The 144,179-nt window shown below is 40.4% G+C and overlaps 1 protein-coding gene across 1 annotated transcript; it reads right to left on the bottom strand.

The window, feature by feature from the left end:
- Window positions 1-67,129: 67,129 nt before the first annotated feature.
- Window positions 67,130-130,613, bottom strand: shisa9b (shisa family member 9b). Its single transcript, XM_051713626.1, is given in 5 exon segments — window positions 67,130-73,292; window positions 79,639-79,785; window positions 113,014-113,135; window positions 129,802-130,329; window positions 130,331-130,613. Coding segments are annotated over 5 exon segments (1,275 nt in total). The 5' UTR covers window positions 130,411-130,613; the 3' UTR covers window positions 67,130-72,894.
- Between the last annotated feature and the right edge of the window lie 13,566 nt (window positions 130,614-144,179).

Below are 144,179 nucleotides of genomic sequence, written 5' to 3'. Positions count from 1 at the left end.
ATTTTCTAATATGGGCATATTTACAGCACATTTTACACATTTACACCCAAACAGATATTTGCAAGCACAAGCTTCGTTGATGATAATGAAGCAGCATAAACACTAGTTAAAATATAATCTAAACATTCATATTATTTTTATATCATATTACATATCATATTTATATCATACAGCATAAAATTTAAATACCTGCTTTAGCCGAAACAACATTTAAATGTAACTAAAACTTTCCTATTAGGACATGTTTCAAATTTCAATACTCTGAATCCTGGCTGGCAAGGCTGGAAATAGTCCAACTAGTAAAATATGTCCATGTTTATATAAAACAGCTTGTCAACTAATATTCAAGTAAAACTAAATGACTTACTCACCGAAGTTGTATCCTCGGCTGGATCAAGTCGCTCTTCAGAATAGTCCAACTAGTAAAATATGTCCATGTTTATATGCAATAGCATGTCAACTAATTTGTAAGTAAAACTAAATGACTCATCTGAAATTGTATCCCCGGCTGGATCAAGTCGTTCTTCAAAATGCAAATGTTCATCGGAGTCCCGCTCTTCTTCTGAGGAAAATGTGAACTCTTCGTCACTATCCAGGAGCTTCCTTACCTGTGTAGTGTACCATCTTCCAAACACGCAGAAAAGTGAATGAACTTGATGCTTTTTAAGGCACTGTTGGGAGCGTTTACCATTTGCATTGATCGCCTCAGCACATTACCGTATGAATAGCACCCTCTGCCCGTGGGTGTGATCACATTAGCGATAATTAGCTGAGTCAGGAGAAACTGTACATCGCATTGTTTCATACAGATTACATTGCAGGAGAATATTTGTTTTAAATTTGAATTTTTTATTTAAAAGTAGACATTTTAAGCTTTCTTTAGACATTTGTTTCATGTTTGTATGATAAGTATTCGCGGAGTTTCAGTTCATTTTTGTGACGTGTTTCAGAAAGATGCTCGCGGAGACAAGATGGCTGAAAGTGCACCCTGTTTATTTTCTTTATTTTACAAAAGCATAAGGTTTTGTTGTTATTGTGAGTGTACACAAATAAGTAGACCCTTTATAGTCTCTAATGATGTCTTACACTTATCTGTATGCCCAAAAATGACGGAGTATTTTAAGTTGTTTCCGCTGTTATGAGGAAAAAATCCAGCAGAACGTGCCGGCGCGTCCGTCGACCCCAGAGGGTTAAAGGATGATCAAATGGTGGAGAAAATATTAATAACCAGGTAGATAGCCATATACACAGCATATTCAAGTGCATTTGTGGCATTTTAGGTGGTTTTCATACTGGGCACATTTGCTGCTGTCCAAATTCGAGAGCGATTGTTCCCAGCGCCCCGCCTGGTTTCAGACTCACTGATGGAGAACACAACGTGTGTCATTATATTTGTGTGTTTTTCATAAATTTTGTGCCATTATTCACACCAAAGCGAATGACACTTCTGACTCTGGGCCTCACATGCCGTAATTCAGCAGATGTGCATTGCAAGCAATGCATTTGCAGCCCTCCTCATTCAGGCACATATCACCTCACCTCTTCTGTGTCCCACAATGTTCCCCTGCTTCCTTATATTGCATGTATGTCTGTGTTTTTGTGCGATTGTGGCAATATAGATATTAGTGCCTGGCCCTTGTTGAATGTTTTGCTAGTGTCACTGACTAGTGTTTTTTTTTTACAGTTTGAACAGAGTATATGCCAGTGTTGCTGGAAATTGCTCTTCACTTCTTGTCAGTTTATGTTTTGATTCAGGCTCTTTCCACATACAGTATGTGTTGTATTGTGGTTGTAAAGTTTTATTTTGTTTTATAGTGTTGGGCCTCATGTATTCAGATAGAAGATAAAGGCAGGCCTAACACAGTCATAAAAACCTAACTCAGGCCCCCACATAAGTCATAAATCTTACTGATAAAAACCGCGCCAAAATCAAACAAAGGGAGTCAAAACAGACTACAAATCCCATGAAGCCTTGCTCACTAAAGGATTGAACTCTCAACTCCTATTGGATGAGGCACACGACAGAACGCACCACAACCATGACATCATCAGGAGTAGAAATACCTCTGAAATGCTTCCGGGATTTGCTTCCAGCAACTTTGCTCGCCGTGTGTAGACGCAGCTCATCGCTGCTCTCAGGTGCAGCCTCGTGGCACAAGGAAGTAACATCAGCAACGTCAGCAGCCGTACCGCCCGCCGACAGAGCGAGGAAACGGCCTCCCATCATCACCCGAGCCTCAAGGAACCGAGTCGGAGTTAAAGGACGGATGAACACACATTCTGCGTCCTCATGCGATTCAAGTAAGAGGTTTACGTCTGGGCAGAGACAGAATATTATAGTGTGTTATTCTTGTGTATCAAGGTTATTGCTTGTACAGTTTACGGACAGCCATGTATCATTATTAATACTCAGGGTTTTAATTATCACGAATTTGATTTGCTGTATTTGTAGTCCAACCACATTGGGCTGTTGTGCATTTCCGCCATTGCGGGTGAGACCGGCAAACTGAGTTTATCCATTAAAGAATCAAAGACCGCGGGACGGTTTACGAGCCGTCCACTGTGTCTCTGAGTGATAAACTAACAGCTGCTTTCTCTCCCACAATCGCGAAATCGGCTTTGGGGCCGTCACTTAATTCTCTCTCTCTCTCTCATACTAACCACACACACACGCGCGACCCCTCACAAACATTCTGGCACACATTTTTGGCTAGTAGATAGCTTCGTGATAAAGCTCAGCTTTGTCCCTAAGCTACCATTGACTGGTTTCTCTCCGCCCACATTCGCGGCCATATTCCCTGGCTGGAAGTCTCGCGTGAAATACTCTCCACGGAGTCACGTCCGCCATTTTGTGCACGTCCCTCCTTACACACACACACTCACACACACACACCTTATGTGTTATTTGATTAGTTTCCATATCTAATCATATCACTGTTTAGTTTGTAGTTGTAAGTTGTAAGTTTATTGACTGCATTGTATTAATTATTAATTGATATTACTGCATAAATAAACTTTGTTATATTACAAAGAGAAGTGTTTTGGTTTGTTTTGCAAACACCTTTGTCATGCTGATGGGATGTCAGTGCTCGGATTCAAGCCTTCATTCATTGTTTTTTTTTTTTTTTTCCCGAAAATCGATATTCTTTGGATGTCGATTTTCCTAAGAAAACAATCTAATATTGAGACTGTTATACTATCTGGTTATTAGTCCCTGATTCCAGGGTGGTGCCCCGTCAATGTTAATCCTTATTAATATTCTATTGATTTTTGATCATTGATAATTATCTTTGATGATTGTTGAATTTGAATGATCAATAAACTAGTGTTAATTTTAATTAATGTTTCATCAATGTTAACAATTAACGATTATCTTTGATAATTGTTGATTTAAAGGATTAGAAAAGCTAACATTGATTCTCATCAATGTTCTATTGATTTTAATAATTAATAATTATCTTTGATAATTATTAATTATTGCTAATAACCAAACCCGCTCCTAAACATAGCGCACTACATTTACTGGAGCCCCATATGAGGTTTTAATGAGTTATATTCAATTAATTAATTTAAATATTAATTAATAACTAAAGAAATAATTATTGATTATTTCTGATAGTAACACTGATCTAAACAACCAGTAAAGCCCTACAATAGCATGGAGTAGTCAGCTTTTACCGCTGGTCTCACTCGGCTCTAAAACCTGTTCCACCGTGCAAGTATGTAGTACCTATAGACCTTTAATAAGGTCATATAAGGTCATATTGTGTCAATGCCATTGCTATTTTGCCTCTATTGTGCCTTTGCACAAGTTAATTGTTCCATTTATTACCATTAGGCTGCTACATAAGCTACTTGTATACTTATTCTCCTTTGTTTTAAAAACTTTATTTTGTGCTTCTGATAGTTATTACTTGGCTCTATTTGTTTTCTTTTCTTCTCTATTCCTTTGAATTATTTGGATTTGGAGATTATTTGTTATCCTCTTAATTTTCTTTGATTTATTATTGATTTATTATTCAGAGTGACTATTTGCAACCCAGTGTAAATAGTATCTGCCACACAGTGCAGCTATTTGCACCACAATAGTCTGGTGAAATCACAGGAATATACAGTTGTGCTCAAAAGTTTGCATACCCTGGCAGAAATTGTGAAATTTTGGCATTGATTTTGAAAATATGACTGATCATGAAAAAAAAAAAAACTGTCTTTTATTTAAGGATAGTGATCATATGAAGCCATTTATTATCACATAGTTGTTTGGCTCCTTTTTAAATCACAATGATAACAGAAATCACCCAAATGGCCACATTTGAAACAACCACACCGTCTTTTTCCAGAGCAGCCTGTATTTATCCTGAGGTTACCTGTGGGTTTTTCTTTGTATCCCGAACAATTCTTCTGGCAGTTGTGGCTGAAATCTTTCTTGGTCTACCTGACCTTGGCTTGGTATCAAGAGATCCCTGAATTTTCCACTTCTTAATAAGTGATTGAACAGTACTGACTGGCATTTTCAAGGCTTTGGATATCTTTTTATATCCTTTTCCATCTTTATTAAGTTCCATTACCTTGTTACGCAGGTCTTTTGATTGTTCTTTTCTGCTCCCCATGGCTCAGTATCTAGCCTGCTCAGTGCATCCACGTGAGAGCTAACAAACTCATTGACTATTTATACACAGACACTAATTGCAATTGAAAAAGCCACAGGTGTGGGAAATTAAACTTTAATTGCCATTTAAACCTGTGTGTGTCAGCTTGTGTGTCTGTTACAAAGCCAAACATTCAAGGGTATGTAAACATTTGATCAGGGCCATTTGGGTGATTTCTGTTACCATTATGATTTAAAAAGGAGCCAGCCAAACAACTATGTGATAATAAATGTCTTCATATGATCACTATCCTTAAATAAAATCATTTTTTTGCATGACCAGTCATATTTTCAAAATCAATGCCAAAATTTCACAATTTCTGCCAGGGTATGCAAACTTTTGAGCACAACTGTACGACAAACTAGACAATAGGAGTTGCTGTAGTGGCACGGGTTGTAAAGACAGTGTTAAGGTGAAGTGTTGTCCTAACGACCCCAGTTCGATTCCGCCTTTTGTCCCACTCTTTTTCCCATGCGATTTCCTGTTTCCACTCTTAATATTTCCTTTAAGACTACTTAAAATAATAGATAAAAATGAAATTAAATGTTGATTTTATCGCAATGATTCTGGGGTCTGTCGATCGCACTCGTTCCCGTGTCTTGGCATCGCTTGTGTGTAGATTGCATCACTGTATTACTAAAGTAATATTGTAATAACAACGCTTTTTGTCAGAAACCATAGTTTTAATGTAATTAGCTATTGTATTACTACAGTAATATGGTAGTTATATGTCAAGGGTGAGTGAAGGAGTGTGGACCCAAATGCAGGAATGAGGTAAATAAAATACTTATTTAAACAAACAATCAAGAACAAAACAAAAACTCTCACAAGGGAGACAAAGACTGAACCGGGTAAAAAAACAAAACTACACAATATAAAACAAAAAACTCACGGGGGAGAAAATAACAGGAGAAAGCAAAAACTATCAGGAATGAAAAATAAATACAAGACTGACCAAAAGACAGGAACAAACAGGATAAAGGACTTGACCAACCAATTATAGTTCGCAAGACTATCAAAATGATCTGATGACACAAGAGGGAAGAGGGCACAACATATAGAGGAACACACATTAGGTACAGGTGGAGGCAATCAACATAACAAGGACTAGATTAACAAGCAGGTGTGGTTAGGAGAACGAGGCGGAGAAGGGAGAGCACATGGCTGGCAAACATACACAGCCAAGTGTTCACAATACAAAACAGAGACAAAGAAAGAACAGTCCAGCAGGGGTTGTGACAGTTATATATTAATCATGGTTAATTTTGTGGTTACTGTAAATCTATAACAAAATACCATGGTGAAACTGGTTATTGTAGTAAAACCAAGGTTATTTTTTTCTAAGGTAAGGTTAGGGGTTAATGTAGTGTGTCTGTGGGCCTCTAAATAAACAGTAAACACACTGCAGTGATGCCTATATACTGTATGTGTCAGGTGTATTCTGTTGATTCATGTCTTTTATTTTGAAATTCTAGTTCCTGTTTCATGTCATGTGTTCCTGTTTCCCTAGTCATGTGATTTCTGTTTTCCCTCCATGTCCATGTGTCATGTTTTCATTGGTTTATTGTTTAATTATCTTGTTATCAGTTCTGTTTGTTCATTGGTTTATGTTCTCCCATGTCTTGTATTTAAGCCCTCATGTTTGCATTGTCTATGGGTGGAGTATTGAATGTTATCGGATGTGTTTGTCAAGCCATGGTCAAGCCATGGTCAAGCCATGGTCAAGCCATGGTCAAGCCATGGTCAAGCCATGGTCAAGCCATGTCAAGTTTAATCCATGTTCATGTTTTGTTTTTTAGTCAGGGTTATTGGTGTTCACGTTTGAAAATAAACTGCACTTGGGTTCTTCATCTTCACGTCTTCGTCATTGCCATCATTGTCAGCAGCCAGCACACGTTACAGAATACTCCACCCCCAATGGACCCAGCAGTTTTACTTCTGCGCTTACGTCAGGGGAATCGTCCTCTGGAGGACTATGTTGAGGACTTCTGCGGTCTAGCCAGCCAGGTAGACTTCAATGAGGTTGCCCTCAAGGGTTGTTTTAGATTTTGACTAAATGAGTCCATTTCTTTTTTGATGCCTGGCGATCGCAGTTCCCTCAGCCTGGCTCAATATATCGACCTCGCCCTACGATTCATCAGTTCCCTGTTCACTGTGGGGGAGGCAGATCCCGAGCCAGAGTTCCACGACATGGCCGCCGCCGAGCCAGAGTTCCACGACATGGCCGCCGCCGAGCCAGAGTTCCACGACATGGCCGCCGCCGAGCCAGAGTTCCACGACATGGCCGCCGCCGAGCCAGAGTCCCACGTCACAGCGACGCCTCAGCCTGCTCCATGCCACGTCACAGCGACGCCTCAGCCTGCTCCACGCCACGTCACAGCGACGCCTCAGCCTGCTCCACGCCACGTCACAGCGACGCCTCAGCCTGCTCCACACCACGTCACAGCGACGCCTCAGCCTGCTCCACGCCACGTCACAGCGACGCCTCAGCCTGCTCCACGCCACGTCACAGCGACGCCTCAGCCTGCTCCACGCCACGTCACAGCGACGCCTCAGCCTGCTCCACGCCACGTCACAGCGACGCTTCAGCCTGCTCCACGCCCCGTCACAGCGACGCCTCAGCCTGCTCCACGCCCCGTCACAGCGACGCCTCAGCCTGCTCCACGCCCCGTCACAGCGACGCCTCAGCCTGCTCCACGCCCCGTCACAGCGACGCCTCAGCCTGCTCCACGCCCCGTCACAGCGACGCCTCAGCCTGCTCCACGCCACGTCACAGTGACGCCTCAGCCTGCTCCATGCCATGTCACAGCCACACCTGAGCAGTGGGACCTGGAGATGGTTCCCACCCGTATACCCACCTTTAGTTCTCCTGAGCAGGCAAGGGGAACTTTCGGCCCTCCGATCTCGCCTGGACCCTCTGAGCCCTGGACTTCGCTTTGGCCTGTCGGTCCCTCGACATTGCCTCTGCACGGCGTTCCCTCGGCTCCACTACGGTCCTTCAGCCTGTCGGCTGTGCCGGGGTCTCTCATCCCTCTGGCTCCTCCTTGGTCTGTCGGTCACCTGGCTCCGCTTTGGCTCTATGATCCCTCAGCTCCGCCTTGCTCCTTCGAGCCTCTAGCACCGCCTTGGTCCTCCCTGACATCGGCTTCACCCTGGCCCTTCGTGTCTTCGGCTACTCTCCGGGCACCACGTTCCAAGGCTCCGCCCGTCGAGCCTCTCATGGCTCCAACTTCCATGGCTCCGGCCCTCGAGCCTCTCATGGCTTCACCTCCCACGGACTTTGCCCTGGTCCCATGCCCCTCGTCCTTTCTCGCCACGCCACGCCCCACGCCTCAAGACACCCCCCCCCCCCCCGCTCCCTACAGAACTTTGAATTATGTCATGTATTACGTGTTTTGTTTATGTGTTGGGGTGTCAGGAGCCACCCCTTAGTGGGGGGGATATGTCAGGTGTATTCTGTTGATTCATGTCTTTTATTTTGAAATCTAGTTCCTGTTTCATGTCATGTGTTCCTGTTTCCCTAGTCATGTGATTTCTGTTTTCCCTCCATGTTCATGTGTCATGTTTTCATTGGTTTATTGTTTAATTATCTTGTTATCAGTTCTGTTTGTTCATTGGTTTATGTTCTCCCATGTCTTGTATTTAAGCCCTCATGTTTGCATTGTCTATGGGTGGAGTATTGAATGTTATCGGATGTGTTTGTCAAGCCATGGTCAAGTCAAGTCAAGTCTAGTCTAGTTTAATCCATGTTCATGTTTTGTTTTGTAGTCAGGGTTATTGGTGTTCACGTTTGAAAATAAACTGCACTTGGGTTCTACATCTTCACGTCTTCATCATTGCCATCATTGTCAGCAGCCAGCACACGTTACAGTATGCTAGTGATTAAATATGGGTGAAAATAGTATCTGACACTATTTGCACCAGGGTTCAATTAGTATCAACCATTATTTGCCCCAGGGTTGGGGTGCAAATAATATCTGACACTATTTGCACTGGGGTGTAAATACAGTAGCATATACCATTATGTGCACCAGGGTGTAAATAGCATCTGCCTTTATTATTTCCCCCTGAATTACCTGTTTTCTTTTGTACCTATGTGGCTGGGTTGATAGTGGTTCCAGGTCGAGTAGTTATTTTAATTCCTGATCAAGTTCAGACCGAGTACAGGTTGCTTTCTCACTCATGCGAACTATGCCACAGTTCCTTTACAATTGAACACAGACCACCACCTAGAGGAAGTCTCCGGTTTGGTACTCCCCAGTTCACAAAACAGCTTTCGTATTACCAATTTTTCATGTGAACCATACCCTGTTTTAGACTAAACTGCCATTGTGAAAGTCCCCTAACAGAGCCGACCCAGGTGCTTGGATTGCAGTGGTGAAGCAACGCTGTACATTCCCAGTATATTATGCTAGATACCTGATTTGCATAAATATGCAGACAGCGTGTTCAAATAAATAATGCTATCTGTTGCACAATTTTTTCTAAGTGACCGTTTTTGCTGCTTTGGTTATTGAAATCCCTCCCTGTGCCTAAGGCTATCATCACCATGTCAAGATACAGAGTAGCACCTTTATTCTCATGTGAAGCCTTTTTGATTACAGAGGCTTTTGTGGGCACTGTTGATTGGACGGTCTCTTTGCTGCCGTAATCCCTCTTGTTCTGCATGTTTCCATAGAGAGCGGAGCAGCAGAAGCTGTTGCCATCCCTATTGTTTGCCCAGATCCATTGGGCTGCATCTCAGTCTCTCTGCTGTGGATTTGTCACTTACACTGCTTTGGTGGCCACTCTTCCCCCGACTTCTGTCTGTTTACATAATGTCAAATATCACTCCTCCATGGCCTACTTTTAAGTGCTTTTCACTTGAGTGGCTGTTGTCAATGTGGTGCTTGCCAGCATCATGGTACATTTTAAACTCTTTAACGAGAGAGTCACTCACTTAGAATATGCCATAATTGTGTAATAATTTGGGTTACAAATGAGCATTCGCAAATAGTAATTTCATCTGTTGAAAGCGGATTCTTAATTGCTTTTATGGTCTCTCTGTACCTTAGTAACAGTTTAGCAAAGGGTAGATAATGGACTGTTAGAGACTCCACTGAATGGGAACAATGAGGAGAGGCCAAAGGAACTCGTGTTAATACCAGTCAACACATTTAAAAAGACTTGTCAAGAGTATTATGGTGCTGTCTAAATGGATGAGTCCACAGGGAACCTTGTCTTTATGTCAAGAAGAACATGGTAAATGATGTGCACTTTTTCCTATAGCCTAATAGACTGTCAACATTTTCTTCTACAGCTATTTCAAAGAATGGTTGCTGCTGTTGCCGTGGCAACCTCAAAATCCATAAACTCCCTGGCACATTCTCCGTGTTGTGCAGAGCAATTCCCCACCTCAGAGTTCCTATCATCACTGGATGTTTCATGCTGTGCCTTTTATGATACGAGAGGGTCTTTTCTTTGTATGTTTTACGCGTAAGTGTGTGACGTAAAGAGGCATGGTCCACTTATAGCTCTCAATGTGGCCATTCACGGAAATGAGAGCTGTGAGTAATCATGTTCACATTCTAGTGCCAGCTGCTCTCTCAGAAACGAGTCTTAATAAAAGGTTTCAAATTGGTGAGCACCTTGTTTGTCTTTCAGATCTCATTGTAAAAGCACCAGGAAAACAGTATCAGGAAAACAGCAACAAGAGTTTAAGTTCAGCACAAATTGAGAAGCACCTCAGATTCTAATGCAATCTGCAGTCTCCTTTGCGCAATCATGATATTAAGCTTGATTTCACTTCCTCGCATTTAACACATGCGCTCAGCTTGATGACAAAATATTTAATCGCTACATTAATTCACTTCTATATGCTCTTGCAAAATGTTTAAGAACATAGAGAGTGCTCCTGGTAACAATGGCTATATTGATATGGCATATCAAACAGAAATACTGTATGTGTAGAGGCACCTCCAACCACTAACGTTAACTGTTGAAGCTGCTGCTATTTTTCCTCTTTTTACATGATATCACAATGGTCAAGTTGGAACATTCATGAAATTGAGTTTCCATCTTGTAATTACAAATTTAGGCAAAGAAGTGAATAATTCTTACTAGTCGGAAACCCCTGGAAAATTACAATAATTCTGACGTCTCTTGATTCTAAGCCCTAACTTTATGACCTTGTTGGATTGAAAGAAGTTATGTTACTATTTCAATAGAAGCTACAATATTGTTTTAATAATTTTATCCTTCTCTGCTCTCAGTAAATGGACATATGTTCCTAGTTTTCACCTCTCATATCAATTAAAAAATCTTATCACCTGGCACAGCGACTGGCAGTAGCTATTTGGTCCTCCCTCTGGGCTCTGCTTGTAAAACATGATTGTATCACCAAGGGGAGCAACAATTAATCCCTTTCTCCCTTGAGCATTGACATGTATCTCACCACTATGTATGAGGCAGGGAGTTTTTTTATCAGTCTAATCTTCCCTTTGTTTTTCCATTGAAGGCAAACTTTTAGATGCATAAAGGCTGAATCTTTCAGAATGTACTGTGGAGAGGTGATGGGACTTCCATCTAACTTTGTCTGTCATGTCTTCATGGTCTGAACTCTGAACTCGACCTGTATGATTTAGTTTGCTCACCTCTTCACACTGGTGATCCATACTGTAAATGTGCTTCAGTGGATGGATTAAATGTTCCAGAGTAGCAGACTGTGGATAACTGTCAGTGGTCCTTACTCTTAAAAGGTCCTTCACTTTATGAGATAATTTCAGTTGACTCCTATTCTCTATCCTTTCACACTGCCATGACAACAATTTTTCTGCTAAAGGAAGTGTGTAGAATTTATGTATTCAGTGGACCCAAAAGGTATTTGGACACTTCCTTGCTTTAAGTGTATGAATGTCATTGCAATAGCAGGGCTCAACAATAAGGACTGCCCGATGGCCCGGGCCAGTTGCTAGAACTGTCACTTGCCTGATCGGGCCAGTGCTGCATTTATAACTTTAGTGCAAGCGAACAACAAGCAAGAAAGCACAAAAATTACATGGAGCAAATGAAGTCTGCTAACCGAGGAGCGAACACAAGTATATTTATCTTGCAAAGACGCGCAAATACATAATATACTGGATGCACAAGATCGTGCAGACACCGAGCGCACTCTCCTAGCTCTGTCCTCGCTCTTTTCCAAGTGTCTTAGCAGCAGCTATTACCAGTGTGTAGAAAATAGCAGGAAAAAAACCCACTTAATGAATTTCGTAGTGGGATTTAACATCTTGTGCAACACTTTAAGTATCCCCGCACATTCCGTGTTCACAGTGTGCGAAATCTCCACATTTTTCATTTTTACATGTTGGTGAAAATTAGTAATCCACACATTGGAACACAAGAAATCAACAGTTTCTTTCTATAGGAATGAAAATGCATGTCTCTCTGTGTATATGTCTCATCATCATCTCTCCCCGTGCAGCGTAGACTGTTTAACATGCATGCGCTCTCGTAAAGGGACAGAGCGCTAGTTTTATTCCCACTGTAAAAAAACAAACACATTTTCTCTCATTAATTAGCCTTTAGAGATGAAGCGCCGAATGAGACGTAATAAACTTAGTTAAACCCCAGTTATACACGTGTCTGGAAATCACGAGCTGCTCAGTATCCAAAATGTAAGTATGCATTTAATTATGTAATGTTTCAAAACGTAAACATTAATTCGACATGATAATGGCGTTTGATATGAAAAGTAAGATCACTATGGCTATTAGGCTATTATTATCGAGCTGTTCAGCTGCAGGGTGAAGATGAATATTTGAAACAGTCTACTTCATATCATCCTCATAAAACACCTGTTACATGTCTCATTTCTGGACCATACAGGTATTTTTGTTTTTGTTCTTTGTATATCAGTCAGTGTTGGTCTTGTTTGGGTTGTCTGATTTCATGTTATATACACATTGTTAATTCACAGATTAGGCCTAATATCTACCTACTGTATATTACACATCACAACTGATTTAGTAGCAAGTCTGTTCTCTCAGCCAATAATCAAATCTTTAACTCAGTGAATAATCTTTGATCCTTCTTGTGAAAACACTACACATGGGCAAAAGTTGCATGACAGCATGACTAAACGGGTGACGAAAACCCATCATCTCCTCCTCAGAACTCTTGGCTTAAAAACACATGTGTAAATGGTAGGACGGCAGCACGAAGGTTAATATGATGTATTTATGAATTTATATCTGTAAAGCACATATATGGGATTAGATAAGGCATAAATCATATCTTGCAAATTATAAATGTGATTCAATTTTGGGGGACATTGTATTTTTTATTTTTTTCTTCCCTTTTTCTCCCCAATTTGGAATGCCCAATTCCCAATGCGCTCTAAGTCTTCATGATGGTGTAGTGACTTGCCTCAATCTGGGTGGCGGAGGACGAATCTCAGTTGCCTCCGCGTCTGAGACCATCAATCCACACATCTTATCACGTGGCTTGTTGAGCACGTTACTGCGGAGACGTAGCGCGTGTGGAGGCCCACGCTGTTCTCCACGGCATCCACGCACAACTCACCACGCTCCCCACCGAGAGCAAGAACCACACATTATAGCAACCACAAGGAGGCTACCCCATGTGACACTCCCCTCCCTAGCAACCGGGCCAATTTGGTTGCTTAGGAGACCTGGCTGGAGTCACTTAGCAGGCCCTGGATTCGAACTCGCGACTCCAGGGGTGATAGTCAGCGTCAATACTCGCTGAGATACACAGGCCCCTAGGGGACATTGTATTAAAAACATAAGATATGTAAAAAACATTTATTTTCAGACATATTTTTTAAGCCATGATGGTAAAAACAGCTATTTGTCATTTTTGTGTTGGGGCCAGTGAACATTTTGGCAGGGCCAGTAAAATCTGAAGCACTGGCCCAACTGGGCCAGTAGAAAAAATTCTTAGCGTTGAGCCCTGATTAGATAACAAAATATCAAAAGAAGTGGTAGGCCTATAAGCAAACAAATAATGTTAAACCTTTTCTTTGAGAACTAACTTCACTTTTCAAATAACTTCACCGATTTTTGCCATTACTTTCAGCCAGTTGATGTCAAAGTCATTTTTAGTAGATGTGACAAGTCAAAAACTTTTTTATTCATTTATTTATTTCTTGAAAAGTGTGAATTTATATACAGTATGTAATATATTTCAGTCATGCAAACTCTCTGAAAAATGTAGCATGTTAATGTATGACAAATTGATAGGATATTTGTCTTGGCAGACTAGATCTACTAACGCTGCTGCGGTTGCTGCAGAGCAAGTACGGAGACTTGATACTGCTAGAAAATACACATAGATACTGAGTTAGCATGTGGATGTGGATATGCTTCTGCTGCACATACAGACAAACAAGAAACTAGCATATCAGAAAACTGAGCCATTTAAATGTTAGTCAAAGAGAGACCCTCAAGTTGCTTGGATATAATTGGCTTAACAGTTCACATGTGAATGTAAGCGGATTTGCTCGACCCGCTCGGAGCGGGATTATAACCGGCACCAGCTGGCATGAGAGGCGGGCGTGCTAACTAGGAGGCTAAAGGCTACAGACTCCAGCGTCAGTCGCTAGCGCCCCTCTTGAGGCCAGGGGAGTGAGGTTTATACACACTACACAGATATTACGTACCAGCTGGCTCCCATTACACTCACCTACCTAAACCAAACTCCCATCCGGGTCACGGCACCACTGTAACCGTTCCTACTCGACCTGCTCCGAGCGGGATTCGAACCGACGTCAGCTGACATGGGAGGCGGGCACGCTAACAAGGAGGCTAAAGGCTACAGCCCCTAGCGTCAGTCACTAGTGAACCTCTTGAGGCCAGGGGAGTGAGATTTACACATACATCACAGCTATCATGTACCATTTGGCTCCCATTACATGATCGAGCCAACTGGCTAACAGAAAACAAGTCAAAGAACCTGTCAGCATGCGCCACATAGAGTTGCATGACTGAACTTTGGTCATTTTGTAAGTGTGACTGTGACCTAAGTATTCAGATTCTTTTTGGAGCCTTTGTACATGCTATCTAGGCCAGGGCCTTGCGGTTTGTGCACTTACACTACATGTTGAACCATAGTGCTCATGCAGGCAACACAAATTTGAATCTGTCTTCTGCCATTTGCCATTCCTTTTCCACCCCATTATTTCCTGTCCTTCCTCTACTCTCCATATGGTCAATAAAAATAGATTTTAAAAAAAGATAAACAGAGGTATATTACATACAGAGCACACAGAAAATATGGGATGTCAGACATACCCCTGCTCCATGCATTGCTGCACACTTTTCCTGGGGACCTTCAATGCGTGTGAATATCCTTGTGGAATGTCAGAATAATTAACACCTATTAAATGTTTCTGAGCTGTTAACAACTGCAATCAGTGTTACAGGTACACCAGAAGCTCCTACAAGGTGATCTAGTATATTCCTGATCTTCAAAGCAGTGCTCACATCAGCACATATCTCAAGGCCCGCCTGCACTTTAGTTATAGAGTTTAGTTATATTCATTAACTAATGAAGCAGATGTTTTAATTGTGGTGTGTACACGCTGCTATTGTAATTTTAGATATTTTCTGCTCATCACTTATAACTCATTTGATCATGACACCAAAATTATTTTTACCTTTCATTTTTATCCATAGGGTTTTAAAATAATTCATCATTAAAGAGTTCTAAGCCAGGAAACAAACTAAACAGTTCCGAGGTGAATTCACAACATTAGAAAACTTGGATTTGAAAAAAAAATTGGACAAAAAGACAGACGTACAAAACTTTGTACTTTGTAATGTCTTTTATGATGAGGGAACAAACTACAATCCCATTTAGCATTGTGAATGACATTGAGTTAAAAACTGTAGAAAAATATAAAACTATTTATTTAAAGTGGTTGGCTAAGTATAGAAAGAGGATATTTAAATATATTGTAAAATTTTCAGATATATGCAAATATATAAACAGTTTGAGAGTGTAGGGAGGCCGACTCGACTGCGTCATTTGCAGTGCCTGTGAATGGGAGTGGAAGGTCACTGCTGAGGACTTTTGCTGTTATTTGTTTACCATGATTCTCTGATTGGTGGATTTCCCACCTCAGGATTCTGGGTGGTGTAGTTCTTTGGAATTCCGCTATTAAACACAATTGAAAAAAATTAAGTTGTGGACTGATTGCTTCAACAGAAGCATATGTAATTGATTAACAACCTCAGAACTGACGGTAGGTCTGTCTTTAAAGATTTATAAGAACGTTATAATCAATTTGCCTATATGAAGAAAATGAATAGGATTTTTACTTCTGGAACCCAACTGTTGCGCTTTATTTTAATATCAGCACTCTTGGAATGCCACTAATTCAACCTAATTAGAGGACCAGAACTAACTTAATGTGTTATTAATGTAATGTGTTTGCAAAAACACTTTTTATAACGTGAATAAAGTTGCAAACTTTTTTACAATTACTTTGAAGGTGAAGGTTCTTGTGCCACTTTTAACAGTTCGCTCCTGTAGATCACTGCAGGAAGTGGGTGAGCTCAGATGGAATGATAGATGTCACTCAGGAATGCCAAGTACATGGGCTGGGAACTTCAGCATATGCGTTAAATGGAGCAGAACGTTCATCTCTGTCTGAATCACACTGGGCCTGCATGACTGCTCAGCGGGTGGCAGAGGTAATCAGCCATGTGGAGGCTGGGGAGGGAGTCACTTGGGACTCATTCAGTAGATCCCACTACCCAGATGATACCGTTTGCAAGTGTGTGTGTGCTGACAGTTTGTGTCTGACATTAAAGGTGTACAGCATATCCACCAGACAGCATCAATCAGAAAGTATTCTGTCTGTTTTGGAGGTGAAAATTTATCTCAAATCGCACATTAAAACAAGATGCTTTAGCTAATGTATTTTCTCATAGACATCTGCTCGTCTCAACATTTGGTCTAGAGCTCCCAGCTGTGTGCTAGTCAAGTTTATGCCACTTGTCACTGTGAAATTAGAAAACTAATCTATTAGGTGTGAATGTGTGTGTGTGTGTCCATGAAATGAAGAGGAAGTGCTGCATTTGTCAATGTCTCAGGCAAGCATCTTGCTGTTTTCTGGCTTTTTGATTGGCTAGCTAGATTTACAGGGTCTTTTATCAGCAGTGGCAGCCTGCCTTCAGGGTCTGAAGTCTAGGCCTTCAGTGTGATACATGCAATTAGGAAAACACTGTTTCACAATTAGTAAGACACCCTATGCCTATGGACATCATACATTACGTCCTAGTCAACCAGGGCTGTAGCAAGGTAATCTGGGCCCCCTTTCCTGTTAAAAAATAAAATTTAGAATTTGTTGTGGGGCCCCCTGGAACTTTGGGCCCCTACAATCGTTACCACCTTTCACCCCACTAACTTTGGCCCTGCAGTCAACTAATAATACCAATTGACATTTTAAAAACACATCCACACACGAACGTCAAAAACAAGGAGGTCTAATACCAGGAAAAATCTTTCTAATAATATTTGCAATTTAAATGTTGCTTGCAATACATTTTGTATCGTAAAGGTGCACAGTTACTTTTAAAACCTGAACCGACACTGAATGCTCCAACCAGCCTAATTTACACTTAGAAATCTCCTGATGTTGCTATAACAATGCAAAAAGTATTTACCAATTTCATTGAAGAGAAAATCAGCCCTCCTTTCCTGTTTAAATCTCGGGTTTCTCGATGGCAATAGAGGCAGTGACAGCTTTCAAATTACGTACATCACTTAAAGAGTGATTGCGTCACTCAGGGCCAGCTAGAAGGCCTCGACTGGGACATATCCTAAAGACCACACCTACCAAGAACAAATAAATCCATCTGATTAGCTGATGAATCTTACAATCTGACTTTAGACACCTATTCATTTGCAATGTTGAGGGATTCAGTGGAAATTCTGAAGGCTTAATTGGGTGGAGCTCAGTCTCACCTGCTGCTTCATCTAACGCGCACGGCTTCGGGCATGCGATTTGTGAAACAGCCGTTGCACTTTGCTTTGTAGCATCATGGCATAAATTCTGATTGGATAAACATTTAGTTTTTTGCTATTAGTTTGTAGATGAATTAGGAGTGGAAAGCGATTGGAAATACATAGGCAAAAAGGAGAATGAGAATGAAAAGATGAAAAAATATTTATTTATTAGGCATGTTATGCCAGCAGAGAAGTCTTTGCTGGCCCTGAGAATTCGCCACTGTTTCAAAGTAAACTGGTCTTTGCAGGTGTTTTTTGTACAATGTCACCACAAGCAATAGTCATTGGCAATAAGTTTGCTATTTGGATAGTTTATATTAAATAATTTTGGGAAGTCCTGTGTGCTGTGACATGCTATACTCCATCTAAAACTATAGCATTTTGCTAATAATTTTATAATTATCATGCATGCAGTTTTATGGTGTCATATCAAGAAACTACATGGGATATTTGTACTTTTTTACATTAATTTTTCACATCGCAAACTGCAATTAAAATGGTAGGAAAATGTTGAATAATTACAGTACCTAGAATATATGCTTGCCTACAACAATATATGCTTATGTTGGTTAAATATTAAAAATGAAGTAACATTTCAAGATATCACAATACATATCCAGTCGACCTATTATTCATTCCTCTCACAGTCTACTGATACAATGTGGTAAAAAAAAAAAAAAAAAAGCCATCATGATAAAAACTTGCACATACACAAGATATTACTTTAAATGCACCAGTGCAGTGCTCACAAATATATGCATCGATGTTTTAATAGGTATGGAGTGAAGAATACATTTAGCACACATGTGATTTAATCATGATGTTTCAAGAGGAAATGTAATCAAGAATAGCACAACAAAACAAACACTCAAAAACCTGTCGACACAGTTTTATTTTATTTTATTTTTGATGGATGCAGGAGGGGTGAAGTGATTCCCCACTGAGATTCCAGTGTCAGATACTGCCAAATTCAAGATCTTGATGGGCACTGAAGTGTTTTCAATTTAATGGCACTTTGCTGAGGTAGCTACTCGGCTTTAGTGACGTAAATGCCCAAAACAGAATGTTTTAGATCTCTCATACTGTAGATAGCAAACAATATTGATTAAATCAATTTTACGCATTGAACTGAAATCTTTCATTGCATGTATTTCTGCAGTTTTGTTTTAGGATCATTAATTCATTATCAATAATAACACTTTGTTTTCTCTTTTACTTTATCTTTATTTTCTTTATTTCTTTATTTAATTATTATTATTATTTTAATACCATGCAAAGATTTACTTCTACTACCTGACAGTTATCACTGAAATAGGTGTCCTGAGAAATCACACCCAGCTTTAAGTAAGGGATAATGTACAGTCAGATGGTTGTAATCGCACAATAAACCCCGACAGGGTGATCAGGACCTCGACGCAAAGTGGCTACTAACCAAATAAATAAACACATGAACATAAAATATTGATTCACATTGAAATTCTGTAATTTGAGAAGAAAGAAATTGTTGAACAGCTGAAATCCACCTCCGAGTTCTGTTGGTGTTTATTTTGTGAAAATGACTGTGTGACTGCTCATTATTTAGCCTATTACAAGACTACTTGCCAAATAAACAAATAAACGGACATGAATAATTGATTTGCACTGAAACTGTGTAATTATGTGAGAAGAAAGAAATCGCTGAACAGCTGAAATCAACCTCCGGTTTGCATTGGAGTTCTGTTGTTTTTTTTTTTTTGTGAAAATGTTTGTCCCACTCCTCACTATCCTGCTTATTACAAGACTACCTGCCAAATAAACAAATAAATGGACATTAAATTATTTTATTAGCTTACTTGTAGAGATTGCACAGTGATCTGAGAAGCAGGAGAGATGGCTCGCAGTACCCGGATGAGCGGTCAAATATGTCTAAATCTCCTTCGTGGGAGCACCTACATGTGTAGTCAACAGAGGATATATATACATCAGTCAGTGGACGAATCCGGATTAAACAAGGAGCAATGCCATTTAGATTCCACTGGAATGACTGGGGTAAAGGTAGGAGGACAGTGTTAAACCCGGTAATACATTACGTTTAACAATAAAGGTCACAATAATTTGTTATATTAAGTTATAAGTATTACAGTGCCTTACAATTAATTATATTTGTTTGAAATACATAAAGAAAAAATAAATGTATGATGGTTGAGTACTGAGCTTGTTTTGCATTTGCTTTTTTTTTTGTTTTTGTTTTTTTTGTTTTTGTTGGGATTTTTCCCCTTTTTCTCCCAATTTGGAATGCCCAATTCCCAATGCGCTCTAAGTCCTCGTGGTCACATAGTGATTCGCCTCAGTCCGGGTGGCGGAGGACGAATCCCAGTTGCCTCCACATCTGAGACCGTCAACCCGTGCATCTTATCACGTGGCTTGTTGAGCACGTTGCCACGGAGACATAGCGCGTGTGGAGGCTTCACGCCATCCACCGCGGCAACCACACTCAATTCACCATGCGCCCCACCGAGAACAAACCACATTATAGCGACCACGAGGAGGTTACCCCATGTGACTCTACCCTCCCTAGCAACCGGGCGAATTTGGTTGCTTAGGAGACCTGGCTGGAGTCACTCAGCACACTCAGGATTCGAACTAGCAAACTAGTGAACTCCAGGGGTGGTAGCCAGCGTATTTTACCACTGAGCTACCCAAGGCCCCCTTTGCATTTGCTTTTTAATACAGCTTGTATTAATCCATACAAAAAATGTAAGCATAATAAATCATCCTGTTGCCATATAAAGCATTTGTGATGTTATGTTCATTTTTTTGATATTTTTGGGGACTGAAAAATGATTACCAAAAATTTATCATGACAATCAAGTGTATCAACATATTTCACACCCTCTAGGAAGAGGCTCACAAGCTCGGGAGTCAGTTTACCAGCTAGCAAGAAAGCATCTTAGTGCTGCTGTCCTGGATGACTGTTGGGCCTCATGTATTCAGATAGAAGACAAAGGCAGGCCTAATACAGTCATAAAAAACCTAACTCAAGCCCCCACACCAAGTCGTAAATCTTCCTGATAAAAATCGTGCCAAAATCAAACAAAGGGAGACCAAAACAGACTACAAATCCATGAAGCCTTGCTCACTAAAGGATCGAACTCTCAACTCCTATTGGATGAGGCACACAACAGAACGTCCCTCAAACATGACATCATCAGGAGTTGAAATACCTCTGAAATGCTTCCAGAATTTACTTCCAGTGACTTTGTTCACCGAATATAGATGTAGCTTTTTTTTGCTGCTCTCCGGTGCAACCTCGTGGCACAAGGAAGTAATGTCCGACTTGAAATTGTAGCCATACAATCTCCATCTCCCTGGACGAGTTGAGATTACTCTATGTTCAACCAAACACTCTAACGGATCCGAAGGAGACCGCCGAGCAATTCGCATCTTCATCCGTTTGCCTACAGAAGTGAAGAGATTAAAGATTTCTCTTCCATCTTCACTCAAGTCGACATTTCTGAGTTCTCCACCAGCCCGCCGAGAATCAACAGCCGTACCGCCCGCCGACAGTGTGAGGAAACGGCCTCCCGTCATCACCCGAGCCTCAAGGAACCGGGTCAAAGTTAAAGGATGGAGGAAAACACATTCTACCTGTGTCCTCATGCGATTCAAGTAAGAGGTTTACGTCTGGGCAGAGACAGAATATTATAGCGTGTTATTCTTGTGTTTCAAGGTTTTTGCTTGTACAGTTTACGGACCGCCATGTCCGCTCATTATTAATACTCAGGGTATTAATTATCACAAATTTGTTTTGCTGTATTGTGGTCCAACCAAATTGGATTGTGCAATTTTGCCATCGCGGGTGAGACAGAAACTGAGTTCATCCATTAAAGAGTCAAATAACGCAGGACTTTTACGAGCCCCGCTCGTAAAACCGCATCTCTGAGTGATGAACACGGCTGCTTTATCTCCTGCTATCGCGAAATCGGCTTTAGGGCTGTCACTTAATCATCTCTCTCTCTCTCCCCTTTCTCTCTCTCTTATTAATCACACACACACACACACTGTCACACACACCTTATGTGTTATAGGATTATTTTGATTTCCATATCTAATCATATCACTGTTTAGTTTGTAGTTGGAAGTTGGAAGTTTATTGACTGCATTGTATTAATTATTAATTGATATTACTGCATAAATAAACTTTGTTTATATTACAAAGAGAAGTGTTTTGGTTTGTTTTGCATATGCCTGTGTCATGCTGACGGGATGTCAGTGCTCGGATTCAAACCTTCATTCATTGTTTTTTTTTCCCGAAAATCGATATTCTTCGGATGTCGAAATTTCCTAAGAAAACAATCTAATATTGAGACTGTTTTACTATTCGGTTATTAGTCCCTGATTTCAGGGTGGTGCCCCGTCAATGTTAATCCTTATTAATATTCTATTGATTTTTGATAATTGATAATTATCTTTGATGACTGAATTTGAATGATCAATAAGCTAGTTGCTAATGTTTCATCGATGTTAACAATTAACGATTATCTTTGATAACTGTTGATTTAAAGGATTTAAAAAGCTAACATTGATTCTCATCAATGTTCTATTGATTTTAATAATTAATAATTATCTTTGATAATTACTAATTATTGCTAATAACCAAACTTGCTCCTAAACGTAGCGCAATACATTTACTGGAGCCCCATATGAGGTTTTAATGAGTTAGATTCAATTGATTAATATAAATATTAATTAATAACTACAGAAATAATTAATAATTATTAATTATTTCTGATAGTAACACTGATCTAAACAACCAGTAGCACCTACAATGACTCTCAGGAGATGCCTGTCCCAGGGGACAGCACAGAGGAGGCATTGCCTGCAGGTGCAGTGGCAATAGATCATGACTATGCCTGAATTCCTTCTCCTGGTTAGTATTACAAAAAAGAGTAACAGATTTTTCTGCCTTGCAGAAAAAAATATTTGGCAGTGAACAACATTGTAACTATAGTGTAGTAGGATTCAGAGCAGCTGGACTTGCTGTGACAAAACTTGAATTTCTGTTGCTCATCCAAGAACCTTCTGCAATTCTATTGACTGTTGGGGATGTCTCTCTGGGGTGACACTTTTTAAGAGGTTAAAAAAGGTCAAGTCTTTTCACTGCAAGCCCAGTTACTCTGAATACTACTACAAGATATGAACATGACTTGGATGACTGAGAACTTCCACAGATATTACATTGTACACTTAATTTTATTTTATTAGTCTCTTCATCTCATAAGAGTCAAGAATTACTGTCAAGCTCACCAACAAACAACATCCAGTAATGGAAAAATGGATGAGTGATACCCATCAAGTTGTATGTCTTTCTTCCCCTTAAGGTAAACTGGACAGTGCCGCACAGAAAATTCAAGAGTTGGAGCTGCAAGTTTTGTCACTAGAAACTGAAATCCAGCAGTTGACAGTTAACCCTCTGGTGTCTGAGGATGTTTTGGGCCCTGGATAAGTTTTGATATGCCTTGACATTTGTGCTTTTTTCAGTTGCTTAAAAACATATTAATGGCTAAAGTCTGATAACACTGTATTCAGCACAAACTGGGCTACAATAATACGTGAGCAACATGTATGTACATGTTTGTATTTTTGAGAAAATAACGTTTATGTGTGGTTTTTGAAAAAACAAAAATTTTAAGTCACTGAAATAAGGCCATATAACACATACTAAACATTTGTTCACAAGACTTTTGAGAACTGGACCTTGTAGCCTAGATTTTTTGCTACAAAATGATGTGAAAACCATCCTGATCACTCATTCATACAAAACAATATAGTCATTTAACTTTTGTAAGACACTTTTAGTGTTAGAAAGGCCATATGATCATGAATATTGATGTGATTCACACCTGAGGAGACAAAAACCCCTCCCCTGAGAGAGAATGAATGTGAGGAGACTTAATGATTGAATGTACTGTTTGTAGCTTATTCACAAGTTTAAGTTAAAAGAAGTAATCTGACTATACATTTTCTTTACATAAAGACTTTACTTAAAAACTTTAGACCTACACTACCATTTAAAAATTTTAGATCGGTAAGATTTTTTAATGTTTTTAAAAGAAGTATCTTCTGCTCACCAAGGCTGCATTTATTTGATCCAAAATAGAGCAAAAACAGTGATATTGTGAAATATTTTTACAATTTAAAATAACTTTTCTATTTGAAAATATTGTAAAATGCAATTTATTCCTGTGATCAAAGCTGAATTTTCAGCATCATTACTGCAGTCTTCAGTGTCACGTGATCCTTCAGAAATCATTCTAATATGATGATTTTCTAATATGGGCATATTTACAGCACATTTTACACATTTACACCCAAACAGATATTTGCAAGCACAAGCTTCATTGATGATAATGAAGCAGCATAAACATTAGTTAAAATATAATCTAATTCATATTATTTTTATATCATATTACATATCATATTTATATCATACAGCATACAATTTATATACCTGCTTTAGCCGAAACAACATTTAAATGTAACTAAAACTTTCCTATTAGGATATATTTCAAATTTCAATACTTTGAATACTGGCTGGCAAGTCTGGAAATAGTCCAACTAGTAAAATATGTACATGTTTATATAAAATAACATGTCAACTAATGTAAGTAAAGACTTACTCATCTGAAATTGTATCCTCGGCTTGATCAAGTCACTCTTCAAAATGCAAATGTTCCTCGTCGGAGTCCCGCTCTTCTTCTGAGGAAAATGTGAACTCTTCCTCACCTGTGTAGCATGCCATCTTCCAAACGCGCAGGAAAGTGAATGAATCTGATGATGAACTTTATGTTTTTTAAGGCATTGTTGGGGGCGTTTACCATTTGCATTGATCGCCTCAGTACATTACCGTTTGAATAGTGCACTCTGCTGGTGGGTGGGATCACATTAGAGATAATTAGCTGAGCCAGGAGAAACTGTACATCACTTAGTTTCATACAGATTACATTGCAGGAGAATATTTGTTTAAAATTTGAATTGTTTTATTTAAAAGTAGACATTTTAAGTTCCCTATCTGTCACTCACTCGACCTTGTGTCAATGTAGTGACACTAGGGGTCACTCTTGGGAGCCCGAAACACCTCTGCTTTTTTGAAAAAAGGCCAATGAGAATTGGCGAGTGGAATTTGCATGCCACTCCCCCGGACATACGGGTATAAAAGGAGCTGGTATGCAACCACTCATTCAGATTTTCTCTGAACAATCACGCCCACACGGGATTGGTTCCAGTGGACTACGGGGACGAGATTCCTCCTCCCCTCTCCTCGACCAATCTTATGGTGGGTGGCAGGAGCCAGATAAGTGCTTCAATGTCCCTGGACTCAGCACGGCCATGGGGCTCGAGTCCCCTCGACGTGGCACCTCAAGCTCAGCCCCGCCGTGAGGCCCCACCCGCTGGTACGTCCGATATGATCATTCCTTTGGTCCTCCTCGCCTGGAGATTGGACGTGTGGCTCGCGCTTTCCAACCCGTCACAATGGCTGACCCGGACCGTCCGACTCGGCTACGCGATTCAGTTCGCCAGGCTCCCGCCCAGATTCAGCGGCGTACGCTTCACCTCGGTGAAGGGCGAGAATGCCGCTACCTTGCGTGCGGAGATCGCTACCCTTCTGTGCAAGGGCGCGATAGAGCCTGTCCCTCCAGCCGAGGTGAAGAAAGGGTTCTACAGCCTTTACTTCATTGTTCTGAAGAAAGGCGGAGGGTTGTGACCAATCCTGGACCTGCGAGTACTGAACCGGGCTTTGCACAGACTCCCGTTCAAGATGCTGACGCAAAAACACATTCTAGCGAGCGTCCGACATCTAGATTGGTTCACGGCGGTAGACCTGAAGGACACGTACTTCCACGTCTTGGTCCTATCTCGACACAGGCCCTTCCTGCGGTTTGCCTTCGAGGGCCAGGCATACCAGTACAAGGTCCTCCCCTTCGGCCTGTCCTTGTCCCCTCGCGTCTTCACGAAGGTCACGGAGGCAGCCCTTGCCCCGCTAAGGGAAGGGGGCATCTGCATCCTCAACTATCTCGAAGACTGGCTAATTCTAGTTCACTCTCAAGAGTTGCTGTGCGCACACAGGGACCTCATGCTCCGGCAACTCAGCCGACTGGGGCTTCAGGTAAACTGGGAAAAGAGCAAGCTCTCCCCGGTTCAGAGCATCTCTTTTCTCGGTCTGGAGTTGGACTCAGTCTCAATGACAGCACACCTCACGAGCACGCACAGTCGGTGCTGAACTGACTGAAGGCATTCAGATGGAGAACAGCGGTTCCACTGAAACTTTTTCAGAGGCTCCTGGGGCATATGGCATCCTCAGCGGCGGCCACACCACTCGGGTTGATGCCACTTCAGCACTGGCTTCAGACTTGAGTCCCGAGATGGGCACGGCGCCACGGGACACATCGCGTGGCCATTACGGCAATCTGTCGCCACCTCTTCAGCCCATGGACCGACCTTGCATTTCTATGGGCAGGGGTTCCCCTTGAGCAAGTCTCAAGGCGTGTTGTGGTTACAACAGACGCCTCCAAGATGGGCTGGGGCACCGTATGCAATGGGCACACAGCCGCCGGCTCTTGGACTGGCCCGCAGCTGCGTTGGCACATCAGCTGCCTAGAGTTGTTGGCAGTACTGCTCACCTTGCAGAGGTTTTGGCCGTTGATCCAAGGCAAGCACGTGTTGGTCTGGATGGCCAACACAGCGACAGCAGCTTACATCAACCGCTAAGGCGGTCTATGCTCCCATCGCATGTCACAACTCGCCCGCTGTCTCCTCCTTTGGAGTCAGCAGCGCCTCAAGTCACTACGAGCCACTCACATCCCGGGCGACCTCAACACCACAGCCGACACGCTGTCACATCAGGTTACCCTCAGGGGAGAGTGGATACTCCACCCTCAGATGGTCCAGCTGATTTGGAGTCGATTCGGTCAAGCACAGGTAGACCTGTTTGCTTCCCGGGAATCCTCCCACTGCCCGCACTGATATGCCCTGACCGAGGCACCCCTCAGTATAGATGTGCTGGCACACAGCTGGCCCCCTGGACTACGCAAATATGCGTTTCCCCCAGTGAGCCTACTCGCACAGACCCTGTGCAAGGTCAGGGAGGACGGGGAGCAGGTCATCCTAGTAGCACCCTACTGGCCCACCCAGACATGGTTCTCGGATCTCATGCTCCTCGCGACAGCCCCCCCGGCAAATTCTACTGAGGAAGGACCTTCTTTCTCAGGGATTGAGCACCATCTGGCACCTGTGACCAGACCTCTGGAATCTCCACATCTGGCCCTTGGACGGGACGTGGAGGACTTAAGTGGCCTACCGCCTGCGGTGATAGACACAATTACTCAGGCTAGGGCTCCCTCCACGAGGTGCCTGTATGCCTTGAAGTGGCGTCTGTTCACTAAGTGGTGTTCTTCCCGACGGGAAGACCCCCAGAGATGTGCAGTCGGATCGGTGCTTTCCTTCCTGCAGGAGAGGTTGGAGGGGCGGCTTTCCCCCTCCACCTTGAAGGTGTATGTAGCTGCTATTTCGGCTCATCACGATGCAGTAGATGGTAAGTACTTGGGGAAGCATGACTTGATCATCAGGTTCCTGAGAGGCGCTAAGAGGTTGAACCCCTCTAGACCGCGCCTCATTCCCCCGTGGGACCTCTCTGTAGTCATTCAGGGTCTACGGGGAGCTCCCTTTAAGCCCTTGGAGTCAGCTGAGCTTTAGGCACTCTCTTTCAAGACTGCCCTCCTGACTGCGCTCACTTCCATCAAGAGGGTAGGGGAACTGCAAGCGTTCTCTGTCAGCGAGTCGTGCCAGGAGTTCAGTCCAGGTTACTCTCACGTGATCCTGAGACCCCGACCGGGCTATGTGCCCAAGGTTCCCACGACCCCTTTCAGGAATCAGGTGATGAACCTGCAAGCGCTGCCCCAGGAGGAGGCAGACCTAGCCTTGGTGTTGCTGTGTCCGGTGCGAGCTTTACACATCTATTTGGATTGCATGCAGAGCTTTAGAAGCTCCGAGCAGCTCTTTGTCTGCTTTGGTGGACAGCAGAAAGGAAGCGCTGTCAAACAGAGGATCGCCCACTGGGTCATTGACGCCATCGCTATGGCATATCAAGCTCAGGATGTGCCACCCCCTGTGGTGTTACAAGCCCACTCTACAAGGAGCATGTATTTGACCAAAATTCCATTATCGTCAGCAAGCTAACTGAGTGAAATGTATTATGGTGTCAAAATAAAAGTTCCTCAAGAAATATGTATGAATGAACCTGGTGTCATTCATGTTTCCCGTTCTTTCCGACAACAAAGCATGTGAACACGACATACTGTACTTGTAATTACCACTTCAGAAGTAGGATAATTCTGATAGCACAAGAAGGCAGCATAACTCCTCCTAGAGCTTACAAGCTATATGCAACAAACTTTGCACAGACCTTCGGACTGATCCCGAATAGTGTGCTATATCTTTTCTAAATGATCAGAATTACGGTATTCCCGTTTCGGACTTCCAAACAGGCCAGATTTCCCATTGACTCCCACTCAAATATTTCTGACTATACTTACTACTAAGGGTTTCGAGCTACATTCAAGCTACATGCACCAAATCTGTGATAGACATACTGGTAACACCTAGCTACATGTAAAACATGCTAGCAATGCCTAGCTAAGTGCTAAAACATGCTAGCAATGCCTAGTGAAGTGCTAAAACATGCTAGCAATGCCTAGCGAAGTGCTAAAACATGCTAAAAAACATGCTAGCATCATGCTAACACATGCTAACAACACCTAGTAAAGTGCTAAAACATGCCAAAAACATGCTAGCATCATGCTAACACATGCTAACAACACCTAGTAAAGTGCTAAAACATGCCAAAAACATGTTAGCAATGCCTAGCTAAGCATTCTATATAGACTAGTCTTTTTCAAGCCAACTTAAAGTTTGCCCTGACGAACTTTACTTCTATAGTATTGAAAATAAAGTTTATATGAAATTATCCTGTAAGTTTTTTTAATGTTCTATTTAGCATGAAGGTAGGGGTAATTACATTTTCATGGCTATTAATAACTTAATGTTGTGAAGCATTCTGTAAAACTTGTAACTTAATTAGTTTGTCCTGAGTAAAATGCCAATGTACACCTTTTACATTAAAAGAACATTTTTTAAACATTTTTAAATGTACACATTTGGTAATAAAATGTTAGTGGGAGGGAAGGAAAAACTAATAAAAAGTTTCCATAGTGGCTAAAAGCATAATCTAAAAACAAGAATGGAAGCAGTTGCTTGCAAACAAACATTTAATAAAGCTTAGTGCCATGGTACATAAGCACATAGGGAGCAATGACAGACAAAAAAAGCAGTACATACATGCAGATATGAAACACGTTTCAAGTCGTGCGAGCTTCCTCATGTAGCACTGCATATATATATCGTTTTTTTGTCTGTCATTACACCCTGTGTGCTTATGTACTATGGCACTAATGAAGCTTTATTAAATGTATGTTTGCAATCAGCTGCTTCCAATCTTGTTTTTTGATTTTGGTAATAAAATGTAAAACACACACATCACAAGCCTTTTCTAAATTTGTATGACAGTACATAGGCTATATATACAGTGCATCCGGAAAGTATTCACAGCACTTCACTTTTTCCACATTTTGATATGTTACAGCCTTATTCCAAAATGGATTAAATTCATTATTTTCCTCAAAATTCTACAAACAATACCCCATAATGCAACATGAAAGAAGTTTGTTTGAAATCTTTGCAAATTTATTAAATAAAAAACGGGAAAAATAAAATCACATGTACATAAGTATTCACAGCCTTTGCTCAATACTTTGTTGAAGCACCTTTGGCACCAATTACAGCCTCAAGTCTTTTTGAGTATGATGCTACAAGCTTGGCACACCTATTTTTGGGCAGTTTCTCCCATTCTTCTTTGCAGGACCTCTCAAGCTCCATCAGGTTGGATGGGGAGCGTCGGTGCACAGCCATTTTCAGATCTCTCCAGAGATGTTCAGTCGAGTTCAAGTCTGGGCTCTGGCTGGGCCACTCAAGGACATTCACAGAGTTGTACCAGAGCCACTCCTTTGTTATCTTGGCTGTGTGCTTAGGGTCGTTGTCCTGTTGGAAGATGAACCTTTGCCCCAGTCTGAGGTCCAGAATGCTCTGGAGCAGGTTTTCATCAAGGATGTCTCTGTACATTGCTGCATTCATCTTTCTCTCGATCCTGACTATTCTCCCAGTTCCTGCCACTGAAAAACATCTCCACAGCATGATGCTGCCACCACCATACTTCACTGTAGGGATGGTATTGGCCAGGCGATAAGCGGTGCCTGGTTTCCTCCAGACATGACGCTTGCCATTCAGGCCAAAGAGTTCAATCTTTGTTTCTCATGGTCTGAGAGTCCTTCAGGTGCCTTTTGGCAAACTCCAGGTGGGCTGTCATGTGCCTTTTACTGAGGAGTGGCTTCCGTCTGGCCACTCTACCATACAGGCCTGATTGGTGGAGTGCTGCGGAGAAGGTTGTTCTTCTGGAAGGTTCTCCTCTCTCCACAGAGAAATGCTGGAGCTCTGTCAGAGTGACCATCGGGTTCTTGGTCACCTCCCTGACTAAGGCCCTTCTCCCCCGATCGCTCAGTTTGGCCAGGCAGCCAGCTCTAGAAAGAGTCCTGGTGGTTCCAAACTTCTTCCATTTACGGATGATGGAGTCCACTGTGCTCATTGGGACCTTCAATGCTGCAGAAATTTTTCTGTACCCTTCCCCAGATCTGTGGCTCGATACAACCCTGTCTCGGAGGTCTACAGACAATTCCTTGGACTTGATGGCTTGGTTTGTGCTCTGACATGCACTGTTAACTGTGGGACCTTATATAGACAGGTGTGTGCCTTTCCAAATCATATCCAATCAACTGAATTTACCACAGGTGGACTCCAATCAAGTTGTAGAAACATCTCAAGGATGATCAATGGAAACAGGATGCACCTGAGCTCAGTTTTGAGTGTCATGGCAAAGGCTGTGAATACTTATGTACATGTGATTTTTTTTCCGTTTTTTATTTTTAATAAATTTGCAAAGATTTCAAACAAACTTCTTTCACATTGTCATTATGGGATAGTGTTTGTAGAATTTTGAGGAAAATAATGATTTTAATCCATTTTGGAATAAGGCTGTAAGATAACAAAATGTGGAAAAAGTGAAGCGCTGTGAATACTTTCCGGATGCACTGTATTTACATACAATTCTCATCGCAGTTTAAAATTTCAGTCAATTTTGCATTGTAAGAATTTTTTTTTTATTTACAACAGGAATTGCTTATATCAGTTTCATAGGTTGTCACTTGTTCACCTACCACATGTACCTAAAACTATTTACATGTTATAAAATTCTGCCTCAAGTTTTACAACTTAATAAGACATCCATGTAGATGTTATGTTAGAAATTATCCAGCTTCTGCTTGAGTTGATAATCTCTTCATCCCTAAAGATTCTCTCAACTGTGATGTCAGTGTGGGTATCTGTAATGAAATCACACCACTGGAGTCCGCTTAACGCCAGCTGGCCTTGAACCTGATTATAGGCAGGCCTGATCTTTAACTGTGATCAGGTGTTTAACTTGAGCAACATTTTCAACATCGCGACTTTTAACCTCAGCCAGCCCAAATGGCTGTGTTTCTCTTGGGTTGAAGACTTTAGCATCAGGGCTGGCTGCAAGGTGAGGTGCATCAGGGTGGATGATGATCCCATATTGTGTCACAAAGACATCACAAAAATTTGAATATTGCATCAGTATCACAGGTTCCAGATCCAACCCTCTTTTCATAGCGCCTGTCTGAGGAATTCCTCTCAGAATGCGGGCTGCCAAGGCTTTGGTGGAAGACTCACCGCGAACATGTTATGTTTCACGGAATCTGCTGGCTGTAAGTCGGGGTCTCCAAGTGGCATTGTTGCATGTAGTTGGGCTCGAAATCTATTGCAAATTTAAAGTTGCAACCGTCAACAGGCAACTGAGGAAACTCAAGGGCACCAGGTGTTTAATAATGTCTCTACTTATTTCAGGAGGGCACTGGTAAGAGAGTACAGACCCAAATGGCACAGGGCCAGATTTAGAGTCCACCAAATTAAGGCCCTCAAGCCCGTGCAGCAATTTGCATATCCCCGGTTGTGGATGGATGTCTTTCAGTTTCTCCCCTCTGGCCATGATGTGAGGATCTGGAAGAGGACCTGACATAAAAGTGAGATATGTCAAGTTTAGATTTCATTATAATGTCACCCGACCTTTCACATTATAGCAGACCACACTTATCACCTCCCTGTACATGCTTGTAATGCAAACAGTACAGTAACTCTCTTCTTTAAAAGTGTTTGTTAAGCTTCCCCAAACCATGATATTAAGAATTCATCATAAATTGGCAAAGATAATAATATCAACTGATGGCCTCTATAAAAAGTAATAAATACTAATCAGTGTTATGTTTGTTATGCTTGAAATGAATTAAAATCATTGTACAGGTGGGGGCTCATTCAGACTCACCACCATATGCTCTGTACAGTGTGCACTTCACACCAGTCCTGACACTAATCTTTGTCTTTGCCACTGGTTTACAAACCACCATGTCATTTGCAGCCTCTGGTGCAATTCCCTGTAATTTAATAATTATGAACAATTAATTGACAAAAGTCATTACAAACTGCTTGTCCAACATCATCAAGTGTAACAAATATTAATATCTGACCTGTGTCCTTGGCCGGTGCCAGGTCTGCAGTGAGCTGGTGCATGACAGAGGCAATGGCACCGTCTTGAAGCCCATGGTACTGTAGTGAGCAGTTTGAAACTGAAATGCCACAATGTGATTGCATAGTGCTTTCCCAGCAGGAGCAGGAACATGACATGCACTTCAGTACCACAGAAACCTCTTCAGAATCAAGTGTAACCTGATAATAGAGGCATGAAAATGAGTGTTGATGCTGCACAACATTTTTTACATTTCATTATATCTACAATGAGTAATGGAATAAAAACTTAAAGGAATAGTTCACCCAGAAATGAAAATTTGCTGATAATTTACTCACCCTCAGGCCATCCAAGATGTATCTGAGTTTCTTTCTTCATCAAAACAGTATTTAAGACTTTTAGGATTTCATTTCAGGCCTCCTCCTTTAAACAATGCAAGTGAATGTCCTCCATTTTTTGACAGTCCAAAATGCATATTTAGGGTGGATCAAAGTAATCCACATGACTCCAGTCGATAAATAAAGTTCTTCTGAACCCAAACGATTGATTATTTTGAGAAACAAAACAATACTTATATACTTTTAACTACAAATGTTTGCTTCCGTACATCTCTGTGATGCACGCTTATGAGAGGGATGACGTAAGCTCATTGGTAAGGTCACGCGTCACGTGGAGGAGGAGGCAGGAAGCGCGTCATTGTTTACATTGTTTTTTTTATTATTATTATTTGGAAATGTTTTTTTAAATTTTTTTATTTTATATTGTTTTGAAATTGTTTTGGACTGTTTTGGTTTGTGAATGGCACAAGCTTCTCTTGTAAACAATGATGCACTTCTTGACTCCACATGACGCGTGACCTTACCAACGTCATCCCTCTCATAAATTATAATTTTTGGGTGAATTATTCCTTTAAGGATTACAGTAAGTGTATCAGCTTTGAACATTATTTTTATTTTGAGTTATCACACAGAATCTTTCTCAGTCTTTATTGTCCTCAAACAACCCACATTTATCCTCCCCTTTTGTCCCCAATTTGGAATGCCCAATTCCCAATGTGCTCTAAATCCTCGTGGTGGTGTAGTGACTCGCCTCAATCCGGGTGGCGGAGGACGAATCTCAGTTGCCTCTGCGTCTGAAAACGTAAATGTGCGCATCTTATCACGTGGCTTGTTGAGCGCGTTACCGCGGAGAATAGCGTGAAGCCTTCACATGTGCTACGTCTCTGCAGTAACGAGCTCAACAAGCCACGGGATAAGATGTGCGGATTGATGTTCTCAGACGCGGAGGCAACTGAGATTCGTCCACAGTTGCATCCTCAGTGGCATCCATGCACAACTCACCACGTGCCCCACCGAGAGCGAGAACCACACATTATAGCGACCACGAGGAGGTTACCCCATGTGACTCTACCCTCCCTAGCAACTGGGCCAATTTGGTTGCTTAAGAGACCTGGCTGGAGTCACTCAGCATGCCCTGGATTCGAGCTCACGACTCCAGGGGTGGTAGTCAGCGTCTTTACTCGCTGAGCTACTCAGGCCCCTCCCACTTCTGTTTTTAAAGATATGTACAAAGTTGTCTTTTGGAGTTTAGCGACACAAAATCATTGACATCAGACTGAGAAACCACAGTGGAATTTTGTAGGATACTGCAAAGTCTCTGCAACAGCAGCAAAACACAACAAAAATAAAACTTAACTCTCTAATCATAATGTTAGAGAACTATTCATCTGAGAAACCTGAAGGTGATGAGCCTTCTCATATTTCCTCATGGACCTGTGACATTGCCCTCTCACTGTCACCTCATCGACAACTACATTCAAAACTGTTGTCTAATACAATGTTTTGGAGAAAGGGCGCAACATTAACCATAAATACGTTACTCACTTTTATCTTACAATCCAGAATCTGTAGCTAACAACAGTAATATGGAAACCTGGTTGCAACAAGAGTTTGCAGTCTGTACTACAGTAACCTAATCAAGAATAAGGCCTAAACACTTTCTATTTGCAAAACAGAAAGTTAACATATTGATAATTTCAACTACCATTATCCTAGCACCTTCGCTAATGTGAGGGCTAGAAAAGACAAAAACATTTACCTACATAATCAAACAAGTACTGCTCAATGAAGAATTTGTAGCCTTTATCAAGTTTGGAATGTGTTGTAAGTGAAAAATTGTCTGTAAGTCATTGTACATCATCTAGCCGTATTTGTGTCAGATGTACAAGGGACGGGGTAAACTCCATGCTGATGGTACTAGCATTCCACTATGCTGGCGGAAGTAAACATACACCGCTTCAAGTCAGAACGGAAGTTGCCTGACGTCATGTGAAAAGGGCCTATTAGCCATATTACCAAGTGACAGATGAATCCGAGCCAAAATAATGGAGTTAATTAACAGAGGTTCGGGAGGAGCATGTTAATTTTAATCTGACAAACCACAGCCCACGAGCAGGAGTAAATAAGCCGCTGCTTACCTGCTTCCTGTGACAACTCTCCTGACATCCCACCTCCACCCCATCTCCACATATTCTCTAGATTCATTATCTATATAAGTAAAGTCCGGGGGGGGGGCGTAGGGGATCAAACCTCGAGTCGAGTCTCGAGTTCCGAGCCCTCCAGTATACGGACAGCAAGCCAAATACGTTTACTGCTTCAACACAAGATTACATTAACATACGAACTATTGAACCGTAATTTGATTGGACGCATGCAGTCTTTGGCATCAACTACAAAAATGTGGGAAGCGTTTTCTCCTGTCTTTCAATTGTTTATAAGCCTAGGGTTTATTTTGCTATACTAATTATGCATTTTGCTATTTGCATTTGCACCTGTAGCATTTTTTTTAACCACTGATGTATTCAGTTTTCTTTTGAATGTTGTTTATTTTGGGCTGCGCTCAATCTTGAGCCCACTGAATACTGATTATCAAGTAAAAACAACTAAAATTCAGTGCATAGTAATTTTATTCCCCTGGTATAGCTGAGCATATAGGCTCTTACACTGTAGTCAGATTTCTGTCCCAGGAGCTTAAACATATAAGTTTACCAGTAGCAGATCAAACAAGCACGTCCATGACTCCAGAAGTTCACAGACCATGAAATGACCTTAAATGTCAGAAACAACCTTGTAGCAGTCATGTATTAATTATGAATAATTGCCACACGCACTCACCCATACATATCCAGACATATAAACCAGACATATTGCCAGATTTACAAATGGATATTAAAAGACCTACAGTCACCCAATGTCACACCCTTTTTTGAAGAATACATTTGACCATATGCTGTATGTGATCTATATTTCTGCATGGCTGTGGGCTCGATATATGAGCGTTCTTCACCACTGATGACGCTGCCATTATCATGTTCCTGAGAGACATACAGTAAAAAAACGCAAGTCTGTGTGATGATTTCACAGTTGACTATGAAAAACTTCCACAAAATAACACTAGAAAGAGATGACATTGGAGAGATAGAAAAATAGAAGAAGAAAAAAAAGCCTAGCTTTCAAGTAACAAGTCTTTGTTCATAATACATAACTGTCTCACAGAGATTGTTAAAGCTGTAGTGTAGTCTCTGTTTACCTCCCGACATTCTCATGGGAAAACTGAAAATGATTATCTGAAATGTAATTATGCATTCCTCAGTCACTCCTTTGCAGCCATTACAAGTCTTAGTGCTAATTTTGTACTCTTAAAGTCACTGTAAACCTATTTTACTTTTATAATAATATGTTTTCTACAGTAAAGTTAAAAAGGATATTTAACAAGAAAAAATGTAGGGTGGGTTTACGGTTATGAAGACCTGTAATAGTAATTAAGAAACTAAGTAGAGTCAATTTTGATATCATGTTTACTTTAAAATGTATTGAAGGGACCGTATTCTAAACTTTTGTAGCATCTTTTTCATTTTTTGTTAAATCCACCTATAATATTAGTCAAAGTTTCTTGGTTTATATGACCATTTTCTGCCCTCTCTCTGACTCTTGAACTTCAACAATCTTTTTTGGTATTATACTTTTAAGACTCCCAGCACAGTTCAAGGTCTTCCAAGGTCTTCAACATGGAATGCCAAGTTGCTAATTACCGAATATTCTGAATACTAAATGCATGCAAACGTGAGTGGTTCATATGTTAATCGTAGTCTGAACATATTTTTGCAATTTTATTTTTTTATAAATGGTCTGGGTGATGGGAGTTTTGCATTATGAACATTCAAATATGTCTACAGTACATCAAACTTATTTTAAAAGACCAAGGAAAATCTTCTTTTTATTTATTTATTTTTTTTTCAACATAATGTGTTCCAGTGTAGGGGGGTAACTAACTAAAAGTAACAACGCTACTAACATAACTAAATTTTTCAGTAGCGTAAAAGTAGTTCAACCTTTTTTTTTTCTGCAACAGATTAGCTTTTCCAGTAAATAGCTACTTTTTACCAACAAGTAGCAGTGTAGCGAGACAAAACACTACATTTTGTCAATAGAGTAAAAAGCCCAAAACTGTGAATAATTTTGCTCGGACAGTGCATGTAAATGAACCAGTTCAAATAAACAATTCACAGATTAAAAGAGTCCCTGTGCAGAAGTAAATGCGTCCTCTTTTTTGAAGCGAATATTTAATGAAATAATTAACAAATTTATGTTCAGTGTTCAATTCAAGTTGTATTTAGAATAAATTCATTTTGTATTAATGTTCAATTGAACACAGCCACTCTAATCTTCATTGTTTTTGTGCTAGATAAATACTGTTTTGATTGTAGAATTAAATATAATCTGATTACTTATTATTATACAAATACTGTATATCTTAAATGTAGTTGGCTACTTGTTGTTAGTAGTTTGTAGTGTAGCTAATTACTTTTTTAAAAGAGTGACTTGACTGAAGTTTAGCTACCTTAAGTTATAAGTATCTTCCCTAACACTGAAATGATCCCCTTAATGAATGTTATGCCAATTAATTGAAATTTTCAAAACATTTTCATCATCAGTCTGTTGGTGGTAACGAGGCAAACTCTTTCAGAGTAAACTCAGTCTTGCCAACTTTTCAAATAAAAAAATGAACTGTTGCCACAATGAATTAGTTCCATGTTATATACTTTATAAATAGCATGTATCTGTGAACCATTTAAGGAAATCCTGCAAGGGTTGTTGAAGAAGTGTGAAAAAGCCCTGTCAAAAAGTCTCCAGAGTAAATGTAAACCTAGCAAAACATAAGCATTGGTCTGCAAATGCATTTATAATTCATTTAATACAGGAGTAGCAGATTGTCCTCCCACCCACCCATCTGCTAGCTGGCCCTGTGCCTCATCCTTAGGGCTTTAAGAGGGACCAGGTCAGTCCAGCACCATTAATCTCGCTGTACACAGCCGGACACTTCATCTGACCACAGACCTACACGTTTGTTGATGTTCTGGATATTTAATGTGTTTACAGGGACATGGGAATGTAAGGTTAAATGGTGAAAGAAGATACATTTCAGATGTCTTGTGTAAGGTATGACTGAAGGCTGTTTAAATAATGAGAGACATGATAAAATGATGACAGATGTGCTAAAAAGATGCAGAGATCAGTCTAGAGAGGAGACAGAAAAAAAAACTATGGTTTTATTTATGGATTATTCATGTCATTTAGAACCCTTCTGAATGAACTTGAAGTGTGTAGATTTTTGATGTTAAAACACTTTCTTCTATCCAAGCTTAATTTGAAGAGATAAGCCATGTGTTGATTTCCCCCCAAATTGTAAACACTATGGCTAGCAAAACATCCCTTGTTTTTTTTTTTTTTTTTTTGAGAATCCCGACCAGCACACCACAGCAACAATGACCGTGTGAGTTTGGGGCAGGACTATCATTTTGTCCAACCAGTGGAAGAAAGTTGAAGGGTTCAGGAAACCTGTTTGTAAACATAATTTTTGTAAATTCTGTTTGGTGCAGTTAGCGGGCAGAAATAACACACTTGTAAATGAATAGAATTTAAAGTCGCAAGAAAGATTTGATTTCAAACCAAACTATTCCTATTCAACATGAGCAATAGAGTGCAACAGTGCCCACACACTTATTCAGCCGTATGGACTTCGGAAGTATTTTTCCCATTCATTTCTTCCATAGACTTTCTTAAAATCGTTCTTAAAAGAGTTGTAAGCCATGAACCACATCAAACAGCTCCGAGGTAAATCACAACATCACTAACACAACATCTCTAAAAAGACAAGGCGCAAGTCTGTGTACTTACCGTCTTGAGGGCATGAACTACAATCCCATGAAGCACTGTGAATAATGTCATTGAATAAAAAAACGATGGGAATATATAAAACCATTGATTTTAGGTTGCTGATTTAAAGTATATAAACAATATAATTTATGTTTGTTGCCAAATATTCTGATATGCACAAATATATTAGTAGTTTAAGGGTGAAAGGAGAAAGACTCAATTACTTTATTCACAGTGCATCATGGGAGTGGGTAGTCGCTCTGAGGCACATTTTGCGGGCTTCGTTGGCTGCGGTCCTCTGAGAGGTGAAGCTTTCTCTGCTGGACTATGGGTAATGTAATAGTTTGTATGAATTATGCTAAACAATGAAGTTGAAATAACGCAGACAGATGGCTTCAACGGAAGCATATACCATCGATGAACAACCTCGTAGCTCACAGTAGGTCTGCCTCTAAAGATTTATAAGTTATCATTGAAAATCTATTTGTCTATGGGATAAATGAATGGGATTTTTACTTCCTGACTGTTGCGCTCTATAAGACCAGACTTTACAACACATAAACAGCCAATAGGAAAGCAAAAACACAATATGTTAATTATCTTAGTCATTTTACCAATTGTTAACACCACTGAGATTAAATGGAGACTTTTGCTTTAGTCTCCTGCTTCTTTCTCCTGAAAAGAAATAGCTCTTGTAATCTCAGAGGAGATCTCAATAATTTCACATTATGGCACTCAGAATATAAAAGATCCCAAAATCTGAAATCAAAAGTAAAAAAATAATAATAATAATAATAAAATTAAACTCAAACGTTTCTCATCTAAAACCAAATTATCTGAGCAGTGCAGTCTCATAATTGAAACTTTTTGCCTACACCATGAAAATATAACCATTATTATTCTGCCATAGGCTCAGCGATCTTCGGATAGTGCGTGTTTAAATGCAATATGTTTTATTATACTTTTAAAAAAAAAGGCATTATGCAGACGAAGGGTGATGTTTTGGTGGTGCAGGCAAAAGGTTGCTTCAGTGACATTTTGGAATGAGAGTGTTTTGATCTGAACTATGCTATTTACCTCTAAATGTTTTTTTTTTTTTTTTTTTTTTTTATTATTTATTATTATTATTTTTTTTATTTTTCTTAGGGAATCTTAGAAAAAATAAAACATATGAGATATTAATTTTCATACTTAAAGGGAAACATAACTGAAAACTCCATTAAGTCTCTTCTCCCATGAAAGAGTGACCGCTGAGCAAAACAATGTTCCTTTGGGTGATGGCATGGTGTTGAAACTCAAATTTAATTGTACTTACACTACCAGTCAAAGGTTTTGAAACACTTACTCATTCTTTATTATATATTTTTTTCACATTTTAGAATAATAGTAAAGTCATCAAAACTATGTAATAACATAAATGGAACTATGGGAATTATGTTGTGTACATTGTGTACAAAATCCAAAATAAATCAAAACTGTGTTATATTTTAGCATCTTCAAAGTAGTTACCCTTTGCCTACAATTTGCAGACATGTACTCTTGACATTTTCTCAACCAACTTCTTGAGGTATCACCCTGGGATGATTTTTAAACAGTATTGAAGGTGTTCCCATCTATATGTTGGGCACTTAATGGCTGCTTTATTATTTGGTCCAATTCATTCGTTTTTTTTTTTTTTTTTTTGTTTTTGTTTTTTTACATTTTAGTTTTATAATTAAATAAATTAATATGGTGGCACAATTATATTTTTGTCTACAAAACTAATTTCAAACATTTAAGCATACGCCTTCAAATCAAAACATTTTTAAGATCGTGAGAAACATTTCAGTCAAGTGTTTCAAAACTTTTGACTGTATAAATGAATTGGTAACATTGACTTTGGCATCCTTTATAGCAGAATTTGCCCCTGCCTAAAGCTTCTTAAACATTTAAAGGAATTCCAGGGCCTTTTCTGTGAAAACAGAGTATATCAGGAGAGATGAAATTCTTAATGCTTTATTGCACCCTCATGTTGAGAGTCTGACTCCAGATCATCCTCTTTAATCTGTCGAGTCCCAGGGAGCAAGAGATGTACTCATATCTTAGGGAGTGACCTGCCGGAAAAGAATCACAAGAACTGTGCAGAAATAACAAGAACAAATCTTGCTTTTCCTAAATCACAACATGTATTTCTTAGTTTAGAAGTTTGGTGTCTGTTTTACTTTATTACATTGGATTTTGGGGAAATTGCATAACCAATAGAGGTAGTAGTTCAAAGTCAATGGAAAGCAGAAAGATACTGTAACTAAAAGATGCCTCAAAGAAAAAGAAAAAAATCCTATTTAAGTCCAACTGATGGTAACACTTTATTTGGATGGTCCCATGTATATATTTAACTGACTATAAGTGACTTATCAACTGGTTTGCTATAGCTAGTAAACAGTGTTTCAACAAGAATTCAGCAGACTATCAATAGCCTGTATAACAGCAGCAAAATAACAGCTTATCGACTGACTTGCTATAGCTAGTAAACAATGTTTCAACAAACATTCAGTAGACTTTCAGTAGCCTGTATATAGATCTTTATTAATGACCTTTTAATGAACTGATGTTCTCAACAATAATGTAAGTAGGTCATTAATAGAGATCTATATACAGGCTACTCAAAGTCTACTGAATGTTGGTTGCTGTTTACTAGCTATAGCAAGTCAGTCGATAAGCTGTTATTTTGCTGCTGTTATACAGGCTATTGATAGTCTACTGAATGTTTGTTGAAACACTGTTTACTAGCTATAGCAAGCCAGTTGATAAGTCACTTATAGTCAGTTAAATATCTACTTGGGACCATCAAAATAAAGTGTTACCAGTCTGACTCCTTTTGTAACACCTTTGATCAGAAACATAGATTGTACCATTAATCAAATGCTAGGGGTTGTTTCTAATGTTTTAATAAATCCTGCTTGCCTATAAGTCACTCTAGCACAAAGTTCAGTTCAGCAACTAACTGAATGTGCATTTACCACCTCACTGTGAGAGTGCACTGCATGACTCTGCATTGGAGAAAGATCTCTTGCACAAGTTAATGGCAAACTAGCAAAAGTAGGTTAACTGCTTGAGACAATGCGATAAATACCCTTTTCCCACTTGTTTGAAAAGGAAAGTTTCTGCATCTGTGCAAATCAGTGGCACTGGCCCATTTAAATGCACCTCACACTTGGACGTATTGGCCCTACTCTATCTAAAATAGTGCGACCCATTTCTACTGACACAAAAGACTAATACATTTCTGTCTATATGTTGGCATTGGCATTTAGGGCACCTTTTCTCCTTGCTTCACAGGGATTGAAAATATCAGGATCTATTAAAGCCTTTATTTAGACTTCTTGGTGCTAACAAATATGCTCCCAGAAACTATTAATTCTAGTTCATATTTCTTTTTTTTTTTCTTTTTTTTTTTTTTGGCCTTTTTGCCATTTTATACACAGGGACCATCAGAGAGGAGACAGGAAACAATTGCAAGAAGAAGTGTATGGCGGCGCACATGCACCACTCACCAATCCGCATCTTTGTCCAAAAATGAAGGCAGCTGCCTTGCTGCCCAGTCGTTCAATGACCTAACAGTTTGTGTTTTTGCATAAATGTACCTTTTGAGGAAACTGTATTTAGACAAAATTCTAAGGCACCATAACAACATGTCTGAAGATCCTGAACAAATTCAAATGAAATTTGGAAATACCCTTGCGAATAATTAATGAATCCGATGCTTATTTCTCAGTAGAAATCAAACCACATTATTATTTGTGACCATCTCCATCATTTTAGGTCACTTTGACTTTTTTTTAAAGTGAAAAGGAAAGCATTAAATGATTACAGTATATCAGCCAACATTTAAATGGTTATATCTCTGCAACAGTGGCGGCTGGTGCTTTTCAAAAGTGGGGCACAACAGACTATAGTTTTTGATGTCTGCAATGTTGCTTCCAAAAGCTGCTGAATCTACTACTCAAACAGATTTTTTTTTTTTTTAAATGAAAATAATGAACTATGTACAGTTTTTGCAACAAAGTATTCAAATATCCAATTATGAAAGCTGAAATAAATGCATTACATCAGATAGAAAATAGCTATGTGTTTATCTTCGAGCCAGGGGAACACTGCACATGACATTGGTGTTTTTACATTTCTATCAGTCATATACTATCATCATGATGGCGCCGCGGATGGCTGCCTTGGTGTGGAGCTCCTCAGTTCTTTTGTTGTTTTTGTTTGTTTGTCCTGTGTTTAGTAATCTTTTTCCAGTCAGTTTTAACAGAGACGAACTGCTGAACATTCGACAGCATGTACCAGACAATCTTTTCCCGGTTTTCGAATATTCAGACGTTTTGCTAGACATTTTAGTTGGAGGCGCAGCTCTGCTGTTCAAGAGACGCAGGCGAGGGAGATGAGCCGGTGTGCTAGTCAAACTCTGTCGGCACGGATTTCAAACAGCGCTGCCGAGTATTCACTTAGTGAATCTCCACTCTCTTCCTAACAAAATGGACAAACTACATCTCCTCACCTGCACAAACAAGGACTTTTCAAACTCTGCTGCCTTGTGCTTCACAGAAACCTGGCTGAGTGAAGCCATTCCGGACAGCGCGTTACATCTGCCGGGCTTTCAGCTGTTCAGAGCGGATCTCATCACGGAGTTAACGGGGAAAACGAGAGGCAGTGGAACATGCTTTTACATCAATGAAAGTTGGTGTACAGATGTAACAACGTTAAAGAGGATGTGCTGTCCTAATTTGGATGCGCTCTTTATTAACTGTAAGCCTTTCAACTCGCTGCGGGAGTTTTTCTAGTTTATTCTGGTGAGTGTGTATATCACACCAAACGCATGAACACAGCGCTGCAACAGCTGGCTGATCAAATCACAGACATGGAACAACAATACCCGGACTCAGTTATTATTATTCTTGGGGATTTTAACAAAGCAAATCTCACATGTGAACTGCCCAAATACAAACAGCACATCACATGCCCCACCAGAGACAGGAACATACTGGATATGTTAATAAAATAGTTCTCTACTACCATTTCCTAAATTTTAACCCAAGAAAATGGTTAAGCATGTTTTGTATTCCCGAAAAAAAAAAAAAATGTAAGTTCTTTTTTCTTAAAAAATAAAAAAGAAGAACTTTATAAAAATGCAAATTCTCAAAAGAAATTCTTAACAATTGTCGTAAATAACACCTTAAAGTTAGAATAACCTCAGTTGTCTTAAATCCCAAAAGGTAAGATATTTAATGAATTTACTCAGTTGTTTAAAATGTGACTTGTTCTGTTGTGTTGAGTCGGAAGTTGCAATTGGCTGTTTATGTAGAAATGTGGTTTTAGACCAAAAAACGTTTTTTGATTCGTTTTGTTATTTTTATTTTCAGCTTTCAAACCATGTAAATATTATCACGAAATTCAAATAAAACATTGTAATGTGGTGACCAGTCATTCTAGTCAATATAAATGGATGTGCTGCATAGCGCACTCTCTCCACGATCTTTAGAGTCCATAGAACCATAATAATTATATAATTAGAAAGCTGAGTCTATCCTCCTCCACCCTTGTTTTTTTTTTTTCCTCCATGTCAAATTAAAAGTTGTCAAATGGTTAACAGCAAATAAATTCTCCTATGATGGTTAATGTCGTTAAACTTACACATCTCACGCATTTTTCATAAAAAAAAAAAAAAAAGGATAAAAAAAAAAAAAACAAAGGTTAGTAGATGAGCTGGTATGATCAGACAATGTTGAAGCCTGTCATTTTTATTCATAAACACAATTAAGATGTTCTTAAGAAAATATCTGAGAGCTTAAGAATTTTTCAAGAATTGCATGTAGAAACTTTTTTTTTACAAACTCCTTATTCATCCTTAACTTTTTTTTTTTCTTTTTTTTTTTTCCAAGACCATTTTTGTGAATCTGGCCCCTGGTCCCCAGCCGCTGGGAAAAAGTGTTATAGGCAGGATGTACCTAAAGAGCTTCTACTGCACCTTTCACCAGCCAAATAAATAACATGTGCCCACATTGTGTTACAATCAGAATCGGAATCAGAATGAGCTTTATTGCCAAGTATACTTACACAAGGAATTTGTCATGTAACGGAAGCTTCCAGTGCAAAGAGAATGCAACCATATATACATAACATACAAACATATACATTTATACATAGTGACATAAAAATATATATATAATATAACAGATAAATAAGATAAATATATAATAGAGCAATAATCTTTGAATATTTTATATACAGATATACAGGTGATGTAATGTTTTAAAGAAGAGGTAGGATATGTTAAAAAATATATAAATGATATATAAGCAGGAATGGATGTAAGACTTTGTAGCCAGAAGCCATTCTTAGTAACTTTTACCTTGACACTAACATACAGATGATTCATATGCTATGTATTGCTGTTTTGGTTTAAATCGAAAGTAAATACAATACTAAAATAATAAACAAAAATTAGATCACCACTTTGACATTGCTCGGACATTGCTGCTTGATTTTGTCTCCCTTATGTATAAGTTCAGGTGCTGTGTCTTAGGGACTGTTGAGAGGCATTTGGACTGTGAATTTGACCAGAGACGAACTGCTGAACATTCTACAGCTTATACCAGACAGTCTTTTCCCAGTTTTTGAATATTCAGACGTTTTGCTAGACATTTTAGTTGGAGGCGCGGTTACACAACAATAAAGGATGCATATCGCTCTGTCCCTAGAGCAGCTTTGGGACTCTCTGATCACTGTCTGGTTCATCTTCTTCCAATGTACAGGCAGAAATTAAAATCAACCAAGCCAATAGTAAGGACTGCAATGAGATGGACCAATGAAGCAGAGTGGGAACTACAAGCCTGCTTCGATTGCACGGATTGGAGTGTTTTTGAGGCTGCAGCCACAGACCTGGACGAGCTCACAGATACTGTTACATCATATATCAGTTTCTGTGAGGATATGTGCATTCCTACTAGGACTTATTTTAAGTTCAACAATGACAAACCGTGGTTTACAGCAGAGCTCAGGCAGCTTCGTCAGGCCAAAGAGGATGCTTACAGGGGTGGGGATAAAGTCTTGTACAATCAGGCCAGGAACACACTGAATAAGGAAATCAGAGTGGCTAAAAGAAGATACTCTGAGAAACTGAAAAACAAGTTTTCAGTTAAAGACCCTGCATCAGTGTGGAGTGGCATAAAACAACTCACAAATTACAGGACTCCTGCCCCCGACCCTGTAGGGAACCAACAACTGGCTGACGACCTGAATGTGTTCTACTGCAGATTTGAAAGGCCCAATCTCACACCCCACACCCACTCTGACCTTCACTTCACTTCACACAAACACCAACACCTCCTACAACCCCCCTCCTCCCCCCTCCTGCTACTCAACCTGCACTTAAGATCTGTGACGATGATGTGAGCCGCGTCTTTCGGAAACAAAAGACGAGGAAGTCTTCAGGCCCAGATGGCATCTCACCAGCGTGTCTTTGATCCTGTGCTAACCAGCTGGCCCCCATCTTCACACAGATCTTCAATAGATCACTGGAGCAGTGTGAAGTCCCATGCTGCTTCAAACTCTCAATCATTATTTCTGTCCAAAAAAAAAAAAGAAAAAAAAATCACAGGATTAATGACTACAGACCTGTCACCCTGATGTCTGTGGTCATGAAATCATTTGAGAGACTGGTGTTGGCCCACCTGAAGAACATCACTGGACCCTTTCTAGATCCCCTTCAATTTGCTTATTGAGCAAACAGGTCTGTGGATGTTGCAGTCAACATAGGATTGCATCATATCCTGCAACATCTGGACAGACCAGGGACATATGCAAGGATCCTTTTTGTGGACTTCAGTTCAGCTTTCAACACCATCATCCCAGCTATATTCCAGAATAAATTACACCAACTCTCTGTTCCCATGTCTATCTGTCAATGGATTACCAGCTTTCTGACAGACAGGCAGCAGCTTGTGAGACAGGAGAAACTCACTTCTAGCACCTGTACAATCAGCACTGGTGCCCCCTAGGGATGTGTGCTCTCCCCACTACACTTCTCCCTCTACACCAATGACTGCATCGCCAAGGACCCCTCTGTGAAGCTCCTGAAGTTTGCAGACGACACCACTGTCATTGGCCTCATCCGAGATGACGATGAATCTGCATACAGAAGGGAGGTTGAACAGCTGGCTGTCTGGTGCAGTCAAAACAACCTTGAGCTGAACACGCTCAAAACGGTGGAGATCATTGTGGACTTTAGGAGAAACACCCCAACACTGACCCCCCCTCACCATTCTAAACAGCACTGTGGCAGCAGTGGAGTCAATCAGGTTCCTGGGCACTACCATCTCACAGGACCTGAAGTGGGAGACCCACATTGACTTCATTGTGAAAAAGGCCCAGCAGAGGTTGTACTTTCTTTGCCAGCTGAGGAAATTCAACCTGCTACAGGCGCTGCTGACACAGTTTTAGTCATTGAGTCTGTCCTCTGCACTTTAATAACTGTCTGGTTTGGTTCAGCTACGAAATCAGACATCAGAAGATTACAAAGGACAGTTCGGACTGCTGAGAGGATTATTGGTTGCCCCCTACCCCCCCCCCTCCCCCTTCAAGAACTATACACTTCCAGAATGAGGTTAAAGGCTGAAAAAATCACTCTGGACCCCACTCACCCTGCCCATTACCTTTTTGAACTGTTGCATTCTGGCCGACGCTTCAGAGCTCTGAGCACCAGAACCGTCAGGCACAGGAACAGTTTTTTCCCTCAGGCTATCCATCTCATGAACAGTTAAATTGCCCCATTGAGCAATAACTATGTGTAATGCACAGTTTAGTCTTTTTTATATTTATCCAACACATCCAACCTCTTCTGCCATTACATTCCTCTGAAAAAAATAAATAATAATAAAAAAAAACATTTGCCTGTACATAACAGATTGTATTAGATTTACATTACCCATGTGTATGTGTGTATGTATGTGTGTGTCTGTATGTATGTGTATAATTAGTTTTATTTTTTTATTTTTTTATTATTATCTATGTCTTGCTGCTGTTTTTGTATTGTTTTTGTATTGTGGTACACTGGAAACTCCTGTCACCAAGACAAATTCCTTTTATGTGTAAGCATACTTGGCAATAAAGCTGATTCTGTTTCTGATTCTGAATCTGATACTTTACCATTTCACTAATTGGCAGGTGTCTGACTGAAACTTTCATTTTCACTTTAGCGCATAAAACACAAAAGTGTTTCTGGGTCAGAGTGAATTAAAAATGATGGAGCAGGTTGCATTCACTGTCAACAGCTCCATCAGACACCTTTTTTCCCACCAACCGCGGAACCACATGCCCATTATAGTTGTATATCATAGGCGGTGAAGAATACATCTATGCTGCCTGTCTCGATGTTACATAAACAATGGATTTTGGATTGATGCCTTCCTACCTCCGTAAGTTTCGGACACAGCCCACGTCTCTTACATCAGATGTAATATTTTCTTTTTAATTATTATTTTTATTATTACACAGGTGGTATGATTTAGTGTGTACTGACCATGATTAAAAAATATTATGAATACCAAGCATACAAAGTACTGCCATTCAAAAGATTTTGTGACATATCTATGCTACAAGCTTCCATTTTGATTTCTATCACAGTTGCATCACCTTTCATCCAGGTTCAGTAGCCTATGTCTCTTTCTTCTCCCCTTAAATGCACTAGACAGCTGAGACAGATGCCAAACAACAGAGGCTTTCTTCCCTGACATGAAAATGCAGCTGTGGCACCATGTACCTGCAGACCATGAGATCAATTAAACCTGCTGCTGCTGCTGCTGGCAAATGTAGAAAATGTAAATTGCCTCTCCCTTCCATCTTTGAACAGTGGATTTGAAAAAATCAGGATTTGTTGTTTCATTTTTCTGAAAAAATCCTTTGGAAATCAAAATTTTCAGTGTCCTTTTGATGGACCGTTGAAACATGTGGGTATTTTTGTCCTCCTAAAGTCAAACGTTTAAGCAAAGCCATTCAGATGTGCCCCATTACACTTCCTAATTCTATTCTTTAGGTGACAGCCATGTGGAAACAGTGCTGCACAGGGAGATCCTGTCTGCGAGAAGGCTGGAAAATTAACATAATTTCTAAAGAGCTCTACCCTGGCCTTAATTACTGAAGGGTTTAATCAGCCACAATAATGAGGCCATGCTTAAGGCAGGTGAGAGACACTTTTACACCTGAAACAGCGTGTGTCATGGGAGAAACAGGACACTGTTATGTCCTTGTCACTGTCGAGGGGAGCTTTAAAAATTACATCAGGCAGTCTCACTGATATACAATTTTACCTTGGTTTCTAGGTTAATTCTCAAGCGTCTGAAGCAAAAATAGCATTGCTTTAGGACAAAACCCTCTTTTACGCATTATAAATTAGAATGTATTTGCAGATGTTCCATTTCTCATGTCATTTGTTTGCAGTGCATTTAGTTGCGATGGCCAATGCCTTCCTGAAAGGCTTGTTTTGCCAAAAAGTTTTGGGAAGGAGATAAGCCATTATTGACCACATCATCTGAAAGAGACAGTTTCTGTAAAGTTTGTGTTAGCAGCGGGAGTCTGTCTGCTCGGAGGCCACACTCTGCGTGTCAATACTTTAATCCCCTCATATGCTCTTTCTTTCTTTTGTTACCGAGTTAAAAAGAGCCACTGCTCTTTTCTCTCAGTATAGATAAGCTTGCTGAGCTCACCCTGCAGTAAAAATAGCAATACCTACTGATCAATTACTTGACTTAAATTCATTTTCCAATGCCATTGTCTCCATCTTTTCTTGTGCAGATTTGCACAGCTACTAAATTTACTTAGTATTTCATGTTAAAGAGTGACTTTAAATGTAATCATGTTGCAATCTGAGCAAGTGTTTATTGCAAACTGTACACTGAAGTAAAGATGCTGTAAGCAATTTTTGGGTTTGTTTACTAACTTCAACCTTTGTTGGCCAAACCGATATCCACAAACCCAAACTTGCAAAATGATTCACAGGCAGGGAGTGCTTCTGATTGGCTGGTTTTCTGAAAAGTGCGGGCCACTACTCTTTCCTCACCTTCCATCCGATTTCCAATTTTTTATTTATGTAATAAAAAGCAAAATCTGGCAAAAAACAATATGCAAATAAAGCAGTGTTCAAGAATACAGAATCATCACTTCTACTGGAAGCAATTTTATTACATTTAATAAATTACCTGCAGTTAAGAGCGCACAGACAAAAATGCATATAGGTGCCTTTCTCTGAGTTGGGGATTTCTGCACAAGTTTCCAAGTTAGAAGTCAGTCTTTAAGTGGCATTCCACTGCACTTTTGCATTGTTTTAATGACAAATAACCAGGCTTCGTGGTCAAATGAGTTGCTGGATATGCCAAAGTTTGCCAGGTTTATTGCATCCAATCTTTGAAAGTTACTCGAGAACTTGTTTGAGAGAGTTTCCCATTAAATATTTAGTGCTTATTATATTTGAATGAACATAAATTATGTTGCTCTGCTTCTCAAGTAATTTTTTTCCTGTTTTGATATTTTACCAAAGACATACATTTTCAAAAACATTTTTCAAAAAGCATTTCAGAATTTTAATCGTCTCTTAAAGAGCACCTATTATGGTTTTTCAAATATTACCTTTCATGTAGTGTGCTATATAGCTGTTTGTGATTGTAAAAAAGTCTCCAAAGTTTCTAAAATCAAAGTGCTCGACAAATGGAGTTATTGACTCCCAAAAGAAAGAACTTATTCTGAACACCTGAAACGAGTCGTTAGTAATTCCAGACTTACTTCCTATACTAACCTACATAATTTGGTAACAAAAAACCTGCCTATGGTCTTCATTGGCTGCTCGCGAACAGCTTTGACCTGCCCTCAAACACTACACTAAGCGGTAGACCAATCACAACAGACTGGGACATCTGACCAATCAGAGCAGAGTAGGCTCTTTGAAAGGAGGAGTTAAGAATTAATCATTTAGACCTTTAAAACAAAATTAGACATGTTTAAAAACCATAATAGGTGCTCTTTAATGTCACAAAGAAAAATAAGTGAACTGTGGTTTGTGGCTTTAACATGTCAAACAGGCAGCACCTTAAAGGAATAGCTCACCCAAAAAAAAAAACGAAAGTTTTCCAAACTTGCTCCAAACTGGAATGCTGTTATTTTTCCATGGAACATAAGTGAAATTTTTTATGCAGCTCTTTTCCATACAACAACAGTTCAAAGTGGCCATGGCTGTCAAGCTAAAAAAATAAATAAAATAAAACACAAAAAAATTATGATAAGAGCAAATTAAGAGCTGCAGCAAAAGGGAAGGTTTTCTGTGAATAAAGGTGTCTTTCTCTTACACAAAGCTGTTGTATGGCTTCAGAAGACTGAATATAGAGCATGAGTCATATGGACTATTTTATTTATTAATTTATTTTTCTACATAGTTTTCTGGTTCTTTTAGGAGCTTGACAATGGAGGTCACATTAAGCATGTGTGTGAACAGTGAAGATTGGCTGCAACCTGGTCTCATAGTAAAAGCATTTAAACATAGTAAAATCACTTTTGCGTGGCTCAGTCTATGTATCATTGCAGTTTTCTGTTAAAATAAACAATAGAGGCGCTTCAACAGCAATACGTTTTAATCATGAGTAAAGTCATGAGTAAAACAGCAGATTAATAGACTATAAAAACGTCATGGTTACTTGTGTAACCTCCGTTCCCTGATGGAGGGAACAAGATATTGTGTCGATGTAGTGACACTAGGGGTCACTCTTGGGAGCCCGAGACACCTCTGGTCTTTGATAAAAGGCCAATGAAAATTGGCGAGTGGTATTTGCATGCCACTCCCCTGAACATACGGGTATAAAAGGAGCCGGTATGCATCCACTCATTCAGGTTTTATGCTGAGGAGCCGATATAAGGTCCGGCCATTTCAGCAGGTAGTTCAGCATTGTGGCAGGAGGGACACAACATCTCATTCCCTCCATCAGGGAATGGAGGTTACACAAGTAACCATGACATTCCCTATCTGTCACTCACTTGACGTTGTGTCGATGTAGTGACACTAGTGGTCCCTATACGAAACACCACAATTGGCTGAACTGTGTTACGTGTACTGGCAGTGTGTGGTGGGCAGACTACTGTGTGCCTCATAGCCAGCACACCAAGTCGACACGTAACCTCCCCCAACATAGTGATGAGTGTCGAACGGCCCTTTTTGGGGACAAGTCGACTACCCAAGAGATAGAGACAGGCTTAACCCAGTCGTGGCCTCTTTTCCCCTTCTCTTTTTTCCACTCCCTAAAAAAGAAGGGGGATTATCCGACTGGGCCGCCAGGTCTAGTTGGGGGGTGTCCCTCCCAAGGGGAAGACACAGCGGAGACCACACCTCACCCAAAGAGGGGGGGGGGGTATTTAAGTGGAAGGATACATCACATGGTCTTTCCAACCATGTGGAGAGTCTTCAAGGTAGATCCTGCCCAATGGGGGAGGAGTTACTACAAACATGGAGACTGGGGCAGAGGAGCTCTGTCCAAGGAAGATGCAGTTTGCCAACAGGGAAACGAATTAGCGGAAGATATATATCGCATGGGGTTAGCCTTACAGGGAACTGCCACATGCGGAGCACCTACCCCAGAACAAGACTCTTAGTTAGCACATGAACACTCTCTGAAAACTCGACTGCCACAGGGCTCAGAGGAAGTCAACCAGGGAACAAACTTGTGAACACTACTGGGAATTAATGGTGCACGTCTTCAGCTCAAAAGGAGGTGGAAGGCACTATGTGCAAGCGATATACCTGGCCGGCTATCCCGGGCTTATCCACTTGTGCTGCGTGCCACTACCTGGGACGAAACTGGTTCCACCCGGAGGTTGTAGAACCTTGCAAAGGTGTTGGGTGTTGCCCAGCCTGCTGCTCTGCAAATGTCTGTTAGAGAGGCACCTCTGGCCAGGGCCCAGGAAGCTGCTACACCCCTGGTAGAATGGGCTCGTAGCCCTACTGGGGGCGGCGTGTCCTGGGCGAGATATGCCATAGTTATGGCATCAGTGAGCCAGTGGGTGACCCTCTGCTTGGAGACAGCGCTTCCTTTCCACTGTGCACCAAAGCAGACAAAGAGCTGCTCAGAGATTCTAAAGCTCTGTGTGCAATCAAAATAGATGCGTAAAGCACGCACCAGACACAGAAACGACAGGGCTGGGTCTGCCTCCTCCTGGGGCAGCACTTGCAGGTTCACCACCTGGTCCCTAAAAGGGGTGGTGGGAACCTTGGGCACATAGCCCGGTCGGGGTCTCAGGATCACGTGAGAGTAACCCAGACCAAACTCCAGGCACGTTTCGCTGACAGAGAATGCTTGATGGTCTCCTACCCTCTTGATGGAATTGAGTGCAGTTAGGAGGGCAGTCTTCAAGGAGAGCGCCTTAAGCTCGGCTGACTGCAAGGGCTCATAGAGGGCTCTCTGTAGACCCTGAAGAACTACAGAGAGGTCCCATGAGGGAACGAGGCACAGTCTGGAGGGATTCAGCCTCCTGGTGCCTCTTAGGAGCCTGGTGATCAGGTCGTGCTTCCCTAAGGATTTACCGTCGATTGCGTCATGATGTGCTGCTATGGCGGCAATGTACACCTTCAAGGTGGAAGGGGACAGCCTCCCTTCCAACCTCTCCTGCAGGAAGGAAAGCACTGACCTGACTGCGCATCTCTGGGGGTCTTCGCGTCGGGAAGAACACCACTTAGTGAACAGACGCCACTTAAAGGCATACAGGCGCCTCGTAGAGGGGGCCCTAGCCTGAATGATCGTGTCTACCACTGTAGGTAAATGTCTTCAATGTTGCGAGGAGCGTGAGGTCCGAGAACCACGTCTGGGTGGGCCAATAGGGTGCTACCAGGACGACCTGCTCCTCGTCCTCCCTGACCTTGCACAGGGTCTGTGCAAGCAGGCTCACTGGGGGAAACACATATTTGCGTAGGCCGGGGGGCCAGCTGTGTGCCAGTGCATCTATGCAGAGAGGAGCCTCGGTGAAGGCGTACCAGAGCGGGCAGTGGGAGGATTCTTGGGAGGTAAACAGGTCCACCTGTGCCTTTCTGAATCAACTCCAAATCAGCTGGACCACCTGAGGGTGGAGTCTCCACTCTCCCCTGAGGGTAACCTGCCATGACAGCACATCCGCTGTAGTGTTGAGGTTGCCCGGGATGTGAGTGGCTCGCAGCGACTTGAAGTGCTGCTGGCTCCAGAGGAGGAGATGGCGGGCGAGTTATGACATACAATGAGAGCGCAGACCGCCTTGGCGGTTGACATATGCTGCCATTGCTGTGTTGTCTGTCCGAACTAACACGTGCTTGCCCTGGGTGAGCAGAATTGCCAACAACTCAAGGCAGTTGACGTGCCAATGTAGTCACGGACCCATCCAGAGGCCGGCGGCTGCGTGCCCGTTGTAAACAGTGCCCCAGCCCGTTTTGGAGGTGTCTGTCATGACCACGACACACCTGGAGACCAGTTCTAGAGGAACACCTGCCCATAGAAATGAGAGGTCAGTCCAAGGGCTGAAAAGACGGTGACAGACCGGCGTGATGACCACGCGATGTGTCCCATGGCGCCATGCCCATCTTGGGACACGAGTCTGGAGCCAGTGCTGTAGCGGCCTCATATGAATCAACCCGAGCGGGGTGGCCACTGCCGAGGATGCCATATGCCCCAGGAGCCTCTGAAAAAGTTTCAGTGGAACCGCTGTTTTCTGTTTGAACGCCTTCAAACAGGCCAGCACCGACTGGGCACACTCGTTCGTAAGGTGCGCCATCGAGACTGAGTCCAACTCCAAACCGAGAAAAGAGATGCTCTGAACCAGGAGGAGCTTGCTCTTTTCCCAGTTGACCTGAAGCCCTAGTCAGCTGAGGTGTGAGAGCACCAGGTCCCTGTGTGCGCACAACATGTCTCGAGAGTGAGCTAGGATTAGCCAGTTGTCGAGATAGTTGAGAATGCGAAAGCCCAACTCCCTTAATGGGGCAAGGGCAGCCTCTGCATCCTTCGTGAAGACGCGAGGAGACAGGGACAGGCCAAAAGGGAGGACTTTGTACTGATACGCCTGACCCTTGAATGCAAACCACAGGAAGGGTCTGTGTCGAGGAAGGATCGAGACATGGAAGTACGCATCCTTAAGGTCTACCACCGTGAACCAATCTTGATGCTGGACGCTCGCCAGAATGCATTTTTGTGTCAGCATCTTGAACGGGAGTCTGTGTAAGGCCTGGTTCAGTACTCGCAGGTCCAAGATTGGCCGCAACCCTTTTTTCGGTACGAAGTAGGGGCTGCAAAACCCCTTCTTCATCTCGGCTGGAGGGACAGGTTCTGTCGCGCCCTTCCGTAGGAGGGTAGCGATCTCCGCACGCAAGGTAGCATTATTTTCGCTCTTGACCAAGGTGAAGTGAATACCGCTGAACCTGGGTGGGCGCCTGGCGAACTGAATTGCTTAGCCGAGTCGGAGGGTCCGGATCAGCCATCACGATGGATTGGAAAGCACGAGCCACGTGTCTAAGTTCCGTGCAAGGGGGATCAAGGGGACAACGTCATCAGACGTACCGGCAGGTGGGGCCTCGCGGCGGGGTGGTGCTCGAGGTGCCACACCACGTCGTGACTGTGCTGAGTCTAGGGACATCGAAGCACTTACCTGGCTCCTTGTGACCACCCCCGGAACAGCCTGGGATGGGGGAGGAAGAGGCCTGTCCTCGTAACCCATGGAGACTGCCACATCAGTGGCGGCTGTGTGCCACAGCTGGGCGCTCAGGGGCGGAAAGGCCACAGCTGGAGCGCCAATCCTGCAAGAAAAAACCCGTGGATGGTAGTCATGGTGACGACCGTGCACACCGGGTATGTGACCCAGGGAGGAAGGAAGCCGCTCTTTTGCTGAACTGTCGGGTACTGCAGCCACTTGGGCATGCGGCGAAATCAAACAAAAAGGCAACAAAAGATTTTCCGCCCGGCCCTCCACCAGGGGATGGAGTGGTCTCTTTATCAGCTCCAAGTGAGTGGGTTCCCTCATCTCTGGGTCGCCTCCGTGGGTTCTTAAGCGCCGGCTGTGAGACGGGTGGCATCTGCTTCCTACGGTCGAAACACATCTGCTTCCATCTTTAAAAACACACGTCTTTAAAAAGACGTTCCATGTGTGCCGCTCTTTTAGAGAAATATATTCTCTTTTAGAGGAAAAAAAGCTCTTTCAGAAAATATACTCTCTTGTTTTTCTGCCAAAGCGCCCAGGGGGATTCTCTGCAGTTCACCAGTGCAGAGGAGGGAGAAGCCGCTGAAATGCGCCGTCAGATCCAGCAGAGGTGAATGAACAGTAGGATTCAGCTCAATGAGCATGACCGTTCAGCTCCGAAGAGAGAATCTGAATGAGTGGTTGCATACCAGCTCCTTTTATACCCGTATGTCTGGGGGAGTGGCATGCAAATACCACTTGCCAATTTTCATTGGCATTTTATCAAAGACCAGAGGTGTCTCAGGCTCCCAGAGTGACCCCTAGTGTCACTACATCGACACAACGTCGAGTGAGTGACAGATAGGGAACTTGTTTTTCGCTCTGTTTTCCGCACAATACTATCTTATTACATCAAAATACTTTTATATAATGCATGAGACGATGCTTGCATTACAAAAACAACAATATATGCAAGCTTACACAAGCATGACTAATTTGCACGGTGGTGCAACTGATGGAGCGTTGCACTTTGAACCCAGAAGACTGATGTTCAAGACCAGCAAAGCAAACGAGTTGACACATCAAAGTGTCATAGACATGCCACAAAATGTGACATGCCACAATGTGGCTGCTTCAGCTATTGCGTTTTTCATCTCACATTTGCTTTTATGACACTATAGTTTAGGTTAAGGCGTTGGATTTAGGTTAGGCATGTCTGTTTTGTCCACCTCACATTTGCTTTTATCACACAATCGGTCAGGTTTAGATGTGGCATTTAGGGTGGGGACATCAGTCTTGTTCATTAAAAAAAAAAAAAAAAAAATAAAACTCGCTTTTAGCGCCCCTCAGTGGACATTTTGCCCAGAACAAACTGCAGTGATATGCTGGAAGATTCTTTAAAATCCATTCTTTCCACAGTAAAAGGTAACAGCATCCATGTTTGTAACAACAAGAGGCTGTAAATGATTACATGAAAATAATGTAAATTTTTTGATGAATGATTTCTTTAAAAGGGTCATGACATGAGGAATACAATTTCCTTTGATCTTATGACATATAAGAGGTCATCGAACTATAAAAACATAATGTAAATTTATGAACTGAAAATGTCCTCCTTAATAGAAAAGGAGCATTTATTTAAACCAGGCTCCAGAAATGGCTTGTTTGGAATGTGTGAACTTGTGACATCACAAGGACCAAATACATCTGCATATGACTACCTCCTGCAAGACATCAACACCTATATTACTTCACTGCACCCTTGGCTCCGCCCACTTGTACTCTGTCACACATATGAAGAGGAGAGAGGGCCTGTCATGAAAGATTCATCTACACCAAAGCAGACTTACAAAGGACACCTTCATGTGTCTATCTGGGTTTAAATGTTTTTCTACATAAACATGAACTAGATGAATGGCTTTGACTATTATCATACATCTTGTGCCACTTTTAAAAGTCGCAATATCAAGTTAGAACTCTAGGAGACATCTTTTGTGTTTCATTCAGCTATGCTGTCTAGCTGTTGTGCTGATTTGAAGGCGTCCTGGACCGTTTTTGCACCCATCTGTGCTGTTGTTATTTGTTAGTCTTTAGTAAATATGCTCTAGATGGACATCTTTGATCGTTTTGATGTGTTTTAGACGATGTGCAGGCAGTGTGGCTTGTTTTAAGAGTGGTACAAGCGCAACTTTTAAAAACACTTATTCTGCTGCTGCCACTGACTGGAAGAAACACATGCCATTCTGAGTGTAAACAAACATGGAAGATGTGAGATGTGAAGACCAGCGTCTTTACTTTGGCCTGTTGAAGCACCCAACATCACCATGGATTGTATGACGTTTGCGTATTCTGAACATTTCAGCGTGGATTGCTTGTAAATCAGTCGCAATCTGATTCAAGCTTTGCAAAGTAGCTGTTATTGAAAGATGGAGCAGTTAAAACACTTACTGAACTGCAAAAATGTAAGTAAACAATTTAATAAATTGGCAGATTTTCTGACTTTTTAAATTATCACATCTCCCATCTGGCCGATTTGTTTCTTGAGGGCACCTAGAATCGCCTGCTTGCATGTGAAGCGACTGAGACATGTAAATGACCAGTCACGGTTTTGCTGTTACATGCCATCTTGTTACTACAATAATAGACCGGTGTGCAACACAGTGTCATTTAAACGGTTCGTATATCAGAACTGCGGTAGACGCGTTTGAGCTCATAATGTTAAAGTTTGTTCCTGTTTCATTCTCCCTTTCTCTGCTCAACAGTTCCCTGTAGCTTTTAACTGTCTTGTCTAATGATAAAAAGGCAAATATCAATAAAACTAATATCATATACCATCTGTAAATGCAGTGCATCTGGAAAGTATTCACAGTACTTCACTTTTTCCACATTTTGTTATGTTACAGCCTTATTCCAAAATGGATTAAATTCATTATTTTCCTCAAAATTCTACAAACAATACCCCATAATGACAATGTGAAAGAAGTTTGTTTGAAATCTTTGCAAATTTATTAAAAATAAAAAAAAAAAAAAAAATCACGTACATAAGTATTCACAGCCTTTGCCATGACACACAAAATTGAGCTCAGGTGCATCCTGTTTCCACTGATCATCTTTGAGATGTTTCTACAACTTGACTGGAGTCTACCTGTGGTAAATTCAGTTGACTGGACATGATTTGGAAAGGCACACACCTGTCTATATAAGGTCCCACAGTTAACAGTGCATGTCAGAGCACAAACCAAGCCATGAAGTCCAAGAAATTGTCTGTAGACCACCGAGACAGGATTGTATCAAGGCACAGATCTGGGGAAGGGTACAGAAAAATTTCTGCAGCATTGAAGGTCCCAATGAGCACAGTGGCCTCCATCATCCATAAATGGAAGAAGTTTGGAACCACCAGGACTCTTCCTAGAGCTGGCCGCCCGGCCAAACTGAGCGATCGGGGGAGAAGGGCCTTAGTCAGGGAGCTGACCAAGAACCCGATGGTCAGTCTGACAGAGCTCCAGCGTTTCTCTGTGGAGAGAGGAGAACCTTCCAGAAGAACAACCATCTCTGCAGCACTCCACCAATCAGGCCTGTATGGTAGAGTGGCCAGACGGAAGCCACTCCTCAGTAAAAGGCACATGACAGCCCGCCTGGAGTTTGCCAAAAGGCACCTGAAGGACTCTCAGACCATGAGAAACAAAGATTGAACTCTTTGGCCTGAATGGCAAGCGTCATATCTGGAGGAAACCAGGCACCGCTCATCACCTGGCCAATACCATCCCTACAGTGAAGCATGGTTATGGCAGCATCATGCTGTGGGGATGTTTTTCAGCGGCAGGAACTGGGAGACTAGTCAGGATCGAGGGAAAGATGAATGCAGCAATGTACAGAGACATCCTTGATGAAAATCTGCTCCAGAGTGCTCTGGACCTCAGACTGGGGTGAAGGTTCATTTTCCAACAGGACAACGACCCTAAGCACACAACCAAGATAACAAAGGAGTGGCTACGGGACAACTCTGTGAATGTCCTTGAGTGGCCCAGCCAGAGCCCAGACTTGAACCCAATTGAACATCTCTGGAGAGATCTGAAAATGGCTGTGCACCGACGCTCCCCATCCAACCTGATGGAGCTTGAGAGGTCCTGCAAAGAAGAATGGGAGAAACTGCCCAAAAATTGGTGTGCCAAGCTTGTAGCATCATACTCAAAAAGACTTGAGGCTGTAATTGGTGCCAAAGGTGCTTCAACAAAGTATTGAGCAAAGGCTGTGAATACATATGTACATGTGATTTTTATTTTATTTGTTTTTTATTTTTAATACATTTGAAAAGATTTCAAACAAACTTCTTTCATGTTGTCATTATGGGGTATTGTTTGTAGAATTTTGAGGAAAATAATGAATTTAATCCATTTTGGAATAAGGCTGTAACATAACAAAATGTGGAAAAAGTAAAGCACTGTGAATACTTTCCGGATGCACTGTATGCACATATCTCATTTAAACAGATGTAATAAACAAACCTCACAAAATTTGAGCAAATCCAATGTCCTGTGGAGCGCTCATTTATTTACCTCGAAAGCACATATTCTACCAGCCTCTCCTCAGCAGTTCCCTGTTACTTTTAAATTTCCTTTCTAATGATAAAAGGTAAATATTAATAAAACGTATATTATATACCATCTGCAAATATGCAGATATCTCGTTTAAACAGATGTAATTCACAAACCTCACGAAAATCCAGCGTTTTCTTCCTGTCGAGCGCTCATCTAATATCTTCCTCTGAAGCATGTATTCCATCAGCCAGAATCAAAACTTCAGGATCAGATCAAAAGTTCCTCTGATTTACAAATCATGATGGTCAGTCCATGACAATCCAAACAGGCGATCCAGGCTATTTAAACTGTCAGGAGATTGCTGCTTGCACTGGATCAGAGACTATTTAGCAGACTTCTATTCTATTTTCCAAGAAGCTGTAGTACCCAACGGTCAATGGATGCAGAAAGGAAGTTTCGCCTTACTGGTAATAAAGCCGATCACCTTTTAGATACAGACATCAGTGGAGTGCAAGTAGAACATAGTCATACATATAATAACATTTATAAACACTCCCCTCCCCCACCTCACACTTAACATTGAACATTCAGGGGGAAAATAATATATAAAAGTAAGAGGTAAAGTATTTATTATATATATATATGCGCTGTTATTTTATTTATCAATTTTACTCATTAATTTCAGCCTAATCACTTTCCAAGAATTGCATAAAAGTGTCCCATATTTTACTGAATTTATTTAATTTCCCTCTGACCACATAGGTTAATTTCTCCAAAACAAGACAGATCGATCTATAAAAGTTATATGTTATGAATACTATTTCAGTTTCCAGAGATGGGGTGCCAATTAACCCCTCCCTGCCTTACATTTATTCTAGGGTGAGTTTTCCCCTATATCCTCATGCTAAAATCGAGTGTAAATCCACATTTTAAAGCTGATATTAAAAAAAGTTTCTTCCCGGGGGACCATGCCCCTGGACCCCTGATGAGTTTGCACCCCGATAATGAATTGTTTCTGTGTTGGAAAAAAGGAGAAGTTTAGGTGTTGGGCTAGCCTACAGGTGTAAGGTTGTATTGGGATTTATACAGATTGGTCAGTGTATTTGGACAATGACATGCTCTGTCCATCAGGACATTGGATTTGAAATGAAACAATGATTAGGAGTTTAAAATGCATACTTTCAGCTTTAGTATGAGGGTATTATTTGGTCATCAAATTCAAAGAATCTGCAACCAAGTACTAAATATGATCATTTTATTTAGGTTTATAGGAACTTGTGCAATAACTTTTGGTCCTCTGAAATTGGCAGTCTGTCAAATGGCTATAATTACTACATGGTTCACTTGATACATCTGAAAATACCCTCAAATTCAAGCTGAGAGTTTGCACTTGAAGTCCATAGTCATTATTTAATTTCAGATTCAATGTACTGGACAGAAATCACGCCAATGTCCAAATATGTATGGACCTAAGTGTAGGTGTATACTAGAGCCCGACTGATATGCGATTTTTGAGACCGATACTGATACCGATTTTAGAGAGGGAAAATTCACCGATTACCGATATGGTGGCCGATATAGTTCATTTTTGAGCTAGAAGGAAAACAGACCTTTTCTATGTGGATTTTTCACTGATTTTGCACCAATATGACTATGCAAAGGTCCTCTGAAGGCTGCTTTCTTAAACAAATATTTTTATCAAAGAATATTTGACATTATTATTATACATTGTCAACAAATTCTAGAAATGAACACTGAGAAAATAAAGAATAAATAAAAATACAATAAATAGCTTAAAAAACATCAGTACTGTATGTTTAGTATCAGTCAATGGCTGACCATTAAAATAAAGAATAAATAAAAATACAATAAATAGTTAAATAAGCATCAGTACTGTTTAGTATCAGTCAAATGCTGACCATTAAAATAAAGAATAAAAATAAAATAAATAGCTAAATAAACATCAGTATTACTGTTTAGTATCAGTTAAATGCTGACTATATTAATACTGCCGAGACAAGATAAACAGCGGCAGCCATGTTACACCGTATTCTGCTATACAAGTTTAGGGGAAACTTTCAACGGTGGAAAACCAGACTTTTAAATATTACATTTTGTAAATGCAACGACTGGAATTGTTCGGTTGAAGGGGGTACCAAACTGTCAATCCTGAACAAAACAGTTTGGTGAATACATGTTTACACATTAGCTTCCACTCAGCTGACAACAATGAAAGTAGCTATGTGATTAGCTAGTTAGCTATAAGCTCGTTGTCACGGAGAGTAAAAGATGGACGTTGTTTATTTTACTTTCCAGCATTGTGTCTCAACAACTAGGTAACAGCATAGCGTGAAATCAACACTCAGCAGATACAATCCACCACCGCACTGTTGTCTGCTGAGCTGCAAAAAGATGCTCTGATGTTTACCTTTCAATCTGCAAATTTACTGACTGCACTGACAAACTATATCTGGCTAACAGCAAACAGACATGAGTGACATGGTTGTCAGGGACAGGGTTAACATTATATTAGTAATATTGAAAAGGGAAAATTATAAGATCATTGTTTATTAACTTTCCAGTATGTATTTCACAAACTAGTAGCAACTTACCGACACACAGCTCAACTCCGCCCTGTCTGCAGAGCCACCGTCAGTTCAGCTCTGTAAACAATGGAGTCGGAGCGTGCTCTGCTGGACAAACTACGTAATGACACCAATTCTAAAGCATTGTTTTCTGCATTATATGTTCTGAAAAAAAGTTTTCATATCGGCACATATCGGTAAAATATACACCGATATCGATATATATCGGTTGGGCAGCAGTGTATACTCTCACATTTGTAATCTCTATCTCATTAAAATCTTTGGGAAACATTGGATTTCGATGTGTATTTAATCTATGTCCTTCAATGTATTAACCTTAACACAGTTTCATCTTTCTTTACTACTCCTAGTTCTCTCCAGCAGCAACAGGCTCGACTCGAATCAAGACCTGGTCTCCTCTGGGGTATGACATGGTCTGCTTCCAGTGGTGGAATGTAACTAAGTACATTTACAAGTACTGTACTTAAGTACAAATTTGAGGTACTTGTACTTTACTTGAGTATTTCCATTTAATGCAACTTTATACTTTTACTCCACTACATCTCAGAGGCAAATATTGTACTTTTTACTCCACTAAATTGGTCTGACAGCTCTACAGTACTTACTTTTCAGTTTACAATTTTTCATACCAATACATGTCCAATGAAAACCATGTATCTCCAAATGTGGTGTTTTTAAATGTTTGTGATATACTGAAAGATTAATTGTCCCTTTATGGGTTGAGAAAATTCTCCTACTTCTTAAGATAAATAAACTATTTAAAACTCCTCTTGGATTAGCTAGAAAATGCATTGTCACAAAGATGAAAACAGGGCTGTTTGTCACATATTCCCTGTTTTTGTGTTGACTTTTATGTTGAAATTCTTGTTTAGTTCCTGTTTCCTGTTAGTTTGAAGTCCTTTTGTAGTTTCATTTTATGATTGGTTCTCCCCTGATTGTTTCCACAGGTGTTCCTCATTCCCTTGTTTGCCCCCATGTATTTAAGCCCTTGTTTTCCCCTGGTTTCTTTGTCAGTCTTCACATGTGTTGTCTTGTTCTGTGCTTGGTTTCCCATGTTTTTGTTTCATTCTGTTCTGAGTTACTTTGTTTATTTTTGGTTTCCATTAAAAGCTGCATTTAGATCCTCATTCCACGTCTGCCTCGTTACAGAAAGACTGACTATCTGAAATGGATCTAGCAGCATGCTTTGTCCAGTTGAGCCGAGCAAATGACCAATTAGAGAATACTCTCGTCTGTTTAGCACTGTTGCCAGATACACGGGATTTACCGATTCCCACTTGAAGTCCTTATATCAGATCGGTCTCCTACCTCACAAGTGGAGGGAATTGCCGGAGACCAGTGATTACACGTGGGAGGAATATGTGGAGTTAATTTTAGAGACATTCGTTTCAGAGGAACCTCCTCTCTCAACCCCGGTTCCGGTTTCCGAGTCTTCCACACCTCAGGCTGTTCCATGTCATGTCATAGCAATGCCTCAGCCTGCTCAATACCATGTCTCAGCCAAACCTCAGCCTGCTCCACGCCATGTCACCACCAAGTTTAAGTCTACTCCATGCCATACCACAACCCAGCCTCCCACGGTCCTTGTTTCCAAGTTAAATTATCCATCACTTATGTCGGTGCATAGGGTCACGAAGACCCTTCCTCACAGCTTGTCAGTACTCACATCTGCCATAGCCAATGAGCCAACACCTATGCCTGCCACAGCCAACGAGCCTACGCCCACACCTGCCACGGCCAACTCCGCCCATGCTCATGCCCACAGAGGTCATTCCCGAGCCTCCGCCCATGCCCACGACCACAGAGAAAAGGCCAATGGGAATTGGCGAGTGGAATTTGCATGCCACTCCCCTGGACATATGGGTATAAAAGGAGCTGGCTCGCAACCACTCATTCAGATTTTTTCTTCGGAGCCAAGCGGTTATGTTCAGCAAGCTGAATCTTCTGCTGTTCCATTCACCTCTAAAAAACTGTTGGATTTACGCCACATTACAGCGGCTTCTCCCCCTCGTGCACCGGTGGAGTGCAAAGAATGCCCCTGGGTGCTTCGACAGTATAAAAGAGTATATTTTCCCTACTAAAGAGTGGCACTGACGGAGAGCATCTTTTTAAAGATGCCTTTCCGTCTGTGTTTATTTCCTGGTTGCGGTCGTTACCTCTCCGCTTCTGATGGCCACGATCGCTGTCTTACGTGCTTGGGCACTGCCCACACGGAGACAGCTTTCGTGGATGGGTCATGTTCTTACTGCGAGAACATGACCATGGCAACGTTGTGGTCGCAGCTTTCCTTCATTAGAGGGAAAGCCACCCCAGCGGCTCCACGCCTCGGTCTTTGAGGCTGTGTCAGTTAGCACTGGGGGCGATTTGGGGACCCCAATGGGAGCCGCTTCACTGGGTAACTCCTTACGGACCTCCCATTTCCCAGTACATTCCCTCATTTTCTCCAGTCGAGTTCTGGGATGAGACTGCTGGCTCATCTCAGGGCGAGTTTGCGATCTCATTCGACGCTCGCGAAGTGGATGAGCTCTCAATCGCAGCATTGGAGAGCGGGCTGGTCCAGTCTGACACCGAGGACTCAACTGGGCTCCCACCTTTGGGTGCGGTCACCCAGTCGCAGGCCGACGCAGAGCTGGCGGCCATGCTTGCCCGGGCGGCTTCGAGCATCAGGCTGGAGTGGAACCCTCCACTCCCCCCTGAACTCTCGCAGCTTGACGATTGGTTCCTGGGATCGGAGCACCGCTCACGGCCGCGGCCTGCCCCGGTCCCTTTCTTCCCAGAGGTGCATGAGGAGGTCATGGCAGACACCTTTCACTGCTCGGTCCCGGTCTCTGAGCTCCTCCGCTCTCACTACCCTCGATGGTGGGGCTTCCAGGGGGTACCCGGCGATTCCCCAGGTGGATAAGTTGGTTGCGGTGTACCTGTGCCCGAGACTCCCATCCAGCACCTGTAGGTTTACGTCGTCTCTGGCGACTAAGGCCTATGGTGCCACTGGACAGGCCATCTCCACCCTCTACGCCATGGCTCTCCTGCAGGTGCACCAAGCCAAGGCGCTAAGAGAACTGCACGAGGGTAGTTCTGACCCAGGATTGATGCAGGAGCTGCACTCGGCGTGGGCGATGTCCACCCTGGTGGTCCAGGAACACCACCTATGGCTCAACTTGGTCGGGATGAACGAGGCTGACAAGGTACAGTTCCTTGACGCCCCCGTCTCCCAGGTCAGCCTATTCGATGACACCATCGAGGACTTTGCCCAGCAGTTCTCGGCGGTTAAGAAGCAGACAGAGACTATTCAGCATATCCTGCCCCCATCTGCTCGTTACCAGGGGCAACCCCCCTGCGGCGATGACACCGGCTCCGCTGCAGCCTGGGCCAGCGGCCCGGCCCCGGCATGGAGCCACCCGCAGAAAGCAGACGCCCCTGTCTCACGGCCTGCCGCCAAAAACCCGAGGAAGGCTTCTAGCCGCCCCTGAGATGGGCGACCCAGGCATGTGGAGACCTGCTGCAGGCCTAGAGATGGTAAGCAGACCACTCCATCCCCCAGTGGGGCGGCTGGGAGGAGAGTCCTTTGTTGCCTTTTCTTTCATTTTCTGCATGCCTGAAAGGCTGCGGTACCCACACGTTCAAAAAAGGAGTGGTTTCCTCATTTCCTGGTACACACACCTGGTGTTTACGACCGTCGTTATTGCGATAGCCGGACACCGCACATTTATGGCTGGCACGACGCTGTGGAGGCAGGCCCCTGCCTCTGCGCACCCAGCTGTGGCACAACACACCCGCCCGGGCAGTTGTGATGGATTATGAGGACAGTTCCCTCCTCCCCCATCGCTGACCGGTCCTATGGTGGGTACCCGGAGCCAGGTAAGTGCTTCGATGTCCCCAGACTCAGCACGGCCACGAGTTCGGGATCTGAGCCCCCTCAATGTGGCGCCTCCGGCTCCGCCACACCGCGAGGCCCAACCTGCCGGTACGTCCCACATGATTTTTTTCCTTGGCCCCCCTCGCCCGGAGCTTGGGGGTGTGGCTTATGCTCCCCAACCAATCACGATGGCTGACCGGGACCGTCCGACTTGGCTATGCGATTCAGTTCGCCAGGCACCCGCCCGGGTTCAGCGGCGTCCATTTTACCTCAAGTGCAGGGCGAGAATGCCGCTGCCCTGCCTGCGGAGATAGAGCCTGTCCCTCGGCATTGTATCGGCCTTGTATCGGCCCGATACAATGCCGTATTTGTATCGGCCACCCTATACAAATAGGGCATCGGCATTGTATCGGCCACCCTACTCTCTGGATATCGGCATCGGCCATTAAAAAACCCATATCAGTCAACCACTAATTATAAGTGGACCTCAGGGAGATAATACAATTATTTAAAAAAAGAGTATGTCATGACCCCGCTAAGGTCTAAGTGGGTGATCTTGGCAAGAATAAGCAACAATGTGGAGCACACTTTGTGCCCAATATAAAAAAATCTGGCTCTGTGAGACTGCACACTTTGTGCCTAATAGCCTAAATAAGACTTTTATGGCTTCCACAAGACAAAAACGTTCCTTGTTTGAGATAATTTGACATTCACATAACATTCCTTCTTCTCTTTACACATTAAATATTATCTACCTTACATTTTCACACCCAGTATTCTAGATTACATAACTCAAAAATACACAAAATGTAGAGAAGAGACATTTATTGTAAATAAGTTGATGTGAACAATACAACAGTGCTTAAACTTTCAACTTGCACATAAAAACATGTGACACAGAATATGAAACCTTAGTGTATTAAATGTAACCCATGGGCAGTGGGATCTACCAAAGAGTTCTCTCTGTTTCCCAAAAGCTTTATTTTGTATCCCCAATAAAGAGTACACTGAGGTAAAAACAGTATTATGACTAACTGACTACTACATTCGACACTTTTTAAATAAACCTGGATCACAAAAATAACGATTTAATAAATGATACTCAGTTTCTTGATATGAGTTAAGCTTGTGCAGGGATTGTTTGACATGTATCATTTTGATTTCCAATGCTTCATCTATATGATTTACAATGTAGACCACTGAACTGGACAACTTGGTCTTATCAGCAACTATGATGCTACTACTTACAAATATCAAGTTATTGTGTAACTACTCTGGCTTTATGTGAAAAATATGACAATATCATATCATAGAACAGAATGATACTATAGCATACCATCAGCATATCCATATCAATTACCAGAATAAACAAATAGCAATTATTTCAGTTATAACAGTAGGTTTCTAATTATCTTAGTTATTTGAGGTATTCATTTTCGAAATGAAATGGTATAAAATCGTATGTTTAAAACGAACCAGTTACAGACACAAACACATTAACCTCAGTGTCAATTCCAATGTGGTTGTGAAGCTTTTTAACATGAAATAAAGGGCAATTCCATTTTAGCATGACTTTTACAACCTCTTTACATCCATCTCAACTATCTCAACAAATGTCCTTCATTTGCTCTTTGCTAACCAGGACATGACACAGCATTAAAGTTTCTCGGTTAATATTCAGCCCTTTTGTGATGTAGTGTACAGCCTGATTGTAAAAGATTGCATCTGTTAAATACCAGTCCATCATTGCTCTAACTAACTAAGTAACTGAAAAAAAGACTCTATTCTTAAATCAAATGATAAAAACCTTTCCAGCACTTTCCACAAATAGGGTGCAAAATGGGGCCTAAAACTTTGTTTCAGCAAATGGTCAGTGAAAGGTGCTTAACCTCCAGAAAATGCTGATCGTCGACCTCTCGTGTTCTGACAAAATATTTCATCTGTTTTTTTTTTTTATTTTATTTTTTTTATTGTCTATTCATTTTATATGAGCTTTGCCATTTTTGCTAGAAAATATTTTAGCAATAAACATTATATAAACATAATGAGTAAATATAAAATAATCCAAAAATAAAAATAAATATTTAAATGAAATAACTTTAAACAAATGAATTAATTAAATTAATTAAAAAATAAAAATAAACCTAGAGCATTTTTCCCACAAATTTAAGAAAAACATTTGTTTAATCATTTTTTATTTACATAGTTGGCAAATGGAATGAAATTATTTACTTGTCTTCACTGCATGCTGTTTAAAGGGTCCAAATGATATTACTTCCTTTCACAATTTTAAGGAATGTTACTTTATATATATATATATATATATAGTGGGGAAATCATGTGGAGGGTAGCACGAAAAATGTAAGACAGATAGATATAATTTTGGTAAATAATATTTTTTTAATGATTTTTTTTTATTTTTTATTATTAATTGAATAACACATTTTCAAAATATGACATTGCTTTATGATATTAATTGTTGGATACAGACAAGGAGGTAAAGACCACTGAGGTGGGTGGGACAGGTCAAAATCACTTTTTGTTTGGTTAAATTTATGTAAGATAATAGTTTCTCTCACATATTTAACAGTTCTTAAAAAAAAAATTAAATAAAAATGTATGCCCCTAACGGTTAACAAAAAACAATAGGACACCGAAGTGTACCATATTCATGAAAAGTGCCTTCCATGTTCTTTGCATTCAGCATGGACATCTGCTCAAGCACTCTGTGTAAGACAAAAGCATATATGTAATCATGAACTCAGACTGCAGAAAACAAGTGTCTATTAATGATCAGCCAAACAGCAAGGCACAATGAGAGGTGGAAACAACAATCAGCATTTCCGTAATAAGACTCCCCCATGTAGGCTCAAAGTAACATGAGCTTTATACATTTCAACATATAAAGTGTTAACCTCATTATTTAAATGATTATTTCACACAGGTCTGATTTCCACTGCAAAACTTTGCATTTTAGATTATGCAGCCAGACAATCCAGCTGTGACGGTCCCTTTAGCTACACAACGGTCTTTGACATTATCTGTGCTTATCCATATCTACAGTGGTCAGAGATGGGAAAAAGGTATTCACTACATTATTTAATTCTAAGAAATGCTCACCCCCCCCCCCCCCCCCCCGGTGAGTGATCCTGTAGTGTGCTCTGAGTCATGAGCTGACCTGTGGTGAGACACTCAGGTTTAATAGACGTTGAGTGGCCTCAGTGACTGGCAGGCTAGCGAGCATTATGTCAGCCTTAAGTGCTGGTTTGTTGCAGACTGTTTGGCAGTGACGCACAAAGTCGGTTTTCAATAAAAAGAAGAAGAGAAGCAGTTAAACTGTGGGCATGGCTTATTTTGCATGCATTTTTTTTTTTTTTTTTTTTTTCAGGAGAAATCTTAGGACATCTTAAAAAAAAAAACAAAAAAAAAAACTACACGTTAAAGAATTCTGTCACATTGTTAAATGAATATTCCAGATTAATCTCAAATTAATCTCAATTGACATTTTTTGTGGAATAATATTCATTACGACAATAATAATAATAATAATAATAATAATAATAATAAACTCATTCCTCCTTTTCTTAAAAAAAAAAAAAAAAAGCAAAGTGAGCTACTTACAATGGAAGTGAATGGAGCCAATTTTTGGAGGGTTTAAAGGCAGAAATGTGAAGCTTATAATTTTATTATAAATTAGAACGTGTATTATTTGAGTTGTACGTTGTTTAAATTGTCATTTTTACCATAGTTTTAGGGTTTGTGTCACAATGGCAACAAAGTGGTAAAATTGGCTATATCTTTACACAGAAAAGGTTAGTAAGTGACTTTATCACACTCAAAACATGTTAACACACATACAGTATTGTTTATGTCTTGTGGCTATACATTTGAAAGAGTGAGTATTTTAACATTTACGGATTGGCCCTCTTTCACTTCCATTGTACTGTAAGTGCCTCACTGTAACCCAGATTTCTGATGTTTTTAAAGAAAAGTAGGGGCAAGTCGAAATTAATTAATTTTAGCAATCAACATTCTACTACAAATGCTGTTGATTAACTTCACCTTGTATTGAACCCAGAATATTCCTTTAATTCCTTGCAGCAGAATTGTTATTCTTAATATAATAAATCAGATGCTAATTAACATACAAAATAATTCAAAATCATGATATGCAAATGTGTTATTAATATGTTACTAAGGTGTTCACACTAGATTTTTTAAGTACACAAAATCATTTTAGACCTACAATGAATACTATGGGCAAAAAGGAAATGATGTCATGTTCTAGGACTGTTTCGAATACATAAAAAATTATAATTACAACACTTTACAATAAGGTTCCATTGTTAACATTAGTTAATGCATTAGGTATCATGAACAAACAATAAACAATATACTTTTTAATCTTTTTTTTTTTTTTTTTAAACCCTCCCTAGCAACCAGGCCAATTTGGTTGCTTAGGAGACCTGGCTGGAGTCACTCAGCATGCCCCTGGATTTGAACTAGCGTACTCCAGGGGTGGTAGTCAGCATCTTTACTTGCTGAGCTACCCAGGCCCCCCATTAAGCTTTGTTAATGTTAGCTATTAAAACTATTCATTGTTAGTTCATAGTGCATTAACTAACATTAACAAAAACAACTTTTGATTTTAAAAATGTATTAGTAGATGTTGAAATTAACATTAACCGAGATTAATAAATGCTGTAAAAGTATTGTTCATTGTAAGTTCGTGTTAACTAATGTTAACAAATTGAACCTTTCTGTAAAGTGTTACATTAATTAAATTTCTTAATAATAATATTATATATTTAGTGATAAATATCCAAAATAATAAATTCAAATTTCTGTGACAATGCAAACCATGCAGCCTCTCTTCTTAATTACAGGTTGCATTCTTTTAAACCTTCATTGAATTGAGAAATAAGTTTGTTCCATGTTTGATTTTCAGCCAGTAATCTGTGATATTTAGTTTCACTGGTCAAGCATCTTCACACCATACAAATTTTCAAGTTAGAGTTCACCAAACATGAACTTTAGTACACAACAGAATACAAAAACACTCACTCTTGCCCATTCACATATGAACGGAGGAATACAAAATGAGTTTCCTACCTGCAAAATATGAGATAATGCTATTGCAAAAAGCCCTACTAGATATGTAATTGAATCTTTATTGTCAGTATGATTTAGCCTGCCAATATTTAAGAATGAGTACAGGTGTACTGAGATAAATCCACTTGTTCCAGAGCAAATGAAGTGACCAACATTATGCTACAAATTCAAAATCAGATACTTGGAATAATTTGGGTGTGGATGTCAAAAAGCACCACTACAGAATGTAATACAGCTAGTTCGATGTGCGACTACTTTCAGAGACTAGAGGCTTGTTTCTCTTATGCTAACTGAAATGGTTCACAGTATAATAAAGATTAAAAAAAGAAACTACTCAATTCGAACCAAACAGATTGGAAATGCAAGATGGCAGTGTCGTAATTGCAACAATTATGTTGGGTATCACATAAAAAAGTAGCCTTTCACATTTATCTTAGCTAACATTGAAAAATAATAAATGCTTATAATTAACCCTTCTTTCTTCAGATTTTACCATATACGGCTGCACTAACTAACTAACAGATATGCGAACACATCAAAGAAAAATGGTTCAACAGAGGGTATAAAAACACTGACAATCAACATTTTCTACTGAAATATGACAGCAGTAAACAAAAGATTTGTTTATATTTTATGCATCTTTGTAATTGAAAAAACACCATGTGCTGAGAAGCACAAGAGCTCTTAAATAAGGAGTTATTTTCTTTTTGGAAAGGCACAAGCCCAGTGTTTGTCAGAATATAGCATGTTAAATTGCTACAGGAGGTTTTTGGTGCAAGTGCTCTGGAAAGTCTTTGAGAACATCTAGGACACGATTGTCTTATATCATCTTTTATCTTCCAGACTGATTATTATATGTTCTTTGACTATCCGAGGAAGCTTATATGTCCTTAGTAACGTTCTGTTATGTACAAGATTCTGAGAAAAACTAAGTATCTTGAGGACACTGTACCACGAGCCACTGTTTTTTTTTTCACCAGAGCTGCACAAGTTTCAGGTTCAATAGGTGTTGTTGAGAAATATTTGTTTCATGGAATGATAGCAGTCCCACCTTGATGCTGAATGTATGTTTGATTGCATTGAATGTCTCATTTGTTTCTCATCACTTTGATGGAAGGACCTGTGAAATAATCTCATCTCTACAGGTCAGATTATTAATTTGCACTGTAACGGATAGGACACAGAAAGAGTACCATTGAAATAATGTTACACTTTCCCCTTGAAATGAGGCAGACGTCCAGTGCATGCCTGTTCCATGCACCACCATTCAAAGACAAACAGCAAATAGACAGCCAACAGAGAATGGGCCAAATCTTGAGCCAAACCGTTCGGCCAAACTTTCCAGCAGGACACGGTCCTAATCCACACTTCTTCCTCCGTCACGCTTGCTCTGTTATCCTCATTCTCCATTTCACGCAATCACTCAGAGCTAGGCTCGAGAAACCCTAAAGTTGTGGCCCCTTTCACACGGTCACCTCAGTCTTGCTGTTGGTGACAAAGTAAGGATGTGGCGGCAGGTAATGTTGGCTGTGAGTGGACGTCAGCTCGTTCATTTGTTCCACGGTGGCGCCATGTTTTGGGGGGCCATACGTTTGCCGGCGGCCCAGTGTCTCTGTCGCCTCCCAGCCCTTCAGCATGCCGGGGTTGGCGATGGTGTTGGAGCCAAAAGCCAGCGGGTGGGAGCTGTGAACCTTGGTGCTTTTGGACTTGTGTCCGTTCTGTTTTTGGCAGGGTAGCTCTGGGCTGTACGGGTTGGTGGGCTCCTGCTCCAGGCTCACAGAGTGCAGGGGAAGAGTGCCTTTCGCTGCCAGGTCGGTCAAGTGCCGTCTGTTAGTGTAGAAGTTTTCGTGGGCTTTTTCAGCTAGTAAGAGAGAGAAAACAAATTCATTAACAATTCATTATTATTTAGATATAAAAAACAACTTGATTGCTGATTGAGTTCTTTCTCTTAAGTACCAGAAAATCACACATGTAATGGATCAAGGGTTATCACTTGTTTTTCCCAGATGAGCCCTTATTCTCTGATAATACTTGACCTAATATTTTCCTCCAAGAGGCAATAAATAACCTGGATGTTTTTTTTTTTTTTAAGAAACAGTTCACCCAAAAACAAAAATTCTTATAGTGTTAGTCATTATTTATTCATCTTCATGTTTATCGAAACCTGTATGCTGTTATATATTTTTATGTAGAACACAAAAGGAGATTTCTTTTTTTTTTTTTTTTTTTAAAGAGTCTTCACACATATCTTTTCCATATTGCAACAGTTTATTGTGATCTCATCTGTAAAGCTTCAAAAAGGGCCAAAAAATAAGTCTATACATCTCTTTACGCGAAATACCAAGTCTTCTGAAGTCATATAATATCTCTGTGTCAGGAACAGTCCTAAATGTACGTTTTTATTCACTGCAAATCTTCCCCTCTGGCAAAGCTCTGAAATCTTGTTCTCTCCCACATTTAATCTTAAAAATGGCGCATTGACGTGTTGAGCCAGGTGTGATGACATTGATCCCAAATGTCATTGATTCTCATATATGTCGGGTGCGCCATCTTGAATATACAGAATGGAGAATGACATTTGGCAGCTTCAGTGAAGGGGACTAAGAAAATTCAGTGAATAACAACTTAAAATCCGGTCTGTTCCTCACAGAAAGCTCTCGCATGGCTTTAGAGGACATAGCATATAAGTCATATGGAATAATTTTATGGTGTTTTTATGGTGTTTTTGTCCTTTTCAGAGCTTCACAGACATGGCCACTATGAACTGTCATTGTATGGAAAAGAGTTGCATGAGGATTCAACAAAATTCTTTTAAAAATGAACTTTTGCAGTAAATGCAAATATCTCAGAGTACATTTTATTTGTAAAGATTTGAATGCAGATGGTGACAAAAGGTAGTTAAATTATTTAAAGTTGTTTGCAACATACTAATGATTAATTTCACCCCTGGTCTCTATTTGTTAGAGATCATGATGCATGTAAATGTGTTTCTTTAAATGCAAATTGGTCTGGATTGGCTTCAACCATGCAGCTTTTTCCTATTGATCTGAATCAGAATTTATCATGTACTTGAAAATCACAGTGTCACTTTCCAACTCTACTAAAATGGCTTGTCATGCTGTTTTTGGACAAAATAAGTATGCACGCTGCCATCTGACATGGCAGACAACAAAATAAGCTGCATCAACATTGACAATCAAATGGCACCCAACAGCTTCTTTGCAAAGGATTTATAAATGTTTGCTGTTTGTTGATTAGCACTGGTCACTAGCATATTTCATGGTACAGATGCAGCAACAAATCACTTTCTTACTCAGTATTTTTGTCTTATTTTCCACAAAAAATGTCCAAACATCTTAAAAAAAAATAATAATAATAATTAAAAAAAAAAATAATTATAATTTACTTGAGAAGCAAAATTACATAATATATCAAGTCTTTTTTTAACATGAGTCTAGCCTAACTTAAAATTTAGTGAGGTTTAGGCTTAAAGCAAGAAAGATTTGCCAATGAAGTAAGAAAAATAAATATGTTGATTTTGATTTCCCAATTGGCAAATAGTTTTTTTTTTCTAGTTTTAAGCATTAACCTCAATAAATCTGGTTCAGTTTCTCTGAAAACAAGACTTCATATCTGTCATTTTGTCATATTGCTTCTCAAGTAAATGTTTCTTGCTGGCCAGCTTAACCAGCAAGACTTCCTTGGTCAACCTGCTTCATTAGAAAGACCATGCTAGTCGACCAGGTTTACTAGCTAAGTTCTGCATACCAGCACTAACCAGCATTAACCAGCCTGGGCCAGCATAGGAATTCATGCCGGTCCAAACTGGCCTTATAACCAGGGTTTGTGCTCTAAACCCAGTGAGAGTGTTAAATAAGACTTACAGACCGGCATTTTTGCATAAACTAGGCTAATGTGTTTCCAGACTATGTCACTAATAATTTTTTCTGGCACAACGTTTCAAACATCCAGACAATGCTAACTGTGCTTCACCTTCAAACATCGCAAGGCCTTAATTGAGATGACTAAACTCTGCTTGAAGTCCTCCTCATTTCAGCATGACAATTTAGAATTTTTAATTAAATGTCCTTCAGACATTTTATAACAGCCTTGACACCCTAATGAGTCGCTACAAACCACAGATCTAAAAGCTCATACCAGGAGAGCGAGCAAAAATCAGGCAGGCGGACGTGAGAACAGTTGATCTCATAGAACGAAATTGATCTTTCATTCACATCAATCCCTTGAGATTAACACATATCACAGAGGAAGACTCCCATGCTTCAGGTAGCACTGGTAACTCCCTGGCTCCTAGGTACTGTACAGCCTATTAGGTTTGTCTTCTGGACCGACTAGTCTATTAGTCCATTAATGACTGGCTAGTTAGATCAACCTGGTCTCATAAGAAGTCATAGTATGAGATGGTGAAATTGTAAGAAATCTGTAACAGGATCTTAGTTCGGGGCAATGGAGGAATCAGGAGACAACGAAGCAGGTTCAAGGTCAGTCCTTTTATTGTCCTTCTGAACCACACACAATCGGCGGTAACAATCAATAACAAAGGAATAATATTTCTTATAACTGAAAGAACTCTAAAACATAAACAAACACGCTCTTTCTCTCTGTTCGGGCTGTCATGCTTGATGAACACTCTCTCTCCTTCTGATGCTTCGGCGTGCCTTTTAAGTCTCCCTCCGCCATCACTATGGTAACGAGCCTTACCGCTCTCCCTCTCCCGCAGACTGACACATGACCATGCCCCCCATGCCACAAAATCGTACAAGTTGGCTCGTACAAAAACTAAACAACGAACAAAGTTATTATAATTTTTCCTGAGTTTAACCCCTAACCCAGATCTAAACCTTAGACCTAAACCTAAGAAAGAAAACATCAAGGTTTGGAACGAGATGATGGAAGTGTTCTACAGGTTTTTGACATACATCATGCTTTTGCACTGCATAAATATAAACATGGAATGAATAACCAAATTTGTTCACAGACGTTTTCTTTCTTAAAATAAAGTGTTGAATAGGAGGGTAGCTAAAATCTGATGCCTATATTTTGTTGATTAGAACAGGTTTGTTGATTGGTTGGTCTCTATGGGCATAAAAATTGCATATATTTGCATATATCCACCTCAGGGCCTGGGTAGCTCAGTGGTAAAGATGCTGGCTACCACCCCTGGAGTTCGCTAGTTCGAATCCCAGGGCATGCTGAGTGACTCAAGCCAGGTCTCCTAAGCAACCAAATTGGCCTGGTTGCTAGGGAGGGTAGAGTCACACGGGGTAACCTCCTTGTGATTGCTATAATGTGGTTCGCTCTCGGTGGGACACGTGGTGAGTTGTGCGTCGATGCCACAGTGGTACGTGCTATGTCTCCGTGGTAACGCGCTCAACAAGCCACGTGATAAGATGTGCGGATTGATGGTCTCAGATGCAGAGGCAACTGAGATTCGCCCTCTGCCACCTGGATTGAGGCAAGTCACTACACCATCACAAGGACTTAGAGCATTCCAAATTGGGAGGAATAAGGGGAAAAAATCCACACAAAAATTTTTTTTTGCCACCTCGTACTTATTACGAGATGTCATGAGACTATATTGGTGAGGTTGCCAAATCTAGATTGTTTATGTTTTTATATGTTTTTGTGCCTGTACTTTAATTAGTATGCTTTGCTTTAGCTGTTAGACACTGTAGTATCGTCTTTAAAGCTCTTTTTGAACATATCTTATGTAAACATCCCCTAAGAGACGCTTTTGATCAGGGGTCAGGTGAACCTGAAACCAGCCTAATTACACAGGGTTTCCATTAGACTGATTAGTCAACTAGTCATTTAGGCAATTGACTGACTAGTTGATTTTGCAGATATGTAGTTTTTACATTCCTATTACAAAATGTCACCATGTTTTCCCAGTGATTGTTCTGCACAGACAGCACTTCAGTGGATTAGTAACTGAGAAGTTTTAGCTTTGACCGAATGTCACAGAGAAAGTCTGCCATCACACGTCTGCTGCTTCTGCTTTTTGTCTGTCTGCTGTCTACCAGCTGTCATCTCACTGAAGTCTTTTGATAGCCTTTACTCTAATGCCAGACTCATTTTGGTTGAGATATGAAAAGGTTGTCTGTATTTCATTTTAAAGTATATTAAACATGATCAGAAATTACAGAAATGTTAATGCTTGGTATGTATTTTAAAGGTATTTCTTCAGTTGGGGAAAAATGGAGAGTGGTCAGGAAACATGTTTGAAAACAAGCATATTTTTGCAATTTCATTTGGTGACACTAGTAGCTCAGAGATTACCACTTTTTTATTGTATGAACAATAGAGTTGCCACGGTGTACGGTGTTACCGGTTTTACTCGGTACAAGGGACAACAACGGTGTGAAGTTATATACCGGGTAAAAGGGGAAAACATTATGAATGGACTTCCAATATCAATACTATAGCCGAACGAATAGAATAGCCTTAAATAAAGAATAGTTGCCTAATGAAGAGTTTACGACCCATGATAAATGAACCTAAATAACGCATTGAAAGCCAGATGTTCTTTACCAACATGTCAAATTACACAGGCAGCAAAGTATGCGCACTGACTAGCAAATATATTGTGCATGGTGGGTAACTGTAAAACGTCTCAGATTCGGAATGACACAAGAAATGCTGTCAGACACACAGAAGAAACACACTTTATTATATTTTTAAGAACAGATCACAGAAAAGCTGTCTAAGTGCATGTCTGACACACTGTTTGTTCGGAGGCGTGCAGTCTTGTGGAACACGCGTACATAAAGGGTTCTCACTTTTTCTTTGTTTCAGTCTTCTGAAATGTTTTTGCAAGAATAGTATCGTCTATGAGAATGCTGCAAATTACCTCAGACCATTTCAGCTCAGGAGGTGCTCTGAGTTCAGTTCACTTTATTTCCACAGAGCAGTTCATTGTGAGCGCAACTTTGCAGGGTCACTTTATATATAGCCAATACATCTGTGATTCAGTCATAAAATAATATAAAAACACGTTCACCTCGAAGCATGATTTATATTTCAGTGATTATCATCATCATTATAATTATTATTCATTATTGTAAGGGTGCAGTGACTGAGTAACTGTCTTCTGAAACACTTCTGATAATTGAGTATTTGAGAAAGAGCAGTGAGAAATTTCCACAAAGGCATTCTTGGTTTAGCAGCATTATAAGTCATAAATATAGATGTGCTTGTTTTTATGTTGGTTTATTACTTTCCTTTCTGAGCAAGTCTCCAGACTCATCATTAATCTTAGCTAAAGCGTTTGAATAAGGAATGGCCTAATGAATTACTGGCCCTAATGTGGGCTGACATCCTAATTTGAATACACAACTTCTGAAATCTACAAAAAACAGTTAAACTGCAGAGACATATTTATGCCAACAGAATTCACAATTGAGCTTGTCAAGGCACTATCAGACTCTTTTCATAATTACAGCATTATGCCATGTTTTTGTTTGGGGGAAAATGCAAATAGGCAAATATGTTAAAATATATAAACTTTTCCATTTCCATTATTTGTGCCATTTGAGCTTGTCTGTGATTTCTAAAATTTCCGTATTGTGACTGCATTTGGAGAAGGCATTAGATCAGTATTTTGGTCAAGAAAGCATGGTAATTAATGATCTAAGATTATTCATCTAAATGGATAATTTGGTCCAGATAGTAAAGGAAAAACAATGAAAAAGTGAACAGCATACATGTGAACTCCTTCAAGACAGTTGGAAAAGCATCCTGCTATGCACAAGCTGAATTTGGGGAGAGAATGCCCGGAATGCAAAGATCTGTAATCTAGGCAAAGGGTAGCTACTTTAAATAAGCTAAAATATAGGATACCTTTAGAGAAGATTTAAATTTTTTATAGTGGCTACTTTAAAGAAGCTAAAATATGGGGTAGTTTTAGAGAGGATACATTATTTTTTTTAGAAGAGTGAGTGAGTTAGTGAGCAAGTTAGATAGATAGATATTTGGTCACTACATAATTCCCATACCGTGCCCAAACTTGTCTCGTACCTGACTGCAGTACAACAAGATTTATGGAAGCCATATCTCATTTCAGCTTTACCACAAAAAGAAAATCTGTAGTGTCCTAATCATGGTCATGGTCTTGATTGGCACCAGAACAGCATAGGTTTTGATTAAATGCACATACAGTTCTGGCTAATTAAGCATGAAAGTCTTACCAACAGCCTTGAGTGAGGCGTACTTGTTATGCTCCTTTCCAGCTTGACATGCCTCATATGGGTGGGCTACCTGTCCAAGGGCAGGATACTGCGTCATGGTTTGCATCAGAGATGAACCTGGTACCACACTGTTCATCTGGGCACCCTCTAAACAGAGAGACATAAAGAGAAAATATATGGTATAAAAGCAATAAATCTAAAATGTAATGAAATGTTTCCATACAAAAGAAAGAAATGATGCTGCTGAGGATAATTCAGATATAGTATGTCCATTTTTTAAATAAACATCAAGATTTTATGTTAATGTTTATATAAATATAGTCTACTACGTATGGGAAAGTGTTTATTTTAGGTGCTGTGACTGGTCACCATTATAGCTTAATATGCAAATGTACGTTTATTTCTATCAGAAAGACTCAAACAGCATAGTGTAAAAGAAATGACAATTTATTGACAATTAATAGCAAGAACAGATATAATAGTTATTTGGCATAAGCCTCTGTCCGGCGGTCCTGTGAGAGATTGGGCGAATCGTCAAATCCTGCCAGGGAAGATGAGATGTTAAAGAGATTTTGTCTGTGAAGTTCTTCTTCTACATGCTGCTGACCTCAGATGTTTTTCCTCTCCCATATGAGTTTTAAGATTTAACAATATCTTAAGCTGCTTGAGGTCTGTTTCATCGACCAATCAACACAACTTCTGAATTTTCTTTTTGGTGATTCACTCTATGCCACCCCCAGGAAGCAGATCATTAGCCATGGATTTCTGGAGCTCCAGCCAGGCTCTCCTGTGCTACTAATCGAATCCTTTTGAACTGCTAAAACACGTTAATGCCAAAAGCAATGGTAAGCTCCTTTTGGGATAGCGTCTGATATTTGTGATTTGAACATGGTCACAATAGAAGATTATTTGTTTTGTCACATTTTTTTCTTGATTAGAGCAAAGACTGTCATCTTCAGGACACAGAGGATCTAAATCATAAATGCTATTTTAGAGATTGCTTTAGTTCAATGGCAGACATCTGGCCAACTGGAGGGGGGCACAGGAGCATGGCAAATAGACTGGCCCTCTGCCGTCTGGCATGAAGGGCCAACCAGATGTTGTGGGTATTATTTCTAACTATTTTGAAGAGTCACAGGAAACAGCGAAAATGCAGCCAGATACTGGAGAGGAACTGGGAAACAATAAACAGCATACTAGTTATCACAAGCATGGTGTATCTACTTCATCTATTGTAAATTACAAACAGAATGAGTGCTGTATCCATTTACAATGGAAAATGATTGGTGTGACACTGTGTTACAATGCAACAATGCTGCCTGATATTTTTTTGTTCTTCAGAAGTGTTTTAGTTGTTGAACTCTCCTTGATGTGTTGTTGTCTTGGAAACCTCTTTAAGTGTATTTTTTATTTTATTTTTTTCTATCTGAATGACTATTTTCCTACAGGATTGTACAGTCTGTAGCACAGGACAAACTGAAGGGCTCTTCCATTCTGAATGAAACACACACTTCATACACTGGTCTGTTTACCATTTTGTTTTATATGTACTTACAGTATTTTTAAGTTGTTGTTGTTGTTTGGCCTTTATAAAAAAAAAAAGTGTTCTGGGTTCAATACAAGTTAAGCTCAATCAGCAACATTTGTGGCATAATGTTGATTACCACAAAAATAAATTAGTCTTGTCCCTTTTTAAAAAAAGTAAAAAAAATAAAAATAAAAAATAAACATGGTTTCAAAAGAATAGCCACAAGATGTAAATGTTTTACATCAACATGACTTAGTGTGAAAAAATGACTTACTAAAACTATTTAAGTTAGGCTATATCCGATATTACAACTTTGTTGCCATGATGACATAATGGAGGTAAATCCTGTAAGTTATTTTATCACACTAAAATCATGTAGAACAGTGATTTTGTCACACTAGAGTGATGTTAATATGTTTAATGTCTTGAGGCTATTGAAACAGTGTGCATTTTATTGTTTATGAGGTGACCCTATTCATGTTTATGAGGTGGCCCATTGTAAGCCCCTCACTGTAACTGGAATTTTTTCCTTTTTAAAATAAGTGAGGGACAAATCTAATCAACATTTTGCCACAAATGCAATCTATTGAACTTGTTCTGAACTTGGAACATTGCTTTAATTTTACAGGAAAGTCCAGAGAAAGGGAGGCAATAAGATCAGTTATGGCACAAGCCAGACTCAAACCTGTGTCTGATAAGCAAATTGGCTCTGTGCTGTGACCACATGCACTACACACTTATAATATTTTTATAAGCAATAAACCACTGATCAAATAATTATTGCTGTCAATTTAATTTAACGCGTTAGTGCGATTTAATTATATAAAAGTAACGCATTGACAATTAATCCCTCCTCAACTGTACTTGAAGTTGTTAATACAATTATTTCCCTACCTTCTGAGCACTTCAAGCTTGAAAGACATGTAAAAAAAAAGTTATAAGCCGCATCAACAAGGGGCAGTCAGCGCACCTCAAAAAAATACTCAAACAGTGGAGACACAGAAAGAGAGCCATTTTTGAGAGCTGGACAAAGCACAACAGAATGCAGGGATCTTGAGGTGCAATTTTAACTACATTCAACTTGAAAATGTGTCCTGTCCTGCTCCAAAAGCATTCATCTGACTCATATAGTATGTACATAGACCAACAATTAAAAATAGCGCAGAGGGAACACAAGAACACATCCTGTGAGAACAGGACAAACTGACAAACTCTGTGGTGTACTATAGGCTTATATTCAATAATATGGAAATAAAACAAAAAATATATTGACTGCCAAAGCCACTTTTTGTATTTGCTAATCAATTCTTTACTGATCTGTCACAATAATGCAAAATATTTCATACTGAATATATATATATATATATATATATATATATATATATATATATATATATATATATATATATATATACACTATATTTTCAAAAGTATTCGCTCACCCATCCAAATAATTGAATTCAGGTGTTCCAATCACTTCCATGGCCACAGGTGTATACAATGAAGCACCTAGGCATGCAGACTGCTTCTACAAACATTTGTGAAAGAATGGGCCGCTCTCAGGAGCTCAGTGAATTCCAGCATGGTACTGTGATAGGATGCCACCAGTGCAACAAGTCCAGTCGTGAAATTTCCTCGCTACTAAATATTGCACAGTCAACTGTCAGTGGTATTATAACAAAGTGGAAGCAATTGGGAATGACAGCAACTCAGCCACGAAGTGGTAGGCCACCTAAAATGACAGAGCGGGGTCAGCGGATGCTGAGGCGCATAATGCGCAGAGGTCGCCAACTTTCTGCAGAGTCAATCGCTACAGACCTCCAAAGTTCATGTGGCCTTCAGATTAGCTCAAGAACAGTGTGTAGAGAGCTTCATGGAATGGGTTTCCATGGCCAAGCAGCTGCATCCAAGCCATACATCACCAAGTGCAATGCAAAGCGTTGGATGCAGTGGTGTAAAGCACGCCGCCACTGGACTCTAGAGCAGTGGAGATGCGTTCTCTGGAGTGACGAATCACGCTTCTCCATCTGGCAATCTGATGGACGAGTCTGGGTTTGGCGGTTGCCAGGAGAACGATACTTGTCTGACTGCATTGTGCCAACTGTGAAGTTTGGTGGAGGTGGGATTATGGTGTGGGGTTGTTTTTCAGGAGCTGGGCTTGGCCCCTTAGTTCCAGTGAAAGGAACTCTGAATGCTTCAGCATACCAAGAGATTTTGGACAATTCCATGCTCCCAACTTTGTGGGAACAGTTTGGGGATGGCCCCTTCCTGTTCCAACATGACTGCGCACCAGTGCACAAAGCAAGGTCCATAAAGACATGGATGAGCGAGTTTGGTGTGGAAGAACTTGACTGGCCTGCACAGAGTCCTGACCTCAACATGATAGAGCATCTTTGGGATGAATTAGAGCGAAGACTGCGAGCCAGGCCTTCTCGTCCAACATCAGTGTCTGACCTCACAAATGCGCTTCTGGAAGAATGGTCAAAAATTCCCATAAACACACTCCTAAACCTTGTGGAAAGCCTTCCCAGAAGAGTTGAAGCTGTTATAGCTGCAAAGGGTGGGCCGACGTCATATTAAACCCTATGGATTAAGAATGGGATGTCACTTAAGTTCATATGCGTCTAAAGGCAGATGAGCGAATACTTTTGGCAATATAGTGTATATATATATGTATACACACACACACACACACACCTCGGTTGGACAGTTCTGTCCTCAGACCCCTAAACATAAAGATCCCAGAGATGCATCAGTTAATGTGCTTATAAACCAGGTGTGCAGAATATCTAATTAAATGTGAGGAAATTAATTATGCTGTGATCCATAATCTCTTAGGCAGTAAGATTAATTCCAGTTCTATAATCAAAAGGCGGGATTGAAACAAATCATTATGTAGTGGAACTGTGATAAAGGCAGGTTAAAATGTCCCTTCACGGAAAATGAAATTCCTGTCCTGGGGTACGTAAATGATTATTGAGTGCCTCCAGAATACATCCTTCAAATGCAGAGTTTAACCTAATGCAGCCGTTTCAACGCAAAAAAAAACTTGTAAATCGCTGTTTCTGTGGACTCTGTCCCAAGTTTCTAACTCTTTGATTGTGGAGACAATATGCATCCCTTAGCTCTGACACAGCAGCTCTAGGCATGATGTCAGGTAATGCTTTTTAATTAGTATGATGCTGAGAGACACTTGTGGTATTATACAAGACACAACCCTGATTTACCATTACTACCAATAACCTTGAGATGTGTTCTTAATCTTAGACCTCATGCCTTTTACAGTATAGACATACTACAAGTGTGTTTGTTTACACAGGTATTCCGATGTTGCCATGCATTGATTAGCACTGTTTATCCAATATATGTGGCATGTGAGCAGCCAGGAGACAGTTGCTAAGCCAATATGCATCACATATTCACTGTAATAAATTAACATTTCCCTGCTATCTCTTTAACACATTGTAACAGGGTTTAAAATGGGCAAGGAGGAGGCGGGAACCGGACGGACCATCAAAATAATGTTTAATGAAAACTTAAAAAGACACAAACATAAACACGCACGGCAGCTGCGTGTGGCTCTCTCTCTCCCATACTGCCGTATCCGGCTCGGCCTTATCCCTCTCCTCGGCTGATTAGCCTGATCCAGCCCCGCCCTCTTCCTCGTCACACTCCTCCCTCCTTTGCCTCAGGCCGGGAACCCCCAGCATGACGTAAATCCACCCCCCCCTTTCCGAGTGGTGAGCGTTGCCCTTCCGGACGTGCCTGCCAGCAGGCTTTACCTGCCTTTCGAGACCTGGGAGGGAGACAAGGGGAGGGAAAAGAGGAGAGGGAAAGAGCGAGGAGGAGCGAGAAAAAAAAATAATAAAAAATTGCTCTCTGGTTCCTAGACATGCCGTCGCCTGGTCCTTGACCACTCCTCCACCAATCCAGGCGGCCGGCAGTGACTCCTCCGTCCCCCTGCGGACAGCCGCGGCTGCTCCTTTGGGCGGACGGCAGTGGTGAGGACTCTACGACAGCGCATCCCTCCTCCTTCCTGGGTTTTGGCATCAATGTAACAGGGTTTAAAATGGGCAAGGGGGAGGCGGGAACCAGACGAACCATCAAAATAATGTTTAATGAAAACTTAAAGACACAAACATAAACACACACGGCAGCTGCGTGTGGCTCTCTCTCTCCCAAACTGCCACATCTGGCTCAGTCTTATCCCTCTCCTCAGCTGATTAGCCCGATTGGGGACCGGCCGTGTGCACTCACGGGCCGGCCCCGCCCTCCTCCTCCTCATCACACACATATTTAAAGATTATGAAGGCGAAAAAAGAGATGATCCCTCTTATTTCTGCCCTACAACCGTCCCTTATTTCACATAATTGGTTCAAATTTGTGTTACAGTACAATCACACCCCAAGGGTAGGTACTCTAGGAGAAATAACATGGGTTTGGGAATAACTAGCCACTGATTCTTCATCTGCAGACATTAATTTCTTTGCAGAGTTCCATCTTTGTAGTGTTGCCATGCAACAATCCAATGTAGGGCTGAAACAACGAATTGATAAAATAGATTATTATCGATAATGGAAATCACGGACAACAAATTTCATTATCGATTAGTTGGATATATGTTGCGAGAACTCAGCACGGAGAAGCTCCATCAGTGATATCACTTTACAGCCCAGTGAAAATGTGTTGCATGATGAAACTCGTTTGAAAAACGACAGAGACAAGTTGAAGCAGAAAAAACATGACCCAAGTTGTCCAGCGCATGAGAGCACTTTGTAAACACGTCAAAAATGGGGCAGTGGTAGCTCAGCGGTTAAGGCTCTGGGTTACTGATCAGAAGGTCGGGGGTTCAAGCCCCAGCACCGCCAAGATGCCACTGTTGGGCCCTTGAGCAAGGCCCTTAACCCTATCTGCTCCAGGGGCGCCGTATCATGGCTGACCCTGCACTCTGACCCCAGCCTAGCTGGGATATGTGAAAAAGAAGAATTTCACCGTATATGTGCAAATGTATAATGTGTGATAAATAAAGAAAATTATTAATTATTATTAATTAAAAAGATCATAATAAGCGTACAGTATAATGTGGACCGGTTGCTGATTCAGGTGCATTGACAGAGGGCGTGTGCCGTTTGATGCACTTAAGAGTTGTTTCTTTCCAGCACATGATTTACATTTTACTGCTATTTTCTGGTTTATAATGTATACATGTTATGAATTCAAAATCAGGCATGTATTTCTGCATATTTCTCAACACTGTTTGTTTTTACCACATGCGAGTCTCCGTTAAACTTCTCTGAGCAAGCGAGCATGCGTATCCACGTCAATCAAACTGACTGCAATGTAGAAAGGAAGCACAATCACTTTGATTTAACTTGTGCAACAACATACTGTGATTTCAGCTCAATGTAATCAATTGTGCAGCTTTCACTGATTTCACGCTGATGTCTCAGAGGTCAAAGTGTGCGATTTAAAGTGTTTTAGATCGTTTCTCATCATGTAAGCGCATGTAATACAATGAGCTTCAGGAGAAGACTTTTCAGCGCGAGAGTGAATCTGCACTGCATTTACAGATGATTGTACTATATTAAACTGTACATAATGCTGAATATAATGTATATTAGAATGTGCTCTGCCTTTCACGTCACATCGAAAATGAAATAAGTGAAAGAAGGCTGTGTTTATTTCAGTAATGTTATGGTTAGGGATATGGTTTGGGTTAGGTTAGGAGTATTTTAATGTACTATAATTACTACTCAAATGTTTCCAATAAATCAAATGTGCTGTACCTTTCAAGTCACATCCATTCAAAGAAATACATTAAATACATAAATGTAAGTGTGCATGTGAGTAACTGTAGTCCAACAGTTCTGAAAATGTGGAAAGCATTGACCGATTTAAGCAGACAAAACATTCAACTGCCTATCGCAGATTTCCCAGTGTGATCAGTCTATTTATGGAGAAAAATGATTCCACACAAAGACTGTGAAACTTTGCACATTCCCAAATCAACCCTTGAACAGCACTATTTACACATTAATATGTGGGAGCAAACTTTTGGTCAATAGCGGACAAAGCTGCACATATCTGGCTGAAAATAGGTTTTAAAGTAACAAAACTAAATGCTGGACTGAGGCCATTTATCCAGGAGGAGATGTCAGCTATGCATGAGATGTCACCCTGGTTCGGGTTCTCTTCATTTTCTCTGCCATGTTATCTGATTAGAATTTAGCCCATTTTTGAAAGGGAGCAGCTTAATTAATATGGCTGTTTTAGTCATAGTATATGGACAGTTCGATTCCCTCCTGGCCTGTGATTCACACACCTTATTTGTCAGCAGTGTTAGATATGACTGAGGTCGGTTTAAAAAAATAAAAAACACCACACCCTGTGTAACTTATACTCAGACTCAAGGATGATGTTTGAACCCAAGCAGTATTTGACACACAAAGACAGTAGGTAAGGGATGACATGACAGTACTGGGTTGCAGTGGTGATAGTTTACATGATGGTGACTCTCCTTGAAATGGAGGGTTTGCAACAACGAAGCTTGTGCTGAGGAGATGGACACTGGAGAAGACTCATGATGGCATTTACCACTGGAGATACAGGTAAGTGAGTCTGTACATGAAGTTGAGACCAGACACAGAATGGAAGGGGAGTGAGGTTTATATAGAGGGGTTGATTGATGCAATGATTGGAGGCAGGTGTGGGTGATCAGTACTCAGGAGAGTGAGAGGGTTGAGTGAAATTGGTAGGTGGGTCAGAAGGATCCGTGACACCATGGCTCTGTTTGTGTTTATACTGAGTGCAGCTTTGTGAATCTGTGACAAATTTTAATTCTCCCCTTAATTTTGCCTCTGGGATGTATTTGAAGTATATTCAACACCATACAAAGGGAAACCAAAAGTAAATGTCCATCAAAATCAAAATAACTTTTAGAAAACACCAAACTCTAGTATTTATGGTATCAAGTTTTAATTTTAAGGAGCCCACTTAATGCTGTATCTTAATGATAAAAAGAGATAATGAACACAGAAATTGGGCTAATTACAGCCTTATTCCCCATTGGTCAAAAACAGATATCAGTGCCAAGCTAATTACTTTAGAGAGAGGCATAAAATTATCTGTTGTGTCTGATAAAAACAGTGTTAATCAAACAGTGTAGGGCTATGAAGAACACATATTTGACATATTTGATAGCAACAGGATCTACTAAAGATACAGGAACACATCAGGCTGTACTGTATTTCTGATGTCAAGAATAAGTCAACAAATCATTATCAAAGTTAAGGTGGGCTAGTGTGGTCAAAATGTAATTTTTTAGCATTTTCATAGTGTAAAAAGTCAGATTCCTTATTCGTGAAACTTTTTACTGCAGCATCAAATTAATTTGTCAAGGCCTTTAAGCAGAAGGACACAAAAGTTGTCTGAAAAATTCCAAGACCAGCTCAAAGTGAGTCAAAACCGAAACAGAAATTCTGCAAGGCCTCATTGGAAATGTAAAGGGGTATTTTGGGGTCTAAACACAATAGTGCCATGGGGAGGGCACATACATTCTCACACAAATAGAACTTTCCACACCAAACCCATCTTATTCTAAAATAAATAATGGATTTTTCAGCTTCAGAACATACCGGCAGTTTTATGAATATATACGTACATATTGGGAAAATATGTGGAGATAGTTTTGCTCCAAGCACAGGTATGAGACAAACCTAGTCTCATAGAATGAATTTTACTATAACCACATTTTTGCAAAACAACTTTTATGCGCCAAATTCTATGTTTTGTCGCAGTTTCCTGGTGAAATTATGGAAATGCTAGAGGAGCTATGACAATATGGCTAATTATGACTTTAGAAACACTTATTATCCACTCTAGTATTTACACACTGCTTTATTTTGATACGGAAACACTTTTACTATAACGCATCATTTGAAAAATTATACTTTTCATTCTGATTTACTGACTCACCTACATTTACACACTTATTCCAATGTGATTCGCTACCACGGTTGCTCAACTGATAAATTGTTCATAGAAGCGACACGAGATGATGTGGTTACTTCAGAAAATGTACTTTTAATTTCTCGTTTTGTTTTTAGACACTGTCAGTTAGGTTTAGGCATTGGTTTAGGGAAACGATGTCTGTTTTAATTTTAGACCACTATTGGTTAGGTTTAGGTTGTTTTAGTTTAGTAGGTACGTTTTACTCTTTAAAACATCCATCTAACATTCACCTTAAAAAACCTTGTCTGTAATAAGGCATGTAATTTTGTTTTGTTCATGAGACCAGGCTGTATGATACAGTTTGTGTGTGTGGAATATGGTACATGTAGGTAATTTAAGAGGCTTGCTTCACAGACAATGTGCTAGCTGTCAAATATTTGCTTTAAAAATAATTCCAATTTTATTATTATTGTTTTGCAAAGGAACCCAAAAAATTACAGAGCACAAACTGTGTTACTTGCAGCATCAAATTTGAAGTTTTCCTTTTTATATTCTTAACTTTTTGTGGGGGTAAAAAATGGAAAAAATGTAAAAAAATTTTTTTAAAAAACTGAAAAAATCATACAAGCACCCCCCCCCCAAAAAGTTACATTTCTCTCTATTTTAAGGTGATGAACAGTGGTGACGTAGTTAATTTTATACTATAATGAAGGCTTTGTTCACCTACACTTTGATATTGTTTCTTAAGTTTAGTGTAGCAATTTTTGTCATGCTTTTATACCCTTTCCAATCTTTCTTTCTTTTTTACAGCACTTTTTACAACATAAATCGTTTCAAAGCAGCTTTACAGAAAATTATGCAGTGACATGCTTGTCATGCCATGCCAATCCTTGTTTCTAGTTTTTTGAAGACTCATTATGTGACTGAACAACAAACTGCTAGCAAAGGACAGGGCGAGCTCTAACTTATTTTTGATTTCCTGATCTGCAGTAATCTGAATCATGACACTAAACTTCACACGTGGGCAGCAATCTTAAATTTAGAAATCCTCATCTGCATCCATCCATCTCTCTGCAGGAAATTTAGATGTAGTGTTGTGTTGTCAGTGGCCCTTTGGTTCAGGCAAAGTATACCTCACATGAGCTGTACAGAGGATGCTGTATGTAATGTCATCCAGACTCAAAGCAACTGCATACATTTGTTTTTTCTTTCATGAGACATTGAATGTGGCCCATCAGACTGATTGGATAGCACTGTGAATTTGGCATCAGGAGGTCGAAAGTTCTGCTAATGAAATTTGATCCAGTGCCCCATTGGCCAAAGCTGAAAGTGTTGTTGAAACATTAGCATGTGTGTGCTTTAGTTTCCAGGTGAAATGTCCACAGAAAGACACCAAAAGTGGGTTGTAAAACAAGTTATCCACAATTTTCACGGGCGGGGAAATTACCCATTATGCTTAGCGCGTACTCCCAACGCGGATACTACAGACTAACAGTTCGGAAATTATTCACATTACCAAGCATTGAAATAATCACTAATGATGATGGATCACTCCCTGTTTACAAAAATCTGTTTATGGATGCTTTCGATGGCAATTGCTGAATAAATAAGTACACAATCACACACATTTACATGGTAAAGTTACTATACTGGGCTCTCACGCTTTCTGCACACGCCCTGTGTGTGTGTGGGTGTGTGTGTGCGTGTGTGTAAAAGAGAGAGAGACACACAGATATTCAGCACGCAGAGAGAGAATTCACATTTATGATGCGCTAGATTTCACCGGGTTTTTTGTTCCACACACAATGTATGATGAAGATGATAGAAAGCACTGCAATATGAAAATGGACAATTCTGGGAATCTGAATCTGACCGCATGCTTTTTAAGGTCCAAAAAAGAGGACATGTACTTGAAAATAGGACGTATGGTCTCCCTAGCTTTCATTTAAAAATTAGCAGATTTGAGGGACATATCATTTGGAATTATCTGTCAGTGTTTTAAAAAAAATAGGCAAATAATGGAGAATTATGTTAATGCAACCTCTGCTTATTACATCTAGTGCGACTCAAAGTTTCAAGCACTGACAGCTTTTGGGTGGGTTTATTGTTGTAACTTCCATTTTCCAGTAATTTTTTAAACCACCTGTAGTTGTTATAACATTCTCTAACAGCACATATTCCTCAAGAGCCTCCAATGATTGGCATCACCAGTAATGTTTGTTTAGCTCTAGCGTACAATAACAACAACCAAGCGGAAGTGCGGAGCCTCCGAGAGGATGTAACTCGTCGTAATGGCGAAGGAAAAAGGTGGATATTGTAAATTATGTAATACAGTCAACTGCAATGCATATTTTTTATCAACCCTAAACCAAACCCCAACCCTAAATATAACCGTCAGTGGAGTAAAAAGGTTATTTTAGAGCAAGAATGCAATCTCCGAATTATGCTTTCCATTGTGTATTTACACATGATAACTTCCTGGATTCCACAGGACCAGAACCCGTGTCTCAGAGGTTGCTTGCACAACATGCCGCCAGTAGTGCTAGTAAGGTGATCATTGTTGAAATGATGCAAAAATGTCAGGTGAATATGGCGCTTGTCAGTAATTTGGCTGAATAGGGTTGATTTCAGGGTACATGAACATTCAGAAGCAACATGTCAGTTTCCTGTGTGTTCATGCTGGTTCCATTCATGAATAAATACCCTGTTTTTCAGACAGCTGAGAAAAATGTTAATGACACTGGCCCAAAGCATAAATCTACTTTCTCACTAAGAATGGCAAACTCTTCTTAATACACCCAGTGGAGAAAGGTGCCCTGCTTTGTCCCTTACAAGCTGACAAGGCCCTTGCCTTCCCCTTGGCAGGCCTGTTCACACCAAAAGCAAAAAAATTTAACTAATTGTCTTTTCACATCAGCAAAAAAAAAAAAAAAAAAAAAAAACTAAACAAAAGCCAAATTCCAAAAAATAAATAAATAAATAAAAAAATAGCACTCAAATTAACCTCAATGGCACCTCTGTGCTGCCATTTTGGCTCATGGGCACTTATTTACAGAAACTGTTTTTATTTTATTTTTTGTCAGTCACCTTAGCTGTAAATGCCATTATTATCTGCCACTGTCTGCTAATCATTTTCTGCCATCTACCAATCACAGAAAGCAACAAGAAAACCAATCAGCTAAGTAAACGCTGGATGAAGGACAAGCATGCAATATCACGACTGACTCATGTCAGTAATAAAAAAAAAAATAAAAAAAAACGTGTTATGCGTCTGACTCATATAATTTGAAAACTGTTCTACAATAGCAAAGTCACAGCAATAACATTTACATACAGGGACTTTTGTGACAAAAACATAAAATCTGAAAAAAGTTGGCTCTCAAAGTAGGTAAATATGTAATGTATAATGTTGTTAATTATTGTGGGGGCCTGGGTAGCTCAGCAAGTAAAGATGCTGACTACAACCCCTGGAGTCACGAGTTTGAATCCAGGGCATGCTGAGTGACTCCAGCCAGGTCCAGAGGGTAAAGTCACATGGGGTAACCTCCTCATGGTTGCTATAATGTGGTTCTCGCTCTCAGTTGGGCACGTGGTGAGTTGTGCTTGGATGCCGTGGAGAATAGCGTGAAGCCTCCACACGTGCTATGTCTCCGTGGTAACGCACTCAACAAGCCACATTATAAGATGTGCAGATTGATGGTCTCAGACACAGAGGCAACTGAGATACGTCCTCTGCCACCCAGATTGAGTCACTATGCCACCACAAGGACTTAGAGTGCATTGGGAATTGGGCATTCCAAATTGGGGAGAAAATGGGAGACATTTTTTTTTTTTTATAATTTTGTTCATTATTTACGTTGTTATCACATTTACTTAATATGGCATGTTCCATTCTGTTCAGTTTGTTTCATAAAGACTGGTTGGAGTACCCATGCTGAGTGGGGATAGCTCAAGAATTGCCCCTTAGAGGGTTCAAAACTGCAATCTCATGGTTGCTAGTCCAGTTGTATGATCACAAGACTACACCATCCCAGAATGTTCTGAACAAGTTGGCCTAGTTCCCCTGGTTTTCATCATCAGAACTGCAGTTGTACTGCAGACCCACTCTCTTCATAGAAGAATAACCCAATAAACAGGTTAAATAATAGTGTTTTGGTGAATCTTGCCTTGTGGCGGTTCTTGCTGTAAATATTTAATCTTCTTGCACTCCTTGAACCTAAGATAAGCCTATCACTTGCCTAAATACATTTTAAAGTTAAAGTGTGTAACATTTTAACATTATGTGTAACTGTCTAACATTATTTTAATAATGTTAAAAACACCCTGCCTAGCTCAATATGCAATATGCTTTATCCATCAGTTATCATATATGACATGATAAGCGAATGCAAGTCTCTCAAGCCATTTATTGTAACTAATCAGTGTTTCTCAAATAATAATTATGAAAGAATGCAATTTACTGAGGGATTATTGGCAGGATTTTTATTGAATTCTGTCTGTACCAAATTATAGCATGGTAGTGCCTCATGTGGTTATTATCCATAAATATTCAACACCATTTCCACTGTCTCAAATTCAATAAATATTAATGGACAGAGATTGGCACAGCATTGCCCATTGCTCACCCTCAAATACTCCCATTGTTATTACTCAGTACTACTGTGTGCTTCTGTGCTGCAAAAGGATTCACACTGTACACAGGCAGTCTTGAGAGACAGGCAAACCACAATTGGAAAAATTAGTAACAGCAGAAGCATGCTATTTGATTTTCAGTGAGCCACAACACAGTGAGCAGAGGGCAAACCATGGTAATTCAAAAATGTGAACCATTACATGTTACATGAAAGTAATGGAGTATTCAAAACACTTTAAAATTCCCATACAGCCAAGAAGTTGCTACAACCTTGTGAATACTTGTTCTGGTTGTCAAACTTAGTGAAACATGTCCATAGTTAATGTGATGAACAACACCTGTGTGAACTTCCAATATGATCACACGGGAAATCTACATGTTGATCTAGAAAGTTCATGTTACCTGAAATCAACCCCATTCATTCGAAATATTGACAAGCTCAATCCCCATCAGACCTTTTTACATTAATTCAGACATGATCACATTTCACTCTAGCACTACTGATAGCACATTGAGTGAGCAACTTCCTGGGTTCTGGTCCCTTGGGAACCAGGAAGTAATTGCGTTCACATAAACAATAGTAAGCATGATTCGGAGGCTGCCTTTTCCTATAAAATGTACTTTTTACCCAAATGATAGTTAGGTTTAGGGGTGGGGTTTGGGTTAGGGGGTAGGGTTGATAAAATATGCATTCCTGTTGACTGTATTACATCATTCACAACTTAAACTACAACTTCCTTTTGGTGCCATTCTGTGGACATTTCACCCGGAAACTGGAACTCAGACGTGACCATACATTCAACAGTAATTCCAGTTTCTGCCTCTAGGGACAGTGATTTTAACTTCTGTAATCACAGACTGATTATAGCAGACTTAACACATGCACTATGACCTTGGAAACCAGCTAGTTTAAAGTAACTGCAAAAAAAAAAAAAAAAAAAAAAGTTAATTTAGTCTTGATGAAAGCCCTTAAATTTATTTGCAGATGCCATGCACTTGGTTTGATATTTTGTAATCTAATTGCAATAAAATTCTTAATTTTTTAAGTATGTCTTAAGTGTTTAGGTAACGGGAGCCAGCTGGTATGTGATAGCTGTACGGTATGTGTAAACCTCACTCCCCTGGCCTCAAGAGGCACACTAGCGACTAATGCTAGGAGCTGTAGCCTCTAGCCTCCTCATTAGCATGCCTGCCTCCCATGCCGGAGACCCTGGTTTGAATCCTGCTTGGAGTGGGTTAAGCAGGACCAGTTACAGTGGTGCTGTGACCCGGATGGGAGTGAGGTTTAGTGGGGTGAGTGTAACAGGAGCCAGCTGGTATGTGATAGCTGTGTGGTATGTGTAAACCTCACTACCCTGGCCTCAAGAGGCACACTAGTGACTGACACTAGAGGCTGTAGCCTTTAGCCTCCTCGTTAGCACACCTGCCTCCCATGCAGGAGACACCGGTTTGAATCCTGCTCAGAGCGGGTTGAACAGGACTGGTTATGCTTACTGTACATACTTTTTATGGTCACTGTAACCCACATCCCCCAACTCACAAGAATACTGTCAGATACAATAAACAAATAACGGAAGTGCTATCTGAGTTTGGCTCAAGTGTGAGCTTTAATTAATAAGGAAAAAATGCATAATGAATAATGTTAATCTATTGAGTTATGTTTGGAGACAAGGCATAAGAGACAATAATGAGTGCATGTTATGTGTACATGGAAGCCAATTTAGTACTTAATGCATTACTTAATGCTTACATTAATAAATTCCCTGATCTGATCTGCACTGCCTCACACAAACCAAACACAGTAATAAATAGATTTTTTTTTCTCTCAGTAAATGTTTCAAACCCTCAGTCCCAAAACTTTGGAAGACGATGCTCTTGAGACTAAATTCTGCCACTGAAGAATGTAGACCAAAAAAGAAAAAAGTGGAGTGGAGTGGACCCATTTCTCATAGCATGTCATTCAGATTGGACTGACCCGCTTCAGGAATGTACATCACCACTGGGCTTACATTTTGACTGAGAGGAGGTGTTCTTCCATTCAGTCAATTACATGCTTTTAAAGTGAGAGGAAACACTGCTCCCAGCTTGACCACCAGTGGTAGAAAAAGAGGTCACACTGCCATAAGTGCTCCAGTTGCCATGGGAGGCTTGTGCCACAGAGAACAACAGGAACAGAAAGTAGCACTCGTGTGCCATTTGGGCACCTGTCAGCTGTCCAGTACACAGAAGAGCCAAATTATAGTTCTGCCAGGGGACAGAATGTTGACATTGTTACACCAGGTGAAATGCATGAATAAAAAGAACACCCAGATACATAGGCAAAGATAATTTAGTACAAAACATGCATTTGTTTTAAATCAACTAGTCGGTTGGTTTCCTGAATGACTAGTTGCCTAGATGGTCTTTAAGGAAAAGTTCACGATGTCATTTAATTGTTAGGCCGAATGTTAGTGTAACGGTAGCCAGCTAGTACATGCTGTGCAGTGTGTATAAACCTCAGTCCCCTGGCCTCAAGAGGCACACTAGCGACTTTTGCTAAGGGCTATAGCCTTTAGCCTCCACGTTAGCATGCCCACCTCCCATGCCGGAGACGCCGGTTCAGATCCCGTTTGAAGCGGATCAGGCAGATCCCGCTCTGAAGTGGTGCTCTGAACCGGATGGGAGTGAGGTTTAGGGGGTTGAGTGTAACTGAGCCAGCTGGTACGTGATAGCTGTGAAGTGTGTGACATATATTGCAACAGAATGCAGTGATTTTGGATTAGTTAGACAATTGCTGACATCACATTACATGCCATCTTAAAAGCACAATGCTCATAGCAGGACACTCAAAAAAAAAAAAAAAAAAAATGCCAGATGTGAAACAACAGCCAAAGATGTTCTTTAGTTCAAAGATAGTGCTATACAGAAATGGTTCTCAACCTTTTTGACCTTGATACCCCCAGCTATCCAAGACAATATTGAAGGGCCCACTGGATGGGAGTGAGGTTTAGGGTGGTGAGTGTAATGGTAGCTAGCTGGTCCGTGCTGTGCAGTGTGTGTAAACCTCAACCTTGACACTAGAGGCTGTAGCCTTTAGCCTCCTCGTAGGCGTGCCGGCCTCCCATGCCGGAGATGCCAGTTCGGATCCCATTTGTGCAAACTGAAACACTACTTCTAAAAATATAAAAACTATAAAAAGACAAAAAGAAAATCTACAACTAGATATAATACTTCCCCTGACTAAATCTTGACCCATAGCTAATTTTAAGTCTTGTGTGTTTTTATTTTGGGTAACTTTATCCATCATTTGTTGGGATTAGTTTAATAGCTTTGAAATAGGGCTTTCTTAAGTTACATTCTTTCAAATGTTATTCTATAATATGCTATTTTCTTCTGACAGTGCTGCCTTGTTTACAGACGAAGTGTATATTGATTTAGGCTTCGAATGTCCTTCTGTCAGTCTAACCATACTGTTTGGATACAAAGTGAAGGATGATTATTTTATGCTGTTTATGACGACTCTCATCTTGCATAACAATAGCAGCTTTTGTAAGATGTCATTATGCTACCAGAATAAATTACTGGACAAATACAGGAAACTATAGAATGTGACCAATATCCCACATTTTAAAAACATTGCAAAAAGTGACACCAAACAACTGTTAAATAGAAGATTGTAGAATCAGTCTAATTGATCTTCTCACCCCAACAGTATGCATGTCAAATGCTGTTGGCACACCAGTTTTGCATTACGACTTTTGTGTCTCATTTAAAAGCTTCAGACGAGTCATATGAACCACTTTTATGATATTTCTATGGTGCTTTTTTGTCATTGTGAAGCTTGACAAACTCAGACCCCATTCACTTACATTAACTGTATTTACATGGACACCAGAAAGAGATTATTGCGAGAAAGCTGCTTAAGGCTCTAATTTGGCGTATGCATTTACAAGAGCTGTGTTAGCGGAGTACTCTTTACTCCTGTATACATGCGGCTCAGTCAGTAAGCAGCCTTCTCCACAGCATCGTGCAACGATTGTGTATGTAACAAACATGGGATCCAAGGAAGACTTTGTTATTTTATTCTCTGTTGCTTCGCTTTATTTCCAGATCTTCAAGAGTTGTTGCTGTGTTTTGTTTGTTTTCTGAGCTTTCCATTGCGATCAGCAGCGGAATTGTGCTGCAATAGTGGGGTTTCACTCTTATGTAAAACTCTGGGATTGCCTCAATGTACTTGGGTGCATATACATGAATGTGAGGTACAGACAATATTTTGTGTATAAATGGGTAAAGTTTATAGTGTATGTGCTTTTCCCTCTGTACTCCCAGAAATGTTGAATTCTTTCCACTGTGTTGACTCGTTGTTGGTCTCCATTCTATGATGTTAGTTATCAGGTCTGTTCACACACATACGCACTGCTCAAATACCTGTAACAATGGTGCTTATATGTTTACATGACCACATAAGCTGCATTCTCCAGGAGAAACCCAGATGTGTTAAACCGCTTTCTCTTAATCCCTTAAGGGGCGCAAGGAAATCAGCGTTCTCCTTTACATGAAGTTTCAGAATGAACCGTTTTCTTAAGTGCATGTAAACATGGTCATAATATGAAAAAGAACACCCAGGATAGTCTTCAAAAATTCTCCTTTTGTGTTCCACAGAAAAAGAAGGTCATGCAGGTTCAGAACAACATGAGGGTGAAAAAAACTGATAATTTCCATTTTTGGGTGAACTATCCCTTTTAGGTTTAGCCAGGCTCTGTGAGAATTAACATAACATGAAGTGGGCAACTGCTTCTCTACAATCATCTATGGCTGTTTCCAGCTCAGGCAGTAGGAGTGTTTGACTGAGGGTGGGATGTATGAAGGTCTGCAGCAGTCCACCCCCCTATTGTGAAACAGCTCTCACAGAGCCAACCAGCCTGTCTCAGCTCTCTTCTTGTCAACAGTTGCTTTAGCAGTGTGAGCTCCATGCACACTCTGAAGAGCCAGACGTGCAATTCATGTCACAGCTCCAATCGGGGATTATTTATGTGTTTTGCTTGTTTTTGATGGTGTGCATCTTTTTTTCTAATTATAAAGTGTTAACTCGGAGCCTTACCGCCCTGGCGGTATGTGATCTGAGAAGTCCACACCATTGATTGCCAGTCATTGCAGCCTTCCACAGATGCCAATGATTTACATAGCCACCTACCTGTCAGCACGTCCACTGGCAGGAAATTAATTGATAATAATTTGAGGGAGGGGGGGCATTAGAGGGAAGAAGGATCTCTGTTTAAAAAGTTATAATTGATCTGCCTGCCAGGGCTCTACCTGTCCTTGCCTAAATTCATTATAAATCAATAACAATAATTTCAGCTGCGGGGGCGGTGCACTCATACTGTCCCCTGATATATCACAAACACTGTTTAGCACCATTATGTGGGACTGGGATTAAAAGACTCATGTATGGAGCAGTTAAACAGGAGTGGTCACTCATTTCTCAGCAGTGTTCAATTCCCTCAGTATGTGGAAGAGGCTCATAACACAATCCATTATTTGTCTATGCATCCGCTGCTGGAAAAAAGAGGTAATTTCAGCAAAAACAATTTGTGCATTTTAACTCTGCTGAAAAAATAAAAAATAAAATCTTAAACCAGTCTAAATTTGCTGGTCTTAGCTGGTTTAAGTTTAAGTTGGTCTTGATGGTCTCCCGGCTGACAAGTGCCCAAAGCCTCTCTAAAACTAGTAAACAGACCAGCCTCACCAGGCAGGGATAGTAGCTAAGACCAGCAAACCAACTTAGGCTGGTTTAAGGTGCTTTGTTTCAGCAGGGACAAGATGGTCAATTTTTCATTTTATTTATTTATTGGAATACGGTTGCAAGTTAGCTGGTTGGTTGGTGGTCAGAGATGGTCTGCCAGCTCAACCTTAGCCAGACCAGCTGGTAGCCCAACATACATACCATCTGGACCAGCTTGGACTGCATAATGACCAGCTTGAATCAACTAGAAACTAAGTAAAATCAGCTGAAGCTGATGGCCTAATGGCTCTACTCTCTGACTATTTCTCTTATTGTCTTCTCAATCACCTTGTTTCAATAGTATTTAAGAAAATTACGTTTTCTTTAAAATTAAGAAACTACTGTATGCATGTCTATCATGTTGAGGCTCTTATGTGTAATTTATGAGCATTTTCTGCTATACTAAATTGGCAATAAATCTCTGCATTTATGCATCTGGTAAAATGTGCTTGTGATCCCTTTATGATGGATTATTTTGCCATTTTTTCAGTCCAGCTGTGTTTTTTTAGAAAGAGGAAAAACAATGGTCAGCAAAAAAATGTCTATCTCCAAGGAAACAGCAGTGCAGCAAACCAGGTAACGCTGTCTGTGTAACTAAAACTGAACTCAAGGTCTTTTGACAGGAATATTCACTCCTAGTCAAATTTTATCAACTGTGTTTCTCCACTGTAAGAACAGGGCAGCACAGAATTATCATAATAAAGATTAGTCTATGCAATACACTTTAACTTAGCTGCAGTGTTTCGAACCCCACGGTATTTCATTTTGATTCATTTTAATGCTGCTGTCACCTCTAGCAGTAATTTAGTCCTTTAAGCTCTCTAAACATTCTAATGTTTAAACAGAAGACTGGACTTGATTAGATTTACTGGCACAGTAATGAATCACCGTTAGTTTCTTTGCCCAGCGGATTGCGAGTTTAAGCAGACCCTTATGAGTAAAACAGTGCTGTGCAAACATGAGCTATGGGGGTGAATTAATTATATATCACTTCTGTCACCTGTTCAGAAAACTACTCCTCACCCCCTCATACTCTCGAACGGTGCTGGTAAATGTGTGCAGTGTGGTGTGATGTGATGTTTGGGCCTGAGCTTCAGAGCAGAACTTTACGCTTTCCAGACTTACTAGCCAAAACCAAGTGGGCTGCCTACAAAAGAAGCATTTTAAGGCATCATAGGTACACTACCAACACACAGGCTGTTTCAAATGTAGGAATCGTAGTTATGCTGCCTCCTAAAATCCCTCTTTTTGGCCACATCTAAGTCAGCATCGCATTTATCCATTGTGGAGAATGCAATTCCAGAATGCACAGTAATGTTGCTTGTAAATATTCTTATGATGCATTTAAAGGTGCTTTCACACTAGCGCTTTTGGTGCGCACCTGGGGTCGAATGACGTCAAAATTCGGTTCATTTGGATAATGTGAACGCTGTTTTCCAAACTCGGGTGCACACTCGCAAAATGCACCCGGATCTGCTTGAAAAGGTGGTCTGGGGTACGGTTCATGTAAACTCGTTCGCTGCTGACATGAACACAATCGTACCAAATCGTGGAAGTGAACAGCTTGTGATGACGTATAATTTGTGTCTTTGCAGGCTCCCGATCGCAATTATTATGGTATAATGCACTTCTCCTACCTGCTTGTGTCCAAATACACCACCTTCAGAGAGCAGCTCACATTCTCTTGCAACGCATCCGCGGGCTCGCGGCAGACAAACGCTAATATTCTTCACATCATTGCACATTCAATGCATCTGTGGGAGACAAACACAAGTGTTGTTCTGTGCATGGCAAGTTTTTGTGGTAAATCCAAAGAGACAAACTTTAATACTTCGCTTGATACTGACGTCTTCTCGAGCTGTTACCTAGATACAGTGCTAAACAGCTGCCGCTTGTACTCACGTTGATGACGTAATCGGTCCGTGGTTCGGACCCAAAAAATATGATGTGAACACAGACCAGTGGGGGAAGGGGAAGGAAATGAACTCGGGTTCGGTCCAAGCAATCGAACCAAGTGTGAAAGCACCCGAAGTCATGTTGGAATGATTTCCAAGGACTTCCAAGGAGTCATTCAATACAAGAAACTACTGATAAACTATTGAACAGCTCAACTGAATAAAAATGAACTATTTTACCCAATATTTGTGAATGCTATGTATTTTTATTCTTACTAGAGCATCATGTTGACTCCAGAAAGGTGCCCTGGTCCTGACAGGCTGATAAAGTAGTTAGCTTAGCACCAAGCTAACATCAAACTCTACTAAAAACAACTGAGTTGCTGCCAATGTAGACCTTTTCAAATCAGTAATTTATGAGGTTCCATCTCTGTTAGGCTACTGCCTTAGAAGGCAGCTGCCTTTGTAGGCAGCGAGGCAACTCGCTAGGTTTTGGAACTGACCAGTTACGCTAGTTGATCTGTATGGTAATATAATATAGTGGTCGAGCAGTAATATTTAAAGATTTTGAGTCTTGTGGGTCTTGGACTGTAATATTCATGCTATTTTTTGTTTTCCCAGGCAGCACAGTGAACCAGGCGGCATAGAATTCAGTTTTGTGAAAACTAATGTTAATTGTGATTTCACGTCTGTGTGTTGTGGAACAGGGATGTTTTATTTTTATTTTTGGGCTTTGCCTCTCTATGAGATACAGTAGAGAGTGACAGGAAATTACTAGTAGAGACAGTATAAAGATGGGGAGGAATCACAACACTTATTATGGCAGCTGTAAAAATAATCGAAAGAGCCTTTCAATTATAAGAGCCTATCGCCATACTAGTAGTGTAACGATATAAAATGTTCACAACACAACAACCATCACAAAAAAATACTGCGGTATCACGGTAATAAGGTGCTTTGCTAAAATTATTACAAAAATACAGCAACGAGTCGTCTGACTAGATGATGGCCCAGGATGTGATGTTGGGGCATTTTATGGATGAATAAATAAATGCATTTGAAATCTTTATAGTTTGTTGATGTCGTCCCTAACTGATTTTTGAAATGCATGCAACATTATAAATTATAATACATAGGCTTATGTATGACATTTTTTTGTCCAGGTATTTCTCATTAGGTGCACCGTGTGAATGAAGGAAAAACAATTCTAAGTGAAATGGATAAAATTATGCATAATGCTGTTTTGAAATATAATAGTAATGGTAAGACCAGAAAAAATCCTCATCATCTTGTTCTCCCCCTGATAACATTAAAACCACTTTTTTTCTACTGTGCTCTTTGCATATTTTCACACAATATACAGATTTACATTAGAGAGAAAAAAAGAATTTCTATAATTTTTGGAACACACAGTTTGTCTCGCGCATCCACAAGTGTCTGACTGACAAGTTTTTAAAAACGTTTAACTATTTAGATGCAGTAGACCTACCACTTCACTGGTGTTCGCGTTTCATACCTTTGTTGGATTCGTGGCTGTGGGTGACCTTGTTGAGCTATGATGGTTATTAAATTCCACCATACAAAGAGTGCAAAAGACATGTCCTGTCCCGTGCGTGCACACACACACACACACACACACACACAAACACACACACGTGCACGCGCGGGTGAGTGAGTAAGCGAGAGGCTGAGAAAGAGGGAGGGAGCTGCATTTCTGCTCCGATGTTGATTAGCTCTGATTCCAATGTTTTATAAAGTATCCATTTGTCATACTTGAGTAAAAGTAAAGATACCTTCATGGAAATTGACTCAAGTAAAAGTTAAAGTAGCTCATGAGAAAACGACTTAAGTAAAACTATTAAAGTAACTGATATAAAATTTACTTAAGTATCAAAAGTACAGGTAAATTGCATAAATTATGAAGCAGTTCATTAAACCCATGGCAACTTATTTGATTGGTGGTGCTCATCATTTACTCACCCTCATGCCATCCCAGATGTGTATGACTTTCTTTCATCTGCTGAATGCAAACAAATATTTTAGAAGAATATTTCAGCTTTATAAGTTAATTCAGTGCAAGTGAATGGTGGCCAGACATTTCAAGCTAAAGTTATCCATACTACTACAGTGGTTAAATCCATGTCTTCTGAAGCGATTCAGTTGGTTTTGGGTGAAAACAAACCAAATTGTTACTAATTTTCACTGTATATCTTGCCATTGCAATCTCTAGGCACGATCATGATTTCAAGTTTGAATTCACTTTCTAGTGTTTGACGCATGCGCAGAGCCCTAGGTGGCGCTATAGGAAGTGTAATTGAACTTGAAATCCTGATCGCTAAGAAGACTGCTAATGTCAAAATTTATAGTTGAAAAAGGAGTTATATTTTGGTCTATTCTCACCCAAAAACCAATTTCATCCATTCAGAAGACATTGATGAAACCACTGGAGTCTTATGGATTACTCTTATGCTGCATGTATGTGCTTTTTGGAGCTTCAAAGTTCTGGCCACCATTTAGTTACATTGAATTGACCAAGATAACAGCAATATTCTTCTGTAAATCTTTTTTATGTTCTGCAGAATTTTTTTTAAAGTCGATCGAATGAGGGTGAGAAAATTATGAAAGAATTTTCATTTTTAAACGAACCATCCCTTTAATGGTACATTCAAGTCACATCAGAATGATCATATTTATGGGATTATGGGGCCAATAAGCAACCACCCAGCAACCACACAGAACACCCTGGCAACTGCATAGCAATGTGTTGAAACACAGTTAAAACAACTTAACAGCATAGCAACAACCTAACAACCACCTAGAACACCCTGTCAACTGCAAAGCAATGTGCAAAAAACACAGAAAACAATTTAGCAACAACATATTAACAACCTGGCAACCATATACTGTAGCAATGCACACAGCAGAGATCACATTGATAATTGCATAGCATGCCCTAGCAACCATCCAGAAAACCCTAGTTACCACATACTGTAGCATAAATATGCTACAAAGCAAATATAACACTTTAGCAACCACCAGAAAACTAGTTTTGCTTCGGCAAAGACCAATCTTCATAAAATATCAAAATAAATATTGTTGGACATTTTCATGAGCGCTGGTAATTATTCATGCAAATTATATCTTGTTTAAATGTAAAATGTGAACACATGTGTTTGACTTTTATATGAACAGGTCTCCTGGAAAGGCGGGAGACTGATCAAACATAACTTCATTATTTCACAGCTTTCATAATGTTTAAACATAAACTTATACATTTAATTAGTCGGAAAAATTTTTTTTTAACTCACACGCAGTTTCTTGCCTTCTCCAGAGGAGACGACACGTAATCTGGAGCTTACTTTGCTTGTGATTTTGATTCAGATTCATGATCGCAAAACGAATCATTCAGACCGCTTTTTGAATCTTTTTGTTCAGTTAAAAGGAATACAATTTAAAAGATTCTACTCAAATGATTCTTTCAACGAATCACACATCACTATCACCTATCTGCATACATTTTGCACGTACTGCTGTTATTTTTTTGCGGTGTTCAGTCGCAAAAGTAACTAAAGGGTCTGGAGAAATTTATCGGAATAAAAGTATCAATTTTCTCTTCAAAATGTAGTAAAGTGAAAGTAAAAGTCCAAAGAAATATTTATACTCAAGTAAAGTACAAATATTAAAAAACTGTACTTAAGTACAGTAACGAAGTATTTGTATTTCATTACTATACACCTCTGTCCGATTCCGATCACAAGTTTACAAATTGGGTGCCTACAACATTGATGATGCCTTGTGGGTCTTTTAAATAACTACAATATTCCCAGACCATGGACATCAGCCGCTTAGCGGAGGGAAATAAAGGCTCAGGCTATGACATTTCAGTGTGCTGCGCTCTCTCTGCCGTGCAGTTCACATGTGTGGCTTTTCAAATGAAGTGACAGTTCAGTGAAACAGGAGACATACGTCGCAATTTAGAGATTTATTTTATCAAGTTTATATGATGCTGTGTAAATGTAGCCAATTCTCTCTTAAATTAACTGATATTTACAATAGAAACTTGCATTCCTTTATTTGGATTTTAGAAAGAAAAAAATCGAATACCGTGAATGCAATACTGTAAATTATAAATGTCAACGGTTTGATAACCATCTCTTTTTGAAACTGTGGTATACCGTGAAACTGTGACACCATTACATCCCTATGCCCAGTGGTGTAGTAGTGTCTGAAGAGGTGGGCATACTGTGAATTTATTTATTTATTTATTTTTTTTTTTTTTTATAAAATAAAATAAAACATGCACCCGGTCTCTAAAATTCATATATTTACATTTATATACAGTACATAAGTAAAATGTGTAAGAAATATATATATATATATATATATATATATATATATATATATATATATATATATATATATATTATTATTTTTTATTTTATTTTTCATTAAAAAAAAAAAAAGAATATTGGCTGTTGTAATTATAGTCCCACATGAACATGAAAATGTATATCAGGGTAAGTTTTTTTATTGCATGGTGTACAGTTCACTTCTAAGAACCATGGTATGGTAACTTGATGTTAAATATGTATTTAAATTAATAGGTGTCATTAATGTTCCTTTCAATAGATTACTATGAAAATTGTCAATACTTTATAATTACAAGGGCCTGGGTAGCTCAGCGAGTACTGACGCTGACTAGCACCGCTGGATTCACGAGTTCAAATCCAGGGCATGCTGAGTGACTCAAGCCAGGTCTCCTAAGCAACCAAATTGGCCCGGTTGCTAGGGAGGGTAGAGTCACATGGTGTAACCTCCTTGTGGTCGTGATTAGGTGTTCTGGCTCTCAATGGGGCATGTGGTAAGTTGTGCGTGGATCACGGAGAGTAGCATGAGCCTCCACGTGCTGTGAGTCTCCACGTTGTCATGCACAGTGAATTAAAAAAATAAAAAAATAAATTAAAATAAATAATAATTACTCTAATTAATAAACAAATACATACATAATACGCAATAAACTGTTAAGCATTGTATAGCTAATATGAGTGTAGTAATGTTCACGTTAATACATTATCTAGAATTACCATATGAAGTTAAAATCTCTGAACAATTAGTTTCTTGTTCACACCAGATTTGAATTTCTTATTAATTTAAGCAAATTGCACGTGTTTTGGCACATGTGTGCAAAAGAGTAATGCAATTGTCTTCAATTTGCACAATAACTAAATGCACATAGCTTGCTGAACAAAACTGATGAGTTGATTCTCAGTGAATTTGTCATACTCTTCACAACTTCTAAACATTCTTTCATCGTGTGAGCCATAACATGCAAAATGATCCATTCAATTATCAAAATGTATCAGACATACATGTATATTCCATAAATATCTCTGACATGGAATGTTTGTGATGTCTGCTAAGTCTCTGGCCAGACCAACAAGAGCAACAGGATGTCCACCAAGAAGAACTTATGGGTACAATTTACTGTTTTTCACAGAACTACTGCAGGTTTTTCATTTTGTGGCAATTTTCTGTTCACTATATATGACTTTACATGTAAGAAATGTGAAAAATGGACATGCAAATGTGAATTTTCCATTCACATGTAACACATTGCTACAAAAATAAATGTACTGTATACATACAAATGTGCATATCCTTTTTCTGTGTACTACAGGATTGTACAGTATTGACTTTTCCCAGTAAACTTTTACCTACTGTTGAAATCGGTATCTAAAAAGCTCAGTGTGATACACAATAGTATTCAGCTAGACAAAACTGACATTCTTGTATAGTACAGTTAGCATGGTGCCATGGTGAAAAAACATTTTGACCAGTACGGCTCAAACGATGACAAAAAAACTTTTCATTTTGGTGGCATTGGCCAATTTACTGACACAATAACTAGGTTTTGAAGCATTAATTAAATGTTTTGGGTGAGTTATTTTATTTTGCAGACATGCAATAGAGTTGTGATGTCCCATAAAACAGTTGAGACAATTGCACTTACAGTTTAGGGACTGTTAAGACTGTTTCAAAAAATGAGCCAAAGCAACTGAGAAAAACTGTAATGGTTATTTGTTTTATTTGTGTACTATAATGTGCTTTTCTGTGTACAGTGAAATTGTTTTCCTAGTTAGAAATATAAATTGAAATTATTTGATATCACAAGAAAAAGGCACCACGGACAGCAGTAAAAGGCAAAAAAAAAAAAAAAAAAAAAGGGACACAGTTGTCCAGCATCTGCGAAGAGCATCAAAAACTAGCACTTGTGCAAAAAAATGCAGTATTTTCAGTTTCACATTTAATTGCATAAGTTAGATTTAAATGTATATATTTACATTTAGCTGAGAAATACATTTACAGCGCAAATTATGGTTACTCGAGGGATGCTTGTGCATTAGCATTAGATGCTGGAAATGTCCCGCCCCTTACTGAAATGGAAAATATGACTGGTTAGCAAATATACAATCACGTTTGAAATGAACGTTCTGATTGGGGGATCAGCTAAGTCGGACTGTCTGTCTTGCCTGTGCCATTAGTTGCACTCCCATAGCTCCCTGCGCATTTAGAGAGAATCTCTGTACACATTTTAAAAATAAAATAAAAAACACAATTCACTCACCGGTGCTTCGGCATAGCGTTAGTAGATTAAAAGTTCCAAGTCAAAAGCCTACTCTGTGTTCTGGCGGCCATAAGTATCATCACTTATTTTTATGCCCTAGACTACACTACTGCCTATGTCATACTGGCAAAGACATTGGTCTTCAACCTTTTTCAGGCCAAAGAGCCCATGGTGGATAGAGAGGCGGAGAAGGGACCTCCTGCTATAAACTTTATAAAATTGAGTGTTGCATTTTAATCCTGGTCAATAAAAATAGGCGTAGGGTACCATTTTAATATTTTTACATACTTTATAACATTAAATTTTCAATGGCATTAAAAAATAACTATTGATGTACTTTACCAGCTAGACCAGCAACAAACAAGCATAAACTAGCATAGACCAGTATAGGAATTGCAAGGTGGTTATGCTGGTCTTTTTGGGATGGAAGAAAGAGGGGGAATGGGATCAGGACACATTGCAGGCCAGACTCGAAACTGCATCACCCACATGAGCACAATGGCTCAATGTGTCAGGAGCCTGTGTACCAAATTAAACAGCTCTGACACATTTGAACGTTTTCAAAGTTTCTACTCACCATTGTATACATTCCTGAATGGCACAGTTCTTGACTTTTCTCTTCCTTACTTCATTTACACTGGCATCCAAAAGTTTGGAATAATGTACAGATTTTGCTCTTATGGAAAGAAATTGGTACTTTTATTTATCAATGTGGCATTCAACTGATCACAATGTATAGTCAGGACATTAATAACGTGAAAAATTACTATTAAAATTTTTTTTTAAACTACTTCAAAGAGTTCTCATCAAAAAATCCTCCACGTATGTCAATGACAGCTTTGCAGATCCTTGGCATTCTAGCTGTCAGTTTGTCCAGATACTCAGGTGACATTTCACCCCACACTTCCTGTAGCACTTGCCATAGATGTGGCTGTCTTGTCGGGCACTTCTCACACACCTTTCAGTCTAGCTGATCCGACAAAAGCTCAATGGGGTTAAGATCCATAACACGCTTTTCCAATTATCTGTTGTCCAATGTCTGTGTTTCTTTGCCCACTCTAACCTTTTCTTTTTGCTTATCTGTTTTAAAAGTGGCTTTTTCTTTGCAATTCTTCCCATAAGGCCTGCACCCCTGAGTTTTCGCTTTACTGTTGTACATGAAACTGGTGTTGAGCGGGTAGAATTCAATGAAGCTGTCAGCTGAGGACATGTGAGGTGTCTATTTCTCAAACTAGAGACTCTGATGTACTTATCCTCTTGTTTAGTTGTACATCTGGCCTTCCACATCTCTTTCTGTCCTTGTTAGAGCCAGTTGTCTTTTGTTTTTGAAGACTGTAGTGTACACCTTTGTATGAAATCTTCAGTTTTTTTGCCATTTCAAGCATTGTATAGCCTTCATTCCTCAAAATAATGATTGACTGATGAGTTTCTAGAGAAAGCTGTTTCTTTTTTGCCATTTTTGACCTAATATTGACCTTAAGACATGCCAGTCTATTGCATACTGTGGCAACTCAAAAACAAACACAAAGACAATGTTAGGCTTCATTTAACGAACCAAATAGCTTTCAACTGTGTTTGATATAATGGCAAGTGATTTTCTAGTACCAAATTAGCAATTTAGCATGATTACTCAAGGATAAGGTGTTGGAGTGATGGCTGCTGGAAATGGGGCCTGTCTAGATTTGATCAAAAATGACTTTTTTCAAATAGTGATAGTGCTATTTTTTTACATCAGTAATTTTCTGACTTTACTTTGTGATCAGTTGAATGCCACTTTGGTGAATTAAAGTACCAATTTCATTCTGAAACAGCAAAATCTGTACATTATTCCAAACTTCTGGCCGACAGTGTATATAACCTTATTTAAAACAACAGGACCAAGCCAAGCCCAGGTCCCAGTGTGCCACCAGTCAGCAGTTCTCCAGTAAACACTTTAATGGGTTTCTGGCCTTAGAGCCTTAAATGTGAGTCGTGCAGAAGTTTGCACTGTTTTCCCCAGTCTATTCAGTGAGATGCCTCAGTTCCCTGCAGACATCACTTCTCTCATAATGTTATTTCTCCCCTGTGTTCACTGAGACAGCTCTTTAGAGGAGCAACACCTGCGTGTCGCTTTGCTTTGCTCTGTTGCACTTTCAGCAGCAAGCTCAATCACTCAGCCGGCCTGTTAACATACATTCCCCATTGCCTCTCAAGTGTTGTTGCAGAAAAAACACGGGTATGCACTACAGATTTCACTCACCCTGGGTTTGCCCAGGCAGCTATCTTTAAATGCTCAATTTGTTTTCTTTCCGTCAAATCCATTTTTTCCATCTCAGAAAGCAAGCATAAACCAATGGAAACCACAAGCATGCTTTCTGCATTGCAGTAACCGCTGAATATCAACAAAGAGCTTCAAAAATGCAAAAATAACTCTACAATCCTTATGTCCACAAAGGAAACGTTCATATGTATGACTTGCTTTCTTCTGTGGAACACAGGAGTTTTTATAGAGGAATGTCCAAGATGCTGTTCTGATTAAAGTCAATGAAAAGTCAACTCAATGAAAATCAATGATGACCAAGACTGTCAAGCAAGATTTTCAGTGAATAACCACTCAATTTCAGTCTGTTCCTCAAACTATTGTATGTCTCCAGAAGACTTGGAATATAGTGCACAAGTCATATAGACTACTTGTATGGTGCTTTTTGTCCTTTTTAGAGCCTGACAGCCTCTGATTCCCCTCCACTTTCTTTGTATGGAAAAGGGTGTTCCAAAGTTGCATGGATTTGATAGGACATGATGGTGAATAAATTATGATTGAATATTCATTTCTGGGAAACGTTTCCTTTAGCAACAGTTGTGAGACCACTGAATTAAAATATACAGTAATATACAGTAAAAGACACCAGATTTATTACAGCAATTCAGTTACATGTAACAGCTTTGCCAGGCTCAACAAAAAATGTTGCATGAATGCATGAAACACATGGGTTACAAAAAGAGCATATGACATCTGCTACAGCTGCTTCTCTTATATCATTAAGAGGGTTTAAAATAAAGTGTAACTGTTTGACTTGACAACAGGCATATTGATCTAAACATCTGAAAGACAACTGGGAAACAGATCAAGAAATCTGTCAGTGCCATGGCAACACTGTGACATGTCACAAGACAATCTTTGTAAAGCAGCGCTGTCTGTGGGCTGAGGTTTATTGAATTAGACTTCCTAGCTTATAATATTTCATTTGAATCATTATTTACTCTACTCAACTGTTATTTTTTTAATGTCAAATGTCTTTTGGTACTTGGAATAAGGCTAAATCAAAATGGGAAACACATACAATATTTACAGTCTACAGTAGTGCTGGAAAGGCAATCTCTGATCATTTTAGCCTCAGCTAAATTGAAGGCAGTTACTCGATATAAAAAAGATGTTTATAGAACTGTTATATAAAAGCAATATCATTAAATATCAGCAGGGTTGGGGAGTAACGGAATACATGTAACGGGAATACGTATTTAAATATTTTAATATAAGTAACTGTATTCCACTACAGTTACAGATTAAATCATTAGTATTCAGAATACAGTTACATTCAAAAAGTATTTTGATTACTGAAGAGATTACTTTGCATTTTATTGTCATTTGTTTCATTCAATATTTAGTCCTTTCAGATGGAAAACATTTATACATATAAATGATGTGATCCAAAGTGCATTTGAACATTAGTGAAACACTTTCTTATGATGTGTTACATTCATACGAGCAGACAGAGAAGTAAGTCTGAAGTAAGTTTGGAGCACAAGAAATAGAAATAAACCTTGTGTAAATTGTCAGCTTTACGCTAAGCTAAAATGCTATTTCTAGCCATTTTACATGCATGTTACCAGGCACGATCATATTTTTTTATCAAGAAAATTCATGTTGGATCATAATTTCTTTTTCTAGTAAGACCTTTGATATTAGGGCAAAAATCATATTCTTGATAATAATTTTTGTATTGTTTTCCTGTAAAAATATATAAAAATCCTTAAAACAAGATCAATTTGATTGATCTTGTTTTAGAAACAACACTGCATAAGATATTTAGGTTTTTCAGAGAATGTATTTTTAACGTGTATTTTGTCTTACTGTACTGGCAGAGTTTTTATAGTCAAAACTAGTGAAAAAATCTACTAGTGCTGATGAAGTAATCCAAAGTATTTAGAATATGTTACTGACCTTGAGTAATCTAACGGAATACGTTACAAATTACATTTTACAGCATGTATTCTGTAACCTGTAGTGGAATATATTTCAAAAGTAACCCTCCCAACCCTGAATATCAGCAATACTGAATATCAGAGATTAGCACACTAGCCAAAGTAAAACTAAGTGCTGGGAATATTTAAAGTGATAATTGGCCAATCCTTATATTTTCCTACACATTTGCATTATATGCAAGAAATAACAGCATGAGTGAGATTAAGAGAGAGCGAAAAAGCGAGAGATAGAGAGAGAGAGAGAGAGAGAGAGAGTGAGAGAGAGAGTGTTTGTGTGTGATGGAGTGTGTGTGTGTATGTGTGTGTGTGTGTGTGTGTGTGTGTGTGTGTGTGTGTGTGTGTGTGTGTGTGTGTGTGTGTTTGTGCTTGCTGTGTGTGCTTGCTGTGTGTGTTCGTCAGCCTCTTAGCCTCTGTTAATTACTATCTCAGCAAGTTAAATGATCACTATAGACGCAAATGCTATTGCAGCCCACCGGACACGCCAAAAATGGGCTTCTGTAACAACTTCCCCTGTTCTCAGTAGGAGTTGAATCAAGCAGGCGATGATATTTACTGATGAATAGCCATAGGATCTCACAGCTGCTTCTCTGGGGTGAAGAAGATGCATCTGCTATGACTGGTTTGTCAGAGTGGAGAATGTTTTCCAGAGTTCAGTACAGGCAAGCTAACCTGAAAAGCTTAAGCGGCATGGATTTAACCTGTTTTGTATCAATTCTGATGGTAATGAGCAGCTGTACTTACGTAAGTTGTTTCCTGTTGCTCTGGCCTGCATGTTCTCAAAGTGTTGTCCATGCACAGCCATACTCTCCTCCCTCTCTGTGTGTTCTCCTGGAGCGGTCTGGCGCATCACCTGGGCCAGGGCTCTGTGGAGATATACATTTCTCACTCATCTTACAAAAGACAATGGATTGATGTAAAGTAATGTAATGCAGTGTCTCTCAAATGGTGGGTTGCAGGTCTGTTCCGATAGGGTCACGGACAGCAGGGGGAAAAACAGTGCTAAATGCAAATAATAAAGTGCAACTAACCATTTAATCGTATGTAATTAGGAAAGCAAAATTAATAGATCCATGTGGCCATGCGGCCATCAAACACTACAGTGTTTTAGTGAAAATTCATCTGTCACTTGGTAGAAGCTAGTCAAATTAGGAAAATGTCATCCACTTATCTTTAAAACCATGAACAAATCTATGTAAAATAAAAGAGAAAAACAACACAGAATACATTAAATACAGGATACTTTTGGTATTGTGTTGAATCAACACTTGATGTCCAACAAAGTTGGGAATCGAGAACTGGTTCTTATTCAGAACTGATTTCATTTAAAAAAATAAAATGATTTTCATGACTTTCTGTTCCTTTAACATTTCTTGAATCTGCATTTTATTTGATGTATAGTTACAGTACAACCAATTATTGTATTGCATTTATGCCTCTAAAATATCTTTGAAAAGTATGTGGAAACCCCCTTTTTTGCAAGAATTGTATTACATTTATATTTGACTTTAAATATCTGCTCTGATGAAATCTGAAATAATGTGATAATTTCAGACTGCTAAGGGCAGTAAATGCAATAAAAAAAAAAAAAAAAATAATTAAATTTTCTTCAAAAGTAAGAATTGTTACTACATTAAGGAATCTGAATTTTTTAGAACAATCGTTAAATTCCTTACGATTCCATTACCTAATTTCCAATGTTAAATATGGGCTCTGAAGAGAAACCAGTTGAGAACCAATGATTAAATGGATACTTACATCCTTGACATACTTTCCATCAAAGTCAATTAAAAGAAAGGGGTTGAAGGAATATTCTGGGTTCAATACATGTTTACACAGAAAAGGTTAGTAACTGATTTTATCACACTTAATTGTTTATGTTTTGTGGCCCTTCATTTAAAACAGTGAGTATTTAGAAGTTTACAGATTGGCCCCATTCACTTCTAAATGCCTCACTTTTACCTCGATTTTTGCTCTTTTTAAAGAAAAGAAAGGACAAGTCGGAATAAAGTTTTGTGGTAATCAACATTCTACCACAAATGCTGTCAACTGACACCCCCTTCAAGGGTCAAAACCTTGGGGGGGGGGGGGCAGAATATCTTCGATTTAACCAATTTGCTACACTTAAAAATAAGACATAAGAAAGCATGAGACATATTTCCTGTGGACCATTTTCTAACCATCACATGCTAAAAACTCATTATCTAAGACTTTGAGAGATTGAACAGACTCTCACTGGGTTGACCGCTTTGAACCCATGGACACAAAAACTAACTTTTCTCATTCCCCAAATTCAGAATCTAGTTTTTATACCAAAAAAGGGCAAATTCATCTTACACAAATTATTTGAATTTATGTAATCCCTTGTAATCAATTCATGTCATGACTTATCACAGTAATAACTTACAAATTTGATCATTGTCATTTTGATTCTTGTTTTATTCATGTTGTATAGGTACTAGTAATGATTACTAGTAAGGTAAACATTTATTTTAAGCACATCATGTTTACTATCGCTGACTTTCATTTTGCATGTCTCGAATGCTAATGAAGGTTATTTTCTGATATACCTTAGCGTTATAACTAGGATATTAAAATGCATGATTAAACATTGACTTTTCAAGTGGGAGACTGGAAAGACTTGCGAACAATGCTCATAAATCACCTTAAGAAAGAGGTGACCATGTGACATAGCAAAAGACACTTCTGATTGGATCAAGACATCTTTGGGGTGTGGCCAACCTCAACTCAACAAAATCTCCCCACGTCGAACAGTGTTCTTTTCTTTTCTGTTCTTCTCTTCGTAAAAGTTCCAGCAAGACGAGTTGTCATGTTACCATCACGTTAGTTCCCAAGGGAAACTCCCGTGAGTTTCGTGGAGACCACGAGGCCCCTCGCGGGAATCCTTGCCTTCTAAGTCTTTTTAGCAAAATCTCTGGAATGTAGAAGTTACAAACGTTTTCTGCAGCCGCCCCTGAGGCTCTGCTGGACTTTCCATCATCATCCAGTATGCATAAACGATTTCTGCTGAAATTGACACTCCAGCTTCGTTGGAACTCCATAACCTGACAAAACAAAGACCTCCCTGAAATAAGCCAAAGGACTTCAAAGGCTTCAATGTAATGCAACACGACGCAACGCAACATGCAAGTAACCTCCAGACTTTTGCTGAAATCTGGTGCTTTAATATAATTTGAGTAACCCGATCTCAAATCACAGTGTATTAAATTAAGTTCTCAGGGTTTGCTCAAGGCAAGGTCTATAAACTCAACTCATATTCATTTTCCTCTGTAACTGATAATTTCTATTCATTTTCTGTCAGAACACATCCATTAACATGTGCTTATGTTTGTCCATGTGTGTTAGTTTAGTATTATGTTGTAGATTAGTCAATAAAGTTTTGTTTATATTCAAAAAGAAGTTGACTGTGGTATATTTTGATTAATAATTGGTCCCTTGAATCTAAAAGATAACATTCCATGCTTAACTCAAACAATTTTTCAACATATTTGTGATATTTTCTATGGCCATGAGAATAGTATTACTTTAAAGAGTTAACAGAAATGTCATATCAACTCAGGGCAATCTGGGCTGCAGGTTGGAAAGATGTAAACGTTAATTCTTTCAATATTCCCAGAATTAATCATAATTCACTTCTTCAAGTTAATACCTTACATATAATTTATGAGCAGATACAATGAGCCTGTTGTATTACATACTTAATGGTGTATAATTTTTAGTGGTGGACAATTGGTGAAGAAACGCAGACAATTCCAAAACTAATTATTTATAATTGCTTACAGATTGAAAGACTTGTCCCTTATTATTTTTACATCACATCCATGAATCATGATATGCTATTAGGTGTAGGGAACATGGTTTTTATTGGACAGAAATTTAGACACAGCAATAAGTGTATAAAATATGATCATACGGGAAGTCAGCATGTTGTTTCTGAGAGTTCCAGTACCCTAGGATCAGTCACATTATACCGAATATGTGGCACGGCTAGAAGCACGTTGCGTCAATAGAGTGGGAGACCTGGGTTCAGATCCTGCACTGAAACCAGAAGTAATCTTGTTTGCAATTAAGTAACGAGCGCAATTCCCAGGTTGCAAATTAAATTTGAACTCTGCTGATGGTTTGGTTTAGGTTTGGGTTGGGGGAACAGTTTAAAAAACATAAATTACTCTTCACTGTATTACTGTCAGAAAAGCTGAAAACAACTCGCTTCGCAACTCAATTTTGGCACCCTACGGTTGACCATACGCCCAACAACACATACCGCTTTGGTCACTGGGGGCAGTGTTTCGAATTTCGGTAAGCAAAGAATGATTTTCGCTAAAGAAAAGTGAACCTACTGTTTCTGATTTTATTGTACCATCAGTCTGATGAAGGTGCGTCATTCATATTTTTGGTTAATTTTCCCAAAAGAGAAACTCTATCAATTTTACATGTGTATATCTACTAAAATGTAATTTTGTCAACCTTTAGGAGTACACTAGCATACTTTTTATGATAAAAAAAATTCCATGGCACACCACTATCCCACATAACCATCGTCACTAGTTTTCTTTTTCAACAACTTGTCCATGTTTTCTGTCTGTCTTAGTAGCGTGTTTACTCATAATGTCTGAAATTCAGCTATGCAAAAAACGCAAGTAACATTGGTATGCTGTATAACGAGGTCACAGGTGACAAGAGCGCTAATTGGATAATGAAAAAACAAATTTGTGTCTTTTCCAATTTGTAGATTTGTTCTTGCAAATTAATTCTTGCAATGCCGCAGCAAAAAAAAATTTTTATTTATGTATTTATTTACGTATTGTCCAGAAATAAAGTCGCACCTGACTACAATTCCCACCAGGTCAAAATCGCATTGTTGAGAGAAAAAAACAAAAAACACATTCAAGTCGCATCTCTGTATAAGTCGCACTGACAGAGGTTGGAAACTGCAGGCACTAGGACTCGGGAGCAGCCATCAGACTTCAGCAGTTCAGTGAAGATTACAGTACCTCAGAATATACACATAATATCACAGAGTTTTTGGGCTTATTTTAAATGGGAGAATTTGCTTTTAGTAATCGTGTGTAACAGTTTCTCATATTCAGTTTATGTTTCATGAGAGAAACGTGACAAGTAAGCCACATCTGTTCATAACATCTGTAACTCTATGCTGTGCACAAATAAACAGCTTTTAGTCTGTGAGTAAAACAATACACCTCTTTTATTCTATTCAATCGTTAATCCTTTCATACATACAGTCACACATATATGACAGTTAATAACTTGGCCCCACAGAGTAGCGTCACACATACGTGTTTCTGCAACAGCCAGTTACGTTACAACCTGCCAGATTCAAATCGGCCTTTGCAGACACAGGCTGAACTGGTCAAGCATCTGTTATTTATATTCACTCAAACAGTTACTCATACAGTCTTTTACCAGTGGTTCTCAACCAGGGGGTCGGGACCCACTAGGGGGCTTCAGTACACTTCCAGGGGGGCCTCAAGATCTCTTAATATTTTCTAATTTAAGGTGGATTATTATTATTTTTATATAATTATTATAATTAAATTTACTGAAAATGCTAAAAATGTAATATATCCCTTCAACAGCTTACATTTTTTTTGAAGAATATACAGTTTTAAACATTTCTGTAATCACAAATGTATCATGATTAATTTTTTTAATCTGTTGATGCTAGTAATTTCTTTCATTAAAAAACTTTGAAAACAAGCTTTGTCATAATTACAGTAGTAGTATAAAAGGAAATATATATATACATATATTATAATATAAATATCAAATCGCCTACATGGGGGGGCCTTTGAATATTTTCTCTGACAATGGGGGGCCTTGGAGTTAAAAAGGTTAAGAACCACTGTTTTAAACCACAGAATAAGTTTATTTTACATAGATACATCCAACTCGTCACCAAAGTACCACGATAAAATGTTTACAGCTCTTATACGCACAGACAATACATCAAACGCGATCTTCCTCTGATGCGTGCTGCCATTTGTTTGCATTAGCAGCAGTTGCCATTCATCAAACAAACAGCTGCTCAAAAAGTCTTTTTTGAAGCACATAATATGTTTATTTTATGTTTACCAAATGTGGGCGACATCATGCCAAGACACTGACGATGCTAAATTGAAAACTGATTTTTTATATATCGAACGGTGTTGCCATGGCGACGCGTTAAAATATTGTCAAAAAATGGGAAAAAGGAAGTGTCGCATATCTTCTGTGTGCATCGTTTGATTTACATCAAAATTGAGCCAAATGTTTGGCCTTGCAGGCTGATTACATTGATATGGTTACTGTGGGTCACAGTCGTAGCGCCACCAACTGGAGGAAGGAAGTGTGGCACTTTTAATAGACTTTGAAATATCCCTCTTATGTTTACCTGAATTGCTTCAAATTTGTTTTGAATAATTTCAAAACAGTGCAGATTTAAAATTCTGAAGGGTTCTTGAAATCTTAAACAGTGTTGCCATGGTAATGCATTAAACGTCATTATTCCTTTTTATGTATTTTCACGTTTTTGAGGTACTTGCCATGCTTGACTTTTCATGATATTTTGCACACACATCAGAGTTGTCGGCCATTAGGCCTGGGTTAACACATGGGTGTGGCTGGGGAGCTCTGTAGTGCCACCTTTTGACAAAAGTGCTGGTGTCCATTTCTTCTACGGTCACCAAACTTGCTACATATATTGTTCTCATCAAGCTTGACAACATTCAGAATTACAGTCATTAGCTCCACCCAACAGGAAGTCGCTATTTTGGACTGAATATGCATTTTTTGAAAATTGCAGGCCCTGAACTTTTGAATACTCCTCCTAGGGGATTCATGTGACTGGCACCAAACTAAGGCAAAATTATGTCAAGACATTGAAGATGCTAAATTGCAAACAGATTTTTTATATACTGAATGGTGTTGCCATGGCAACGCAATAAATTAAGGGCACAAATGTGAAACAGGAAGTTCCTTGTATCTTCTGTGTGCATTGTATGATTTTGATGAAAATTCAGCGGTATGTTTGGTAATGGGGGCTGATCCCATTTATGCCGCTATTATGGGTCACGGTCATCTTCAAAATTCTTTAGAATAATGTCAAGACTCTGCTAATGTAAAATTGTCAAGGGATATTTGATATCTTAAATAATGTTGCCATGGCAACACATTAATTATTATTCCTTTCTTCCTATATTTGGGTGTTTTTGATGCACTTGGCATGCTTAAAACCTCATGAAATTTTGCACACACATCAGAGTCATTGGCCTTTAGGGCTGGGTAGAAGTTCATACATGTGCATGTAGGGGGGGCTCTGTAGTGCCCCCTTTAAAATGGGCATGTAAGATGGCCTCTGTAGCACCCTGATTTTCACCTACAGTCATAAAAATTGGTACATATATAGTTCTCATCAAGCCGGACAATTTTCATACCTATAGTTATTAGCGCCAACCAACAGGAAGTCTGCCATTTTGGATTTTTGAAAATTGCAGGCTCTGAACTTTTAAATACTCCTCCTAGGGGATTTATGTGACTGACACAAAATTTGTGCAACATCATGCCAATACATTGTAGATGCTAAATTGCGAACTGATTTTTGATATTTTAAATGGTGCCACCATTGCGAAGCAATACATTTATGGCGAAAAATGGGAAACAGGAAGTGTCTTATATCTTCTGTGTGCAATGTGTGATTTAGATCAAAATTGAGATGTATGTTTGGTAATGGGGTCTGATCACCAACTAGCAGCAGGAAGTATAGCACTTTTAACAGACTTTGAAATAGCCTTCTTATTTTTACATGAATTGCTTCAAAATTCTTTAGAATAATGTCAAGACACAGCTTATTATTAGTTTCTTCATATATTTGGGTGTTTATAAGGCACTTGGCATGCTTAAAATTTCATGAAATTTTGCACACACATCAGAGCTGTTAGCCATTAGGGCTGGGCAAAAGTTCACGCATGAACGTGTAGGGAGGCTGATCACATTGATGCGGCTACTATGGGTCACTGTCATAGCGCCACCAACTGACAGCAGGAAGTATGGCACTTTTAACAGACTTTGAAATAGCCCTCTTGTGTTTATATGAATTGCTTAAAAATTCTTTAGAATAATGTCAAGACACTGCTGATGTAAATTTGTAAAGGACTATTTGAATCTTAAATACTGTTACCATGGCAATGCATACATTTGTATTATTCCTTCCTATATTTGGGTGTTTTGAGGCAATTGGCATGCTTAAAATTTCATGAAATTTTGCTCACACATCAGAGTCATCAGCCATTAGGACTGGGCAAAAGTTCACACATGGGGGAGGGGGGTGGGCTCTGTAGCACACCCTTTAAAATGGGCATGTAACGGGGTCTCTGCAGCACCCCTATTTTCACCTAGAGTCATCAAAATTGGTACATACAGTACTGTGCAAAAGTCTTAGGCACATAAGATGTTTCACAAACGCATTTGTCTTAAGATAGTTATTTATATCTTCAGCTTTAGTGTGTCAATAGGAAATATAAATGTTAGACTCCCAAACATTACTTTTGCAAATAGAAAAGATTAGAATAGAAGAACAGGGAGCCCTGCAACAGATGTCATGGCCCCCACAAAGCCCCCACTGAACATCGTGTCAGTCTGAGATTACATAAGGAGACAACTGAGACAGCCTAAATAGATAGAAGAACTGTGGTGAATTCCCCAAGAAGCTTGGAACATCCTATCTGCCAACAACCAAGAAAAACTGTGCCCAGGTGTACCTAGGAGAATGGGTGCTCTTTTAAAGGCAAAGGTGGTCACACCGAATATTTATTTAGCTTTTTTATGTTTACTGGACTTTTGTATGACATTAAGTGATAAATTAAAACTATTTATGGCATTAATTTTGAAGATATCCTTACTATGCAACATTTTTCACAAGTGCCTAAAACTTTTGCACAGTACTGTATACAGTTCTCATCAAGCCAAACAACTTTCATACTTACAGTCATTAGCTCCACCCAGCAGGAAGTCAGCCTTTTTGGATTTTATGAAAATTGCAGGCTCTGAACTTTTAAATACTCCTCCTAAGGGATTTATGTGGCTGACACCAAATTTGTGCAACATCATGCCAAGACATTGTAGATGCTAAACTGCGAATGGATTTTTGATATTCTGAATGGTGCCACCATTGTGAAGCAATAAATTTATGGTGAAAAATGGGAAACAGGAAGTGTCTCATATCTTCTGTGTGCAATATGTGCTTTAGATCAAAATTGAGATGTATGTTTAGGCTTGGGGGCTAATCACATGGCTGTGATTATTTTGGGTCATGGTCATTGCGCCACCACCTGGCAGCAGGAAGTGTGGCTCTTACAACAGACTTTAAAATTGTCCTTTTATATTTACCCAAATTACTTCAAAACTGTTTAGAATAATGTCATGTGCCAAATGCATGTGTCCACCTTGCATTGTTTTCCAAAAGCCACCGGGTGGAAATGGACCCATGGTGCTTGGGCCCATCATCGCTGCTTGCAGCTATATTTTGTTAATTTGTTTTTTACAGCTATAAAAACGAAATAAGTAAAACAAAAACAGTACAGCAGAAATAACCCATTTGTTCACATGTTCACTATACATTATACACAGTATTTTTTATGACAAGAAACAATATAACTAACTGCAATTCTTACTAGTAAAAAATAATTTAAAAACAATACTCACCTACACTTTGCCTCCTCTACCTGTGCAGTGTCACATGCAAAAATAACTCACTTCAGGAAGTACTGCAGAGGAATTTAGACCCTAATCATGAAAAGATTAACATTAGCGACTAGATATTTCTGATATTTGCAACGCTCTTTGCAATGTATTAATTATTAGGTTATTATTAGGACTTAATGTTTTTACTATGAGTGTGATGAAGCGTCATTTTGTGGGCATGTGTGGAGTGGGACGTGGTCGTGTGTCTGTCACTGGGGAGAGAGGAAGCAGTAAGGACCATCGCCTGGTGATTAATGATGCATAACACCTGTTTCTCATTACAATGACAATGGAGATGGGCTTGAAAAGGCCGCAGAGAATGCCAGTGAGGCAGAGAGAGTTGTGTGAAGCTGAAAAGCCACGTCTGTTTCTGAAAGTCTGTTTAGTGTTGCGTGAAGCTGAAAAGCCTGCTCTTTGTTTATGAAGCTGAAAAGCCTATACTTTGTCTGTGAAGCGGAATGCTTGAATAAAAGCTTATTTACCTTCCTGTTGGAACCTTTACATTGGTGCCGAAACCTGGGACATCGAACGAAGAAGACTGGTTGCCATGGACACCTCATTGCTTATTTGCATTTGCCCAGCAGCTCCAGGATGCCTGCCGAAAATGGGTGCTAGCCAGGGAAGGGTGCGCAGTGGAGGACATAATAGAGCTGATGGTGCTGGAGCAGCTGACCATTCGTCTGCCCAAGAAGACTGTGGAATGGGTCCAGTGTCATCGCCCCACGTCGGTGGATGACGTCGTCCAGCTGGCCGAAGCCCACATGGCGGCCTACCACGAAGCCGGCGAGCAGTCCAAGTCTCTCTCTCTCTCTCTCCCTCTTCTACTCCCCCTTCTGCACCTCCCTCCACACCCTCTTGACCTGTTATCGCCCCCCGGAAATGGGGGGTGTATTAACCCAAACCAGCGCCCCGCTTCTGTGGGCTGCACTACGTGCCGACCCCCTCCCCTACCCCTCTCCATCGTCCTTCCCTGGGTGATGTCTCTGCCGCCACGGGTGCAGCCGGGAAGCCTGGGCCGGTCTGTTGGAGTTGCTGGGAGCCAGGACACGTCCAGGACCGGTGTCCGGTAATGGAAGTGGGGACGTGGATCCGGGTCCCCGACATGCCACAGGCCGCCCCTGATCGAGCTGGGATGTATAACATACCGGTAAGTATTAAGGGGCATACATACCAAGCCCTGGTGAATTCTGGTTGCAATCAAACCTCGATCCACTACGACTTGGTTCATGATGGGGCTTTGGGTACAAATCGTAAGGTGTGTGCATGGGGATGTTTACGAATACCCAGTAGTGACCACCGTTATTCAATTTCTGGGTGTAATACATAGAGTGGAGGCCATGGTTAATTCCCACCTCACCCATCTGCTGATTTTGGGAACAAATTGGCCGGGGTTTAAAAGATTATTGAAAGCATTGTGTGCGGATGGGTCCTGCAAACCGAAAACACGGTGTGTGATGTGTGACGCAATGGCTGGGGAGGCAGAGCCAGGGCCATCCATGTCTGCTCAGCGTCAGAATGACGCAGGAGGGGAATCCTCCGGTATTCCTGAAGGGGGACTTCCCTCTAGAGCAGTCACCTGACGAAACCCTTAGGCACACCTTTGACCAAGTGAGAGTAATCGATGGCCAGCAGCTTCAGCCGGACATCGCCCTCACATACCCGTACTTTTAGATTATTAGGGACCGGTTGTATCGAGTGACACAGGACACTCAAACCCATGATAATACAACCCAGCTATTATTCCAGAGGAGCTGTCGGGAAACACTTTTCCAGGCGGCTCACCACAATCCTATGGCGGGTCACTTAGGACCGGAGACAACACTATACCGTTTAATGGCCCGCTTTTATTGGCCGGGCATTCGCGGGAATGTACGCAGATTGTGTGCGGCATGACGTGAATGTCAGTTGGTGAATCCACCGGCCACCCCAAGAGCACCATTGCACCCATTACACTTAATCAAGGCCCTCGTTGGGCCATTAGAATGGTCAGCACATGGATACAATTTTGTATTAGTCCTGGTGGATTATGCAATACGATATCCGGAAGCAGTGCCTTTACGCAACATCTCAGCACGCGGGGTTGTGGAGGCACTCTTCAAAATTATCTCCTGGGTGGGGATTCTGAAAGAAATCCTCACCGACCAAGACACAAAATTTATGTCACGAACACTACGCGAACTTTATGAATTGCTGGGGATTAAATTGATTCGCACCAGCGTTTATCACCCGCAAACTGACGGGCTGGTGGAACGATTTAATCGAACCCTTAAAAATATGATTCATAAGTTCATACACGAGGATGCTAGAAATTGGGACAAATGGCTGGACCCCCTATTATTTGCAGTCAGGGAGGTCCCGCAAGCCTCCTCAGGGTTTTCCCCCTTTGAGCTCCTGTATGGACGCCAGCCCCGCGGGGTGCTTGATGTCATAAGGGAGGCGTGGGTGGAAGGACCTTCCCAGAGCAATTGAAATTCAGTACGTCCTTGATCTTTGAGCAAAGCTACACACACTGAGTCAGTTGTCACAACAAAATTTGCTCCAAGCTCAAGAGACATAAAGCCGGCTGTATAATAGGGGTGCCCAGCTACGGGAATTTGCACCGGCAGACAAAGTACTTGTATTACTCCCCACATCGAGCTCCAAATTACTTGCCAAGTGGCAAGGACCCTTTGAGGTTACACGGCGAGTTAAATGAACGGATAGAGGTGAGGCATGTCAAATTCACCACCTCAACATCCTTAAATTGTGGAGAGAGGCGGTCCCTGTGTCCATGGCGATGGTAGTTCCGGAGAGGGCGGAGCTCGGGCCAGAGGTGAAGTTCAAAGCCGATCCATTCACCCTGGTCCCTTGTGGAGACCACCTCTCACCATCCCAGCTCACGGAGGTGGCCAGGTTGCAAAAAGAGTTTGAGGACATGTTCTCTCCTCTTCCCGGTTGGACTATCCTCATACAACACCATATCGAGACCCCACTGGGAGTAGTAATGCCTAGTCGGCCATACCGTGTACCCGAACACAAGAAAAAGGTGATTCAGGACGAATTAGAGGCAATGCTCGAGATGGGGGTAATAGAAGAATTGCACAGCGATTGGGCAAGCCCGGTTGTTCTTGTACCTAAGAGTGACGGGTCAGTCCGGTTCTGTGTTGATTACCGGAAAGTCAACGTGGTGTCTAAATTTGACGCGCACCCAATGCCCCGAATTGATGAACTGCTCGATCGGTTGGGTGCGGCTCAATTTTTTTCGACATTGCATTTAACTAAGGGATATCCCCTTAACTCCATTATCCAGAGAAAAAAACGGCCTTTTCCACACTGTTCGAATTACACCAATTCATCACTCTTCTGTTCGGTTTGTTAGGGGCTCCCGCCACGTTCCAGCGCCTCATGGATAAGATCCTCTGGCCACACGCTGCGTATGCCACTGCCTACTTAGATGATATCATTAAATACAGTAATGACTGGCAGAGGCATATGCAGCATTTGAGAGCCGTCCTGAGGTCACTGAGGCGGGCGGGGCTCATGGCAAACCCGAAAAAGTGCGCAATTGGGCAGGTGGAAGTATCTGGGCTTCCACTTGGGTCATGTGTATGTACGTCCACCTGCACCTTGTTGGTGCCAGATGGGCTGGTTTGAGTATTTCTGTAACTGCTCTCCTCCTGGGATTTTCACACACAACAGTCTCTAGAATTTACTCCGAATGGTGCCAAAAACAAAAAACATCCAGTGAGCGGCAGTTCTGTGGACGGAAATGCCTTTTTGATGAGAGAGGTCAACAGAGAATGGCCAGACATGTTCAAACTGACAAAGTCTATGGTAACTCAGATAACCGCTCTGCACAATTGTTGTGAGAAGAATAGCATCTCAGAATGCTATTCTGAGAAGCGGGTTGGCGCTGTTTTGGTGGCACGAGGGGGACCTACACAATATTAGGCAGGTGGTTTTCATGTTGTGGCTGATCAGTGTATATTCCGGAAAAAAAATGAATTTATTTATTTTGTGGAATTTGATAATTTTCACGGCACACCTGATAATCTTTCTGATAATGAATCTGATAATCTGCACTAGCATATGGATGCTCTTAAAACTAACAGACATGAACTTAAACACCAGTTTTTATTTCATGGGGTCTTCAAACAACACTACTATATCAAACTGGTACATTTCACCTCACTCTTTGAAATGGTAAATTTAAACCTTATTTGAAAACTCTGAAACTCAGTATGGTGTAATATTCAAAAGGCACTTGATTAAAAGGGTGTAAATGGCTCCTTGTGGGTGGTGGATACTATTGCCCATGCGAGTTATGATTGTGCTTTCGCTTGTATGGGTCAATCTAAATAGAGTGAAAGGTCAGTGCACAAACAGAATGTCCTTGAAATATTAGCATCATTAGCCACATATCATTAGCCACTATCCTATTTATGTCACGGACACCTCTCTACTGATGTTTAGATGAGTGAGCGCTTGTGAGTGTTCTTTTATTTGGAGTAGAAGATTTTTAGAGACAAATTCTGTGCCTCACCATAGAGATAATTGGAGACTTATGGAGATGATGATGGATGTTTAAAACACTGCTGTTCAACAGATGAATTAGACCACAATGCCACTCACTGTCTTTTGTAGTATACCTTCTCTCTGCACTATAATCAGCACTGTGTTTACTCTCTATCTTTAAATTGGTCCATACATTTTTTTGAAAAAGAATCTCTTGGTTCGTAAGAAAGGGTTGCTTTTAACATTCCACATCATAAATAGGTCTATCGCTTCTTGCACCTCAAATAAATCTTTGTGAAACTAAGGGAGGCTTTCATATTTTGTGTTTCTGTATGACAGTACTGTAGACTGGCTTAGTGATAAATAGACAGGCTCGTGAAGCTAGTAGGAATTGTAGAAAATGAAGAACTACAAGGTCAAGGAGATAGTAATGTGTCAATGTGATTCTTGAAAGTTTTGAGCAACACTTCGTAGAAAACCAGAGGAAAACATGTAATGTATTGTTTAAAGGTTTCTCCTTCAGAGCTCACTAGACAGATATTATTCTCAGTTATGATTAATTTAGGTATCAACTTTGTCTCAAATTTTCCTCCTAAAATTCCTTTGAAGAAGTATTGACCGATACAAATTAGACAATTGATGTCATACAGTATAGCACTATAAAATAATGTGGATAGCGTAGCTCATATAATTTGATTCTGACTCTGATGAGAAATGTTTACATTTCTGACTTTTCAGTTGAAGGTATTGTCAAATATAAGCATAGTTTGTGACATTGTTAAGATCCCTTCTGAGATCCCTTCTGAAACTCACTGAAAAATGTGAACCTAAAAAATGTGGTTCATGTCATAACAACTAAATTAACTGGTTTATGGCAAACCGATTAGCTTTTCATGCTTCCAGCTTTTCTCGTTGTAACTGCATTTTTACAAGTAATGTTTAAAGCTCTACACTATATTTTCTACTAGTAAAAATTCCAAATGCAGAGCCCTAGCATTGTTTTATTTAATAATATGAATTACAATTAAAGAGCTCTACAAATACATTCTCACTAGTAAGAATTACAGTTACAGAGCTCTGCATTTGTATTCTTACTAGTAGTAACCATATTTTGCGCTATGCGACTAAAGTGAATATAGTTGGCAACCAGGGTTGGGGAGTAACGGAATTCATGTAACGGGATTAAGTATTTAAAATACAAAATATAAGTGACTGTATTCCAATGCAGTTACAATTTAAATCATTGGTAATTAGAATACAGTTACATTCAAAAAGTATTTTGATTACTGAAGAGATTACTTTGCATTTTATTGTCATTTGTTTCATTTAATATTTAGTCCTTTCAGATGGAAAACATTTATACATATAAATGATGCGATCCAACGTGCATTTGAACAGGGGTGAAACACTTTCTTATGATGTGTTACATTCATATGAGCAGACAGAGAAGTAAGTTTGAAGTACGTTTGGAGTACAAGAAATAGAAATAAATCTTGTGTAAATTGTCAGCTTTACGCTAAGCTAAAATGCTATTTCTAGACATTTTACATGCAGATGTTACCAGGCACGATCATATTTTTTTATCAAGAAAATTCACGTTGGACATAATTTCTTTTTTCTAGTAAGACCTTAGATATTAGGGCAAAAATCATATTCTTGATAATAATTTTTGTATTGTTTTCCTGTAAAAATATCTAAAACTCCTTAAAACAAGATCAATTTGATTTATCTTGTTTTAGAAACAACACTGCATAAGATATTTCGGTTTTTCAGAGAATGTATTTTTAACGTGTATTTTGTCTTACTGTACTGGCAGAGCTTTTATAGTCAAAACAAGTGAAAAAAATCTACTAGTGCTGAAGAAGTAATCCAAAGTATTTAGAATACATTACTGACCCTGAGAAATCTAACGAAATACGTTACAAATGACATTTTACAGCATGTATTCTGTAATCTGTAGTGGAACACATTTCAAAAGTAACCCTCCCAACCCTGTTGGCAACTGGCTGGTAAATGTTTACATTTCATTCACCAGTAATTGTGTAGCTTAGTGGTGAAGTGTTCAGCAGTGACATCCTTTCACAGCGTGTAGAGAGTAAAAGTTGTTCCGTGTAATGTGTGTCCAAAGACAAGATCCACCCAACCCATTTGCCACTGAATACTGTCTATTTTTTATATCATTTCTGTTCTTTAAAGTCAGTTGTTGATAAAAAAAAAAAAAAAAACAAAACGAATTTTTTTTTTTTTTATTCTAATCATGCATCGCACAGATGAGGTAAAGACATTGGAGTCCTCTCTAGTTAACGTGCTCATTTAAAGGCGCTGTTTACAGAAATGCCGTTTTTTTTTTTTCATTTTTTTTTTTTTAAAGAGCTGATACCGGGTTTCAATAAATCAGTGTAAATACTTGTAAATAGTAAAAATTATGCAATTTAACAATTAATATGTAACAAAAATAATAAATGAAATATAATTTCTAATTTATTTATTGAATACATTTATTTGATTGAATACATGTAATTTTAAAAAGCCAAAATGTGACCAAAATGATGAAAAAGTAATAAAATAGAATTATTAAAATTTATATTTTCCTAGTTAAAAGTACCTAGTTAAAAGGTCCCCTGTAAAATTAACAGCATTAGTTGGGAGAGAATTTATTTTATATGTAAGCAAAAGGGACATTATAACTTAAACACATATGAATCGATATTGATTCGAATCGAAATCGGAATCGAATCGAGAGATTGTGAATTGGAATCTAATTGAATCGGGAAATCTGTATCAATACCAGCCCTACAAATAAACATTCAGTAGTAGAGCTCTCTAATTGCAATTCTTGCTAGTAAAAATTCTGTATTTGGAATTCTTACTAACACAAAGTCTGTTATGATGAGTAACGCTGGGAACATAAACATATAATCTGGCCTTTCATAGGGGTATGATTCAAGTCAAAAAATGTTATTTTAACCATTTTCAAGTGTTAGATCGGGTAGCAATAGTTCCTTAAGGTAACTATAGCAGGCTAACACTTTTTACAGTGTACATTAAGATCTCATTACTGTCTAGGAGAAACAATTTAGAGAAATTAAGGAAATTTCGTTTTGCAATTTTCTTCTTTCCTGTGAGAGAAGATCAGCTCCAGCAACACAGACAATTTACTATAAAACAGTCTCTTGTTTTGAACTTGAACTTGAGAGACAAGTATTCGTTTAATACCACGAAACCTAAACATTTAACTTACATATTTAAAATGTAGACTAATTGTCCTAAATCACTAACCTGGACATGTTCTCCCTGTGTGGTCGGTGCGCCTTCTCCAAGCCGAGTTTAGTGAATATCCCAACCAACGCCATGATCGCAACTACTCCGCATATGATGTACACAATCAAATTAGTTTTATCCTTAGTCGGATCGTGTTGGTCCATTATCTTCGGCGGTGGTCTGCCCGTCATGGACCACGGTGGCGTGTCGTAGTTTTTGCAGGTGGTCTGATCTAACCTGGAGTTTTTAAACTCACAGCAGAACCTGAAGCCACAGGTCCCGCAGCAGTACAGGTAACTGCCTGTCCGGCACACGAACGGGGGATCCCACTGACCCATCACATCATAATAACCCCGACACCTGTCCTCCGTGTGAGGGGTCTCGGAGAGACCGTTTTCTCCGTCTCGGGAGCCGTTAGACCCCGACGTCGTCACCAAACCATCCAGGTTCTTCCCGGGTTCCCCCGCTGCGTCGCACACGAGAACTTTCATCAAAAAGTAACCCAATAGTAAGCTAGTGCTTTTCATCCTGCGCTCTTCTCTCCGGTTGATCTGACACTGAAAGAGTTGGATGTCTTTTGTCATGAAGTGCCAGAACGCATATCTCCATCAAGAACATCACCGCCATCCGATATGATGGTCATGTTTGAAGACATCTGAGATACGAGTGCGTTATAGAAGATTCAAACTCTGCAAATGTTTGATTCTTATGAGATTTATCTCACTCCAGCGGTTGCTTTACAACGAATACCGGTTTGTTTACTATTATAGCCTACTATAAAGTCCAGTGGTCGCGAGCACTTGGGAGCGTTGAGTGTCTGGAGCGCAATGAGCTGCTGCGCGTGAACTGAGCGCTGTGAGACTGAATGCGTAATGATGAGAGAGGAGGAGGAGAGAGACCCAAGTATGGGCACATGGAAGTAACAAGGACTGAGAGTAGCAAAGAGAAAGAGAGAGAGAGAGCAGAAACGTGTCCATCAATATCGACTGCAATGCAATTCTTATATAAACAACGTGTTGCGCGTAAAATGTTTTTGCACAACTCATGCAACCCGACCAAAGCAGGGCAGATTGTCCAGTCAGTTATTTTTAAACTTAATAGCGTTTGATGATTTTATGTACTTGTGTCATAATGCATTATAATGCATCGTATTTTGATATTTTGTCATGTCAGGTTGTTTGGTTCTCTGTGAAATCAGTGTCAGCTATATGGGTCATTCTGGTAATGATGACCACCTAATTTATATGAATAAAGTTCACACCTGTCAATTAAACATAACTGACTAATGCAGTTCTGAAATCCAAACAGTTTTCTATTGCACAAAGTCATCCATTTAGACAGCATTTATGTTTTATGTAAAGGCCTATATATGTTTATATACCATGGTCTGTTCGAATACTCAGTTGTGATTGGCTGGAATGCGTACAGTTCAAACCATTGAATGCACAGGAAGTTTCAATCAGTTTTAATTACCATTCGATATTAATGTGCTGTTTGTAACCATAGCAACATAACATAACAGAGCAAGCAGAGTGATCAATAGCAATTTAAAACATGTCCTAATCACTTTCATCAGCATAGCTAATATAATGGAATTCAGCTTGTTTTGCATGGAGGGTGAGAGATTGAAATCAGGACCTATAAAAATATGTCTTTCATTGTTTAGCAAGTCCATGCAAGACGATTTAAACTGTAATGTGTTGTGTGTGTTATGTGCTGAAGTGCCGGCTATAGCCACTAGAGGATTCCTGTGCTCACACATCTCTGACTCAAACGCTGAAGGAGATGCACTGTTTGTTTACAAAATGCATGCAGCATTTTGCAGTGAAGCGCTACCATGCAAGGACAAACTGCAAATTCATTCTTAATTCAGTCAATCATGCAGCCTTCATGCATACCATACTGAAGTCTCAGAGATCAAAATCTGCCTGTTCCAGAGTGTTTTGAATGGGTTTCCCCTTATTATACAGTAAGTGCTACTTTTACTGTCAATGCCATGTTTGTAATGTCGGTTTTTCCACATTAATGTGAAAATGACAATGAATAAAATTTAATTTAATAATTCATTTCCTCTGGAGTGTCAACCCCTCTACATTCTGTGGATATTATTATTTCTGGATTGTGCATTTCAGTTCACAGTTTTGACCAAGTGTGTGGTCGCACTACTTTTTCTCTGTGTTTGATTTAAAACAGGCTGAGCTGCAGATCTAACGTCCCTTAGATAAAATTAACCGCTATTTTGTATTCTCCAGTTATAATTTGCGCTGCGATGAGATTAAAAGGAGGGATTATGTCATTTTGCTACAGGCTGCTTTGTGTTTAATATTAATTATTGTAATGTCTTGGCTCACTTGTGTTTTCACTTTCTTTGTCACGTTGATGTCAAAAGAATGGTGCTACTACCAGTGGTGCCCCAACTTAACTAGCCCTAGTTACCTCTTCAAAACTTTTCAGGTCTCCATGCTCATTCACAGCATTTATCATATAATAAAGCCTGAAGACTATTAAAGGAATAGTACACATAAGAATGAAAATTCTATCATCATTTACTCACCCTCATGCCACACCAGATGTGTATGACTTTCTTTCTTGAACAGAAATGAAGATATCTCAGCTCGGTATGTCCATACAATGCAAGTCAATGGTGATCAAACTTTTGAAGCTCCTAAAGGTCATAAATGCAGCATAAAAGCAATCCATTTGACTACAGTGGTTTAATCCATGTCTTCTGAAGCGATCCAATCGATTTTGGGGTGAAAACAGACCAAAATAGAACTTCTTTTTCACTAATTTTTAGCTTTTTCACAATTGAAAGCAGTCTCCTCAGCAATTATGATTTCAAGCTTGATTGAACTTGATTGCTCTGTGCACGTGTCAAGCAGTAGGAAGTGCAATCAAGCTTGAAATCATGATGTTGTCTATAGAGACTGCAATGGCAAGATGTACAGTGATGAAGGAATTGCATTTTGGTCTGTTCTCACCCAAAACCATTTGGATTGCTTCATAAGACATTGATTAAACCACTGGAGTCATTTGGATTACTTTTATGCTGCGTGTTTTTTTGGAGCTTCAAAGTTTTGGTCACCATCCACTTGCAAGGACCTATAAGCTGAGATATTTTTCTTAAAATCTTTGTTTGTGTTCTGCAGAAGAAAGAACATTATACTCATCTGATGGCATGAGAGTGAGTAAATGATGAGAGAATTTTCATTTTTGGGTGAACTATCCCTATAAACCATACTGAACTTTATGTACATACTATAGGTTTCTAATGTTAGACCTTAATAAATTCATCATATGTGTTCACTCTACATTAAGGTACATAAGGTTGAATAAGTGTTATAATCAATGCTGAATAAGTGTTTTAAACATTCATAACATGTGAGGTAATATGTCTCAAAATTTAGCAGGTATTGCATGAAGGTTGCCCTTTTTCTGCATGTTGTTATAACCGCATATTGGTAATTTATAATGCATTTTTAAATGACTTATTAGTCCCTTTATATACCCTGAACAAAGGGGAAAATATTGAAAGTAGATTTATACTTTAGTTCATTCATTCATATTTAAGTTTCTATGCTGAGCTTTGCTAGCTTAGTTGACTTTATTTAAAATTCTATGTGTTGTCAGGTAGGTTACACTGTTGACTACACATGCAGTTGCAATGTAAACCCCTGACAGACTTGCATATCGAGAGAGAGAGAGAGAGAGAGAGAGAGAGAGAGAGAGAGAGAGAGAATATAAAATTATTGGATTGTGTTTCTGGTTTCTGGTTTAGTCCCTTGTTTGATATAGTCTGTATAGAATTGTATGACTGCTGAGACACAGTCAGCCCTTATGGGCATATGGTCCAGCAAACAAAACCTCTGCTCAGGATAAGATAATTATATACAGATGCAGATGAATGAGCAATCTGCATTGTTTGTCTTTCAGAGGACAAATACACCTGCCTAAGGTAGCAGAAACTGTAAAATATGAAGAAAAAAAATATATAGCACTAATGAAAGAAATAGGACATGGCTTACAGCTCTCTTTCGGAATATTCATGTTTCTCGCAGAATAGATTCATAATATCTAATTTAACATGAAAACAACAGAATTGAGGCAGGAAAGAAGGTTATCAGAATGCATGAGTCAATGAGGCCATCGGCATAGTACTTGAAAGACACTAGGGATCACTTGATCTCATTATTGCCATGGAAACCTGGTGCATAATGGCCTAATTGTATTTTACAGGCCCTATAGACTTAGTTGAGTAATTTTCAAAACATACAGAGCACAATGAAAAAGTGGGAGATTTCCATTTTTTCCATCCCATTGTGCCGTTAAAGAAAAACATGATGATTAAAGTTGTATAAAAGACAGCTGAAGCTGAATGATGGTTTGCGCAGAAGATGCACCCCATTGTTTGAAGGTCAATACATTGAGAATTATCCCACTTTTTCAGTTGTGCATCGCAGCAGGATCTCTCTTTCTGAAGAGCATAAATCAAATGTTTTTTGTTTTGTTTCAGGTCTATCCCATGATTGAACAATGCAATTTTCTGTTTGAATAGCACTTCAGTCCTCACAGAAATAATATACTGTACATTCCATGTGCTTATGTGGTTAAAAATAACATTAAAATACTTTTTTTTTTTTTAATGGATATTGTTCCTTGGAATATTTCATACACAAACTCACTCCACACAATTTTGTTATTCTTAGGAAGCCACATGCATCTAAGTCATTTATGTATTCATTTATTTGGTCCTCTTTTATCAACATCACAATAAGAGGTCTTGATCATGCATAAACTTGTGCAAAGTTTCCAATAGATCATTTATTTTTGGAGCTGGCATTTATCTGGAATTAAAAGAGTGTTTTTGAAAGCATCATTTGCCACCTGAGAAATCTAGCTCATTTGTGTTTTATGTTCGTCCGAGCTTTAGAAAGATTCTTTTGTGCACAATTGGCTGTCAAGGGAACCGTGGCTCTTTTCTCTTTGTATCTTTAAAGATTGCTGTAAATAGTGCAGTCATTCCTCGGGGATTCTACATCTAAAGTTTGTTTAGAGAAACAAAACTCTGCATGGGCGTATCAGAGATCGCAGCTGGCAGCTCCTGATCAGAAACTGAAAAGAGCTCTGACTGCATCACTTTGACTTAGGAAGAATGGCAATTGCCAAGCAATGAAATATCAAGCTTAATTTAATACTGTCAATACTTTACTTTTCTTCTTGGCCAGACTGTTTGAAAGGCAGCAGCATATCTTGAGTGAATAGATGCTGTAGGGTTTATGGATTCTGGCTGCAGTATAATAGAGCAGTGTGGCGCAGAGAAAAAGTGACCTGAGAGATAAAACCAAACCTTAAACAATTTTTGGATTACATTGTGTGCACAAAAATCTGTAGCCTACAGTAACTTCATATATCATTTTGGAACATCATTTTACCTTTGAACTTCTTTTATGCCTGCTGCCTAGTTACATTCATAAGAACGGCACATGTATAAAAGAAGCTCAAAGGTAAAATGAAAAATGGTCTCATTTTTGAGGAGGGAGCGAAAGACCCTTAGACCCTGTTTACACCTGGTATTAAGATGTGTTTTTGGTGATCCGTTCACATGTGGTTAGAGCTAAATACAAGTCTAAACAGTGTCTAAAACGGTTTGTGATCGGATCACAAAAACCACATACGTATGTGGCCAAAAATGCATCTGAATGCATCACATTTGAGGTGTAAATGATAATCCGTCCTATGTTCGTCCCGGCAGCAGCAAAGCACCAACTCTCACCTGTCAATCAACCGCTGCTCTAAAACAAGAGTTTAAACTTTGCCATTTATGAGCGGTTTTTAAATAAAATAACGTCTGATCAGAATAAATAAAAAAGCGGATATTTACACAAGTGTGAGAACCTCACAGATCTTCTTTAGTGTGTCTGATATCAACATACACAGACACTTATGAGAAGCACAAACATCTGCAGCTCTGGTTAATACAGGTAATTCACTAAAATATCAGGCAATTCTCGAAATTTTGATTTTGTGCATAGATTAAATTTCAGGTGCATCAGGGAGAAATAGCGTGCCGTTTTTTTTTTTTTTTCACACTTTCTTTGTCTTTTCTGACTTTGTTGTGGTTTATTATCGTGCAGTAACACAATGACATAGTGATTGATGTATGTCGTCATGAAACAGAGTCCCTCCCCTCCAAATCCGATCACAAGTGGCAACAGGTGGCAATTTAAATGACCACAGATTATCGCTGACCACATGTGATCAGATAACCTGAGACGCATCTTAATACCAAGTGGAAACGTGGTCATAGAGCCCATTAACAAACATCAGAGAAAATAGGACAAGATCTTATGTTACTATGAGAGAAATAAGCCATGATTTACTGTGATTAATCTACAAAATCTGTAAACAACCTTAGTTTTCTTGGCTTTTGACATCCACTCAGGTTAAGACAGATTGTTGATCAACAATTATTTCTAAGAATAATCTATCATTTGCGTTCAGAAGAACTTTATTTGTCGACTGGAGACGTGTGGATTATTTTGATGCACCCTAAATATCCATTTTGGACCGTCAAAAAATGGAGTACCTTCACTTGCATTGTTTAGAGGAGGAAGCATGAAACAAAATCCTAAAAGTCTTAAATTCTGTTTTGATGAAGAAAAAACTCAGATACATCTTGGATGGCCTGAGTGTGAGTAAATTATCAGCAAATTTTCATTTTTAGGTGAACTATTCCTTTAAGCAAGTACTTGAATGTATAAAATGCTGTGAAAGATATAAGCATGTATTAAGGTGATGTATGCTGAATCATATGGGTTGGGTAGGCTTATGCCTTATTTGTATTTTCGTTTGACATTAGCCTTTACTGTATTTCGTTAACGTATTTAATTTTAGTATTTCATTTTCCGTACTCCATTTTATGTATTTCATTACCATATTTCATTTTTGTATCTTTATCATAATTTTTAAAGCCCCATCGACCGCTGTTTCTTTCTTTTCTTTTTGTTTAAAACAGCCAGCAGAATAAAAACCCCCAAATTTATTATAGTTAATTTTACCAACTTTTAGGAGTACATTTACAGCCAAAAAATATTTTTCTTTTTTTTTAAGCATATGAAATTCTGTAGTAAGATACTATTAAAATGCAGTGCACAGCACACAGAATCTAAAAATATGTATACACCTTATTTTGCAAGAACAATTAATATTCAAGAAAAAAAATGTCTTTTTTACAATATCCATTTTCAAACAAAAAATGTTCAAGTGAATAAACCTATTCTTGGGAATCCTTCAAGCTTTGACATCTTATAAGTGGGATGAACAATGTGATGAAACAAGCTGGTCACAGATTTCTTGCATACTGTATACTACAAATGAGTGAGGATATTAGCATTATTACAATACATGCTAATTAGTTTCAAACAAAAATGTCCTGTTTTTCTTTTTTCTTTTAAATAGCCATATGGGAATACACATTCTCAAACACATCACCCAGTAAGCATCCCACACTTTTTATCCATGATTATTATAGGCCACATTTCTCAAAGATGCCATGTGAGCTCAGAATTTGGTGAAAAGTGCCCCTCACTCCCCCAGCCTTCTGTCAGGCCTGGCTGATCTCTGGCTTTAGCCATGTGGAGTGTGACGTGAGCCCTTGATCACTTGCTGTTTGCTAGAAAATGACTCCATGTTCTGTGTGACTCCCCTGTGAAGAGGAACCACACAGTGACTCAGATTAATAATGTGATTTCTCGATATCTAACAGCATCCCACAGAGGAGTATTTTAAGTGAAAAATGTGTGTTAAGAGATTGTTGGGATTATATCTTTAAATCATCACTGACAGCATTATCTCTAGTGCTTTACGTCATGTGGTGGAATCAGTCCGGTGTTTGCATTTTGTTCTTCTTGTGTCATGTGGTTACATTTGATTAACTAGAATTAGTAGCCTTGAAAAAGAGTTTTGTGGAGTTTGTAGCTTTTAGCCCTGCTTTGAGGTCTTTTGTATGTCAGTGCACCCCTAAAAGTTAATAACATGGGGCCTCATTCATGAAAATTTCGTAAATTGTATGTGCTTATTTATGGGTTTAACAGCATTACATTTGACCATACGTTATCAACTGAACTTAATTTACTGATGCCTATACTAAATTATGAAACCTAAATTATAGAGCTCATATAAAAAAAATAAATAAAAAAAAGTCCAACCAGTCATGTTAGAGGGCATTATTTATTTATTTGAGAATATCAAACGCATACTGTGCCTTTCCATGAACATTTCACAACATGTAAAGATCTTCTGCTGGAAAAATTATTGGTAGAGTTGGTTAAAAACTATACTTTGAAATAAAATAAATGCAAGCAGCAAAGAAACATTTCTAAATAAAAAGCTTTTTTTAAGGTTAATATCACTCATTTAATTATAAGTAATTTTTTTTCATTACTTATTTAATTTCACTTCTATCAAAATGTGGTCATGGCAGTTTGTCTAAAACAACACAAAATGTCCAGATGTCTTACGCACGATTTACACATGGTCGGGAGCAGGTGTAAATTGTGTTCGTACCGACTAACGTTTTGAAAATACGAAAAATTTCATGAATACAAAAATATATGTCAGACTGTCTTTACGAACGATTTAGACAAAAATTCATTCTACTCGTGTTTCATGAATGAGGCCCATTAACTTTTAGCAAATATACACATTTAAAATTTACAGCCTTTCTTTTCTGGGAAAACAGACTAAAATGTCTCGGTTACTGTCGTAACCTCCGTTCCCTGATGGAGGGAACGAGAAGTTGTGTCGATGAAGTGACACTAGGGGTCACTCCTGGGAGCCCCAGACATCTCTGATCTTTGAGAAATGGCCAATGAGAATTGGCAAGTGGAATTTGCATGCCACTCCCCCAGACATACGGGTATAAAAGGAGCTGGAATGAAACCACTCATTCAGGTTTTGCACCGAGGAGCCGAGACAAGGTCCCGACCCATTCAGCGGGTAGTTCGTTGTTGTGGCAGGTGGGACACATTGTCTCATTCCCTCCATCATGGGACGGAGGTTACGACAGTAACCGAGACGTTCCCCTTCTGTCACTCACTCGACGTTGTGTCAATGAAGTGACACTAAGGGTCCCTATACAAAATGCCACGATTACTGAACTGTGTTACATTGACTAGCAGGGCGAGACGGGGAGACCTCTGTGTACCTCGTAGCCAGTGCACCTGGCCATCATGTAACCTCCCCCAGCGCTCTTGTGGGCATCAAATGGTCCCCTGCACCTCAGGGACAAGTCTACTGCACAAAAAAAAAAAAAAAACGAGGACTGGCCGGCCCAGCCTTGGCCTTTTCTCTTTTTTTCTCCCCAAAAGGAACTAAATCATTCAGCTGGGGGCCATATAAGGTCCATGTCGGAGGGTGTCCCTCCAAAGAGGAGGACACCATGGAGACCACACCCCAACCAGAGGGGGGGGGGGGGGCTTTCAAGTGGAAATACGTCACATGGTCTTACCGAGTCTAGTCGGAAGCATGTCATGTCGAAGGGTCCTGTGGTAGGTCCTACCCGAGGGGGAGGAGTTTCTACAGACACTGTGACCCGGGGCAGAGGGGCGTCTGCCCAAGGAAGACGCGGTTTACCAACGGGGAAACCACTTTGCGGAAAATACATCACATGGTGTTACCAATGGGGTAACCAGCGCATGTGGAGCACATACCCCAGTACAGGGCCTAATTAGCACACGTACTGGGCCAGCGGCGAGTTTCTCCAAAAACTCGCCAGCCACAGGGCTAAGGAGGAAGGACATCTAGGGTCCACACTTTTGTGAATGCGACTGGGAGAAAGAGTGCACGTCTTCGACCTCAAGGGAGGGGAAAGGTGCTATGCGCAAGCGGTACACCCGGCCAGCTATTCCGAGACTTACCTGTTTGAACCTGACAACACACGGGACGAAATCGGCTCAACCCGGAGGTTGTAGAACCTCGCAAAGGTGTTAGGTGTTGCCCAGCCCGCTGCTCTACAAATGTCTGCTAGTGAGGCACCGTTGGTCAGTGCCCAGGAGGCCGCTACACCCCTGGTAGAGTGAGTGCGCAGCCCCACAGTGGGGGGCACGTCCTGGGCGTGATATGCCATAGCGATGGCGTCAATGACCCAGTGGGCGATCCTCTGCTTGGAGACAGCGCTTCCTTTCAAAAGGAAGAGCCGCTCAGAGCTTCTAAAGTTCTGTGTGTGATCCAACAAGATGCACAAAGCATGCACCGGACACAGCAACGCCAAGGCTGGGTCTGCCTCCTCCTGGGGCATTGCTTGCAGGTTCACCACCTGATCCCTGAATGGGGTCTTGGGAACCTTGGGCACATAGCCCGGTCAGGGTCTCAGGATCACGTGAGAGTCACCCGGGCCAAACTCCAGGCACAGTTCGCTGACAGAGAACGCCTGCAGGTCCCCTACCCTCTTGATGGAGGTGACCGCCGTCAGGAGGGCAGTCTTCAAAGAGAGCGCCTTTAACTCTACTGACTCTAGGGGCTCAAATGGAGCTCCCCATAGACCCCGAAGGACCACGGAGAGGTCCCATAAGGGAACGAGATGCGGTCTGGGGGGGTATAACCTCCTCGTGCCTCCCAGGAACCTGACGATCAAGTTGTGCTTCCCCAAAAACTTACCGTCAACTGCATCGTGATGTGCCGATATAGCAGCTACATACACCTTCAAGGTGGAGGTGGACAGCCACCCCTCCAGCCTCTCCTGCAGAAAGGAAAGCACTGAGCGTGAGGTCTGAGAACCAAGTTCGGGTGGGCCAATAAGGTGCCACTAGGATGCCCTGCTCCTCGTCCTCCCTGACCTTGCACAACGTCTGTGCAAGTAGGCTCACTGGGGGAAACACATACTTGCGCAGCCCCAGGGGCCAGCTGTGTGCCAACGCGTTTGTGTCAAGGGGAGCCTCGTACAGAGAATACAAGAGCGGGCAGTGGGAGGATTCCCGGGAAGCGAACAGGTCAACCTGCGCTTGACCAAATCGCCTCCAGATCAGCTGGACCACCTGAGGGTGGAGTCTCCACTCTCCCCTTAGCGTGACCTGCCGCGGCAGCGTGTCCGCTGTGCTGTTGAGGTTGCCCGGGATATGAGTGGCTCGCAGTGACTTGAGCCACTGCTGACTCCAGAGGAGGAGACGGTGGGTGAGTTGCGACATTCAATGAGAGTGTAGACCTCCTTGGCGGTTGATGTATGCAACCGTCGCAGTGTTGTCTGTCCAGACCAACACGTGCTTGCACCGGATCAACGGCAAAAGCCTCCACAGGGCGAGCAATACTGCCAGCAACTCGAGGCAGTTGATGTGCAAACACAGTCGCGGACCAGTCCAAGGGCCTGCAGCTGCATGCCCGTTGCACACGGCGCCCCAGCCACGTTTGGAGGCGTCTGTCATAACCACGACGTGCCTGGAGACCAGCCCTAGGGGAACTTCTGCCCATAGGAACGCTAGGTCGGACCAAGGGCTGAACAGACGGCAACAGACCTGCGTGATGAGCATGCGGTGTGCACTGTGGTGCAATGCCCATCTCGTAACTCGAGTCTGGAGCCAGTGCTGAAGTAGTCTCATATGCATCAACCCGAGCGGCATGACCGCCCCTGAGGATGCCATATGCCCCAGGAGCCTCTGAAAAGATTTCAGTGGGACTGACATCTTCTGTCTGAATGTATTCAGACAGTTCAGCACCGACTGCGCATGCTCATTTGTGAGGCACGCCGTCATTGAGACCAAGTCTAACTCCATACCGAGAAAAGAGATGCTCTGAACCGGGGAGAGCTTTCTCTTTTCCCAGTTGACCCGAAGCCCCAGCCGGCTGAGGTGCATGAGCACCAGGTCCCTGTGTGCACACAACAAGTCCCGCGAGTGAGCCAGGATCAGCCAGTCGTCGAGATAGTTGAGAATGCGGATGCCCACTTCCCTTAGTGGGGCAAAGGCTGCCTCTGCGACCTTCGTGAAGGCGCGAGGTGACAGGGACAGACTGAAGGGGAGGACCTTGTACTGGTATGCCTGGCCCTCGAAAGCAAACCGCAGGAAGGGTTTGTGTCAAGGTAAAACCAAGACTTGGTAGTACGCGTCCTTCAGGTCTACCGCCGCGAACCAATCTTGATGCTGGACGCTCGCTAGAATGCATTTCTGCGTCAGCATCTTGAATGGGAGTCTGTGCAAAGCCAAGTTCAGAACTCGCAGGTCCAAGATTGGCCGCAACCTGCCGCCTTTTTTTGGGTACGATGAATTAGGGGCTGTAAAACCCCTTCTTCATCTCGGCTGGAGGAACAGGCTCGATCGTGTCCTTCCGTAGGAGGGAGGCGATCTCCGCACGCAAGGCAGTGGCGTTCTCACCTTTCACAGCAGTGAACCTGGGCGGACGCCTGGTGAACTGAATCGCATAGCCGAGTCGGACAGTCCTGATCAGCCAACGCGACGGGTTGGGGAGCGCGAGCCATGCCCCCAAGCTCCATGTGAGGGTGACCAAGGGAACAACCGTGTCGGACGCACCGGCGGGCAGGGCCTCGCGATGGGGTGGAGCCTGAGGTGCCACTTGTGGCGTGCCAAGTCTAAGGACATCAAAGTACTTACCAGGCTCCTTGTGACTACCCCTGGAACGGCCTGGGATGGGGGAGGAAGAAGTGCATCCTCGTGACCCGTGGAGACCATCACATTGGGAGCAGGCTTGTGCCACAGCTGGGCGCGCGGGGGTGGTGAACCTGCCAGAGAGAAACGGTGTCTGGCGGTCGTGATAACGATGGCCGTGAACACCGACTGTGAGACCCAGGAAGTGCGGGATCTGATCTTTTCTTGACAAAGTGGGTACCGCAGCCCGTTGGGCATGCGGTGAAATCAAAAGAAAAGGAAAATAAGGGTTTTCCTCCCGACCCTCCATCGGGGGAAGGAGTGGTCTCTTTACCAGCTCCTGAAGGGTGAGTTCCCGACTTCCTGGGCTGCCTGTCTCAGGGGCGCTTCGAAGCTTTCCTTGGGTTCTTGGCAGCTGGATGTGAGACGGGTGGCGTCTGTTTCCTGCGGGCAGCACCACGCCGGGGCCAGCCCGCTGGGGCGGGTTGCGGCGGAGCCAGTGTTACCTCCGAAGTGTGTGGGGCCTCAAGCTGTGCCAGGGCAGGATATGTTGTACGACCTCCGTCTGCTTTCTTACCGTCGAAAACTGCCGAGCAAAGTCTCCGACGGCGTCACCGAATAGGCCAACCTGGGAGATAGGGGTGTCAAGGAATCGAACCTTGTCAGCCTCTCTCGACTGGACCAGGTTGAGCCAAAGTTGGCATTCCTGGACCACCAAGGTGGACATTGCCTGCCCGAGAGACCGCGCCGTGACCTTCTTCGCCCGGAGGGAGAGGTCGGTCGCCCGGAGTGTGAGGTTGGTCGCCGAGCACAGCTCCTGCATTAATCCCGGGTCAGAACTACCCTCGTGAAGTTTTTTAAGTGCCTTGGCTTGGTGCACCTGCAGGAGAGCCATGGCATGCAGAGCGGAGGCGGCACGTCCAGCAGCACTGTAGGCTTTAGCCGTCAGTGACGACGTGAGCCTACAGGCCCTGGACGGGAGCCTCGGACGACTCCACCAGGTGGTGGCGCTCTGATCGCAAAAGTGCACCGCGACCGCCTGATCCACCTGAGAAATCGCAGAGTACCCCCTCGCCGCCCCACCATCGAGGGTAGTGAGAGCGGAGGAGTTCACGAATCGGGTGCGGGCAGTAAAAGGTGCTCCTCATGCACTTCTGGGAAGAAAGGAAAGGGGGCGGAGCATGGCCGTGAGTGGCGCTCCGGCCCCAGGAACCAAACGTCGAGCCGCGAGGTTTCAGGGGGGAGCGGAGGGTTCCACTCTGCCTGCTCCACGTCTGCCTGCGACTGGACCACCGTACCCGAGGGTGGGAGTCCAGCCGAGTCTTCCACGTCAGACACGGCGAGCCCGCTCTCCGCTGCTGCAATGGATATCTCATCCTCTTCGCGAGTTCCGAACGAGGCCACAAACCCGCCCTGAGACGGGCCCGCAGTCTCATCCCAGAACCCGGCCGGGGCATACGAGCGTGCAGGGGAATGGGAGGTCCGTGGGGGGTTACCAGGCGGAGAAGCTCCCACTGATGTCCCCAAATCGCCCCCAGTGCTAACCGACTCAGCCTCATACCCGTAGGTAGAAGGACCGAGAAGGGGAGCCGCTGGGGTGGCTTTCTTTCGTCAGAAAGACTGCAACATAGCCATGGTCATGTTCTCGCAATGAGGACATGAACCATTCACGAATGATGTCTCCACGTGGGAAGCACCCAAACACAAGATACAGCGATCGTGGTCGTCAGTGTCAGAGTTTTTTTTTTTGCTTTAATGTTATATTTTGGCCACTAGAGGCCCTCATTGTGTTTCATTTCAGTT

This window comes from Myxocyprinus asiaticus, chromosome 13 (assembly GCF_019703515.2).
Source record: "Myxocyprinus asiaticus isolate MX2 ecotype Aquarium Trade chromosome 13, UBuf_Myxa_2, whole genome shotgun sequence".
In the NCBI taxonomy this organism is placed as follows: domain Eukaryota; kingdom Metazoa; phylum Chordata; class Actinopteri; order Cypriniformes; family Catostomidae; genus Myxocyprinus; species Myxocyprinus asiaticus.
Note: the sequence above shows the minus strand (reverse complement) of the source record. Positions and strands in the feature narration are given on the sequence as shown.